This window comes from Mirounga leonina, unplaced genomic scaffold (genome assembly GCF_011800145.1).
Source record: "Mirounga leonina isolate KUSES-001 unplaced genomic scaffold, KU_Mleo_1.0 Mir_201, whole genome shotgun sequence".
NCBI classification, from domain to species: domain Eukaryota; kingdom Metazoa; phylum Chordata; class Mammalia; order Carnivora; family Phocidae; genus Mirounga; species Mirounga leonina.
In genome coordinates, this window is record NW_023270504.1 from 7,577,600 (window position 1) to 7,721,778 (window position 144,179).

Genomic DNA, 144,179 nt, shown 5'->3' on the forward strand with positions numbered 1-144,179 from the left:
TCCTTATTTAATTCATTAACAAGGAGTATAACGGAGCATCAAGAAAAGAGTGAAAATAATCCTGATCTCAAACTTTTTAAACTTGTTTTAATAAATTATGAATTGTGGGGGCGCCTGGGTGGCTCAGTTAGGTAAACGTCTGATTCTTGATTTCAGCTCAGGTCTTGGTCTCAGGGTCGTGAGTTCAAGCCCTGTGTTGGGCTCCGTGGGCCTGGAGCCTACTTAAAAAAAAAAAAAATTATGAATTGAAATATGCAACTCCGTCTGCATTATTATATTTTTTCTTGATTGAGTAGAAAATATTCTGAAGAATGTTTAATTCCTCAAAGTATAGAATGATTCTAGAACAAAGAATTTAATTGCCAAGCTCTAGGCAAGGTCCCAAAGATATTACTAGGTATTTTAATGCATGAAGACAGTGATTAAATATTCATCCTAAATAGGGAAGGATGAATTAAAGGAAGGTATAAAAATCACTTAAAAAAAAAAGATTTATTTATTTATTTGTCAGAGAGAGTGAGCACAAGCACAAGCAGGGGGAGCGGCAGGCAGAGGGAGAAGCAGACTCCCCACTGAGCAGAGAGCCTGATGTGGGGCTCGATCCCAGGACCCTGGGATCATGACCTGAGCCGAATGCAGATGCTTAACTGACTGAGCCACCCAGGCTTCCCAAAAGTCTGGGAATACTTTGGAATATTTTACTTTGGAATATTTTGTTATTTTTCCTTTCATTTTTGCTCATGTAATAAATTGAAATTTAGGGGCGCCTAATGCAGTGTATCTAACAGTTAATATTTTAATATTGTATTCATTTAATAATATTTACTCCCAATGACTTCTAAATTTTTCCTGTCTTTCGGGTATTTCTTTCCCCTGAATGTCCTAATATGAGTAAATTCTGGAAGCTTAAGCATGTATTTTTTGGTTAGAAAGTTAAGTTGCACTGTGAAAAGAATACCTAACCATAGCTTGTATTTTTTTTTTCTTCTTTTTCTGGTGGTTTGCTACTAGAATTATTTTTCATAGGCTTTATCTTCATGGGATTCTTCTTCTATGTACTGATTACAAGACTGACACTTCTTACATATGATGGTACGTGAAAACAATACAGTTTGGGAAGAAAGGGGTTGTGTTCATAGGCCCCCTTTCTTTCTATAGTTTGACCGTATTGTGTGATAGATAACCTGTTATGTGTGTAAATAATGGGCCACCTATACTCGAAACATCTTTTCTAGACTACTCATTTAGACCTTCTCTTCTGGGTTTTTAATTTGCATGGTGAATTCCTTGGTACTTAGGGAATTGAAGGGCTATGTTGATTATAAACCCGTGTTCCAGGCTATTTGGTATATTGAAGATACGAAATTTACAACAATCAAAATATTAAGATTTTCTTTACCTTGAAACAAACACAACCCATCCTTCCCTGTCACATTTAACAGAATGCTTGTTGCCCCTTCTTCCTCAGCCCCGATTTATGGGTTGTGCCAAGCCACACCTATCACTTGCCTGGGAGGTTTAGCTCACCTGCTGGTTTGCGCAGCTCAGACCAGCCCCTCCTCAGAGAAGGCCTTTCCGTGCTGGTTGTCAGGGCACTGCCTCGGGGCCTGACCTACAGAAAGGCTAAGGCTGCCTCTGGTAATGGTGGTGTGTGTCTAGCGCATGTGGTAGGAAAAGCTGCCTCTGGTCCAACAGTTCATCTCCTTCTGTGCAGTTCGTCTGATTCTGACAGCCGTCGCTGGAAGTGTTGGTGGGATTCTCCTGGTAGCTGCTTGGTGGCGATTTGGAATCCTCCTGTTCTGCATGCTGTGTGTTGGATTAGTGCTGGGCTTCCTCATCTCCTCAGTGATGTTCTTCACTCCGCTGGGTAGGAGATGTGTCATGTTTTCTGTGTTCAGTTCACTGTTTGCATGACCTTGTTCGGGTTCTCTGTGTACAGATACTGCCCCATCAGGGACTTGGGGCCTTGCCTGTAGAGTTCTGGAAATTTCTATCGATGATGTGGCACTTTAGGGAGGGCCAGTACAAAGTGAATCTTAAGTGGAAGCCCAGTATATCCCACAGATCAACTTGGCACTGCTCTGCTGGCAGCCGAGTTGGGAACCTGGTGCTTCGTTCCCGGTTGTCTTATACCCCAGCCTTCACTCCCACCGTCTGCCAGACCCCAGGCGTTCTAACATACCTACTTGTCATCTAGGGCAGTAGCACAGGGGATGGTTCTGGGAATTTTTTTTTTTTTTTTAAGTAATTCAGTTTTTACTTAGAATGCTTAGAATGTGGTTAACTTGTAAGTTAACTTTCTTTTGTAGGGCAGGAGAAATTTCCCGTCTATCCTTCTAAGGTTCTTCGGCTGGTCTAATCATTAAATTGATAAAAGACGGATTAACAAGAGAACAAATTTAATTTTGTATGTACAGGAACCCCTTAAAAGTATGGGACCCAAAGGCAGTCAGGCAGTTGAGCCTTCTTTGTCATCCGGAGCTAAGGAATGGGGTCGGTGCCTGGGGTTTCAAAGGTGGGGAGGGCAAGTCACAAGAAAAGAAGAAGAGCAGACATTTGGTAATCAGATGTTTGCCCTACCAGGCAGTTAAGTATTTCAGATAAAATAGTTATCACCGGTAGTTGCTCTCTTTCTGGGTCAGGCTCCCTATGTAAATTCTTTTAGGCAGTTAGTGAAGCTATTAAAGTTTTTCCTGACCCTGCCGGGTCTTGATTGCCTTCAACTAAAAATAATCCACATGCCAAAGTGGCACATTTTAGGGCGCCTGGGTGGCTCAGTTGGTTAAGCGACTGCCCTCGGCTCAGGTCATGATCCTGGAGTCCCGGGATCGAGTCCCGCATCGGGCTCCCTGCTCGGCAGGGAGTCTGCTTCTCCCTCTGACCCTCCTCCCTCTCATGCTGTCTCTCATTCTCTCTCTCTCAAATAAATAAATAAAATCTTAAAAAAAAAAAAAAAAAAGAGTGCATCCTTGAATGCAGTGAAGGAGCATTTAAAAAAAAAAATAAATTTAATTTATAAATAGGACTTCTGATAGAGTCTTCCCGGGTCACTGTAGACGTGCTGCATTTTGGAGAAGAGTTTAGTAGAAGCGCAGGAAAGTGGTTAGCTCCCATCTTTCCTGATGCATGAGGAATCACATCTTCCAGGATGCAGTGGCTGGGCAGGAAATGCATTGATGGTAAAAATCTAGTAAATGGATTTTGCTGCTCATTTTGGGTAGGAGTTCAAATAGTTAGCTCTGAATGCCATTTACTTGTACTTTTTACTTTGCAGTACAAAATCATGGAGTGATAGAAACAGAGCAAGGAAGGATGGTTTGGAGCTTGGCCACGAAATAGTTCAGTCTTCTCATTTTATGGGTTAGGAAACAGGCTCAGTATCGCAGCTAGTGAATGGAAGAGCTTGGACTAGTCCAGCCTCTTCTAAATTTTCCTGGGAATAAATGCAGAGCATGTACCTGCTTGATTTTCCTCCCACCCCTCAACCTTCTAAGACACATCCTTAAAAGTTGATTGTATTGGCAGTTAAATGAAAAAAGTCAGAATTCATTTCTAATTGTCAACCTATTCCCTGGTGATTATAATAAATCTTGATGCATGTCTGTGTTTAGATGTTGAGAAAATGAAATTGAACTTGGTAAACCTGTTAACTCTTGCTTTCTTTTTGCTTTTTCAGGAAACCTGAAGATTTTTCAAGACGATGGTGTGTTCTGGGTGACCTTCTCTTGTATAGCTGTTATCATTCCAGTAGTTTTCATGGGCTGCCTAAGAATAGTAAGTGTTTCATCAAGTGAGATTTATTCATCCTATTGTCCCGGGCCTTCAGTCGTTCACTTACTGCATCATTTTGCATGTTTTATTTACCGGGGAGAGCTAGCTACATGAGAATCTTTAGGAAATGATTAATTTTAAATAGCCTTGTTACTGTGAAAGCAAGAGAAGTTCTGATTACAATTAGCACAGTGTTTTTTTCATCAAGTGGGGCTGGTCACTGCTGTCAGTATGCTTTAACAGTGGGAGCAGAGAGGTTGAGCTCACTGTAAATGCACAAGCTGATGGATCATTAGTTTCAACAGTCTCTCCAGACAAAGTGTTCTTCATCTAATTAGACTATTATTGAGGTTCTTTCACAGGGAAGACATTTCCTTTTTTTTTTTTGACTTTATTTATTTGAGAGAGAGCGAGAGCACAGCAGGGGGGGAGGCAGAGGGAGAGGGAGAAGCAGGCAGCCCAACATGGGGCTCTATCCCAGGACTCTGGGATCATGACCCAAGCCGAAGGCAGACGCTTAATGACTGAGCCACCCAGGCGCCCCAGGGAAGACATTTCCTATGAGTAAGAACTCACTGTGGGTGTGGAAGGTGGTTTTCAGTTTAACCTTCCAGGTAACCTTTATTCAGCGCTGAGACTTGACCCCATTTCATGTGCCCTGAGGGAGCAGAAGGGATTCCCTGTGATTGAGGCCAGTTGGGGAGGGTTAGAAACTATTCCTTGTTCTACCAGCGGCGATGCCTAAACGCTTCACTCTTCCACAGCTGAACATACTGACTTGTGGATTCATTGGCTCCTACTCGGTGGTCTTAGCCTTTGACAGTTACTTGTATACAAGCCTTTCTTACATCACTTTGAATGTACTCAAGAGAGCACTCAACGTGGATTTCCACAGAGCTTTCACAACTGTGCCTTTTCAAACTAATGGTAAGACTAAATCCAAGAACCCGAGTGATAGTCAAGTAAGAATACTGGCCCGCTTGTGCTAACAAGAGCACTTGGTAACTAGACTGAAAGAAGGTTAACTGGACAAGAGGAGGAAACTCACACCATACAAATGTATTAGAGCCTTCTGTTAATAATAACTTATGACCATGGGAGAAAAGAATTTAAATTTGTAAGGTGGTTGAAGTTCATACTTCTAAAAATCTTCTAAATGAACTTTAAGAAATTTCTCAACCAGGATTACTTAGGTTACCTGGTCAATTCCCAGTGGTGAGAAAAATCCTGGGAACAAAGCTGTTTGGTTGGGGTGGGATGAGGGATGAGAATGACAGCCTGATTGTTAAAGTTATTCCCTTGTTTCCTTCCTTTAAAGAAGCATGTAATTTGCTACTTGAAAGTGAAAAAGTGATTTTCAATCAGAAGGTGTTATTGTTTCTGCAACTGTAAGATTCTACCCATTAAAGTAGAAAAGTCATCTCCATAGACTTTTTGAAGAAAAAAATGGCTAAATTAAATGTTCACAATGAATGTAGGATGTATTGGTTTCAGAAATGTTAAAAATATGGAAGATGGAAAATTATGTCTTGTTGTTGAAGATATATAAGCATAGTCATGATTGCTGTGACTATTTAAGGACATATCTTTCCCTCTACCATCCTGAGTCTGCCCTCACTGGATAAGAGGTTGATGCTACATAGAGACTTTGAAATCCATGTGTCTTGCAAGTTTTACATACAAAACAATATTTTGTCAAGCCTTTACTAGAAGCTCTGTTACAGTTTGTTGAATTTCTTCATGCATTTCTATATCCACTCTTCATGAGGGGGGTGGGGCCCCATATTGAGTGGAGTGGGGGGAAAAAAGCAGGGTGGCATCTAATGTTCCGTGATGTACGTTTGTGAGGTGTAGCTAGAGGACTGCTTTCTCCCCGCCCCAGCCCCAGAAAAACAAAACAACCAACCACGCCGGTGGGCACTGGTCACAGAATATTGGAATTCCAGGGATCCAAACAACTGATTTCTTACAGCCTCTCTGGACTTTCAAATGCCTATGATAGAAAATTCCCATTTTAAAATTTAAGACTCTAGCTTCCTTATTCATTCCTCAGCTGTAAGTGAGGAAATACACGTTTGGCCAAACTCACAGGAAGTCTAATATTGCTGAGAAAGAATGACACAGATTTAAACTATGAAAGGTTAAGTGTTAGAGCTCTGTTAGGTTTTAAAATACAAGAGTTCAAACTTCTTTCCTGCTGTTTTTTAGACTTTATTATCCTGGCTGTATGGGGGATGCTTGCCGTAAGTGGAATTACATTACAGATTCGAAGAGAAAGAGGGCGACCGTTTTTTCCTCCCCACCCGTACAAGTTATGGAAGCGAGAGAGGGAGCGCAGAGTAACGAACATTCTGGACCCTAGCTACCACATCCCTCCATTGAGAGAGCGGCTCTGTGGCCAACTAACCCAGATCAAAGAACTCTTCCGGAAGGAACAGCCAGCTGGAGAGAGAACACCTCTGCTTCTTTAGATGCCAAAGGGCTCGGTCAGTGTGATCCTGAAGTACAACTCAAGCGGTGCCCCAGCTTTGGTGTGTATGCCCAGCCTGCTTCAGCCATCTCCGGTGCAAGTCTGAGAACAAAACAGGCTTTTGTATCTATCTGTGCTTTGCACAATATTGTGGTGTCCTCATTGATATATTATCAAAAGGTACCCTTCTTTTGTTTATTTTTAATTGTGGTAAAATTACACATTTACTGTATCAATCATAAAGTGTATAGTTCAGTAGGCACTGTTTTTGCCTTTTATTGCTTAAAATGCTAATTTAAATACTAAATTATGTCAGTTATTTGAAAATAGGTCAACTTATATAGATAATAAAACTGATATGTATACAATGCCTCATTTCTTTTTTTTTTTCTTTAAAGGCCTTTAAAGTAGTGTTGACATCTGATTTCCAATTTAAAGTGCATTAGAAGTGTTTCTTGGGAAACCAGTTGGCTCCTACCCTAATCTATAGTTCCATTAGTAAGGAAATCTTTTAAAATTTGCATTTTGTAGTTCTTTCTGCTAAATTGGTTGTAATTAGCATTGATGTAAAACACAGGTTTCAAAAATTTTCTTTTGTATAAAGACTTTGTACCATCAGTTTTAGTGATGAGGAGGGGGTCAAAAAGGAATTAGGTGTTTAAAGGAGCTGCTTTGAATTAGGACCTTGGATTCTGTAAGGAAAGTCCCTTCAGTTTTGACCCTTTTTCCCCACAAGCAAGCACCTGGATACCCTGGGCTGCATACCTACTCCTCATGGCCTTTTCTCTTAACTGTCAGAGATGCTTGCTGCCTCTGGTTCTGCTGTGGATTGTAAGCTGGGGACTCCGACAAGCCTGAGGCATAGTGAGGATGGTTGTGGTTGGTTGCACACACATTTGAGAGTCAGCCACTATTTAAACGATGCTGCTTTTAAGAGTTTTTTCAAAGTACAATAGATTTTTGAAGTTTCAGGTAACTGGAAAATTTTCAGTTTTTGCATTTTTAAAAGTGTTTTTGGAAAGGCTGAAACAAAGTGCAGACATACAAAACTAATCATTTTTCCTTTGCAAAATTACACATAGGTGTTTATTATTCTGTAACTGTTTATGTAACTTCAGTAATACTTAAACTTGAAATTTTTTAAAAATCACTTTAAGGATTCTGGCTTCTGCCATATCCTTGTACATTCTAACAAAGTTCTTTGGAATGTTTGTGAGTTATTTTCTGTACCATCACAGTGTATTGCCACTGAAGACTGTAAAGACAGAGCACACTTTTTTGGAGGCTTGAGACAAAGTGTTTAAAAATTTTCATAATTTGAGTAATAAAAAGCCAATTTGTATAATTTTTTAATAATAAATACCTATTTTGAAAAAAATGCTGAAAGTCTCATTATTATTAAATTTTTTAACCAACTGTATTTGTACCATAGCAACAAAGACATGAGAGAAGTTTCATAGGTATAAAATTACTTCATCTGGAGAATTAAATCTTTATTTTAAAGATTTAGTTTAATCCTAAATGAAATAATAGGAAATGAAGGAAATCTGAGGCAGTGTATTAACATTTATATCCCTTGTTAGAAGGAAACCTGGTGTCTTTGGTGGACTAATTTGTGTCGGTGTCCTTAGCACTTCTGGTTTGTCCAACTGAAGAAAAGAAGTACTAGTATTACCAGAAAATTAGTTACACTATTCCTTAAATGTTTTAGTTCCGATTAACCTGTTACAGGTTAGCTACTAGGTTGCCAAACCACAGCAGCTAACTAGTGCTATGGACCAGTGGAGTTCTGTAGGAGTTTGGGATAGAAAATGGATTCTACCAAGGAAATTGCTAGACTATTAGACCAGGTACAGGCCTTAAGAGATCATGTGATCTGACCCCTTACTTTATAACTAAGGAAATTCTTGATGGAGTCAATTATATGAAGTCACTATTATCAGGAATAGTGCCCAGATCAAAATTTGGGATACCTGACTTCCATCCAAGTGTGCTTTACACTGTATCATAATGAAAATGTAAACCATTGATCAATTTTCAATTTTCTTCTGGTGAACTGGTGACAACACAGTGAGAAGGCAGCCTTCTGCAAGCAGAGGAGAGGCCTCAGTGGAAACCAGCCTTGATCTTGGACTTCCAGCCTCCAGAATGGTGAGAAAATAAATTTCTTTTGTTTAAGGCACCCCGTGTGTGGTATTTTATGGCAGCGCTAGCGAGAAACTAATACACTTCAGAAATCATTTTACCCTGATTGTTGATTGGAAGACTTCTGGGCAATCTGGCCACTGTGTTTGCAAGGACCACTCTAGGAAATGGAGGTAAAGAGGGGCTCAAGCTAGGGGAAGCTTGGGCTTACCCAAGGACTACCATATAATCATTACACTGGGGAGGTTGGCAGGTCTGGATCCGGCTATATCAGCGTAAGAGGCAAACAACAAGAAACCCCCCCCACGTACAATGATAGTAGTTTTTACTTGGATCTCACCTTTACTCATTACATAAATATGTGTTGAATTCCTAAGTGCCAGGCCATGCCTTGGGTACTAGGAAGAAGATGGCAAAATATACTGGCATGGCCCCCGCCTCATGGTTTTGAGTGTGATGAGACAGATACTAGAGTAGTTACACAGAGGAGGTACAATATGCAATGAACTTTAAAATTGATGGGGGGTAGAATCCGGATGCCAGGGAGGAATTCCTTGAAATGACACTTAAGCTGAGACTTGGAAGAGGAGTAGGAGTACCAAACCACAAGGAGGCTGAGTGCATCCCATGTAGTGGGGTTGAAAGCATGATGAAAAGCTTCCAGGCCTTCCCTTCTCTGTGGAAAGCCCCCAGAGGAGTCTCTCCCCTGTGCCCTGCCAGTCCTTGCGGCCCTTCACTTTGGTGCTTGGTGGGGTCAGTGAGCCCATTCTTTGCTTTTCACATTTTGATCCAGAAAGGATGTTGGTGGTGTTTTTTTTTTTTAAATTGAGATGTAATTGACCTACAACACTATGTAAGTTTGAGTACAGTATTTGATTTGGTACATTTATGTTACAGTATCAGTATGATTACCACCACAGAGTGAGCTAATGCCTCTTGTCATGTCACATCATTACTCTTTTTGTGAAAACAGGATGTAGTCTCTTGGCAACCTTGAAGTTTATAATACAGTATTGTTGACCAAAATCCTTTGAGCTCCCGATTTTATCTAATTGCGAGTTCATTCCTTCCTTAAATAACATTTCCCCAATTCTCCCACCTCCAGCTCCTGGTAACCGCCATTTCACTTTCTGTTACTAGATATTTGGGTTTTTTAGATTCCACATAGACATGATATCATCCATTGTTTGTCTTTATCTGACTTCTCTCACTTGGCATAATGCCCTCAAGGTCCATCCATGTTGGAAATGGCAGGCTTTATCACGGCTGAATAATATTCAATTATATATGTATACACACCACATCTTTATCCATTCACCCATTGATGGACATTTAGGATGTTTCCCTGTCTTGGCTATTGTGAATAATGCTGCAGTAAACATGGGAATTAGCCATTGTTTTCAAGATCTTGCTTTACATTTCCTTTGGCTATATACCCAGAAGTGGGATCATTAGATCAGATGGTTTTCTTTTTATTGTCTGTCTTCCTTGTTAAATTTTATCTATACTATAAAACTGCACAGAGCATATCTTGTCTATTTACCTTTCTTTTTCATTTTCTCCTAAGTCCCTAGAATTTAGCAGTTGTTTCCTGGCAGGGGGGTCAGAACACTTGAGTGATCTACAATCTGTGGTCCTCAAATTCTTTCCTTCTGTTACAGAGTCCTATTAACATACCTCTATACAAGTATAATATACCTGACTCTGCACCCCCACCCCGTGTGGATTCCTTCCCTTGGAAGGAGGTTAAAGGATGGCCACGATAGCTTTTTTACTTTGAAGTTCTTAGGAGCTAGAAGGCTTATTCACCATGGTTCATGGCTCCTCCTGCTAATGGATTCTCTATTGTCCAGACTGGCTTGCATGTTCTCTGGCTTGCCTGAACTGGGCAGAGCTTTAAGGAAGGGGGTGGAAGATCAGAAAATGATGCAGATGGAAGAAGTAGTTGAGACACATTAAGTGTGCCTTTGTTCCCCAGTTCAGTGTTTTCAGCAATTGAACTGGACCTTAACACCTTTTTTTTTTTTTTAAAAGATTTTATTTATTTTAGAGAGTGCGAGTGCATGAGGAGGGGGAAAGGGCAGAGGGAGAAGGAGAGAATCCCAAGCAGACTCTGCGCTGAGTGCTGGGCCTGGCTCAGGGCTCAATCTCACAACCCTGAGATCATGAGTTGAGCCAAAACCAAGAGTCAGACACTTAGCCAACTGAGTCACCCAGGCGCCCCAACACCTTTTTAAAATAAACTACCCGCCTCATTTGGAGCAGACCATCCATATATAAAAATTGCTTAAAACTGAAATATATGTATTGCGAGGGCTGGGCCTACAGTTCTAGAGGACTACTCTCAGGAACAGAATTAAAGGCTTTCCTCTGAAAAAAAATCTCCATCTTGCTTATTAATGCCTGAAAGTTTTGGGGCGCCTGGTGGCTCAGTCGGTTAAGCATCTGCCTTTGGCTCAGGCCATGATCTCAGGGTCCTGGGATGGAGCCCTATGTCAGCCCTATGTCTTCCTCTGTCCATGCTCTCTTCCTCTAATAAATAAATAAAATCTTAAAAAAAAATGCCTGAAAGTTTTTCAACAGAGGACAGTCTTCCATTTCACAAGTAGAGCTACTTTTCTTCCAAACCAGCTCTCCCTCCTAAATTCCTTTATGATATATACCAGTGATTCTCTACAGAATTTTCTCCTGAATGATGTTTTTAACCTCTTATATTCTATAGGTCTAGAGTCTGCATGACCAAGAATAAAATCCTTATAAAGTTTTTTTTATATCCAGTTAGAGACAGGTCTTAAAATGAACATATTCTAGAAGTTAACATTTGAAGAATTCATTCACTTGATCTCACATCAACCTGTGATTTAGTAACACTGAGTACTTGACCACTGAGTGGTGCTGAAATTTGAGATGAAGCTGATAAATCCTTGGCATTTTAAAGTAGCCAGGGTCTAGCCCTATTCATCTTCAGCTGTATATACAGACGGAAGCAATGTGAAGGCTTGGGGTTATACACTGGGACAGGGACAAGTTCTTGGAACACTGATTCTAACCAGCTTTCTTCTTTGTTAGTTTTATAGAAAGCCCCAATGTAGCTTTCCTAGCAATGTGTGATACTCAAGAAGTATATATATCCTGTGCTTCAAGATAAGATGTTTTTACTCTGGGTCCAGTTCTACCTACTGATACGGATTTCAATATACTGAATTTTCTGAAGGCTTTAGTTATTCCAAAGCAGTGGGTTTATGCTTTTCCTTTTATGTAGGTTTACTCCTTTTTCCTCATATGGAAAAAAAAAACTTGCAAGGGATATCATTAACTGGAAAAAAAAAAATTGAGGAACCAAGGTGTATTTGAGATTCCGATTGTGTGTGTGTGTGTGTATGTTTAAAAGCATTTATAGGGGCGCCTGGGTGGCTTAGTTGGTTAAGCGACTGCCTTCGGCTCAGGTCATGATCCTGGAGTCCCGGGATCGAGCCCCGCATCGGGCTCCCTGCTTGGCGGGGAGCCTGCTTCTCCCTCTGACCCTCCCCCCTCTCATGTACTTTCTCACTCTCTCAAATAAATAGGGCGCCTGGGTGGCTCAGTCGGTTAAGCGACTGCCTTTGGCTCGGGTCATGATCCTGGAGTCCAGGGATGGAGTCCCGCATCGGGCTCCCTGCTCAGCAGGGAGTCTGCTTCTCCCTCTGACCCTCCCCCTCTCATGTTCTCTCTTTCTCTCATTCTCTCTCATATAAATAAAATCTTTAAAAAAAATAAAATAAAAAATAAAACCATTTATAGATTAAGTTTTTCTGATTCACAAGAAACTTGTAATTACTTCTGGGAAGACATAAGTTGTAGGAAGAGATTGACTTTGAGCTGTAATATTTTCTGTATGCTGGATTTTTAACCGTGTACATTTATTTTTTCCTTTAGGTAAAAGATAAATTGTAACAAAAAGGAACATAAACTTTTAAGAATTTATATACGCGAAATAGGTACAGTACAGAAAATATGTACACAGATGTTTAAAAAAGCATTGTTTTATGTTAACAAAAATTACAGTCTGAATATCCATCAGGAGAAATAGTTGAATAAATTATGACATCTATATAAAGATAGTTTCTGTTGCCTGCAAACCAAAGTTTTTTTGTAACTAACTGACTAGTGTATGTAAAACAACGGAATTAGTTGGAAGTATACTGATGTTATTTTCTTCTGGACACTTCCCCCTATGCATTTGATTTTTATATAGTTGTAATTATATGTGCAATTTAGTATTAAGGTTTTTGTTATGCAAATTTAGGTAATATTTTTGTTACCGTTGCTAGAATTTTTAAGCCGTAGTATATAATAAACTGCACTGGGTAGATATAGTAAATTAATTTAATAATCTGGACATAAACTATTTCCCTATTGTATGATATTTAGGTCGAATCTAATTTGTCCACTCTACCACCTATCATAATGTGGCTTTAACCTGGGGAAGCAGTGGAGATGGTAAGAAATGGTAGGATTCTGATATATTTAGAAGGGAGGGTCAGTAGGATTTGCTGATGAATTGGGTGTATGACATAAGAGGAAGTAGAGTCAAAGATGCCACCAAGGTTTTTTTGCCTTAGCAGCTAAAAAGATGGAGTTGTTATCAGCTGAGATGGCTGGAGAGTAAGGATTGCTTTGAGCATGTTGAGTCTGAGATCTCTCTTTGATAGTTACAGTTGAAGGAGTCTGGAGTTAATGAGAGGTTTAATGAGAGCTGTAAATTTGGGAGTCATCAGCATTACAGGTGGTATTTAAAGTCATGAGACTGGATGAGATCACCAAGGAAGTGAGTAGGAATACAGAGTAGAAATAAGGACTGAGCCCTGGGGCTCTCTAATTTTAAGTCAGAAGAAAGAACAAAAGCAACCACTGAGGTAAAAAGAAAGCCCCTTCAAATTCCAATTAGAAATTATTCTTCATCGATGTTTCACTGAAAAATGCAATCCTATTTTACTCTGACCATCAGAAAACGTAGAGATCACCAAAAATTGAGTTATGGATCTACAATCTTTCAATCATTGAGGCAGTTTAGAAATAAAAAATTTTGGAAGTCACCTTTATATTAAAGAATATCAAGTTGAGCAGATAACCCTTTATCTGTGAGGTTGTATATAACTGTTTTTTTAGAATTGTATTTCCTGTATAAAATAAAAAGTAGTGGATAGATGATAAATAGATACTCCTTTTCCAGGGCTGCTATAACAAATCACCACAGGCTGGGTGGCTTAGCAGAAATTTATTCTCTCACAGTTCTGAAAAATCAAGAAGGCCAGAAGTCTGAAATCAAGCAGGGCTGGCCCCTTCCAGAGGCTCTGAGGAACAATGCATTCCATACCCTTCTCCTGGCTTCTGGTGGCATCGCAGGGTCCCGAGGCTTGCATAACTCTCTGCCTCTGTCTTCACATGGCCTTCTCCCTCATGCCTGTTTCAAATATCCTTCTCTAAAGATACTGGTCAATGGATATAGGGCCCATCCTAAATCCAGGATGATCTTATCCCAAGATCCTTAAATCTGCAAAAACTTAAAATATGGTCACATTCACAGGTACAGGAGGTTAGAACCTGGACATACCTTTGCGGGGACACTCTTAAACCCACCACATGTAATAAAAAGGCTTGCAGGATCAGGAATAAGTTGCTGGCCAATTCCTAAGAAATACAGATAGGGGCGCCTGGGTGGCTCAGTCGTTGGGCATCTGCCTTCGGCTCAGGTCATGATCCTGGGGTCCTGGGATCGAGTCCCGCATCGGGCTCCCTGCTCCGCGGGGAGCCTGCTTCTCCCTCTCCCACTCGCCCTGCTTGTGTTCCCTCTCTCGCTGTCTCTGTGTCAAATAAATAAATAAAATCTTTAAAAAAAAAAAAAAAAAAGAAATACAGATAGAAGTTGTTGCTAAGTACTAGTTTTGTGGTGAGAGAGAAGATGCCATAAAAATAAACTATTAATAAATGTAAGCATTGTTCTCAAATTAACTTGGAGACCGTATCAATTTCAATCGTTCATCTTTATTGATAAAACAGGCTCTTATGCAGTACACACTCTCAGACATAAATTTAAGGTTTTGCTTTAAAAAAAAAAAAAAAGTATGGATGTTGCTATATAACAAAGTAAATATCTTTAAACACCAAGATCTTAAAATTATATCCAAGTAAGAAGACTAAGAATAAATTAACTTGTTTATAAAAATAATTATCAAGTAACATTCTGTAATAGAGCTGCCTCAATGAATTGCCTCAGACTTAATCTCAACTGTGTAGCTTATTTTCTTTAATTCTGACTTGGGATAAAAACTGTATGAATGAATGTGCCACCAAATTAATAGATACTTTCCCCAAAACCAATAGAAAAGTTTAAAAATAAAAATTGTCATTTATAAAATATCAATTAAGGCCTCTGAGAAATGAGATCTATTCAGTGTTTGGGCCATTAGCCCTTTCAGTCAGCCCCATCGACCCCACTTACTCCAAACTTAAGATAGAAAAATTTCAAAGTGAAAAGTGGTTTTGAATTTTACCAATATATGAAATTATACACAAAAATCACCATGTGAATATTTCTTTAACAAATTACATACCCAAAAGTAGAATTTGCTACTGTTCTAATTTTAATATAAATGAATATATTTAATCATGTGATATTTTTCTTTTATCCTTTTATTTTATAATCACAAAATAAGAAAAATTTAGATTTCAATTGGTGTTAAAGTACATTTCTATTTCTAGTGGCTTTTAAAAATTTAAATACTGGATATTATTTTGTAAAAAATAAAACAAATACTTATAAATCCATAGATTTCCGACCTCCCAATCCCCCTATGGACTGAGAGGTTACAAGAAAAATCTTAACAGGTTATGAGGACCAGAGAGAGCTTAAGAATAGATCTAGAAAACAATTTTTTTTTTTGAAATTTTAACTTACTTTCTGTATCTCTTAAGAACACTTTTAAAAAAGGGTTCAATGAGGCAGAGCAAATTTGTTTACTTTGAAATTACCATACCTAGCTTGCTATATCAAACATTTCAACTGTTAGCTAAAAGAGCTATGTAATATACTTAAAGATCAACCAGAGAAGAGAAAAATCTCATCTTCATTATTGATTTAGAACCAAAACTTAATCTTTCAAAGGAGTAGTTTAACCTACTAATATGTCTCTTATAAGATCTTCTTTCTTAGAAAGTAATATTCTTTCTCTTTCATTCCTGAAATGATATTTCATATACTTAAGGAACTTATGGACAATTGTTAGCTGACTATTTTAATTATGGTAAATTAGCTAAAATTAAATTACCTCTTTTGTTTATGGTGCATATATAAAACATTCCTACAGCCTTGCTAACTGAATTTTCTTTGATAAAAATTTACATTTATGGGAAGGTAGACAGGCAATCATTAAAGCTGAAGTCTCATGGTACATAAAGCTATTTGTTAACTCTGACACCATAGAGGGAGGAGAAATAAAATTTAGTATGACAATCTTCCATTCACAAAACTGTGGCAAAATGCGGATAATTTTATGAATTCCCAAGCATTTACTGGGGATAATCACACTTACCCAAGTATCATACAGAATGCCAACTGCACTGCTGAAAGCTCTGGACAGTTCAGCACTCAGAAAATCTTCAGTTTGTTCATCAATTAACAAAGTTTCTATTTTAAATTTTATTCTGGAATAAAGTCTGTGACCATTAATTGTGCATTTTTTTGTTGCTATCTCAAGAATGTCACTGCCAGTGCACTGTACATACTACAGAAAAAAATAAAGCAAAGGGTAGCTTGAGACAGATTTTTCTGTTCATTCACTCACTTTAGTAGGCCAGTCCCAGTCACCATTTGGAGCCTTATAAGAAGCTCACAGACTTACAGGCTCTTCAGCTCTTCCTCAGACTCAGATCACTATTGGTCACTAATGCTGACAAAGATGAATTTTCAGACATATCATCCTTCCTAAGGTTCAGAAATGATTCTCGAGTTATTTGAAGGATCTCTCTCAAGCCTTTGTTTTCTTGCTAAAAGAGGGCAAAAACAAAGATGTAGTCAGCAAGACAGCCCCAAGAATACAAACGTATCTTAAGCTAAACATATGAAGCTGTGACAGAAGGTTCTATCATTCAAAAACAACAAAAAAGAAAGTTCTGTCACTGGCAGACATATACTAAATGACAGATGCAGTTGAAACTGACAACTTGAATCCAGAGAATACTTTTTTTAAAGAGATAGAAACTGCTCAGTGTTTTCCACCAGTGCAAAGCCTTATTTATGCAGCTGTGATTGTAGATGGAAGCTCAGAAACTGCCTTATTTTACACTCACAGTATAGATGAAATAAATAACACCTAGATTTATAGTTCTATAAACTCAACAAAGCCTGTGAATAATACCCTGGGACTAGAACCTCTTTGTACTTTAGTACTTTTACTCCTTTCCATGAGAGCGTGGAATGCAGGACAAGCCATCTGGTTTGCTTTGTTTTCTTCACTGGAATTTGAAAGCAGCAGGCTGAGTGAGTGAATCGTGATATTTTTCAAGGGAAGTGACCAGATCTAGCCCTGATAACCAACTTTTTTTCCTAGATTAGCTACTGTAAGAAATTAGCAGACATTTAAAAATAACTTTTATAATTCTCAACCACTTTGTCTTCAGTCTTACTTTCCAAGTTTCATTGGTACAAAGCAGGGATCAGCAAACTACATACAACCTGGCTTGAGGTCTGTTGTTTGTAAATTAAACTTTATAGGAATATACAATCTTTTTTGTGTATATGGCTGCTTTGTGTTACAACGGCAGAGTTGAGTAGCCGCAACAGAGAATGTCTAGTTTGCAAAGCCTAAAATATTTTCTGTCTTGTCCTTTACTGAAAAAGTTTGCTTACCCCTGTTTTAAAGAATGCTTAGAGACAGAAATCACTTTTGGCCCTTTATAACCAGTAATATCTCCACCATGATTTCAAAATGAAGCTTCTAAAGTATAAAAGTCTATTCTACTGATCTGAATTATTCAACAACGATTTATGCCTTTGCTACCACAAAATAAAGGACAGAAAAGCTTTTACATTCCCCAGAAAAATATGAGTGCCCAAAGAATATTTGTGAATTAAAAAAATTTTCCCTGCATCATCATGATCTCCAACAGAATGAAGGAATTTTTTAAATTACTAAATTAAAAAGCATATTCACCCAATAACAGGAAGCAACATAGGATCAAAACATCAATTTTCTCAAATATCACTATAAGTTACTACTGATCCTAGACTCTTCTATTACTATGGAAATGGTCTTGCATTATATACCCGTATAACCAGTATCCAGGTTAAGAAAGAGAACATTGCAGTTTTCCAGAGAAGTGTATATATATATTTTTAAATAGGATGTATTTTCTGGCATAAATCTTTGTATGGACAGTTTTCACCCACATTTGCAATTTAAAACTTACTTCAAGTTGAAATATTCGCTCCTGCTCCTTGCAACCCTGTTGTTCATCAATTTCAATGGCTTTCCTCATTACTGCTGCCATTTCCGTTATCTGATCAACATGTGCTTGTAATTCCTGAAAAAAAGAGATGGGAGTTGCAAATCAGTGAAATACTTTATTTTTATTTTGGATCCTCTCCTTTTTAAAAAGATCTGCATTGCCACTTAATATGAATGTAATATTCTTACATTGCCATTTAACATGGAGGTACTATATCAAACATATTTACAAGAAAGTTGACTGACCATGAATGTGCTTTTGAAATCAGACTTCTGTTAGGGCTACAAGTAAGGATAAGCAGCACAATATAACTAAACCCACTAGCAAGAAGAATACTCATATTTCATATTCCTCTCACCACAAATGATCAACACCTTTTCCTTTTTTATACCTACATATACTACTAATCAAAGTAATGCGGAAGACAAAAATTATTGACACATTGGATCTCTTTACCCCTAACATCTTCATGATTTACAAATCTTTTCTGTATTATCTGTGCCTAAAAACTGATCTCAATCTAACCTAGAAACTTTTCCAGATTATAATCTTCTTTGAGAGCAGGAACTGTATCTTGTTTCTATTTGCCTGTGTCTGGTACATAATGGATAATAAATATTGAATAAAATGAACAGACATCTGCTTTTGAGTATTAAAATATTAAATGTCCTTCTTTGCAAACTGTTCAAAGTATCACTTAGGTATAAAATAGCCACATTTATTTGGTGCAGCAGGTAGCATAAATTTCTTCCAATCTCATGCTATTTTTCTGTTTTGCACACCTATATGATATGCCACGCACCTGCGAGGCAATAGGAATCTGAAACCTATCAAGACATGTTCCCTGATTTCAAGGAGCTTAGAGTCAAGTGAAAGAGACAGACACGAGGTTTAAAAATCAACAGAAACTTGAGAATAATCATTTTTTCAACAAACAGCTTCTAAGACCATTATTCACTGGCAGTTGAGGGTGATTTTATTATATTAAGGTCAAACTTCAAAAGCTAAAACTTCCCCAATAACCCTGTCTCTTAAATAACTGTATATATCTGATTTGTATAAAGGGTTTGGAGAGGACCTCTAAAACCCACAAAACTAGTAAATTGTGGAAGAATGGAGAACAAACAGTATCTTTAGCAAGCCACACATTTAGTATGTTCTAACCAACAAAAATGCAGGTCCTTAGGTTATTTTAATGGGGACACCTATACAATGCTAGCATGCAGAAAGGCAAAACAAAAGGACTACCCAATATGATGCTATATAAATGTCAATTAAAATTAAACACCTTTTAAAAAGTTAATTCAGTCCCTGAGTTGCACTATTGACACTTGGAAGTGCTCAATAGCCACATGGTGCTGAACAGCACAGATAACCTTTCCATCATTTCAGGAAGTGCTAGTGGACAGTCCTGGATTAGATTATGGTAGCAAGAATAATTATCAAGACAAACATCTGTCATATTCTGAAACAGTATTTTAAAAATGATTAATATCCTTCCCTCTGGAAAGGGAGCATGATGTTTAAAAGCAAGTACAGTACAGACAATGGCAGCAACAGACTGAGGATGATAAATAAAAATCCTGAATACCAACATTTTCTTCAGTTTATCATTTAGTGTCCTTTTATGGTAAAAGGCTGTACAGGAAGCAAGTAATTCTTTGCTTTTAAAATGGAAGAAAATGAGATTCCACTAATTTTTTCAGGACAGTCTATTCTAATTAAATCATGAGAAAAAAACACCCCAAGACTTCAAACAGAATAGTATTTTTATAGGCCTAGTTTATGGATGGTTCATTTATTATAATAAAATCTTTAGGAAAGTATCATAGGTCTTTTAATGAACACAAGAGGCCAAGAGCTGTGCTTTCAAAACTGTCTGAAAGGCAAGAAGTGTCAGTAATATAATCCTTGAACTTTCTTGAAATGCCTTTCATTTTTAACTTTTGTTTAGGGTTATTTCAAATTTGCTCAATAAAGACCTGCCACAATAATAATAATAATAATAAAGACAATATAGCATATATACATATAGTATAAAACCTAAACAAAGCATTTTTAGGTTGTTGAGAACTTAAACTAAAGAACTACAAACTATGAAAAATCTGAATTAAAACTGTTCCTTTAATTAGTTCAAAATTTTTATGAAATCAGATTAAAATGACTTCCAAGAAAACACTTTGATGTCCACAAAGTTGACAGCTGTTTATAAAATTTTGTAGCAACAAAATGAATATCTGGCTTGAACAACCTTTAAAGCCTGCCATTATCTAACAGGCTGGGTATGATACAATACACAGAGAATTAATGACAGATTTAAAGTTTCTACACTGAATATTTTTGCATGGCTATCAAAAGCACAGCATATTTTTTTAAAGCAATTTCACTTATTTGCTGATTTAAACTGGCAGGAAAATTCAATGTCAAAGAGTGTTTTAAATGGACCTCCCCCCCTTCCATCCACACCCCAAAAGTTGACTGTTTTATTTAGTGTACATTCTGATTTGCTTCCAAGTGCCTCCTCTCCAGTCCATGTTGAGATGCTTCAAAGATGTGTCGAGATGCATCAAGGAAGAATCCTTCGGAGCTGTTACGATGTACCATGTCAATCTGTAGTATAGAGTCATTATAATGTTAATACGGATATCATCCGTAATTTAAAAACTGAATGAGTGTTAGTTCATGCGTGTTAGCCAACTGTTTGAAATGTTTGTTTTTTTAAGATTTCCAAAAAGGCATCTGTTCAAAAATAATGTAAAAATGAGTATTTGCGATCTGTATTTGGACAAAAATGAGTTCTTCTCAAACTTTTTATTGATTTTTCAATCTGTGCTCAAAAACTTCTAAGTGAGGGTGAAATTCTGTACTACAGTGGTCTCAAAATGATCTCTTAGGCCAAAATGCTGTTATGTGTAACTCCGCTTGTTACCCCTAAATGTGTTATAAAATTTTTTTGTGTTTAGGCTCATCAGAGTGTCAATACCTAAACACGTCCTGGAATCTCGTATTTTTTCACCTTTATCTACAAGTTTCTCTGCTCACCCACTTCTGCTTGTTGACCCTTCCCCCCCTCAATAATTAATTCAAGGTTAGATTTAAATGGATTTGTCTTTCTTTCTTGACACGTTCCCAGATTCTCCTCAGGAGAACTAATCTTGCTTCCACTAGTATTCCTCTATTAAATCATATCTCTATTTTAGGATTCATCACATCCTACCTTATATGTTTGTATCTCCCTTTACACTATAAGCTCTTATGGCAAAGTAATGGAAATTATTTATTCATCTTATTATTAATAATAACTAAGCCAGTGCAAGTGTTAATAAATGTTTCTTTAATTGAGTTGAAGTGTCTCCTTTTTGGGAAAAATCAAAATCACAAACATTAATATGTATTAGTTGGAATTAACAACAAGTAACTGAACAGTCATTTTATGGAAGGATCAGCACTTAGATGAATTCAATCTACATAATAAAGGATGGTTTACAGCTATCTTAAGAAATGTTTAACTTTGCTAAATGTGTTCTAATGTGTTCTAGAAAATATTTGCTTTTGGCATAGCTGCTACCAGATGGAACTAGCAACCTGCAGTATCTTATGCTAAACATTTTTTGGTAGAGCAATCTCTTTAGATCTTAACAAATTTATTTCTTAGGTTTTAAACATAAAGGCCTTTTGGAATTTCTCAAGATTATATTTTACCAATAATTTAAGTTAATTTAAGTCAATTCATCTTTGTACCTTTAAAAGAAACACTCAAGTTATACATTTAAATTTATATGTTTTTATAATGATCTCATTAATGATAGATAAATTTATATTCAAAAGATTGCCACTTAAATATCCAAGGTTATTCCTTTTGGTTAGAAGATGAATAGTATAGTTAGATAACATTAACCCATATTTATTAATTTATTATTATACAATTGACACAAGAGGTATCTATTACTAATTCTCTTAATATGCAAACTTGTCACACAAAGATCTATTTACTAGGTATTTAATTTTAATAGAATAATTAATAATTTAAAAATACCTACAAGCACCAAGATGGAAGAATTATTTTAAGGACTCTAAAATGTGTTTCAGTAATTGAGAGATAAAAACATGTCTTAAAACAGTATTTCTTAAATAATGTTAGTTTTAACTCATAATAGTTAGCTCACCATTATCCAATACAGGTAATAGCTAGAAACACAATATTCTAATACTTTTATTCACATCAGCAGTTAAAATTCAGCTTAAAATATAAATAGGAAAGGATTATTAGACTTGTCTTCATAGCACTTGCTAATGAACATAGGGACATACACAAAGAAAACAGACACAGGGAGGTCAATAAGTAAAATGAACAGAGGGAAAAACACTAATTTCTAACCAGTTCAGCTCTGTCTCTAAAAATGGTGTTAAGTGATATGTGACCGGGGGTTGGGGGTGGGGTCAAATCTTAATATGTTGGCTCTTTTCCTCCCTGCCCCCTATGGTTTTTCCATCATAATCAGTATTGTTTATAGTCTGGATTAATTAGCCTCATTCAGAAAACAGTCTTAAGGAAAACAAATCTACCTTTAGCTGGTTTCAGATTTCTGAAAAAGTTTTTCAGCATTTCAATTTTTGTTTTTGCAACAAATGTCAACACACAAATTAGAGGAAATATTTCTTAAAAGCAGATAACCTTATAAAATAATTTCGAATTGAATATACTTACCTTTACTTCCCAAATAAAGTTTATTTTTGAAAATATGTTAAAGCTACTAGGGAACAATAGGAGTTAAGAGAGTAAATCAAACAAAATATGTAAAAAGAAATGACAAAAATAAGGAAAAGCACAAAATGTCAGAAAGATGAAATATTCAATATCATGTTAGATACCTGTGATTTAAAAAAAAAAATCTCAACACAAGTTAACCAATTGTGTTTCTTTTTCATTTTCAGTTATACTTATAAAATGGATTACCTTGGAGTGCTGTTCTTTTAACTTCGTTATTATAGCCGGATCATCTTTTTTGCTAGCCATTAGCAGTCTAAACATTTGCTCTCGATACTTGCTCATTATAAGTTCCAAGGCAGACTGATGTTCTTCCAGGGATGTACGCAATTCTATCAAGAATCACAAGAATAACAGTATATTTTACTCAAACTTGAGTTAAAGATGTACAAAATATTCTCTTCCCCACTGTATTTACCAAAAAAAAGACGGTGTTTCAAAAAGAAAACGTGTAAAAACCTTGACATAAAGAAAGCAAGCACACCAAATGGAGTCCTTTATTAGTTTTTTAAATGACCATTTAAAACTCAGTTTTAAAGAATCATTTCAACAAACATTTACTGAATAATAATTAAGTACCAGATAATGCTCTATATTAAGAATACCCAAAAGGCCATGGAGCTCAGAGTATAGTGGAGAAAGCAAATGCATAAATAATTATAATACAATGTGTAAAGTACAGCATAGAGCTCTACCCAAATATATATAAACAAAGTCTGTGAGGAGAAACTGGTGAAAGTTTCACATTATTGAGATGAACTTGCATTCCTTAAATTGAAAAATAAAGGAAAGGGCATTCTACACAGGGAGGCATGAAAGCGGATGTTGTATTCAGGAACTAGTTCAGGACAGCAAGAACAAAGGTTTCATGGAGAAGAGCGGTATGGGAAGAAGACAGAGAAAAAGGCCTTGAGTTGATTTTGAAAGCTCTGGATAAGGAAATAAGTATACAATGAAGGTTCTAAAGCAAAAAAATAACATGATTAGATATATGTTTGAAAAATGAATCTGATGCCTGTTTTGGAGACAGACTGAAGGGGGGGGGAAGAGACTAAAATAATAGAGGCCAATTAGGGCCTCCTATCAGTTCAAGAGACTATGAACACCAAAGCAAGAGACCAAAGCAGTGGTTCTGCAGAGAAGGAAAGTGAGTTACTTCATAGGTAACAACAATGGCCCAAACTGAATATTTTTTTTTTTAATTTTTTTTTTTAAAGATTTTATTTATTTATTTGAGAGAGAGAGAATGAGAGACAGAGAGCATGAGAGGGAGGAGGGTCAGAGGGAGAAGCAGACTCCCTGCCGAGCAGGGAGCCCGATGCGGGACTCGATCCCGAGACTCCAGGATCATGACCTGAGCTGAAGGCAGTCGCTTAACCAACTGAGCCACCCAGGCACCCCGCACAAACTGAATATTGAGGGTAAGAATCTAGGATGACTCCATGCAAGGTAGACATTCGTATGTAGGAAAGGATAATGATTAATACATATGATTTGGGCATATGGATCAGAAATGAGAATACCAAAAAGGAAATTTAGTTGGCCATTTCCCCATTTTTGAAAATATTAAGAGTCCAATTGTATATTACAGCTCTTTTAACTAAATTCAATTTTAACTAAAATCCAATGAACCCTTCAAAAGGGTATATTTTATGGTATGTGAAATACATCTCAAATGTGTAATAAAAGAACATGTGCCAAAGAAATGAAAAAATATTTTTTTAAAATAAATTTGAATCTAACTTTAAAGCCCACTCCTTTATTCTCAAAGCATTCTGATGAGCCACTTAGTAACATAATTCATTATAATTTCCTGGTTCTTAACTTTAGTTGTCAAACTCCTTTGTGTTTTAAGACTATATCTCTTACCTTTGTTCTCTTGTTGCAGTTCTCTGATTTGTCTGTTTTCTTGCTGGATTCCCATAACTAATGTGGACCGTGGCCGATGCCTTGCAACTTCATTAAGTTCTTGAATTTCTTCCTGATACTAATGAAAAGATCAAAAAAGAACATGTGGGGAGCAAATATTTGAAAGTATATATCTCAGATATATATCTGATGAGGGTCTAATATCCAGAATACATAAAGAATTCTTACAACTCTCAATAACAATAATAATAATCCTAATTTAATAATAATACATTAAAAATGGGCAAACAAAGTAAGTTCTGGGGAATCTAATGTACAGCATGGTGACTATAGTTAATAACATTGTGTTATATGCTTAGAAGTTAGTAAGAGTAGATCTTAAATGTTTTCATCACATACACATGGTAATTATGTGAGGTGATGCAGGTGTTAACTACTGTGGTAATCATTTTGCAATATATATGTGTATCAAATCATCTTGCACACCTTAAGCTTACACAATGTTATATGTCAATTCTATCTCAATAGAGCTGGAAAAAAGTGGGCAAGGGATCTGAAGAGACATTTCTCTAGAGAAGGTATACAAATGGCCAATAAGCACATAAAAAGATGTTTAATATTACTAGTCATTAGGGAAATGCAATTCAATACAATAGTAAGATACCACTTCATAACTACTAGGATGATCTTTTTTTTTTTAAGGATTTTATTTATTTATTTGACAGAGAGAGACACAGTGAAAGAGGAAACACAAGCAGGGGGAGTGGGAGAGGGAGAAGCAGGCTTCCCGCCGAGCAGGGAGCCTGATGTGGGGCTTGATCCCAGGACCCTGGGATCATGACCTGAGCCGAAGGCAGATGCTTAACGACTGAGCCACTCAGGCGCCCCTAGGATGCTCTTAATCAAAGAGTCAAATAACAAGTGTTGGACAGATTGTAGAGAAATTGTACTGTTGATTGGAATGTAAAATGGTGTAGCTGCTTTGGAAAATAGTTTGGCAGATCCTCAAAAATTTAAACACAGAGCTATTATATGACCCATTCATTCGACCCCCAGGTATATACCTAAAATAACTGAAAATATATGTCTACACAGAAACTTGTACACTAATATTCATAGCAGTATTATTTATAATAGCCCCCAAAAAGAAACAATCCAAACGTCTATCAACTGATGGATAGACACAATGCACTATAACCTTATGATGGAATATTATTCAGCAATAAAAAGGAATAAAAAACTTATGCTACAACATGGATGAATCTCAAAAAAATTACATTAAAAAACCAGTTACAAAAAGCCACATATTGTATGATTCCATTCATATGAAATGTCCCGAAGAGACAAATCCACAGAGACAGAAAGATTAGTTGCTAGGGGCTGAGGGAAGGGAGAACTAGGGAACAGCTGCTAGTGGAAGCGAGCTCTTGGGGTGATGAGACTGTACCAGAATTAGATAGTGAGTATGGCTGCACAACCTGTGAATGTACTAAAATCCAATGAACTATGCGCTTCAAGAGGGTTAATTTTATGGGTATTGTGAATTATAGCTCAATAACAATAGTAAAAAAGAACATGTGCAAAAGAAATGAAAAAAACTATAAATAAATGTGAGTCTAACTTTAAAACTGTACTCCTTCATTTTCAAGGCATTTTGATGTGCCGTTTAGTAATGTATTCATTATAACATTTCTGGTTCTTTAATTGTCAAACTCCTTTGTTTTTACAACTCAGCACCAGATATATGTTCCTTGGAATGCATGAGTCAAGCTGGACAGTTAGGGAGATATGTAATCTGTTTAGGGCAACAAAACAAGTAAACTTTCTCCATTATTTCCAGTAGCTTTGTTAAAAGCAGTATCCCAGGGTTGCTTTTTACAAGATGGATGAGTTTCACAAGAGTAGGCTATGAATATACATTTCCCCCAACTGATTTCCATCGTAATATAAAAAATTGTATAATTCTCTTTGAGTTGAAAATTTTGTCAATAAGGAGGCTTTAAAATGGTAGCTAAACTCCATAGACCACTGGAAAGTTCTTTTTTGCAAGTTCTTTTATAAGAAAATTCTTACACGTATTATAAGGATAATAAGTGAAGCCCTTTTCATTTCTTCTTTAACTGGTAGCATTAAGTGAAAATTAAGGTAGGAAGTACAGTATAAACCAGATATTGCTTTATATCATTTTCGAAAACTACTTTGTTGTTAAATAACATCACCTAAGTACTTTTATAAAGAAAAATATAAACATTTCTACATTATAAAAATATGAGACAGAGCAAAATATGTCACTATTAGTAAAAGATATTATTTGGTCTTTGTCAAATATCTCTGAACCTAATATATTCATATATTTTCTAAACTCCAATGTGCAACTTTGTCAGAAAAACAAGTAATCAAATATACAGTTTTTAGAATATACATACATATATATATATATTACCTGGACATGACAAAATTATAGGATAGTCTAAAGTAAAATTAAAACCTACAAGTCAAACTACTTTTAAGTTTTATAGAACATTAAAAAAAAACTATTAAGCAGACGTTTATGATTCAAGCAATACATAAATGTCTGCTTTTTTCAAAATGGAATCAACAAGAAAGAAAAATCAAACCTGCTTCATTGCTTCTACTCGCTTATTGAGAGCTGTGGTTTGCTCAATCAGAGATTCTGCTGCATCGTCATGATCTCTCAATCTTTCAACAAGAGCTTTAGCATCAGCAAGTGCCTTCTCAATTGTGCAACTCATTTCTAAAGGAATACCTATAAAATTAAAATCAAGACTCAAAACAAAGCCAGTATATCGTCTTACTATTTTAGTTTCATGTTAACATACATATGCTTAAGCTACATTTGTTACAGGATTGTTCACTGCGCAGAAAAAACATGTAAGAACACTTGTGGTTTTGCTTCTTTTAGGATGGCACAAGCCTGAAAGTGAATTTATAATATCAAAAAAATTAGAGCATATATAAATGATTTGCAGACATAATCAGAGTGTATTTAAAATACCCTGAATTTATGGTGGGGGAAAAAAGTACAGATCAAGTGAATACATTTTATATTATATAAAAATTGTGCTCTTCAGGAGATCACTCCCTTATCTTGTTATTTGTGAAAAAGGTCACTTTATTAGTCCGTATTCTGTGGTCCATGATTGTGAGTTGCTAACTATGAGATCCTTCCTAGCCTCTGCTTGGTCGGGTGACCTGAGATACCATTTACAACACACACTTATTGACCAGCCAAACTGGTCTCTATGTGTCATGCTATGTCAAAGTGTCCTTCTTTTGGAGGAACTACATCTTATATGAAGTACTATAATCCTAACTCTTGCACTTCCTTAGTAAATGGTTAAAAAAATATGACTTAGAACACCAGCCATTATGGGAAATTTTTGATACGTTAAAATCAATAAATAATGTGTTTAAGAGGAGCTCAAAAAATTAGGAGACAAAATATGAAACATTCAATAGTTAGCTTCTTTCTTCCCTAGTATGCAGAGACCTCAAAACAAAATCGTAATTTTAAAATAATCTCTCTCAAAGACTTTAACCTTCTGAAATTTACCATCTTTGAATTTTTCTCTTAGTTTTACCTTACCTTCTATATGAGCCATCCTTTCTTCAGGGCTTTCTCAAAAAGTAAAGTCACACGGTAAAATTACTAGGCCAGAAGCCAGGTCTACAGCAGTTAAATTAAAACTCTGGTATGGATCCAAGCTAAGGGCTATAATTAAGGATTTCATCAACTGTAGGAAGACAAATTTGCTACAGAATGCAAGATTGTTAGATTCTACTGTACTAGTTCAAACCTGAATAAGAGGATTTAATCAGAATTAAAATGAAAAACTGCCAATTTAGAAAATACTCAATATATGACATTTCCAGAGAGCTTTAAGAATTAAAAAAAAGCTGGAAATTAATACAATTTCTGGCTCTCCAGATAAAACCACCAAAAGATTTGTCTTCTAAGATTTGAGAGATTCAGAAAAAGGTACTTGAAAAAATGATAAGCAAAGGGGTCATTAAAGTTACAACTGTCCCATACTGGCTAAAACACAAAAGGACAACTATCCATTATCTGTTCAAGATGCTGCTCCGAGGAAGACATTGGCAAACAACGTCCTGTCCTTTCTCTAAACTTCCAAGGAGAATTACTTAAAATTATAGATGGATAACAATACAGATTTCTTATTCATATGGGAGCCAGCATATCTCCCGTTAACCCCACTAGTATGAAACACCAGATCCTTCAGAATAGAATTTTGAAGTTATTTAAAGCCCCCTCACCAAAAAGAAACAAAAACAACAACAACAAAAAAAACAAAACTGGGAGGGGGAAGAGGGGGCAAACTGACTTGTAATGAGTAAAAAAAAAAAAAAAAAAAAAAATTTGGGCGCCTGGGTGGCTCAGTCGTTAAGCGTCTGCCTTCGGCTCAGGTCATGATCCCAGGGTCCTGGGATCGAGTCCCGCATCAGGCTCCCTGCTCGGCGGGAAGCCTGCTTCTCCCTCTCCCACTCCCCCTGCTTGTGTTCCCTCTCTTGCTGTGTCTCTGTCATTAAATAAATAAAATCTTAAAAAAAAAATTAAAAACAAGACATATTTGTCTTACAGTAAAGATAATTGGATGGAGCAGATGGTCAAAGAAAATAGTAACAAAAAAAAAAACTGAAAGTCTAGAGAAAATTGTAAAAGACTTTAGAGACACAAAGTTTATCTTGGCTTAACAGAACAACTCAAGGGCTAAGAACCTCTAACAATCCCAGGTTCCAACCTGTGAATAATATTATTGGGACTACTATCTGAAAAATACTCCTTTATGCTCTGTAACACAACATCTACAAATATAATACACAGGATCTGTTTCCAAACAGAATACACTAAGGCTCCTACATACGATTAGATGATAGGTGATGTAGACATTAAAAAAACCATACTGTGTATGATTCAATAAGTTCCCCCCCCCTTGCCCTCCCAAAAAAAAGGGGAGAAGAAAAAAAACTGAGCTCCTAGATTCCTCTGGGCAAAAGAATCCACAGAGACTGACAGATTAATTGGAAGAGAGCCCTGAATCTAGATGGAGTCTTCCTAGGTAATCATAAATCTTTTTTTTTTTTAATCTTTCTTTTTAAAATACAAAAAAGTTATGCTGTGTTCTGGGGATATTAACTTCACAACATGGCACCAGAGTCACTGCCTATTAAATCCTATGCCTTAATTGAGGAGCTAAGATAGCCTTCTTCCCTCAGAGCAATCACAGGGCTTTGATTAAAACATCTTCCTAACTTACACTAGGTCTTTTTTTTTTTTTTTTAAGATTTTATTTATTTTTTGACAGAGAGAGACAGTGAGAGAGGGAACACAAGCAGGGGGGGTGGGAGAGGGAGAAGCAGGCTTCCCGCTGCAGGGAAGCCGATGCAGGGCTCAACCACAGGACCCTGGGATCATGACCTGAGCCAAAGCAGATGCTTAACAGACAGAGCCACCCAGGCTCCCCTACACTAGGTCATTAAACCTAATGTTGCCATGTCACAAATCCCTATTGGTAAAGGAAAACCACTCTATGTTTTCTACTAGCTGAATAATTATGAAATATTGTTACTTTCTCCTTTTCATATTACCATCCACTAGTAACACTCTTACTCCAATAACCAGCTCACTGAATGAAAATCTCATGATTGTGTTTCCATTCCATAAATCAAGAAATGTCCAAGCCCCAAACAAAACTTTTGAATTCTCTAGGCACAAATCTTGACTTTACTGCTTGTTAATAGGTTTTATAATAGCACAAAAAGTGACAATACCAGACTTGATATACAATAGGTACTTCAGTCACTCTGATAAAACTAATTTTCTTACTGGAAGCCAAACTGATCAAATGACTTAACTGTAGCTGTCTAAAATAGAGCAACTTGCTTTAAAAAAAAAAAAAAAAAAGTGAATTTATATTCTAATACCTGGATCATTTTTGGGATAATTCACTTCTTTGAAATACTGCAAAAAAAAAAAAAAGTTCCTCAGATATCCCTTAATAAACAATGAATACATTAACTATTTAATGGCTTGATACTACCTAAAATAACAGACACACACAATTAAAAAAAACACCATACAAGCTAGGATGCTATGTATGTACTAGTATACATAGTATAATTATGGAACTACCTTATGCTATAAACAGATTTCTTTGACTCAAAGTCCTTATGCAAGGGCCTCACATAAAACAAAATCATAAATCTATGGAGAAGTTCAAATTCCATCATAGACATGCAAAATCTGGCCTGACAAATTCCAAAAAGAAACATGGGATGATCAAGTTGTAAAATCCACGAGGATAAGAGCAGCCACAATCAGAATGGTGACTCGATAGCACCAGATGAAACCTCAAATGGACACTAGAAACTCTAGGAAACATCACATTCCAGTAGGAAAAAAATTTGGCCACAATATTAGAAACACTGATGGGAAAATTTTTTGGATAGCAGGGGATATGGCCCAGTGCATGTTTTATTTGCAAATAAATTAATGTGGAAAAATTTAAAAGATGAAGTGAGGACTAAAACCATTCCTAAAGAATTTTTTGAACATCTTCCAGTGGATTTTATAGGGCTGTCTCTCTATGCTCTAGCAATACATAACATTCCTTAATATACTAGTATGTTTATATTATGAATGGGTTGAAAAAGTCCCCTGTTAAAAAGCCATAATAATGGCAATAGTTAAAATACTACTATAGTTTGTACTTCCCACCAACGACATTCTAACTTCTCAATCAAGTATTATGGAAATGTATTTAACTGGCACAGTTATTTATGAATTTAAATTATGCAGCACTCTCTCTTCCTCAGAAATCTTCCTGTCTTCATCATTCCCAGTCTTCAGTAAAACTCAAACAGGATAAATCCAAGAAGGTCTAAACTCAGACACACCATAATCAAATTTCTGAAAACTAAACAGAAAGAAAAATTCTTAAAAACAGAAAGAGACAAATGACACTTATGGAGAACCAACAATTTGAAGGACAGTCAGAAGCCAAACTGATTCAAATTGAAAGCAAAACACTTAAAATGCAGAAAGAACAAACTGTCACCCCAGAATTCTATATCCAGCAAAAATACCCTTTATATATGAAGGTGAAATAAAAATCATTCTCAGAAGAAAAAGAATTCATTCCTAACAGATTTGTTCTAAAAGAATTTCTTTTTTTTTTTTTTAATATTTTATTTATTTATTTGAGAGAGAGAATGAGATAGAGAGAGAGAGCATGAGAGGGGGGAGGGTCAGAGGGAGAAGCAGACTCCCTGCCGAGCAGGGAGCCCGATGCGGGACTCGATCCCGGGACTCCAGGATCATGACCTGAGCCGAAGGCAGTCGCTTAACCAACTGAGCCACCCAGGCGCCCAAGAATTTCTTCAAAGAGAAGCAAAATGGTATCAGAAGGAAACTCAGAGCATTAGGAATAAAGGAAGAGTAACATAAATAAATAGGCAAATATCATAAACTATTCTTGAATGCTTTAAAATGTCTGATGTTTGAAAACAAGAACTATAACTTCTATCTGACTGAATTTTCAGTTTATGTATATGTAATATATAACTATGATATAAAGGTGGAAAGATAAATGGACCTATATAGTGATAACATTTTAACATGTCACCTGAAATTATTAAATGTCAACTGCAAATAAAATTGTTTTATGTATGTGTGTATATATAGAGAAACCCCTAAAGAACCTGTACAGAGATAAATCAAAACCACAATAGATCAATTAAAATAAAGTAAAAAGTGTTCAATAACCCAAAAGAACAAAAAGGGGGAAATAAAGGAACAAAATATTGAAGGAACAAATTACACGATGTTGGACCTTAATTCAAACATATTAGTAATTACACTAAATGTAAATGTTCTAAACACACTAACTAAAAGATATATTATCAGAATGAATTAAAAAACAGAACCTAGGGAGGGGCTAAGATGGTAGAGTAGGAGGATCTTCAGCTTACCCTGTCCCACAGACACACCAAGACAACAGTCACATCTGTACAACTAACTCTGAAAACGACCCGAAGACTGGCAGAACACACCTTCCACAGTTAATGGCAGAGATGAGGCCACATTAGAAAAGGTAGGAGAGATAGAGACTCATTGGGAACCAAACCCCTGGTGAGACAAACCACAAATGGGAGGGATACCATTAGCACAGAGAATCAAGAGTATCAGACCCCACCCCAGACATTGCAGGCACCTCAGGCCCTGGGGACTTGCACTCTGAAGACAAATCCCAATAACATCTGGCTATGGAAACCAATGGGGTTTAACTTCTGGAGTTTTTAAAAATCAGTGGGGCTTAACTCTGGGGACTTTAAAAATCAGTGGGCTTAACAAAAGAGGTGGGAGGCAATAGGAAACTGAGTCCCTGCCCTTAAAGAGCTAGCATAACAAATAATTTGGGCACAGAAGCAGCAGTTTGAAAAGTGCCTGGGGTATATGTGAAGGATATTTATTTACTAGTCTCAGAACATATGCTGGAGAAGCAGGGATCTTCAGGAGATTTGTCTAAGAAAAAAGTGATGGTGGGGGCCATTCCTCTCACCCTCCCCTAGCCTAGATAGCTGGACACCTGCAGGAACTAGCACTAACACTCTCCACACTTGCTAGCACTGCATGCCCTGCCCCCACATTCCCATCACCTGCCTGTTCCAACCCACCCACCTTGGTAGGCATCCCTCCAAAGAGGCTCTTGCTCTTCCACATCCTGCAAGCAGCCCTGGCAGGGAATGGTGCCATTCCAAAGAAACTCCTGCCTTGGGGAAGAGGCAGATAATCCTACATACCAGCTTGCCCACAGTTCCAGGAGCCAAATCTTTTAGTAGACTGTGCAGGAAAAATGCTCTGCCATATGGTGTGCCTGCAGCTGCAGCCAGAAGCAGGCTATAGATACTTACTCTGACTGCCAGTTCTGGCCCTCAACAAAACCCTCTGTGGGCTCTACAGGGAGAAAGCCCTTCCTTTCAATGTACCAAAGAGAGGCTAATTGCAGACAGCTAGCCTAACTGCTGACCTTGCCCACCTCTCAGCCAACCATAATCTCACAGAGGCTCCTCAACAACTCGGACTAAACCCTGCTCAGTGCACCCACAGCAGGCAAAGCAGGTTACTGCAGCCAACTAGGCTGAAGGCAAACATGGCTCAGCCACAACAGGAGGGCACATACAGCCCACACAGGAGCCACTGCTGGAATACCTGATCCTGGTGACCAGGGGACACTGTTATAGGGCACCACAGAACTCTTCTGCATAAGGTCATGAAGATACTCACTAAACTTGAGAAAAAAGTGAATGAACTCATGAGAACTTCAACAAAGAGAAAATATAAAACAGAACCAGCAAGAAATGAGGAACACAATAACTGAAACAAACAACACACTAGAGGGAATCAACAGAGGATCAGGAGAGGCGGAAGAATGGGTCAGCAATCTGGAAGACAGGGTAATGGAGAGCAACCAAGCTGAACATCAAAAAGAAAAAAGAATTAAAAATGAGATTAAATTAAGGGAACTCTGACACCATCAAGCATAATAACCTCTGCAATACAGAGATCCCAAAAGGAAAAAAAAAGGGGGGGGGGGGACAGAAAACCTATTTGAAAAACTAATAGCTGAACACTTCCCTAAGTGGAGAAGGAAACAGACATCTAGATCCAGGAAGCACTGAGAAGCCCCAACAAGATTAGCTCAAGGAGGTGTACACAAAGACACATAATGATTAAAATGGCTAAAAGTAGCTAAAAGTAATGATAGAGAATTTTAAAAGCAGCAAAAGAAAAGAAAGCAATTACATACAAGGGAAACCCTATAGGGCTATCAGCTAATTTTTCAGCAGAAACTTTGCAGGCCAGAAGAAAGTGGCATGATATATTCAAAATGCTAAAAGGAGAAACTAGCGAAGTTATCATTGAGAATAGAAAGAAAGGTAAAGTTTCCCAAAGAAAGTTCAAGGAATTAATCACCACTAAACTAGCTTTACAAGGTATGCTAAAGGGAATTCTTTGAGTGGAAAGAAAAGACCCTTATGAAAAGCAAAAAAATCACAGGTAAAAACAAATCTATAATAAAGGTAGTAAATAAATCACTTATAAAGAAAGTATGAAAAAAAAAAGAAAGTATGGAGGTTAAAACACAATATTAGTAAAATCAATTATGTCTACAAAAATTCAGGGATACACAAAATAAAAAGATGTAAAATATGACATCATATACATAAAATGTGGAGGGGGAAGTACCAATTTAGTGCTTTTAGAATGTGTTTAAATTTAAGCAACTACCACCTTAATACAGACTGCTATCCATATAAGTTATTATATATGAACCTAATGGTAACCACAAATCAAAAACCTATTAATACACACAAAAAATAAAGAGAAAAGAATCCAAGCATAACACTAAAGAAAGCCATCAAACCACAAGGGATGAGAGCAAGGAACAGAGAAGAACTACAAAAATAACTAGAAAACAATTAACAAAATGGCAATAAGCAAATACCTATCAATAACTTTAAATATAAATAAACTGCTCCAATAAAAAATATAAATAAACTTTAAATATAAATAAACTGCTCCAATAAAAAAAAACAGGATAACTCAATGGATAAAAAAACAAGACCCATCTAAATGCTGCCTACAAGAGACTCACTTCAGACTTAAAGACTTGTACAGACTGAAAAGACTTGAAAAACATATACCATGAAAATGGAAGGGGAAAAAAAAAAAAAGCCAGGGTGGCAATACTTGTAACAGACAAAATAGACTTTATTTTTTTTTTTTTAAAGATTTTTAAGTAATCTCTAAACGTGGCTTGACCTTACAACCCTGAGATCAAGAGTCTCATGTTCTACCAACTGAGCCAGGCAGGTGCCCCAGACACAACAGACTTTAAAGCATAGATTGTAGCAAGAGACAAAGAAAAGCATTTCATAACAATAAAGGGATCAATCCATCAAGCGGATATAACAATTATAAGTATCTATGTATCCAACATAGGAGCACCCAAATACATAAAACAATTATTAACAGACATAAAGGGAGAAATGAACAGTAATACAATAACAGTAGGGGACTTTAACACCCCACTTATATCAATGGATAAATCATCTAGAGAGAAAATCAACAAGGAGGGCGCCTGGATGGCTCAGTCTGTTAAGTGTCTGCCTTCGGCTCAGGTCATGATCTCAGGGTCCTGGGACGGAGCCCCACGTCAGGCTCCCTGCTCAGCGTGGAGCCTGCCTCTCCCTCTCCCTATGCCCCTCCCTCTGCTTGTGCTCCCTCTCTCTCAAATAAAAAAATTAAAAAACAAAAAAACAAAAAACAAGGAAACAATGGCTTTGCACGACATATTAGATGAGATGAACCTAACAGATATATAGAACACTACATCTCAAAACAGCACAATACGCATTCAAGTGCACATACAACATTCTCCAGTACAGATCACATATTAAGTGGTAAAACAAGTCTCAATGTATTTAAAAAGATTGAAATCATACCAAGCATCTTTTCCAAGCACAACAGTGTATGAAACTAGAAAAAATCTGGAAAGAACACAAATACATGGGGGTTAAACAACATACTACTAATAAATGGGTCAACCAAGAAATCAAAGAAGAAATTAAAAAATACATGGGAGACAAATGAAAATGAAAACACAATGGTTCAAAATATTTGGGATGAAGCAAAAGCAGTTCTAAGAGGAAAATTTATAGTTACACAGGCCTACCTAAGAAACAAGAAAAATCTCAAACAACCTAACTTTACACCTAAAAGAAAAAGAACACCGAAAGCAAGCAGAAGGAAGGAAATAATAAAGATTAGATCAGACATAAGTGAAAATAAAGGCTAAGAAAACAATAGAGAAGATCAAGGAAACCAGGAACTGATTCCTTGAAAAGATCAACAAAGCTGATAAAGCTTTAGCCAGACTGATTAAGAAGAGGACTCAAATAAATAAAATCAGAAATGAAGGAGGAGAAATAACAAACACCACCACAGACATACAAAGGCTTATAAGAGAAAATCAGGAAAAATCATATGCCAACAAATTGGACAAGCTAGAAGAAATGGATAAATTTCTGGAAACATAGATTCGTCCAAAACTGAACCAGGGAGAAATAGATAATTTGAACAGAGCAATTATTAGTAATGAAATTGAATCAGTAATCAAAAAATTCCCAACAAACAGAAGTCCAGAACCAGAAGGCTGCACAGGTGAATTTACCAAACATTATGCCAGAAGAGTTAATACCTGTTCTTAAACTATTCAAAAAAAAGAAAGGACGGAAATCTTCCAAATTTATTCAACGAGGCCAGCATTACCCTGATACCAAAACCAAAGACACCACACACACAAAAAGAAAACTACAGGTCAATATTTCCGTTGAACATAGATGCGAAAACCCTCAATAAAATATTAGCAAACCACATTCAACAATACATTAAAAAAAAAATCAACACGATCAAGTAGAATTTATTCCAAGGATGCAAGGGTGGTTTGATATTTGCAAATCAATCAATGTGATACATCACATTAATAAGAGAAAGGATAAAAACCATATGGTCATCTCAATAGATGCAGAAAAAGCATTTGACAAAATACAACATCTATGCGTGATATAAAGTGTAAACAAAGTAATTTTAGAGAGAATATGCCTCAACATAATTAAGTACATATATGAAAAACCCACAGCTAACATACTCAATGATGAAAAACCAAAAGCTTTTCCTCTACTATCAGGAACAAGACAAGGATATCCACTCTCACCACTTTTATTCAACACAGTACAAGAAGCTCTAGATGCAACAATCAGATGAGAAAAAGAAAGAAAAAGCATCCAAATTGGTAAGGAAGAAGTAAAACTGTTCACTATGCACAGATGACATGACACTATACATAGAAAACCCTAATGACACCACCAAAAAACTATCAGAATAAATGAATTCAGTAAAAGTTGCAGGACAGAATATTAATATGTAGAAATCTGTTGCATTACTATACATTGATAATGGGGTAGCAGAAAGAGAAATTAAAATAATCCCATTTACAATTGCACTAAGAATAATAAAATTCCTAAGAATAAACTTAACCAAGGAGGTGAAAGACCTATACTCTCTAAACTATAAAACACTGATGAAAGAAATTTAAGATGACACAAATGAAAAGATATTCCATGCTTATAGATTAGAAGAATTAATATCATTAAAATGTCCATACTACCTATAGCAATCTACAGATTCAGTGCAACCCCTATCAAAATACTAACAGCATTTGTCACAGAACTAGAATAAATCTACAATTTGCACAGAACCACAAAAGACACTGACTAGCCAAAGCAATTGTGAAAAAGAAGAACAAAGTAGGAGGTATCAAAATCCCAGATTTCAAGATGTAGTACAGAGCTGTAATAATCAAAACACTATGGTATGGCACAAAAAAAAGACACAGAGATCAACAGAACAAAATAGAGAGCCCAGAAACAAACCCATTATTTATATGATCAAGTAGTCTATGGCAAAGGGGGCAAGAATAGAGAATGGGGAAAAGAATGTCTATTCAATAAATGGTGCTGGGAAAACTGGAAAGCTATATACAAAAGAATGAAACTGGACCATTTTCTTACAGCATACATAAAAATAAAATGGATTAATTTCTTAAAGTGAGACCTGAAACCATAAAACTCCTAGAAGAAAACACAGGCAGTAATCTCACATCAGCCACAGCAACATTTTTCTAGATTGGTCTCTTCTGAGAAGGTAAACAAAAGGAAAATTAAGCTATTAGGATTACACCAAACTAAAAAGCTTTTGCACAGTGAAGGAAACCATCAACAAAACAAAAAACCAACCTACTGAATGGGAGAAGATATTTGTAAATGATATATCTGATAGGGGGTTAATATATCCAATATATAAAGAACTAACACAACTCAACACCAAAAAATGGCAGAGGACCCGAATAGACACTTCTCCAAAGAACATACACAGATGGTCAAACAGACCCATAAAAAAGTGTTCAACACCACTAATCATCAGGGCAACGCAAATCAAAGCCACAAGGAGGTATCACTTGACACGTGCCCCAATGGCTAGAATAAAAAAAGACAAGAAATAACAAATGTTGGCAAGAATATGGAGGAAAAGGAAGCCTCATGCACTGTTGGTGGGATTATAAATTGGTGCAGCCACTGTAGAAAACAGTCTAGAGGTTCCTCAAAAAACTAAAAATAGAACTACCACATGATCCAGTAATCCCACTACTGGGTATTTACCTAAAGAAAACAAAAACACTAATTTTTGTAATATGTTTTACACTATGTTTATAATAGCCAGGATATGGAAGAACCTAAGTGTCCATCAATAGAAGAATGGATAAAGAAGATGTGGTGTATACATAGAATGGAATAGTACTCAGCCATAAGAATGAGATCTTGCCATTTGTGACAACATGGGTGGACATACAGAATATTATGCTAAGTGAAATAAATCAGAGAATGATAAACACCATATGATTTCACTTACATGTGGAATCTAAAAAAACAAAAGAAACAAACAAGCAAAACAAAACCAACCAAAAAACTAGACTTCAAATACTGAGAACCGGTGGTTGCCAGGGGATGGCGGGTTGGGTGGGGGATGGGTAAAACAGATAAAGAGGATTAAGAGGTACAAGCTTCCAATTATAAAAGAAATAAGTCACAAAGATGAAAAGTATAGCATAGGGAATACAGTCAATAATGTTGTAATAATATATGGTGACAGATGGTGACTACACTTTTCATAGTAAGCAATGAGTAATGTATGGAACTGCTGAATCAATATGCCGTACACCTGAAACTAATAACATTGTAAGTTAATTGTAATTCAATAAAAAGAAGAAAAAGAGAAGAGCATAGAATAGAAATTAAAAAAAAATAAAACATGATCCACCTATAAATAATCTATATGAAACTCACTTCAAATATGACATAGGTAGGTTAAAAGTAAAAGGATGGAAAAACATATAGTATACAGACACTAATCAAAATAAAGTCAGGGTGTTAATATGCATGGGAAAAGATGCTCAACATGATTAGCTTTCAAAACCACAATGAGATGCTTCACACCCACTAGGACAGCTATTAACAAGACAGATAATAAGAATTGGTTAGAATATGGAGAATTTCTTTTTTCAGTAATTGACAGAATCTGTACACAGAAAATCAACAAGGATACAGAAGGCATGAACAAACCACATCGAGGTGGATTGAATTACTATCAACAACAGCAGAATACACATTATTTTTAAGTGCAGATAGGACATTCACTAGGATAGATCTTATCCTAGGTAACAAAACAGACCTTAACAAATTTAAAGAATTGCAATCATACAAATTATGTCCTGTGACCATAATGAAATTAAAATAGGTAACAGAGAGATAAATTCTTCAAACATTTGGAAATTAAGAAACACATAAGTAATCCAGAAGTAAAAAAAAAAAAAAAAAGTTTTGGAAATCAGAGAATATTTTCATCTAAATAAACATGAAAATACAAGATATCTAAATTTTGTTATGCATATATAGCAGTCCTTTGAAAATTTGTAGCATTAAATTCTTTTATTAGAAAATTAAAAAGATCTCAAATCAGTTACCTAAGCCTCAAACTTATGAAACAAGGAAAAGAGCAAATAAACTCCAAAGTAAATAGAAAGAAGGAAATAATAAAAGAGCAGAAATCAATGAAACTGAGAACAAGAAAGCAACAGAGAAAAACCAATGAAACCAAAACCTAATTCTTTGAAAAAGCAAATGAAGTGGATAAACCTCCAGCAAAACTGACCAAGAGGAAAAAAATTAAAGAGAGAAGATACAAATTACCGATGTCAGGATTGAAAGAAGGGATATCACTTCAGAATCCTAACTCATTAAAAGAATAAGTGAATACAATAATAAATTTCATACACACGAATTGGATAATTTGGATGAAATGGACTAATTCTCTAAAAACCACAAACTACATAGTCACACAAGAGGAAATAATTATTAATAGTCCTATAACCATTAGGTATAGTAATTATAGTTATAATTACTAATATCCTATAACTATTCCATAATAGTCCTATAACTATTAAAGAAATTAAATTTGTAGTTAAAAATCTTCCACAAAAAATCCCTATTTGGATGATTTCAATGGCAAATTCTACCAAACATATAAAAAAGAAATACCAATCTTGTACAACCTCTTTGAGAAAAGAGAAGAAAATACTTCCAAACTCATAAAATGATACCAGCATTACTCTAAAACCAAAACCAGACACATTCCAGAGAGACACAGAACCATAATCCAGTATCCCTCATAAACATAAACGTAAAAATCCTCAAGAAAATATTAGCAACTCAAATTCAACAACATATAGAAAGAATAATACACCATGACCAAGTAGGGTTTATCCCAGAACTCAAGGCTGTTTCTATATTTAAATATCAATCAGTGTAATCCACCATAAACAACAACAACAAACACTTCATCATACTAACTGGTGCATTTAAAAAAAAAATAATAACCCAACAATATCCTTTCATAAAAAAAATTATCTGCAAACAGAAGGGGACTGCCTCGAAGTGAGAAAGGGCATCTTCAATATAGCCAACATCATACTTAAGTGAAAGACTGTATTCAAAAAATGAAATTTTGGGGTATAAATCTAACAAAACATATGTAGGATATGCACACTGATAACTACAAAATGCTAATGAAAGAAACCAAAGAGGGTCTAAATAAATGGAGACACACCGTGTTCATAAATTGGAAGACTCAACATAGTAGGGATGACAATCTTCCACAACTCTTCTATAGACTTACTGCAACTTCCAATCAAAATCACAGCAGGCCTTGTTGTAGAAATTGACAAGCTAATTCTAAGATTTCTACGAAAATGCAAAGAGGGGTGCCTGGGTGGCTCAGGTCATGATCTCGGGGTCCTGGGATCGAGCCCCGCATCGGGCTCCCTGCTCAGCAGGAAGCCTGCTTCTCCCTCTCCCACTCCCCCTGCTTGTGTTCCCTCTCTCGCTCTCTCTGTCAAATAAATAAATAAAATCTTAAAAAAAAAAGAAAAGAAAGAAAATGCAAAGAGACTAGATAGCCAAAAGAATTTTGAAAACAAAGTTGGAGAAGTCACACCACCAAATTTTAGGACTTATTATAAAGTTACAGCAATCAAGACAGCATGGTATTGGCAGAGACAGAAGAGAATAGAGGTCAGAAATAAGCCCACAGAAACATGGTCAACTGTTTTTTGAAAAAGGTGCACAGACACTTCACAGGGGAAAGGACAGTTTTTTTGTTGGTGTTGTTGTTTTAAGATTTTTTATTATTCATTTGAAAGAGAGAGAGAGAGGCAGAGGGAAAGGGAGAAGCAGACTCCTCGCTGAGTGGGGAGCCCAACTTGACTCAGGGCTCCATCCCAGGACCCAGAGATCATGACCTGAGCCCAAGGCAGAAGCTTAACCATCTGAGCCACCCAGGGGCCCCAGAAAGGACAGTCTTGTCAACAAATGGTTACGTGCCAAATAACTAACCCCAACATAATTCTTACACTTTATACAGAAATTAACTTGAAGTGGACCATAGATCTAAATTCAAAATGAAAAGTGGAGAAAATCTTTGTGACCTGGGATTAGGCAAAGATTTTTTAGACATGATTCATGAAGCCTGATTCATAAAAAAAAAATAATAATAATAGACTAGACTTCATCAAAACTAGAAACTTTTGTTCTGGGAAAGGCACTTTAAGACAATCTGAAAAGACAAGCTACAGACTGGAAGGCAAAATTTGCAAATCATATATCTGACAAAGGACTTTATAATACATAAAAAACTCTCAGAACTAACCGTAAGAAAATCATCCAATTTTTAAAACGAGCAAAAAATTTTAACACTTAGCCAAAAAGAGATAAAGATGGCAAATAAGCACATGAAAATATGTTCAACATCATTAGCTATTAGAGAAATGCAGTTAGAACAATGAGATCCACTATACCCCTATTAAGATGGCTAAAATAAAAAGTACTGACATTCCAAGTGCGATAAGGATACAGTGTGACTGGAACTGTCATACAATGCTGGTGACAATGCAAAATGATATGCCTATTTCAGAAAATGGTTTGGCAGCTTCTTACCAAGTTAAATATCTAGCTACCATATGACCTCGCTCTACTACTTCTGGGCATTTACTGTAGAGAAATGAGTGGATAAGCAAACTGTAGTACAGCAATAATATGGAATGAGGTACTGATATAGACAACAATATAGATGAGTCTCAAGGGCATTAATGTTGAGTAAAAGAAGATAGTTTCAAAAGGTTACATATTGTTTCCATTTACCTGGCACTACCAAAAAGACAAAACTACAGTGTACTTCCTGTCCCCAAGGTTTTGCCTTTGTCATTAATTCATCTGGTTGTTATTTGCATGTTTGGTATAAGGAAGCTATCTACTTATATTTTCTTTGTCTTATGGGGACAACTAGTTGCCCCAGTCTCATTTATTGTACATTTTCCAGCACTGAATTTTTTTCTATTGAAATATATTTGACATATAACATTATGTAAGTTAAAGGTGTACAACACACTGATTTGTTATTTATATACTGTAATATGATTGCCATTGTAATGATAATTAGCATCTCTACCATGTCACATTATCTCTTTCTTATGGTTAGAATACCCATACTCATTTTATTTTATTTTATTTTATTTTTTTAATTTTATTTATTTATTTATTCATGAAAGTCAGAGAGAGTCAGAGGCAGAGGGAGAGAAGCAGGCTCCCCGCCTAGCAGGGAGCCCGATGCGGGACTCGATCCCAGGACCCTGGGATCATGACCTGAGCCAAAGGCAGACGCTTAACCGTCTGAGCCACCCAGGCGCCCCACCCATACTCATTTTAATGCCACACTTGTTTTTTCAATAAATGTATGGGTATGTTTTTGAGCTCTCTATTCTACCTCTGGGTCTTTTTATCTATCTCCACATCAGTACTATGCTGCCTCCACTGTTATAGTTGTAAAATATACCCTTACTATCTGGCACGGCAAGTAACCCTTTTCTCTTTCAAAATTGTTTACTTATTCTCAGATTTCTCTTCTAATTCAATCCAAATGGACCTCCAGGGGCGCCTGGGTGGCTCAGTCGGCTAAGCGTTGGACTCTTATTTCCCTCCAGGGGCACCTGGGTGGTAATTCTTGATTTCTGGCTCAGGTCATGATCTCAGGGTTATGAGATGGAGTCCTGCAGCAGGCTGGGGGTGAAGACTGCTTAAGAGTCTTTCCTTCATCCTATGCCCCTCTCCCTCTCTAAAAAATAATTAAAACAACAACAGCAACAACAAAACCAAATGGACCTCCAGAGCACTCTAGTTCAGACTGCTAGATATTAATTTTAATTAATTCAAACTGTTGGTAGATTTCTGAACCCAAGGAATACTACCTTAAATTCTTTTGGTCAAGAGGACAAGTGTTATTCCGATTTCATCAATAAGGAAATAGACTCAGGGATCCCAAATGTAAGCAGCTGAATGACAGTACCAGGCAGCAAGGAAGGAGCCAAGCTAGAATTTCTGATCCTGAGTCTAGTGCTCTACTCAAACCAGGTGGATCCTCAGGACCGTTTGTTTTTAGCTTTGTAAAAACCATCTGTCTCCCTGGGTGAAAAAACAAAGCAAATTCCCTGAACCTGCTTCACCAATGGGATTGCCAAGATATTAGAAAAACTGTGTATCAAGCCAGGAATAGAAATAAATAAATAGAAAATAAATAGAAAAAAAGTAAATGAAGAAAAGATAAAAACCTCCAAATTCCAAATTATTTTCCCTATGGTTAATAAAAACCTACCATCCATTTTAACTAGGCATCACAATTATAAAACCAATTAATGTTTACTGACAGGTTTTTTGAAATTACAATTAACATCCACTTTGAAAAAAACCTACTCTTAGACTGCATAATGAAATACTGTCAAAATGAACTATATTTAAAATTTGCTTTGTAACTACAAAAATATACCTATTCAGAAAAAGGAATTATAAACATCAGGTAATTGAAAGCATAATTTTGTTAACAGTTCAGAAAGATAGTGACAGAGAGTTTCTGAGAATCTGCATGTTCATTTCCTGTATGTGAAACAACAGAAAAGTTTAAAATATTTTATAACATGCATTTACTTTGCCACCTTTTCTGAAAATCATTGTTTTCTCCCCCTTTTTTGGCTAGTAAGTGGAGTGGCAAGAAGACTGTTTTCCAAACTCTCTAACGATTGTTAAATATTTAAAAATAGACCCCAGTAAAAAAAAGGGAGTATTTTCCATTTATCTGCCTGTTTTTATAGTGCTTGTCATAACTGGTCATGGTGCACTTACATTATTTTCTATAGGTAGGCCCAAATTATAAGTGAAATTTTTCTAAAGTAGGTTTTCCCCTGCCTGCATTAGCCACACTCTCGCCCACTTTGCCAACCAAAGATATCGGCAGACTCCTGGCAGAGGATTCAGAACATTCTGCTGCTCATAAAAGAGAAACCACCACCCACTCAAGACAGCAACTGCCAGCTGTTTAGTTTTACATTTTGGTCAAGAAAAATTTAAAGAAATTCAAGTCACTCTTCTTTCTCTTTTACCCACAAATCCACTATCCCATAGCTGGACATACACAGAAATACTGTGACTACTGATACACCATGAATCTGTCTTTAAATATTAACAACCTAGTTTAGTTAAAAAATTTTATTGGACTGTTCAGGCAGGTGCCACAAATATTAATTAGTAGAGAATATTAACAGATACATATGGAGGGGCACCGGGTGGCTCAGTCAGTTAAGTGTCTGTCTTTGGCACAGGTTGTGATCTCAGGGTCCTGGGATGGAGTCCCACACTGGGCTCCCTACTCAGTGGGGAGTCTGCTTCTCCTACTCACCCTCCCTCTCTCTCTCTCAAACAAATAAATAAAATCTTTTTTTTTCTAAAAAAGACACATATGTAAAGAGAAAAATAAAAAGGCATAGTTCTGGCTTTCTTAGAAACTTTAAAGAAATCATGAATATATTTAAATTACATATATAAATAAGCATCTTATACAGACAATATGTTACTGTATTTGAAAGCACAGAAAATTTTCACGATCTTTGAAAATGATGGAAACATTTGGAGCTTTCTGAAGAAGCTTTACAAAGAAGATAAAATTTTAAAGGTTTTTTTTTTAAGATTTATTTATTTATTTGACAGACAGAGAGACAGCCAGAGACAGAACACAAGCAGGGGGAGTGGGAGAGAGAGAAGCAGACTCCCGCAGAGTGGGGAGCCCGACTCGGGGCTCGATCCCAGGACCCTGGGACCATGACCTGAGCCGAAGGCAGATGCTTAACGACTGAACCACCCAGGCGCCCCGAAGATAAAATTTTGAAGTTGGAAGGAACAGAATTTGAAAGGACACAGGAGAATTTTTTTTTTTTTTTACCTTAGAATTGTAGCTAAATATGAGTTGCATATACATACAGATTCAAACAGGTATGACAGGTCAAGGAACTAACCTAATCCAAACCAGTTATTTATAACCTATGGGCCACGGAATCATTGGTAGAGTTACATGGATGTACACACACCAAGTATGATCTTTAGTCTAAAATATTTTTCTCATACATATAAGTATTTCTCTATTTTTCATATAGACAGATGCTAGTATAATAAAATATAAAATCATTTAAAAGCACAGCAATTTTTTTCCATTATGCATAATCTCAATCAATGAATACTATAAGTACAATTACTTGTATGTTAGGGGTACAGAGTTTCTCATATTCAAAACAGGTCAGGGGCCTTTAGCTAACATACAAGGCTCCTTCTGGCTCTAAAATTCTGTGATTTTAAGAGCACTAAGGACTCCTATTATGAATCTTTATAACTATTACATTATAAGTATCTATACAAATTTACAAATATATATATAAATGATGCCTGCTATGCCCCCAAGCACTGGACTAGCTTTTGTTACAAAGATGAACAAGCCAGGATTCCAGACTTAATCTCAAACTGACACAAGAGACAGATACATGAATAAATAATACAGCCTAAAAAAAAATACTGCAGAAGAATTATTTTAAGTGTTCTGGGAGCACGATGGTATTATTAATATCACCTGGGGGAGTCTGAGAAGACAAGGATCTATGAATTGGGTCTTGATAGGTGAGGAGTGGGGTAGAAAGAGTAAGCATTCTAGACAGATGGTACAGCACATACAAAGGCATAGAGTTGTGAAAGTGCATGACATGTTTGGGCAGCAAGTTCTGGTATGGTTGGATATTAAGGTATTTCAAGGAAAAGCAAGAGGAGACTAAAATATAAAATGGACTGGAACAGATAGTTAAAGGTCCTGAATGATATGCTTACCAACTAAGACTTAATTCCATTAGGCATAGGGTTCTGCGAAAGTTTAAGGAAAGGAGTGATATAAACAGATTTTAGGATGATAACTCTATGGAAGGATGATGGTGGAGAAACTAGTGTGTGTGGGGGGGGGTTGGGCAACTGCAATTATTCTGGTGAAAGAAGGAATAATATAGAGCAGAGAGAGCGGAAATGCAGAATCAAGGATAAAGGTTTCCCATTGGGACAGGAGGGTGGATACCATTATCAGAGATGGGATACAGAAGAAAAACAGGAAGAGTAGTATTCCTTGGAAGGCAGTTTCAAGAAAGAGGGAAGAGTTATATCCACGTAATATGCTGCAAAGCTGTAAACTGAAAACCGAAAGGGTCCCTCTTCCCTCCTCTCAGTGGTAAGTTCCCAGGTGGGTTTAGGCAGGAAGAAAAGAGAAACGGAAGATGCGTCCAGACAAGGTTAGGGCAAGGATTCAAGAAACTTTCCGCACCCCAGACCCGGAAAGAGGAGCTCACAGCTGGGGCCCGGGAAAAGGAAGTACCGCTCCAAGAAGCGGGTAAGCAGCACAGGGAAACGGCTAGGGCTAGGCGGGCGGCCAGCAGTTCCAGAGATGCAAAGCACCACAGCGGCCCAGGGAAAGGGAACTTCCGACTCCCTACGCCCGCTCCTGTCCCTCGATTTATTTCCACTTACTCTGGTCTCAATCCCTCGCAGCCGTCAGTTGTGGCGTTAGGACTCAAAGCTTCTGCTAACAGGGGCCTATGCACCCAAGGGAAAAGACTCCTCTCGCCTGTTCAGCTTCTTCAGCGAGCAGACGCAGAACCCAGCAGAGACAGTCAGTAGAAGGGCGGCTGCAGGGGTCAGCAGAGCTCAGCCCCATCACTGGCCCGAGGAAAACCTCCACTGACCGTCTCGGACCAAAGCGCTCAGAGCGCTCAAGCCTCGCGAGATTTCCTGCCTCACGTTACCGTGGGGGGCAGAGCCGAGAGATTTATTTGCGCCTTCTCGCAGACATGCGCGAGAGGTGGGGCGGTTCCCTTCTACGTTCTTCCCCATCAGTCTACTCAGGCTTTTGCTTTCCTTCTCGCAAAGTGTCGCGAGTTTTGCTAGGGGAAGCCGACCGGGGTGGAGAGACCGAGAAGGGAAGGCCGGGTGGGAGGGCCTTGCGCTTAAGGGGCCGTGGCTCGTTTACCCGGTGCTGTGGTTGGTACTTCGCTGTTGGGGAGGCTCTGAGGTCGCCCGGATCAATCTTCCCAATGGGTTATTGGGAAAATTAGCGGGTAGAAAATCTTGAGGGTCGGAGGCATTTTTTCCTTGGCCCCGCCCTTTTCCCCGTTCTGAGAGCTGGGCGTCTGGCCCACCGAGGGGGAAGGGCAGTTGGCGGGGCTGAGGAAGAGGGCTTTGCGCACGCGCGTGTCCGAGTGTGTGTTTGTGTTCACGCGCACGCGCGCGCGCTCCTGCATTTAGGAAGCCTGGGAAGGACCGGTGTGCTAGGAGATGAGCGGGGAAAACACAGTCCCCTGTCTTTGGTACCAGACACTCCTGACTGTGCGCTGACCCTCCCCACCCAGCCAGCAGCCTTTTCCAGAGAGGCTGTGGTCCATAGCCTCTGTTCGTTTTCACTGCAGGACCAGGCACGAAAGTAAGCGAACCTCGATCCTGAGGTCTTCCCTATCCACTCACCTTGTACTTTCCACCCCCACCCTCCAGCAGAGTGTGTTCAGGTTTCTCAAAGAGTTTGCATGAAGGGGAAATGCGTTTGAAAGCAGAAGAAAATAGCTAGATCGTAAAAAGTCAGTTCGTGTTGATGAACACTTTTGCTCTGCTTACCATGTGCTTTCTGAATGTGGATTGTCTATTCAGTATAAGGTTTTACTAGCGAAGCAAGGGAGTTTTTATAAGAAAAAGTTTAAAAGTTTCTCCTCCCCAGCAATGTGAATGGTAGCAACTAAGTTTTTCTGTTCTACATGATAAATTACTGTGGTGTTACAAAAAGCTAAGGGGGAGAGTGTGAATTTGGGGTCCTTATCTTAATTTGAAGACCCGATATGCAGTTGTCTTAGGAGATGTTTATTATATTCGGGGCTTTCCTTTTGCTGTCACTCCTCTTTTCCTGTTAATTCTGGCCCACCTCAACCTTTTTCAGAAGTCTTGAGACTTTGGAGGGAAGTCCAAACTGCTGACTTGGGTTAGTTTGGGGGTTTATATGTGATTGATGTCAATTAGCAAGAATCATCAGAAGTGTATTTTAAAAGTATTTGTCATTTATTATGTTTGGTATTATGTAAGGGAATCAAGTACAATTATTTGTAAACATTTTTTTTCTGACAATTTTAAGTTCATTCAAAAAGCAAAAAATATATATGGACTGTAATTTTGCCTGTGACTGATAGAGTGACAGCTTAATATGGTGTAGCTTATCCCTTCGATTGATAGTTACTTTCTGGTCATGACCTCATTAAATCTTGTCCTTTGTTGGATAAATTTCTTTGAATACTGATTATTCATGTTCTCTACCAAATCTTTTTGAGGAAAAGACATTAATTAGGAACAATTTAAGGGTATTAAATGTCATGTATGAGACATTTGGCTAATATATTTTATCCCTTACAGGTTAAAACAAAATGAAGATTTTTTCTGAATCTCATAAAACAGTATTTGTTGTAGATCACTGCCCTTACATGGCAGAATCATGCAGACAGCATGTCGAGTTTGATATGCTGGTGAAGAATAGGACCCAAGGAATCATCCCTTTGGCACCCATATCTAAATCATTGTGGACTTGTTCAGTAGAATCTTCCATGGAATATTGTAGAATAATGTATGATATATTTCCTTTCAAAAAGCTGGTGAGTGTGAAGTACAAGCAAAATCATGATTTTGGGGGATGGACTTAACTGCCTGTTATATTTTTTACATAAGAATTTACTGTAGATTTGACTTAAAACTGTTTACTACTTTAAAAATGTGGTATGTAGAACTCTTTTTGAGAATTAACATGCTATGTATATTTAATTGAGGCCAACAATAATAAAGCTAACAGTTATGGAGCATTTACACGTGCCAGTCATTTCTAAAGTGCTTCATATTTATTAACTTTTTAAATTCTCACAACAATCCTATAAGGTAGCTACTGTAATCACTGGGACAATATTCAAAGTATATAATAACCAGAATAGAATTGAGAATAACCATTGAGAACTGTTGCCAGCCTAAGCAGAAGGGATGTTGGGTGTAAGCAATGTCAAATTGTGTTGGTATGTATCATCTGAATATCACCTTTGTTTATTTTGCCATGTTGGAGATCTATAAATTGAGGTAAAGAGAAGAAACTTGTCCTGAGTCACACAGCTAGTTAGAGGCAGAACCAGCATTTGAACCTCAGCAGGCTGGCTGCTTATAGTTTTAGTGAATGCACACTAAACTGCTGCAGGGTTTGGCCTTATTAGAAAGAAAAGCTCTTAAGAATGCGAAGTGGAAATTGTTTTTTCCCCAAGAAGAGAGATTGAGGATTGACAGATTCCAAGTATGAAAATTATCTTCAGGTTTCATCGTCTCAGCTGTTTTATTTTGGGAGTCGTTTGGTTAGCCACAAGTGGATGATCTGCTTTGTTTCTTTTGGAGCAGCCTAGGCTGGGACCTAGCCAGTTCTTAGACTGGCACAGGCAGGGCAGTAACGGTAAGGCTGAACATGGAGAATCTAATACATTCAGATATAATCCAAATTAAAATGTAGTTGTTTTTAGTCCCTCTGTAAATTGTGCATGAGGTAGGGTAAAGGAACATGAAGGGGGAGGGTAAGTAGTAATTTAGGATGCAGGCTTTGGTTCAGATTCTGGCATCATTAGCTACCAGAGTGTGACCTTGATCCTATTGCTTAATTTCTCCAAGCCTCAGTTTCCTCCCATGTAAGCATAACACCTCTTTCTATGATGTAAGATTTCAATGAGATAATATAACTAAAGTGGCTAGTAGAATATGTCCCTGTCGGAGAAGCCTTAGGAGAGAAGACTACTTAATCAGATTTATTAGGGATGCACAACTCATATTTCATGGATAGTAGGAAAAAAGATCATGGATTAGATCATATAGTGCAGGGGAAAGAAATAATCTCACCCTCCTTCAAAAGGGAGCGATCATCATTTTATATATTTTCTAATATATCCTTCCTAACATTATCATCTTTCTCAATAATATTTTTTGGTTGCATTTTACTTTAGAATAAAGTCCAAATGCATTATTTTGACTTTCAGTGCCTTTTGTGATAGGCTACTACTTATTTCTCTGAGCTTATCTCCCACCCCTTTGCCTGCTCTGACCTTTTCACCTTTTTGAGGGTACACATTTAGAGGCCTTTGCATTTGCTGTTTGCTGTACCAGGAATTCTCTATCCCCAGCTCCATTTATGGCTGGTTTCTTTTGGTCATTTGGATTCCAATCAACTTCCAGTTCTATAGAGAGCCCTTCTCTGACCACCCAGCCTAAAGCAGCTAACCAGTTTCGTTTTCATAGCATTTATCACTCACTGAAATTATCTTGTGCATTTATTTGTTTGTATTCTTTCTGTACTGCCCTCTATCTTACCACTACCCCCAAACCCCTGACTTTCCCTACATTGTGAGTAATACAACTTTTATTCATTGCTGTATTCCCAAATCCCCAGTGCCAAGGATGGCACCTGGCATATACTAGGCATTCTGTAACTTTAAAGTGAATGAATGAATCAGCAAGCCGGTGCTAGAGACTGCATATTATTTTTAAAATATGATGTGGTTGAGTGGAATTGGATGTGAATACTAATTATGTCTTTGAAATCTATCAGGTGAATTTCATTGTGAGTGACTCTGGAGCACATGTTTTAAATTCTTGGACTCAAGAAGACCAAAATTTGCAGGAGGTATGGTTAGGTTTTCAGCTGTGGCCATTTTTGAAAATTATCTGAATGTGGTAATACTTTCTTGAAAAATGATTTAAAAAAATTTTTATCAGTATAGTATTTGCACATAGTTTTAAAACAACTAATGCTAAAGGAAAAACAGCTATCTTCATTGCAGTGTTTTCTCACTTCATAGAAGCAAACTTTCAACTCTAGCTCATCTAGTATGTACTTCCATATTTCTAAGTAACAGTTTTTGCTGCTATTGATAGAGTTCTCAATTTAAGCTTTATTTTTTATCGTTATTGTTAATGAAGATTTAACTTTTATCTTTCCTGCCACCATGCCCTTATGCCTGCCCTCTTCCCTTCCCTCATTTTCTCAGGGTTGTTACATCAGAATTTTTGTTAATTTAAAATTGCATATTTGCATTATGATATCTATATAAAGTGTTATTCACTGCTAAGCTAAGTAGTATATGTGGTTATTTCCTTTCTCTTTTTTTTTTTTAGGTTTTATTGAGATATCATTGACTTACAGCACTGTATAAGTTTAAGGTGTACAACATAATGATTTGACTTACATATTTTGTCCTTTTTTGTGTGACTTTTTGTTTTTTTCCTGCAATTTATCATTTCCTTTTTTGCTTAATTTGCTTAATTTTGTGTGTATTTGTTGCTGCATTTCCTCATGTCTCTACAAAACTTTCAATATTTTTATCATAAATGTACGAGAAATCTTGTTTTTTTTCTTGAAAAACTTCTTGGAGCACAGTCTTTCCCTCTCGTTTGTACCAGGCCTGGTGCTTTTTAAAAATTATTTGTGTAAGGATATTGAGATTTGTGATAGATTATATTCTTTGTTGTTGCTGAGTTGGATGGAAGACTTCAGTTTACTGGGTTCTTTATTGATGAATATGAATATGAGAGTCAGGCATTAGTGAGATATTTGAATACATTTTTTTGAATGATTTCATGTTAAAATTTTTTTGTTAATGGATATCCTTCAGTGGAAATAATCTCATCTAGATGTGTTGTAAATGGAACATTTTAAAAGAAAATGTGTTTATCACTGTATTTGGTCTTAAAATGTTGTGATTAGTGTTATATGTAAACATATCTAATCTTTTAGTCTTTTGAGGTAACTCACTCGAGCAGTAGGCTGTTATTGGTTTGGCTTTGCATTAATATTACTCCAGAGTATTCTTTATTCTTTATTTACTTTAAAAAATAATGTTAAGGATTCTGTGTATTCTCTCTGCATTGTCTTTTTTGAAAGGGCATGTATTTTGCCTTATGTCTTTTAAGAGGTACTAGGAAGGAAGCTTGAAGCCTCTCTAGTTGTGTATGAATAAAAATGAGTACAAATTTGTATAGGTTTTCCTTACTTCACCTCTGCAGTGCAGTAAAATTTGGCATTTGATAATGGTATGTATGCTAATGATAAGAGAATTGCTACTTCCCTCTGCTTTCTCAATGTGAAGGCATACTGTATCATGCTGATTGCTTTTAAATTGTGAACAGAAGGGGAAACTAGTTAGGAAGGCAACTATATACCAGATCACTGTGTTTAAGATTATATAAAATCATTGACATTTTGTGTAAGTTATGTATGATCTTGTTTGGGTTAACACATTTAATGTTTAGCTTTGGTTATCCATGTCACACCTTTCCCTAGTTACTGTGAACAATCATGAGTAACAAGTGAAGTAGATTGAAGACGAATTTTGGGGCTAGAAGGGTTGTAAACATCCTTGCTTCGACTCCTTCGATGTGCAGAGGCCCACAGGAGCCAGAGGTTGTTTGACTTATATACCTGGGTCCAGGGCTCTTTCTGTTAAAGCACATAACTCTATTCTATACATTTTAAATTTTATCACTAAAAATTGTTGGAGTTCAGAAGTTTGGGTCTGGTTTTTGTAGGCTCAAATATAGTTTGAAAGTATTGCACTAATGTGGGACAGGTTAGATTATTTTCACTTTCAGGTTAGGAGAGATTGACCAGGGTTACACAGTATTAAGAGGCATAGCCAGAATTTCATTCCTTCTCTGTCTGACTCCAAAAGTTAAACTTGCTTTCTGCTACTTTCCGCAGGACCACAACATCCCTAAAAACTTTGAGTTTCTCCTATGTACCAGGGACTTCGTATAGTCATCTATACAGTCTTTTTTTTCTTTCTTTTCTGATTACTTTTTATGAATAGGTAATACCTGTATGTTTAGAAATTAAGTTTACATATATACATACACATGTACTTATGTACACTTATACATATGTGTATGTGAGGTAAAAGGTAAACCTTGAAAACTTTCTAGTTCATCCCCTGACCCAATTAGTGATGTGCTAGACCCCACTTATACCAACTTGGGAGAGATGAATATGTTCAACTCCTATCAACTTTGTGTTCAGTGAAGCTTGAAATCTGCCATGGTGGGAGTATTTTATTTAACCATAGATATTGGCAAACACAAATTAGGGATTCCCCCCACCCCTGACTTTGGAGAGCTGATTTACCAGCAAATCACTGTTTATCCCCACCACTATTAGTTTTTTATGGCTCATTCCGGAGTGTCTTTATGCATATACAAAGCAACGTGCTTCCAGTTTGTTCTCTTTCAAGATTGTTTTGGCTGTTCTCTGACCCTTGCAATTCCATATGAATTTTAGAATCACCTTGTCAGTTTCTACAGAGAAATCAGTTGGGATTCCGACATGGATTAAGTTTAATCTACAGTTCAGTTTGAGTAATGTTATCATTTTAACAATATTAAGTCTTCCAACCCATGAACATGGGATGTTTTACATTCATTTAGATCTTTAATTTCTTTCAACAATGTTTTTTAGCTCTCAGGTTGAAAAATTTGCATTTCTCTTGTTGATTTTATTCTTTTTGGTGCTATTGTAAGTGGAATTGTTTTCATTTTCGGCTTGTTCATTGCAAGTGTGTAGCAGTACAATTTGTTATTTTGTGTCATGTATCCTGCAAATTGCTGAACTTGCTTATCATTTCTAATAGCTTTTTAGTGGATTCCTTATGATTTTCTACATATAAGATCACATGGGGCACCTGGGTAGCTCAGTTGGTTAAGCATCTGTCTTTAGTCCAGGTCATGATCCCAGAGTCCTGGGATCGAACCCTGCATCGGGCTCCAGCCCTGCATCAGGCTCCCTGCTCTGCTGCAGGGTACCTGCTTCTGCAGTTCCCCCAACTTGTGCTCACTCTCTCTCTCTCCCTCTCTCTTTCAAGTAAATAAAAATATCAAAACAAAAACAAAAACAAAACACCGAGAAACTTAAAAAAAAAAAAGATCATGTCATCTGCAACATAGAGATAATTTTACTTCTTCCTTTCCAATCTGGATTCCTTTTATTTCTTTTTCTTAATTGCCCTGGCTAGGATCTCCAGTATAATGTGGAATAGAAGTGATGAGAGAGGACATCCTTCTTTTGTTCCTGATCTTAGAGGGAACATGTCCAGTCTTCACTATTAAGCATGCTGTCATCTGTAGGTTTTTCATAGGTGCCATTTTCTGCTTGAGGAAGTTCCCTTCTATATCTAGTTTGTTAAGTGTTTTTATCATGAAAGGTCTTGGATTTCATGAAATGCTTTTTCTGTGTTTATGAAGATGATCATGTGATTTTTGAAAAATTCTATTGGTATTTACGTTGATTTTCAGATGTTAAGTCAACTTCGCGTTCCTGGGATATAAGTCCCACTTTGTAATGGTGTATAATTCTTCTTATATGTTGCTGGATTTAGTTTGCTAGTATTTCGTTGAGGATATTTGTGTCCATATTTGTGAGATATACTGGCTGTAGTTTTCTTGTGATGTCTTTGTCTGACTTGTGCATACTCTTGTCAACATAATTATTTTCTTTTTTACTTTAGCTAATGGCAGCATTAGCTGCTGTTGGGCCTCCTAATCCACGAGCAGATCCAGAATGCTGCAGCATTTTGCATGGTCTCGTTGCAGCAGTGGAAACCCTGTGTAAAATTACAGAATACCAACATGAGGCTCGTACTCTACTAATGGAAAATGCAGAACGTGTTGGTAATAGAGGACGAATAATTTGCATTACTAATGCAAAAAGGTGAGACGTTAATCACAGTAATTCTTTCGCTGAGGGAATTTTAATGTCTTATTACAATTTTTATTTTAAAAAACAGGGACAGCATCTTAGCATTTAAGCATATCTCAAGTAGCCTTTCTAATACTGAAGGCATATTTATCCAGTTCTAAAATAAAGACTCATTTCAGTGAAAGCTGTTTAGATTGTCATCATATAGGTTAATTTGACTTTTTTCTCATTTAGTTTTTCAGCTGATTCTTTGGTATTGTGAGTGAACATGCTAAAGACAGTCCTTACTGAAGTAATTTTAAGTGCCTATAAAAAGATACTACAGCTGAATAGTGTATTTAGTTTTTTTTTACTGTTTATTCAAGTTTGTTCTTTATGCCGTAGTGATAGTCATGTGCGTATGCTTGAGGACTGTGTCCAGGAAACAATTCATGAGCATAACAAGCTTGCTGCAAATTCAGATCAGTGAGTATAATCATAAGTGAAATAAATATTCCATTTTATAGTCATGTATTTCATGATAATTATTCCAATAATTGTAATAGTAATGGGTGGCATTCCCTTGAATTTTCCACTGGCTCTACAGAGTAGCCAAAAACTGTATGTTTGATCAGAAAATTTTTCCATTTTCTCTTTCACTTTAAAATTTTACTTTTTTTTGACAGGAAAGGTGATCAGAAGGATAAAATAATACTATACGTTTATAAAACATATTTGTTCTGATGGCTTGCTCTCATACTTTGTGTTACAAATTTGTAAAATGAACAGATTATTTGTAGCATTATTTAATATGTACCAAATCAAAACATAACAATTGCATTGTATGAATTTTTTTTGAAAGAATAAAGCTGGGGCGCCTGGGTGGCTCAGTTTGTTGAGTGTCCGATTCTTGATTTTGGCTCGGGTCATGATCTCAGGGTCATGAGATCAAGCCCTGTGTTGGTCTTGGCTCTGAGCATGGAGCCTGCTTAGGGTTCGGGGTTCTCTTTCTCCCTCTGCTCCTTCCCCCACCCCCATCCACTCAAAAATAAATAAATAAAGCTATTAAAGACAAGGTTAGGACAGTTGCAATGTGGAGTTTATATTAGATTGAGCTCTTACTAATTTTTTTAAGTGGAGTACTAGTATTGTTAATGAGTAGGATTATTTTCAATTATTACCTGATTTTGTCCTTAAAAATCATTAAGTAAGAAATGATTCCAGTTCTCATGTGGGTGATCTTTTGTTTATCTCCACAGAGGTGATTAGTTTGGGGAACAAATAAAGCACTCAGAATAAAAAAAATAAAAATAAAAAATCATTAGTAAAAGGGAAACCAATATACAATATATTCATTGTCTCTGTGGCAGATATCTGTTGAAAATTATTCCCGATTATAAGATTTTCCTTTATTTTATTTTTCAAACACACAAAAAAGTATCATTTTTGCATTTGAACTAAATTCATGTATTCATTAAATGTTCATACTAGTACAGCAGTTATACAGTTTTTCTAAATATTTAGCTTTTGTGTTAACAGTAATATCTGATTATAGAGATACACTGTTTTGGTATATTAAACTTTTAATAGTTTACCTACCTGGATTCTTTAAATACAATGTATTCCTATATTCTAAGTAAAAAGTTTCTCTTTAAGTCTCATGCAGATTCAGAAGTGTGAGCTGGTCTTGATCCATACTTACGCAGTTGGTGAAGACAGCCTTGTATCTGATCGTCCTAAAAAGGAGGTAAGTGCAGAAGTAATGGAAGGAAAGATCACTGTTATTTATTAATAATATGCGCTAAGAAGGGTTAGCATAAAAATGATCACATTGCCAACATTTTCTGCCAAGAAGATGTTTAGAGTTTTCAAAGCAATCTCTCTGGCAAAACACCTAGGTTGATTCTTTATGTTATAATTGTAGATGTTAAAATGTTTTCTGTGTTGCTTGCCTGTTGAAGTTTAATTAAATGTGTTGCAAAACCATACATAGTCTGTATTGTTCCTAAAATTTCAATTACTGAAATGGATTTCAGTTGCTTTAATGACTTTTTATTGTATAAAAATCTTTTTTTCATCATTAGAAAGACAATACACTTTTTAACAAAAATTTAGACTCCAATAACAAATTAATTTTACCTACCTAGAGGATAAAAGCCTAAAACTAATTTCTAATCTTGGTTTTACTTTTTAAATAAATTCGAGGGGCGCCTGGTGACTCAGTCGATAAGCGTCTGCCTTTGGCTCAGGTCATGGTCCCAGGGTCCTGGGATCGAGCCCCGCATCGGGCTCCCTGCTCCGCGGGAAGCCTGCTTCTCCCTCTCCCTCTGCCTGCCGCTCCCCCTGCTTGTACTCTCTCTCTCTCTGTCATATAAATAAATAAAATCTTTAAAAAAATAAAAAATAAATAAATTCGAATAGTTTTAAAGGAAAAGATGAGTCTATTGACTTTTAAATGGATTTGCATAACAATATTCATTAGTGGTGTGTTTAAAAATATAGATGTATGTATTTATATAATTATATTAAATGTGTATGTTCTTATGTTCTGGTTTTTTCATTTAGCCTTAGTTCATATAAACATGTGAAGTATTACCTTAGTCTGAGTGTTTTATAGTTAAGTGGTGTTTTTAGGTCATTAGCTCTGTCATTGTTTTTTTTTTTTATTCTTATGTTAATCCCCATACATTACATCATTAGTTTTAGATGAAGTGTTCCATGATTCATTGTTTGTGCATAACACCCAGTGCTCCATGCAGAATGTGCCCTCCTCAATACCCACCACCAGGCTAACCCATCCTCCCACCCTCTGTCATTGTTTTTAAGTGGTTTCCAGTGTAAGCCCTTTTTTTGGTTAACTTTTTTCTGCCTCTTTTGATAATGTGGCTGCATGTTGGCTTTATTTTGTGATAACTAAAAATTTATTTAAACCAAATATTATACCCTGGACTGAGTGAAGGTTTATGTTATCTTGTTGTAAGTAACTTTTGGCTGCCTAATCACATTTATTGGTGACGCAATATGATGTTTGTGGCAATTTCCACATTCTTATTATAAGTAGTTTTATCTACAGGAGTTTTTCCTCTCCACAAAATTAATAATTTTTCTACAGTATTTCTCTGGGCCATTTCAGATCCATTTTGCATATAGATAAATAGGAGTAAAAATTATGAATTAAATATTTAAAGACTATTCCACTCTTGAGTTTCAAGAGGACAAAGACTTTGCCTATTTATTGCTGTATCTTCTAATAGCTCACATAGTTTCTGGCACATAATATAGTAAGTTCTTAAAATGTATCTGTTGAGTGAATGAGTGTATGAAAATTTTTTGCGAAAATAACGATCATAGTTAATTTATGGGCTTTTTTATTTTTTCTAAATTCTAAAAAGTAAAAACATTTTATTTCAATCTATAAACATTTTGGCACTAGGTCACACTATGTTAATGTTTTATGGGGTTTTTTTATACTTTTTTGTAGTTATCTCCTGTTTTAACAAGTGAAGTTCATAGTGTTCGTGCAGGACGGCATCTTGCTACCAAATTAAATATTTTAGTACAGCAACATTTTGACTTGGCTTCAACTACTATTACAAATATTCCAATGAAGGTAGGCAGCTCTTTTTCTTGCTATTTTGAAAGCTCTGCTTTGCTTTTTAAATATTTGTTTGACATGTATTATTTATTTTAATTGAACCTTAACTTTTTTTCCCCATATCATATTTTCTGTTTTGCTAGCCCACATTCAGTGTCTTTGACCAGGTCAGTACACAGTGAAAAGCAACAAGAAAGGATCACAGAACAAAATTCTGTATTTTTCTTTTTAGTAAAAGCACTGTATATCAGCTTTTTTGTTTTTTCCTATAGTCTCATTATTTTCATCAAAATATAATCTATGTCTTAAATGATTACTTTTTCTGTGATTCTTTTCCTGACAATTATGTTAGTAGATTTTACTTTGCATCCTAGTGGATTTTTTATTTCCTATATTTTTGTTCTTTCTCATCTAGTATGAAGGTGTTTGTAACAAATAGGTCTGACAGGTAAAACTAGCTCATAGTTTTAAAAAGTTTATTATATTCTAGCTGAAAAACTGAAGATATAAGTCATATGATTTTACTAATGGATTTCCTTAGGAATCTGTTGGTATCTGTTCATTTCCATTATTTTATCATTTAGTTGCCTAGGACCAGCACAATGCCTGGCCCATAATAAGCTTCATGTTAATTTTTACTGAGTGGAGTTGAATTTAATTTTATTGGTTATGTTTGCAAATATGAAGTAGTCACCATATCTAAAAATTCAAATTGGCTTTAAATCCAGTTTCATTGTTTTGCCACCACATGATGAACACTAAATTTCATGAGAAATATGATCTGTTCATTATTAATTTCCTCCTTATGCCAATGGCTGGCTCTTTAATAGAAATTGTAGCCTTATCTAATAGAATGGTTTGGATGCAAAAGCAATTATCAAGTAAATTAGCATAATATATTTTAATATATGTAATTTCATGAATTAGAAGAAAAATACTCTGAGGGTGACAGATACCTTGCTTTTTAAATTTGACCATATTTGTGTGCGACTGGTGTGACTCTTCAGTCTTTGTCTTTTTCTTGTAAATAGATAATATTGAAGTTCTTATTTAATAATTAGTGAAAACAAGTTACTAAACTTGTTTATTAGTCTGTATTTTCTATTTTATATAACTGGTGTTTGCTAATTTCCTATAGGTATTTAAAGATGCTATTTCCTCCTTTAAACAACTATTTCACTTTTAATTTGTATAAACTATTTCAATTACATAATATGTATAAAATGTTTTGGCAAGACTGCATTTGGAGTAAAAAATCTAAAGTTCTGGAAGAGTCATTTATGTTAATTCTGATGTAAGAAAAATCATTAAATACTTTATTATTTACATATAGCTAGTAGTTTTTAAATAGAGTTCATATTGCCTTGGAAAACGATTGCATCTTTAAATAGATTAATTACTGAGCAAACTGTCCCATTATAGCTAATTATTGTTGGGTATATTTTACCTCACTTTAAGCAAAAGCAAAACGAATAATTAATAACTTAATTATTTTGAAAATAAAACCAAGTTATTTTAAATTTTGCTTTAAGGAAGAACAACATGCTAATACATCTGCCAATTACGATGTGGAGCTGCTTCATCACAAAGATGCACATGTAGATTTCCTGAAAAGTGGTAAGTAAGAGATGTTGGAAACTAATATTTTGTAAGATCTAATATATGAAAGCATATTAACAACTTTGAGAAGTTTGTCAGTAAACAAACCTGATGGACAGTAATTCATTTCTTTCCAAACTTGTTCCACAGTATTATCTATTAATGACCACGGAACTAACGTTCTGTAGAATTTTCCTCTGGGAAAACTAGGCTACTGGAACAAATACTGAGAAAGATCGCCATGATGGTCATGTCATAGTTTCTCTTTTGCAAGCAAACTACTTTGGGAAAGCAAAAAAACAAGAACTGACTTGAAAAAGTGATAGACTCCCAGCTTGCCTGCATAAAAACCAGTTGTTTTGAAATTTAAATTCGTTTTCTTGCCTCTAAAAATTATTTGAGTCAGTAGGTCTCATCACCAAAATCATAATTTCTGTAACTGTATCAGCATGGTTTGGAGGAGAAGACTCTGGAGATAATAGATAAAAGTTTTAGCTAAATCTTTGCCACCAGCTAACAAGACCCATGTTTCTAGACTTGAGTTTGCACACTTCACTGAATTAAAGATGCTGATTAGATGAACTGTAATATTCCATCCATTCCTAAAATTCAGTGACCTTGCCTTTAAGTTTTGACATTTGGTTAAATCCTTTAGAATGTTTTCTGTGTAAGTCGATGCTATCAGAGAATTAAATGGTTGACTTTGATCATGTATGCATCTTTTCTGAAGTTAATACTATTTCAACTAGTCATAACATTTGTTACATGTATAAGAAATCTTGAAATTAACCTAATACAGATTTCTAACACGAGAAAAACTATTAAGATAAATGGATATATTAATATTTAACAAAGGAATGTAAAGAACTTGTTTTTAAAAATATAGTATGTAGAAATTATTAAAAATCTGTGAGGTATTATCAGCTTTTGAAATATATATTTTTAAAACAAAAAATGTTAAGAGTGTTCTTTGTAACACAAAATAATTCTGAGATAGTTATTGACTGGCCTGTTGTATATGAGACACATGGACACCATGTGTAAAAATGCTAGAGTGGCAGTAGGAACAGGGTGCTGTGGGAACACAGCGATTGCATGTGATTATGCCTCCATGAGTTAGGCAAGCTTTCCAGAGATGACATTAGAGCTGGATTTTGATGACTAAGCTTACACTTTAGCCCACATACCTTACCTGAGCTCCAGATCTACAGATTCTGCTGCCTAATTTTATCTATTAGATGTCTCTCAGGCACCTAAAACTCAACATTCCCCAAACAACTAAGGAGCTCTGCCCCTTGAAGTGGTCATTGTGGTCTTTTTTTTTTTCTTTCTTTCTTAAAATTTATTTGTTTACTTAAGAGAGAGTGAGCGAGAGAGACAGCATGAGTGGGGGGGAAGCCCTGAGGGAGAGGGAGAAGCAGACTCCCTGCTGAGCTCAATCCCAGGACCTGAGATCATGACCTGAACCGCAGGCAGATGCTTAACCTACTGAGCCAGCCAGGTACCCCTTGGTCTTCTAATGTTCCCTCTCTCAGTGAATGACCCTACTGTCTGCTCAGCTGTTTAAGGCAGAAACCTCAGTCATTGTTGAGACATCTGACATTGTTCATGTCTAGTCCATCATCACATTTTCCTGATTTTATCTACTAAGTATCTCTAAAATACATTCATATAACTACATCTCTACTACCAGCCTATTATTTTCTTACCTAGTATCCCATAGTAACCCCCTAAATGGTCTGTTCACTCTTGACCTGCTAGCTAGAATAGCTTTCAGAATGCTAATCCTGACCCTGTTCTCCTCAGCTTACAATCTTTTATTGCTTTTCTGTTATCCTTAGGATAAAGACCCAACTGTTTAAATGTCTTACCAGGCCCTGCATTGCCTGGTCCATCCTCCTTTCCATTCTCTTCTCACAACGTACTTCTCTATTTCAACCATGCAGACCTGAAACTCTTCATTCTCCTTCCTATCACAGTATCTTGGTATCTGCTGTTCTTTCTTGCTCAAATACTCTTCATTTCCTTCAATTTCCTTCATTTCTTTGTTAATTTCTACTTATCCTTTTAGAGTGAAACCTAGTTTTCACTTCTCAAAGAAACCTTCCCCTAATGTCTTAGATTAGGTCAGATCTCTTTATATAGATGCTCATGGTACTGTATACATCTTCTTCAAAGCTTTGTCAACTTTATAGTTTGTGTTTGTTCATTATTATCTTATTAACATCTGTTCATTCCATTTTACTGTAGACTTCATTAAGGCAAAACATGCTCACTGTTACATCCTTTTATATTTTTACTTTCTAGACCCCTCATTTTATGTTTCTTCTCATAAATTCATTAGGATTCAGTAAGATCAGTTGTGTGTTTTAGATTCCTGAAGCCATCTTTCAGTATTTAACCATGTTATCTTATCATTTAATGGTGTCAGAGGGGAGCAGATGTAGATTTTTAAATTTTTTGCTATCGACTTTCAGTGCAGTGACTGAAATGATAAGATTAATTAATGAGAAATTTGGAGATAATTGAATATTTATTTTAATCAGAGCTAATATCCAAATTCCATTTGGTATTTTTCTAGGAGACTGTATAAAAATGATGTTCTCCCAGAGGTATTTTCCAGAGTTTTGGAAGTCTTGGGTTAACAGTTTGAAGCTTGTGACCTATTTAATAATGTTTTGGAAGTCTTGGGTTAACAGTTTGAAGTTTGTGACCTATTTCGTAATGTTTTTCTGGCTTATTCTTAAAGGTGATACCCACATAGGTGGCAGCAGTAGAGAAGGTTCATTTAAAGAAACGATAACATTAAAGTGGTGCACACCCAGGACAAATAACATTGGTAGGTATTTTAAAGAAATTGAAAGAGAAAAGAATAAATGAAAGGTTCTTAAAGTATATATTTATATATAGGGATCATTAGTTTCTTTTTGAATTTTTGTTTTTCATTGTTTTAGGGGCTCAGTGAACATTTTTTTTTTCTCTTTTAATTGTGGAAATATTCCTTTATATTCTTTCAAATCAGTGTTTTCTTCCATTTCAGAATTACACTATTGCACTGGCGCTTACCGAATTTCACCTGTAGACGTAAATAGTAGACCTTCCTCCTGCCTTACTAATTTTCTTCTAAATGGTAATTTTCAACATTTAGTTGTTTTGTCTGAGAATATTACAAGTGAAATTATTAGTAAGAAATTTGAAAATCTGAACTCTAAAAAGCTCTTTTCTTTAAGATAGTCTAAACATATTTTATCTCCCAAAACTCTTCTAAAGTTATGTAATCGTAAGTACTCTTTTAGCAGTTTTACTGATGTTTAAAAATAAGATGATTTTATGCCTTTCGGATTGTTGTATCTAAAAAAAGTGTTATTTAAAAAAAAAGTGTTATTTAATATATTTAAGTATTTTTAATTTAAAAATTTGGTTGTTAGAGTCTAAGTTGATTTTTTTGGCAAAATAATACAGACTATTTTAGTCTTGAATTTTAAATTGCTAAGTATATATGGACTTCTTTTTTGCACAGTTTACCTTAATCATAAATAAATATTATATTTTCAACATTATACCATATGATTCTTAACACATAGGACTTCAAATCCATGGTTTCCTTGTGTGAAAGCTTAAAAAAAATTATTAGAGTTCATTTACTAGATTTAAATTCTTAATTGCTTCTCCAGTTATTCTTGTGATCAACTGGGTTTGAAACCACTGATGTGATGGGTCAAAATTAAACAAAATTTGATAATCAGACTGTATAGAGTCCAGATTAAATAACCTTCAGTCATGTGAAATAGAAAGTAGTTATGATAACCATGCTGATATATAGGAGGTATTGTGGAAGTGAATGGAGACTTTGCTTTCTCCCCCAATATTGTGTAGCTTTGATAATTGGAGAGTTACCCAACAGTTGTCTCACTTTTCTTCTTGGTGTCCAGGAGAAAAATTTTATGTACTTGTAATGTATGAAGAATGTAACCAAACATTATATATACCAGAGACCACTGTACTTATTTTGGAAAACTGTATAACTGTGTACGCTTGGAGTGACCAAGAGAAAGCTAAGGCTAGAATTCAGACTTCTAGGACTTGAAATGCAGATATACTGAGTTAGCCAATGCTACTTAAAATATGAGGTTTAATGAAATGAAAAATCTAGACATAAATTTTAAGGGAAAAAATAAGAATTTAAATTGAACTTCATCACTGATAGAATAATCTTGCTTTTGACAGGTCGTTCTGTTTTATTGGAACAACCACGAAAGTCAGGTTCCAAAGTCATTAGTCATATGCTTAGTAGCCATGGAGGAGAGATTTTTTTGCATGTCCTTAGCAGTTCTCGATCCATTCTAGAAGATCCACCTTCAATTAGTGAAGGATGTGGAGGCAGAGTTACAGACTACCGGATCACAGTAAGATTCTAATATTTATAAATTTTATGTTTTGACTCTGTCACCATTCAGCAAGTAGTTATTGAATGCCTATTACATTGCTAAGATCTGTGACAAAATGGAGTTTGGAGAAGTTGATGATATATTCTTATTTTGATTAGGTGACTTTTCTATAATACTTAGAAGAGCTACTTATCACTATATAGTCTTCCTTATGTATTCAGTGTATGGATAGCAATGACACCTGGAATTGTAGGAAAGAATGGAAATTGGTTTGAACTAGTATTTCAGGTGGAAGTTTATTTTCTGGTAACTTAATGGCAAATAAAAACATTTCAATATTTGGTTGCTGCTCTTTTGAAATAATACTAAATTTTTGTTATTTAAAGGCATATGCGAGGAAGTTGTGTCTATTTTGGGTAGAAATTCTGTTCTGATTTTAATTTTTCAGTCCCCCTCCCCTCTTTTACATTCAGTACTTCATGGTTGTTTACTTTGAGGTAGTTGTGAAAATTAAATGTGATTACTGTATAGGACTGTACTTTGTAAATCACGAAAATGTTACATACTGCAGGTAATTATTTTTGATTAGGTTTTCCTTTATTATTTTTTTGTCTTTTTTTAATAAGGGGAGAACTAATATTTGTTGTAGAAAATTTAGGGAATATAGATACCTTTTTTTAAATCAAAAACAAAGACTATAAATTACCTGTTATTCATCACTTAAAGATGACCGTTGTTAACATTTTGATGTTATGTGAAGGTAAGCATTGGTATTCTAATATGATTAATCCCTTCTTTTATCTGTGTATGATATAAAAGAGTTAAATTATAGAAGTGAAGAAAAATGAGTGTTCCTTGGTTTTTAAAAAGTAGAACCATGAATGCATTTATGTTTGAGGCTTTCTTCATCTCCACTCTAACAAAGGCTGATAGGCTTCATGTTCAAAAAGAAGGGAAAAAATTAGTAAGGGGACTGTTAGAGAAAATACTTAGTTGCATATCACAGGACAGAAGACATCAGGGAAACAGACTATTACATGTAATCCATACTGAAACATTAGAAAATAGTTTCTAATTTTATTTTATTTGGTTATCATTAGGATTTTGGTGAATTTATGAGGGAAAACAGATTAACTCCTTTTCTAGACCCCAGATATAAAATCGATGGAAGTCTTGAGATCCCCTTGGAACGAGCAAAAGATCAGTTAGAAAAACACACCCGTTACTGGCCTATGATTATTTCACAAACCACCATTTTTAACATGCAAGCGGTAAGTATTAAATAGTTTTCAACCTTTCTTCTAGATTAGTTACATGTTCTTTACAGATACCATTCCTTGAGCAAAGAGTCAAATACATGAGTTTGCTACAGATAAAGAATTACTAATAGAAAATTGAAATGATGATTATAGGTCACCATGGTGATGTTTAAAATCAATTGATGTTCTCCCTAGATGCTTTGATAACTTGATTTTCAAGACAGATTTTCTTTTTATTTCTTAAAAAAAATTCTAACAGGTAGTTCCATTAGCCAGTGTTATTGTGAAAGAATCTTTGACAGAAGAAGATGTGTTAAACTGTCAAAAAACAATATACAACTTAGTTGATATGGAAAGGAAAAATGATCCTCTGCCTATTTCCACAGTTGGTACAAGAGGAAAAGGCCCTAAGAGGTAGTTTTTTTCTTACTTTCTCTATATATCACATCACTTGATAATACTGTTTTTTAAGCTAACTTATTTCATATGTAAATTATATGGTTGGAGGTATATATATATGTGTGTATATATAAATACACATATATACACATAGATATGGTTGAGACAATATAAAATACAGAATAGCAGAATTGGATATTATAACTTAGGATTACACCATGAACTGTCTTGGAAGAAAAAGTCCATGTTTAATGATTCCTTTTTACTTTATTTTACCAGTAGCAAGTGACACTTCAGTTATTATTTAAAGAGTATTTCTAAGAACCTTATTTTAAATCTTTACTTCAGAGATGAACAATACCGTATCATGTGGAATGAATTAGAAACTCTTGTTAGAGCTCATATCAACAACTCGGAGAAACATCAGAGAGTTTTGGAATGTCTGATGGCGTGTAGGAGCAAACCCCCAGAAGAAGAAGAACGAAAGAAACGAGGAAGAAAGAGGGAGGACAAAGAGGACAAATCAGAGAAAGCAGTGAAAGATTATGAACAGGAGAAATCTTGGCAAGATTCAGAGAGGTGACCTGTTGATAATATAGTACCATGGTGTCTTTTGGCATATCACATGCTGCATAAAGCACATTCATACATTCATTTAATATGTGTTTATTTCATTTTATAACTGTGATTTTATCATTTTTAAAATCTAAGATGTCTTGTTGGGGTTAAGAGTTGTAGGGACACCTGGGTGGCTCAGCTGGTTAAGCATCTGACTTGGTTTTTGCTCAGGTCATGATCTCAGGGTTGTGAGATGGAGCCCCAAGTTGGGCCCTCGCAGGGCAGGGAGACTGCTTAAGATTCTCTCCCTCTCCCTCCGCCTTTACCATGCTACCCCTGTGTGGGTGCGCACTCAAATGTGTGCTCTCTCTCTCTCAAAAAAAAAAAAGAGTTGTAATTTTTTTTTACTGTTGGGGCAAAGGTAGTGTTTAATTTTTTCCTAATGAACTTCTGAAAGTCATAATATACCATGTTTGGTATCAGTCTTTGCTTTATCTGTTACGAATATCAAAGACATGGTTTTATTTCTTTGTTCAGTAAATACTGAATGCCTTGGATGTGTCAAGCATTTGGTGTAAGATTCTTGCCCTGGGAGAAGGGACAGTGTTGTGGTAGAGATAGGCATGTAAGTTATTGATTATAGCAAAATGTGGAAGATGGGAGTATTTTGAAAATAATTTAGAAATCATACCATTTCATCCAAAAATAAGTAGAACATTTTATTCTCTTTGACCATAGAAGTTCATTTCTTTCTTTGGGCTACTGAACTTCTGAAGCAGAATTAGCTCATTTTAAGAATGGGGGGAAAAGGTATTCTCGTTCAGACACCACTGATCTTTATTTATTTTGAGGTGTTTCTGTTCTCTGTTGAAACTCAAAATGAGCTTGGAGTTTAGTTCTTAATTTGTGGAATGTAAATACATTTCCACAGCATATAAACCAGGACACAAATGGTAGTAGATTTCTTAATCTTATTTGTAATTTGAAGTATTTTGTCCATATTTGTAAAAATTAAAATTGTGACATTTCTTCCGAAGATCACATTTCTGACATTTTTAAATTTAACTTCTTAAATTTTCCTCCCATTTTTTCTTACTTTACAGTGAACTATATTACTGAATTACTCATATTATTATGATGAAGGAAAAGAGAAACTTGTGTTTAATTCATTAAGTTCTCTTACCTGATTTTAGGTTGAGGTTTATCTTTTGATTAGTTTCTAGGTTTCCTCTGTGAGAGCAGCTGTCTTTTATTAAAACCAATTTGTAGAGTCTAGTTTAATTATTGAACCAGTTAGATTTTTAAAAATTTAAACTTTAAATTTTATTGTTTGTCCCTTTAAAAGATTAAAAGGAATCTTAGAACGTGGAAAAGAAGAGTTGGCTGAAGCTGAGATTATAAAAGATTCACCTGATTCCCCAGAACCTCCAAACAAAAAGCCCCTTGTTGAGATGGATGAAACTCCACCAGTAGAAAAATCAAAAGGTAGGGTAAGAACTGTGGTGGTAACTGTGTTTGTAAAAAGTTTTCCAATTTAGTTTGTTTTCTGCAGTGTCATTTAATATTGTTGCATATGTGAGGAAGAGCTACTAACTATTCTTAGATGTTGTTTGGGAGATTCTCTTTATAGCCTTGGAAAATACAGGCAGAAAATATATTTGTTGGCATTAAAGGAAAAGTAGTGTCAGTATGTTAAAAAAAAAAAAGAAAGAAGATAGAAGGAAGGGAAAAATGAAGGGGGGAAAATCGGAGGGGGAGACGAACCATGAGAGACTATGGACTCCGAGAAACAAACTGAGGGTTCTAGAGGGGAGAGGGTGGGGGGATGGGTTAGCCTGGTGATGGGTATTAAGGAGGGCACGTATTGAATGGAGCACTGGGTGTTATGCACAAACAATGAAGCATGGAACACTACATCAAAAACTAATGATGTAATGTATGGTGATTAACATAACATAATAAAAAAAAGTGTCATACCTTCATTAATGAAGCCTTTGGAAATAAGCATTTTTATTATAAAGTCTATGTTTTAAGAAATTTTAATTATGTAAACTGGAATTCATTTATGTGTCTGACTTTATACTAGGTATGCTAGGTTTATTGAACACAAACTCTTTTCCTTAAACTCCTACTTAGGGAAAGATCTAATATTACCCATCTACAATGTGGTGTGGATGAGTTTCAGTAAAGGTATTATAAGTAATACCTTTTCATTGTAAAAAAAAAAAAAAGCCACAATGTTTTAATTTCATTTTATCTCTTATTTATAGACTGAAATACTTAATTTCTTCTTGAAGGAATTCTGGGTATCAGAAATATGAATTGGGTTTGGGAGCTCCTGAAATTGTAGGCTTTAGTTGTCTTGAAGATAAATTAGATTTAGTCCTTTTAGGATAAATGGCAAATGGTGTAACAAAGGACTGTCTGTTTTCTTGTCACTATGCCTCCCTAAGGCAATAAGACCTGGGGGCTGGCCATATTATGATTTTTGCAGCTCATCCTAGGGAGAAGCCTTGTTTGTTTTTTATATACTTTTCCTGTAGCGTATATATAATGTGATACATGTAAATATTCTCCATTCACTAATTTCTTTGAAGTCAGAGATAAGGGTGATCTTGTCATATTTGCCTTTCAGGCATTTGCCAGAGTGCCTGGAAAATAAATAAATATCTGATACATTCTATTTCTCACAGGCCAAAATAGGCCAATTGATTAGGATGAGAAATTTAGGTTTAATCTAAACAATGCTTCGATGTTGCTTGGAAAATAGAACTCTAAAAATGATTTATTAGTGGTAGAGTTACAAGCAACCAAAATCCTATTAGTAAGAAAATAACTAAATAACTGTGTGTCCATAGGTTGGAATTTATATAGCCCAAGGATAATGATTACTGTTCCCTCTTGCTAATGGGTATCATTCAGATTTCAACTTAAGCAAGTCTTTTTTCAGGAAGGACTTACCTGATCTCCATTCATAATTAAGTTAGGTGCTTCCATTGCCCCCCAGGATTACACTGGGGTAACACATAGAGTCCTGCGTTGACATTGCTTATTGACATCTTGCCTCTGCTACTAATCTGAAACATTTTAAAAGATTGGGCTTTTTATTTTTTAAGTAGGCTTCATGCCCGATGTGGGGCTTGAACTCACGGCCTGGAGACTCAGAGTCTCATTCTCTACCAACTGAGCCAGCCGGCTGCCCAAAATGCTGGGGCTTTTTAAAATTTACTGTTCAGGACACCTGGGTGGCTCAGTCTGTTAAGTGTCTGCCTTCAGCTCAGGTCATGATCCCAGCGTCCTGGGATCAAGTCCCTCATTGGCTCCCTGCTTAGTGGGGAGCCTGCTTCTCCCTCTGCCTGTCACTCCCAGTGCTTGTGCTCCCTCTGTCTCTCTCTCTCTGACAAACAAATAAAATCTTTAAAAAAATAACAAGAAAAAATAATAAAATAAATTTACTGTTACATCACTACCACTCAATTTCCTGGTCCATAGTAGAAGTTTAACTATTACTTGTTGAATGAGTGAATGAATGAATATATAAGGTAAAGAAAAAAAAGCAGGCTACAAAACCATATATGCCATGATCTCCATTTTATTTTTAAAAAGTTTGTATACACACATACACCTGCTTGTCACTTTATTTTTTTGTCACTTTAGATAGATCCCTGATGCTTCACACACTGGAAGCACTAAATAGAGTGGCCAGTATGAGAAGCAGCTTGATTGCAAATCGCTGTCTTTAACCCTTGTAACTTTCCTTTCAAGACTGGTACTTGAAATTTGTTTTTTCTTCCATTCTATTTTACAACCTAAGTCACATGTCTCTTCTGATCAACAACTTATATGGGCCTTTATTATATACTTCAGTTTCATCTGTTTTGGAAAATGACTTCCCAAGACTCTCCAAAGTAAATTTTGTGCCTGACATAAACTCTGCATATAAGGTTGGGCTATTCCAAACAGGCCATCTAGATTTGGTGAAAATCTCTTTAGCTGTCTTTGTATGATGCAATAACAGAAAAACCAAAATGTAATTTTCTTGGCACTGAAGAAAGACTAGAATATTTATAGTTGTTAGAGCCAGGGGTATTATGGATGATTTTATTTCTTCATTTATGTGTTGTTTTCTAAATTTTATCTAATGAACATGTATTAGTTTTATAATAAGAAAAAGAAAAGACTTGTTAATTTAGTTTTGGAAAATGTATATGCAGTACTTTTAACTCGTTTTGGTGTGCAATTCTGTGAATTAAACAGTTCCACCACCCAGAAGATTCTCTGGGACTGCCCCTTTGTAATCATCTTATACTCTCTTTACCTCCAGTCCCGCATAACCATTGATATATTGCTCTTCCTATAATTGTGCCTTTTTCAGAATGCCATATAAATGAAATCATAAAGTATGCTGCCTGTTGAGGTTGGCTTATTTGATATAGCATAATGCATTTGAGATTCATCTGTATTGTGTGTTTGTCAGTGGTTTTTTTTGAACCCATTGTATATAACTAGCTTTATTAGTATCTGCCAACTCATTTTTCCAAACTGGGTGTATCATTGTGCATTCCCACCAGCAATTAATGAGAGTTCTGGTTGTTCTGCATCCTCGAGAGCACTTGTTGGATTTCTTTTTTTTCTCCTCTGATAGGTAGGTGGTGGTATTTCGTTGTGGTTTTCATTTCTGTTTCCCTCATGACTGATGTTGGTGAGCCTCTTTTCATTTGCTTGATTTCCATCTGTATATATTTCTTTAATAAAGGGCTCATTCAGATATTGTTATATTTAAATTGGGTTGTCCGAGAGTTTTTTGTTGGATTTTGAGAATTCTTTTATTTTTTCTGGAAACCATGCTTTGTTGAATATGTGATTTGCAAATATTTTCTCCCAGTCTGGTTTGTCTTTCTCCTAACAGTGAGTTTTGCAGAGCTGGAATTTCTAATTTTGATTAAGTCCATATATCAAAAATTTTTTTATGGTTATGCTTTTGGTGTTATCTATAAGAAATCTTTGCATTACCCAAAGTCAAAGAAGTTTATTCCTACATATTTTTATACTTAGATTTTACATTTAGGCCATGATCCATTTTGAGTTTGTTTTTTAATTTTTTCCATATGGTGTAAGATATGAGTCAGTGTTCTTTTTTTTTTTTTATGTAATGTCCCAATTGTTCCAGCAGCATTTGTTGAAAAGACTATTTTTTCTTCACTGAATTGCCTTTGTACCTTTATCAGATATCAGTTGATTTTATATGTGGGAATCTATTTCTGGGTTTTCTTTTCTGTTCCTTTGGTCCATGTGTCTGCCCTTTTGCCAATACAATACTGTCATGATCATTATAAGCAGAGTCTTAAAATCAGGTAGTGAGTCTTCTTTTTTCTACTTTTCAAAATTGTTTTGGCTATGCTAGTGCTTTGCCTTTTTTTCACGTTGTGCAGGGAAGAGATAACATAGCAAGCTTGAAACTGTTATCATTAAGATAAAAGCCTGCTTACAAGTTTGGCCCTTGGTTGGCATCCGGGAACTTGGCTTTTAAAACATTCCCTAAATGATGAAGTTATTTTGTTTTACATCTGAACTGAACACTTGCCTTCCACCTGAGAGTCTGGACTTTTGGTAATTGTAGTTTGGTAGAGAATGCTTTTGGGTCCAGCTCTTAATAAAAACCCAGGATTCTGAGTCTTAATGCCGGCTTTCCCGGCAGAAATTTTGTACACACATGGCTGCATTTTTGCTGCTGGAAGGACTATGCACTTGGTGTGAACCCTCACTGTAGGGAGAGAGCATGGAAAGCCTGCAAGTGGATTCTTCTGTCCTTTGCGTAGTGTATCTTTTGCTCTTACACTGATCCGGCTGTGTATTCTTATTCTGTTGCTGCAGTGATTCTTAGCTCAGACTGTAACTTTATGTTTAGTTACTTGAATCCTTCCAGCAAATCACCAAACTAGTAGCTGGTCTTAGGGAACCCCTAAACATTTAGAATAAGGGAAAGATGATATTGCTTTAATTATATAAAATGAACAATAGAATTAAAGGTGAAATTTTTAAATTTGAAAATTTGAAGTAATGAATTGTTCTACCTTTTTCCTCTTCTTTCACATGTAACACCAGGGCCAGTGTCCTTATTATCCCTGTGGAGTAATAGAATCAATACTGCCAATTCTAGAAAACATCAGGAGTTTGCTGGACGTTTGAACTCTGTTAATAACAGAGCTGAATTATATCAACATCTTAAAGAGGAAAATGGGTCTGTATTATTTATTGTAGAAATTGGTTTTCTTAATTGCTTTATTATAAGTTAAAGTAATAAACTCTGCTTGTTTGTTGGGTTCAGCAATTTTTTATTACTAATATAATGAGTTGATACATGTTACTTATAAAGAGAAAAAATTAACTGCTTTGATTCTTGGTACTTATAAAAGACTTGATTATATTGATCGTAACCCTGAAAGTATTTACTCCTTAGAGGATTTCATTGCTCAGTAAACATCATAGAGGGAAAAATCGGGGAACACTTAATGTACAATACTGAATCTTATAAAAAATGGGGGAAAATACTTTTCTATTAAGTAATACAGTATTAGGAATGTTGATTTTAATTGGAGAAGTCTCAGGTATGATTATTTTAATATCCTTTTAATATCCTCTTGAAAATGTATTGGTAAAGGAGTTTCTTTAAGGGAAAAGGAAATACATTTTTGACTAAATGGTAGAGGTTTTTTTCCTTAGTTTTAAGCTTGAGTGGGTATCATGAAAAAGTGACTTTTGAAATGAAACTTTGGGAAAGTGACTTTATTTCTCTGAGCTTCAGTTTTCTCTCTGTGAAACAACGAAGGTAGAGTAACCAGAGGGACCCTAACTATAGTCATTTTCTAAAGGACTGATGTTCTTTTGTCCTATGAATATATAGAGTTTAATTTCATGTGAAAGTTGGAGAAAAAATACGGTACTTACTGAATGTTTTGTTTTACCACTCATTTTTTCTTTCTGTTTTTCAGAATGGAGACAACAGAAAATGGCAAAGCCAGCCGGCAGTGAAGAATGACTTGAGGAACTAAAATTTACTATATTGCATACATATTTTGGGCAGAATTTGATATAAGTACTTTTACAGCAAGATTGTATAGTTATGTTGCCTGGACTGGTTTTTACATTTTTAAAATATTTCAACTAACTTTATCTTTTTTGTATTAATTGTAAAATTGGCACATATATCAAAAAATATACATTTGAAATTTGTCCTCCCAAATCACACAAATTTATTTTATGGTAAAAGGATGTTCCCTCTGGAAATGTTTTTTAAAAAATTCTTAGGCTTCTCTTTTGCCAAATAAAACTTAAAATTTCTGAAATGCAAAATATTGGAGTATTCTTTTAGAAGAAATAATTCATTTGATGACTAACAATTTTTAGAAATTAAAAAAAACTATGAGGATTTAGGTGAGATTTGTAATATTTAATATAAAATCTTTTCTCTTAGTCTGCAACGTATACAGTGCTTTCCCAAATAAGAATGTCGTTTTTGTTTATTTTATATTTTACTTTATTTTGTGTAGGTGTTGGCCATTTAAAAGTAGAACTTAAATTTACCCATTTGAATAATGTTGTGTTTTTTTCCTGCTAAAAGTGTACTGTCCATTGACTTTTCATATTGAAGAGAATCATAAAGATTACTTCATAGACTCAGAAGAAAGGAAGCTACTAGGTTGGTTGTTTTTAGCCCAGGATAGAATCTTGGTCTCCTTACCTGTCAGAAATGTCATGGTTATATGGTGTATGTTTGGTGAGACTTCTTGTGCTTCTTCATCTGGAGGCTCATAACATGCTACTAGAAACATGTTGTTTCAGTGTTAAATGCTAATTCTAGGCTTGTCATTTTTCCTTGAGTGTTTAGTAGAGAAGGACGAAAGCTTTGTCTAAACATAGAGATTCAGTATTTTCTATTAAAACTACTGGTGTTTAAACAAGGGTTCAGTGGGCTCCCTTGTCAAGCCAGTGAAATTTACATTGCTCTTATATCAACTCCTGTCTTGGTCCCAGCCCTTGCATCTGTCCCCCCCCCAAGCTAGAGCCATTTTTATCCTTACTGCCATGTGTAAATACACACCTACACACAAGAATGACCAGGCCTGGTTAGTGCCTTGAAGATTTAAGGAGCTATAATCCAGTCCTGAATTAATGCATTATATATAATTCTGTTTGGGTTCTGATCTTTTGTGTCTTATTCTTGATACCCAGTTTTCAGCTTGTGCCCACTTGGGGTCCCTGGTTTATTTCTTCATCCAAAAGCTTTCCTTCACAATGCATCTTCAAAGGCTGGGATGCTTTTGTACTCTTGACTTACGCTTTTCCCTTTCCAGAGTGCTAAGACCATGCTACTTGTTGACATTCTTATCTACATCACACTCTCCATTTTTAGGTACTATTTATGAACTGTTGTTATTGTGCTCTACCAAGGAGTAGGGGAGCTATTTCTATGGCTGCATTTAGAACTGTGCCAGTAGCCTTCTGTATTATCCCATGTTGTTGGTTGTCAACATTATCTAGCTAATTCATTCAACCTGCTTAACTCGATGTCTTTTGAGCATCTCCCAACTCACCACCCCTACAGAGGGTCAGGCTATACTTGGCCTTAGGTGGAGATACACATTCCAGCCTTTTGATGAAAGCGACCATTTTAGGACAAACATAGAAGAATGACTGTTAGTTGTTGGTTCTTTTGAAACCGTAACCATATTAAGGACTTACTAGTCAAGAGAAGTAGAATTTAAATTTTAAAAAGTTACCCATTCAAAACTGGAATCTAAGATTAAGTCCAGACTTAATGATTGCAGGAATCAAAGTTACCCTAGAGAGAACAGGTGCACTTTAAATTAAAAGATTCTGACAATAGCATCATGGTAGCAAAAGACATCCCTCATTTTTGTCTCTTCCCACCCCCCAAAAACAAAAATTTGGCATTCACCCAAGACAAAAGTGCCTTTCAGGGAAGTGCAGGATTCAGCATCATATGCCAAAGAACCTGGGAGGAGTGTTGCCTACCTGTGTGTCAGGTAATAGGTAGACAGATCTTGGTCCCAGCTATGGACCATGAACTGAATCCAGTCTCTCTCAGCCATGGTCCAGGAACCCTAGAATATACTACCTGAGACAATTACCCATGGACAAAAGAGCCTTTGTGGAAGTCCAGATTTCTAGAGAAGTTTCACCAGAGCAAAAAAAAAAAAAAATATATACAAGTCTGGACACATTGAAGTGGGTGTGAGAAAGAGCTTGACTTTACCTGCATCACCCTTCCTCCAAGGCAGCACAGCCTAAGGCTGAGAGAGACCTCAGCCTATTATTTGTCCCACAGGTGAAAGGGAGAATGTGTGAGTATGCACCTGGCTTCCCCAGCTGTGCAGGACACTGCCAACGGGTCTCCTTTCTCTACCCATCCAGAGTACTGAATCGTGAGGTGCATGACTGGGAGGCAGAAAAAAGCTGGGAGAGCAACAGAACTCTTGGAGGGCCTTGAAGAAATGTGGATCCTACTGACTGCATTCAAACTCTTGGAAGAAACACAAGCTGTTGGGAATGTCTCACCCATGGCTCCCCGCAGCTGGCCCATGGACAACCCCCAGCACTCCACATGCCTCAGTCACACCCCTACCACTCTGGCCACCTTGCTGTGCACACTCCTGATGGCAGTTGTGAGAAATCTGATAGCTAGCTAGTGAACACATGCAGAAAGCTGGCTCAAATCTGCAGGCCAAAGAGAGATCACAAACTTCAGTGTCACATTTGGGAAAATGAGAGAAGCTGACAGCACTCTGCCCAGTGCATTGCAGGATCCAGAGAAGGCATACAAAGCTAAAAATGTTGCCACATGGGGGAGCAAGAAGTGTGGACAGATGTACCCATATATGGTCTGAGATAGCCTCAGAACCTAGGAGGGCTAAGAGTATCTATCACTCCAAAGGCAGTTAATAAAGATTGGAAGAGTTGACTGCTACTTGAAGAGCAAAGCTATGCAAAATTTCCAGGCACATGAAAAATCAAAGTAACAACCTCACCAAGGGATCACAGTCTTTCTGTAACTGAACCCAAAGACATGGAGACCTATGATTTACTCAATAAAGAATTCAAAATAACTGTTTTAAGAAAACTCCCATGAGGTGTAAGAAAACACAGACAATTCAACAATATCTGAAAAACAATACATGAATAAAATGAAAAGTAGAACAGAAAAATCAAAGAATGAAAAATTCTGGAGATGAAGAATACAATGAATGAAAAGGAAAACAATAGCATCAATAGGACATCAATCAGAAGAAAGAATCTCTGAGTTAGAAGACAGGGACTTTGAAATTATCCAGTCAGAGGAGAACAAAGAAAAACAATGAAAGCGTGAAGAAAGCCTAGGTGTTCTATGGAATGCCATCTAGAGAACCAATTCGTGAATTATTGGAATTCCAGAAAGACAAAAGTAGGAGAAGGGGCAGAAAGGAGCAGAAAGCTTATTTAAAGAAATAATGGCTGAGAACTTCCCAAACCTGGCGGAAAATTTGGACATCCAAATTTATGAAGCTCATAAGTCACCAAACAAAATTAAAGAGATCCTCTTCGAGATACATTATACTAAAACTCTAAAAAAATCAAAACCAGGGAAACTTAAAAGCAGCAAGAGAAAAAAGGACTAACTTTCAAGTTAACCCCCATAAAGCTATTAGCAGATTTCTCAGCAGAAACCTTATAGGCCAGAAGAGTGAGATCTAGCAGGAGTGCTGAAAGAAAACAAAACAACTCCCCCACCCCAAAAAAACTGCCAAACAGGAATACTTTGTGGCTAAGCTGTCCTTCAGAAATGAAGGAGAGGTAAAGAATTTTCTCAGGCAAAAGCTGAGGGAATTCATCACCACTAGACTTGCCTTATGAGAAAGGCTGAAATGAGTTCTTCAAGCCGAAATGAAAGGACGCTAATTAGTAACATGAAAATATATCACACACCGGGAAAAGTAAGAATATAGTCAAATTCAGAATACTCTAATACTATATACTATGATGGAGTGTTATCCACTTGACTTAAAGGACAAATATTAAAAATAGCTATAATAATTTGTTAATGAACACAAAAAGATGTAGGGTATATCATCAAAAACGGTGAGGGGGAAGTAAAAGCATAGAGATTTTGTATGTGATTGAAGTTGTTATCAGTGTAAAATATGCTGATATACCTATAAGATTTTTTTTATTATGTTAAGTCACCATACAGTACTTCATTAGTTTTTGATGTAGTGTTCCATGATTCATTGTTTGCGTATAACACCAGGTGCTCATTGCAATACGTGCCCTCCTTAATATCCATCACTGGGCTAACCCATCCCCCCACCCTCCTCTACCTATAAGATATTTCATGTAAGCCTCATAATAACCACAAAGCAAAAACCTACAGTACATTCACAAAAGAGACGAGAAGGGAATCAAAACAAACCACAACAGAAAATCATTTCACAAAGGAAGGCAGCAAGAGAGGAAGAAAGGAATAAGAGAACTACAAAACAGCCAGAAAACAATAAGATGACATTAGTAAGTCCTTACTTATCAGTACTCTAAATGTAAATGGATTGAATCCTCCAGTTAAAAGACACAGTGCCTAGATGGATTAAAAAACTAGACCTATAGGGGCGCCTGGGTGGCTCAGTCATTAAGTGTCTGCCTTTGGCTCAGGTCATGATCCCAGAGTCCTGGGATCAAGCCCCACATCAGGCTCCCTGCTCAGCGGGAAGCCTGCTTCTCCCTCTCCCACTCCCCCTGCTTGTGTTCCTGCTCTTGCTCTCTCTCTCTCTCTATCAAATAAATAAATAAAATCTTTAAAAAAAACCAAAAAAACTAGACCTAGGGATGCCCGGGTGGCTCAGTCGGTTGGGGGTCTGCCTTCAGCTCAGGTCATGATTCCAGGGTCCTGGTATGGAGCATCGCATCGGGCTCACCACTTGGTGGGCAGCCTGCTTCTCCCTCTGCCTGCTGCTCCCCCCTTCTTGTGCTCTCTCTGGCAAATGAGTAAATAAAATCTTTAAAAACATAAATAAAAAATAAAGGATGATGAATATCTAATTATAAAAACAAACAAACAAAAAAAACAAGACCTAACTATATGTTGCCTACCAGAGACTTACTTCAGTTTTAAGGATATACATAGGCTCAAAGTGAAGGGATGGAAAAAGATATTCCATGCAAATAGAAACCAAAAGAGAGCAGGGTAGCTATACTTATATCAGACAAAATAGACTAAGCCAAAAACGGTACCAAGAGACAGAGAAGTTTATTGCATAATGATAAAGGGGTCAATTCGATAAGAAGACAGAACAATCATAAATATATATGCACCCCAAATCAGACTACCTAAATATATTAAGTGTATACTAATTGATCTGAAGGGAGAAATAGACAACAATAATAGGGGATTTCAACTACTGGACAACTCCAGATGGAAAGGAAATATTTGACTGGAACCATATTTTAAACCAAATGAACCAACAGACATATATAGAACATTCCATGCAAGAGCAGCACAAAATACATTCTTCTCAGGCACACATGGAACAGTCTCTGGATAGATCACATGGTAGGTCACAAAACAAATCTTAATAAATTTAAGAAGATTGAAATCATACAACATATATTCTGACCACAATGATATGAGACTGAAATCAGTAACAAAAGGATACTGGAAAATTCCCAAATATGTGGAAATTAAACAACACACCCATGAAAAGAAGTCAAGGAGAAATTTAAAAAATATGTTGAAACAAATGAAAATGGAAACATACCAAAACCTATACTATTCTGAAGAAGAGAGAAGTTTGTAGTAATAAACGTTTACATTAAGAAAAAATATCTCAAATAAGCAATCTAACTTTACACTTCATGGAACTAGAAAAAGAACAAACATACCCCAAAGTTAGCAGAAAGATCAGAGCAGAAATAGAGGTCAGAAAAACAAATAAATCAACAAAATCAAAAGCTGGTTTATTAAAAGCAAAAAAACTGACAAATCTTTAGCTAAATTAAGAAAATGAGAAGACAGATAAATAAAATTAAAAATGAAAGAGGAGACATTACCACTGATACTACAGAAATACTAAGGATAATAAGAGACTACCATGAACAATTATGTGCCAACAAATTGGATGGCCTAGAAGAGATGGGTAAATTCCTAGAACCATATAGCTTACCAAGACTGAGTCATGAAGAAATAGAAACTCAGACCAATAACGAGTAAGGAAATTGAATCAACAATAAAAAACCTCCCACAAAGAAAAGCCCAGCATCAGATGGTTTCATTGGTTAATTCTATCAAAGATTTAAAGAAGTAATGTCAATCCTTCTCAAACTCTTCCAAAAAATTGGAGAACACTCCCAAACTCATTCTATGAGGCACCGTTATCTAAGAAACTACATCTGATGAATATAGATAGAAATTGTCAACAAAATATTAACACAATATTAGCAAACAAAATTCAACAGCACATTCAGAAAAGGATAATTTATACACCATGATCAAGTCAGATTTATCCCTGGGATGCAAAAATGGTTCAATATATGCAAATCAGTAAATGTGATACACGACATTAATAGAATGAAAGAGAAAAATCACCTCAATAGATACAAAAAAGCATTTGACAAAAAAACCATCCTTTCATGATAAAAGTGCTCAGCAAATTGTGGATAGATCTGATATGGGGTTAATATAGAAAAAATATAAAGACCTCATAAACTCAATAGCAAAAGAGGGACTGAACAGACATTTTTCCACAGAAGATATACATATGGCCAACAGTACATGGAAAGGTGTTCAACATCACTAATCACCAGGAAAATGCAAATCAAAACTTCAATAAGATATCACCTCACAACTGTTAGAATGGCTATCACCAAAAAGACAAAAGAGGGGCGCCTGGGTGGCTCAGTAGTTGAGTGTCTGCCTTCGGCTCAGGTCATGATCTCAGGGTCCTGGGATCGAGCCCTGCATTGGGCTCCCTGCTCAGCGGGAAGCCTGCTTCTCCCTCTCCCACTCCCCCGGCTTGTGTTCCCTCTCTCCTGTGTCTCTCTCTGTCAAATAAACAAAATCTTAAAAAAAAAAAAAAAAAAAAAAGACAAAAGATACTAAGTATTGAGGAGGATGTGGAGAAAATGGAACCCTTGTAATCTGTTGGTGGGAATGTGAATTGGTGTAGCCACTGTAGAAAACAATATGGAGGGGGTGCCTGGGTGGCTCAGTTGGTTAAGCGACTGCCTTCGGCTCAGGTCATGATCCTGGAGTCCCAGGATCGAGTCCCGCATTGGGGTCCCTGCTCGGCAGGGAGTCTGCTTCTCCCTCTGACCCTCCTCCCTCTCATGCTGTCTCTCATTCTCGCTCTCAAATAAATAAAATCTTTAAAAAAGAAAAAAAAAAGAAAACAATATGGAGGTTCCAAAACAATAAAAAATAGAACTACCATATGATCCAGCAATCCCAATGCTGGGTATATATCCAAAGGAGATAAAAACACGATCTTGAAGAGGTATCTGCACTCCCATGTTCACTGCAGCATTATTCACAATAGCAAAGATATGGAGACAAGTTAAGTGTCCCTCAATGGTTGAATGGATAAAGTAGATTTTTTTTTTTTAAGATTTTATTTATTTATCAGAGAGAGAGAGAGAGAGAGGCAGGCAGAGGGAGAAGCAGGCTCCCCACTGAGCAAGGAGCCCGATGTGGGACTCTATCCCAGGACCCTGGGATCGCGACCTGAGCTGAAGGCAGACGCTTAACCGACTGAGCCACCCAGGCATCCCTAGATATGTTATTTATATACGATGGAATATTCGTCATGAGAATGAAGGAAATCCCGCCACTTGACATAACATGGATGGACCTTGTGGGCATTATGCTAGGTGAAATAAGTAGGGCAGAGAATGATAAATGCTGTATGATATGTCTTACATGTGAAATCTAAAAATATCCAAACTCATAGAGAGTTTGGTTACCAAGGGCTGGGGGTTGGGGGAAATAGGGAAACGCCAGTCAAAGGAAACAATCATTATAAATTATAAGACTGGAATAAGTTCTAGGGACCTAATGCACATTGTTGTGATTATAATTAGTAATACTGTATTATATACTTGAAAGTTGCTAAGAGAGTAGATATTAAATGTTCTCACCACAAAAGCAAAATGATAATTATGTGATGTGATAGAGGTGATAGCTAATGCTCTGGTGATAATCATTTTGCAATGGATATGTGCATTAAATCAAGTGTATGCCTTAAACTTACCCAATGTTATATGTCAATTAAATTTCAATAAAGGTTGAAAAAAGATTCTACCTACTTAAATCTCCTTTAATTATGTAATCATAGTGTAAGACAAACTAATGACAATCCTCTGGGGCACTTGGGTGGCTCTGTCTTTAAGCGTCTGCCTTTGGCTCGGGTCATGATCCCAGCGTCCTGGGATCAAGTCCTCATTGGGCTCCCTGCTCAGCGGGAAGCCTGCTTCTCTCTCTCCCACTCCCCCTGCTTGTGTTTCTGTTCTCTCTCTCTCTCTGTCAAATAAATAAATAAAATCTTAAAAAAAAATATTCACAATCCTCTTATTATCATCACCTAATATGTTTGACAAAAACGACAGCCATAAATATTGTGAGACTTTACGCCACAAAGTTCCATTTTATTTTCATCTTGTTCAAAATCATTATATGGACATGTACAAACATCGTTATAACTTAATGTAGCATAGACTTTTTTAATATTTGGATTGATTGACATTGATGCTTCATGTAAGTATTAGGAATCAGCCTGCACAATACACAGTTTAGTTTTGGAGGAAGGTCACCAAGTGTTTGAATTCTTGAATACTGCTCTTGTATTCCTGACTCTATGGTACACTTAGGTACCCTTAGCTGAGGACAAAACAGTCTATGGTACTTTGTTCAAGATTATTTTATGAAGCAATGAGTTATTTGCTTTGTTATTACTGGCACATTTCAATTAAAGTCACAAGTACAATTGCACCTATGTAGAGGACAAAAGTGTCCAGATGCTAATTTTGTTATGGACATGCTGCTAATGTGAGCAAATCTAGAAATTTCCATATTATTGTAAAGATTTGGAAACTTTGGGATCTAAATTTATACTTATCAAGTTTGATTTCTTTAAATTTTTTTTTTTTAAGATTTTATTTATTTGAGAGAGAGAGAATGAGAGACAGAGAGCATGAGAGAAAGGAGGGTCAGAGGGAGAAGCAGACTCCTTGCTGAGCAGGGAGCCCGATGTGGGACTCGATCCCGGGACTCCAGGATCATGACCTGAGCTGAAGGCAGTCGCTTAACCAACTGAGCCACCCAGGCGCCCCATCAAGTTTGATTTCATTGAGATCTCTATTTCCATAATTAAAATGAACACATTTGATTGAACCATACGAAATTGCCATCTTTATGTGCAAGACATAATTGAATACTGGCAATTTCATATGGTTCAATATAAAGACATTTATTCATTCTGAATATTCAAGAGAAACTACAAATATAAGAATTTGCATATATCAAGAAATAAGTTCTTCCTAGTGAAAGGTGAGAACTTAATTTAGTGTCTGCTGAGAAGTGTTCCATTTGTAACATTTTAAATTAATTCCGTGGGTGCTCTAAATCAATTGAAAATGAAAAGCTCTAAGAGAGAAAAAGTGATATTGAGTTAAAATGCCCCTGTAATTTCTTTCTTAGTAAGAAAAGGGGGTAATAACAAATCTATTTAGATTAGAATATTAAAAGTAGAGACAAAATACTGTTCTGTTTAAAAACTGATGCCACAGGGATGCCTGGGTGGCTCAGTCGGTTAAGCGTCTGCCTTCGGCTCGGGTCATGATCCCAGGGTCCTGGGATCGAGCCCGGCATCGGGCTCGCTGCTCGGCGGGAAGCCTGCTTCTCCCTCTCTCACTCCGCCTGCTTGTGTTCCCTCTCTCGCTGTGTCTCTCTCTGTCAAATAAATAAATAAAATCTTTAAAAAAATAAAATAAAATAAAAACTGATGCCACATTACTTCTATGTACTTAACATCTTCAAGGACAGTCACTGGGGATCATGTTTAAAGGGGTAAAAAGGGGCACCTGGGTGGCTCAGTCAGCTAAGTGCCAGACTTGTGGTTTCAGCTCAGGGCATTATCTCATGGGTCCTAGGATTGAGCCCTTGTGGATGGAGCCCTTGTGGAGCCTTGCCTCATGCCCCACATTGAGCCCTGAGTGGAGCCCCAAGTCGGGCACTCAGCAGGGAGTCTGTTTGGGATTTTTTTCCTCTCTCTCTTTGCCCTGCACCACCCTGGCACATGCTCTCTTTCTCAAATAAATAAATGAATGTTTTAAAAAATAAAATGAAGGGGTAGAAGAGAAGGAAAAATAAAAGAGAGGAAAAATAAAGAAGTGTCATAGGACCTGTAGAGATGTTCAGAAGACTAAAGTCTAAGGCCAACCAAAGGATATGCCAACTGAGATACTGATAATTTCTTCTGAAAAACTATTTCCATGGAATGGTGAAAGTAGAAACTACATTACAGCTATTAAAATGTCGCTTGAATGAAGTTAGAAGTAGAAGATGTAAGCATGGTCAGCGGTTCCAGAAGCACAGTAACAAAAGTATCCTTGATTGTTATGGTAGCTTGATACAAGAACAGAATTGAGGGAAGGTTTGTTATTTTTTGGTAGTCTTAAAATCAGTATGATGAGTTTGTTAGCAATCTAAAGGTAAAAATACAATGGAGAAGTAAAGATTCAATAATTCTTTGCTCATGTATAGTAGAACTTTAACTTATTATAGAATGTATTATTTAATGTTAAATTATTTGTGTCTTGGTGCTGAAGCTCATAATGAGTAGCTTGGATTGGCAGTTTATGGCATTTTTCGCATTTGGAGATGCTGTTGCCAATGGGGCAATTTCTTTCCATAACCATTGAGTCATTACAGGATTTGTTTATGGTAGTGGTCTGGATGCGAGAAATTTATAATTGACCATCCAAGCTTCCAAGGGGAAATAAGTGATTACAATTAATTGGTAGTGTGTTAATACATTTAACACAGAGGATGAATTATTTATTGCTCATTTTCTGACAATTTGATTCATCAGTTGTTTATTTTACCTAATTCCTAGACCAATTAACCCTGTTTCTTATGCAGGTGTTGATGCACATGGATTTCAGATATCATTACTTACTTTTCCTTGGGTTAATGAGATCCATTTCATAATGGAACAGGAGCTGATACTTTGGAGGTTGAGAGAATGGTGATTCTTGTTTCTGTGTCAGGGATTACATTTTCTCTGTAAGGTTGATGTTGAGAAGACAGTGGTACCCCTCTCCGTAACTGAGGTGAAGGCAGAGCTTCACACTCCAGGATAGGTGGCTTTCAGGACCTGATTACATACATTTTTTAGTCAGTATTACTTACTAAATTTCTCCCTTGAAACACCAGGGACTGAGGAATAAGAAAAGTCTTATATTTCTTACAGAAATGATAAGCTACACTTGCTGTTGTTACCATAATCAGTATACATATACTTACCAACAGAGCCAGAAAAAGATTTCTAATCCAGGGACTATTTTCCATGCTAGATGAGGCAAGAATGCTGTTTTCAATTAACGACCCGTTGTCTGGCTCCAGGATAAGGCAGATCCCACTCTACGTGATGTTCTCAATTGTGCCAGTTTTGTATTCTGATAACATAGCATCCGCAAAGTTTGGATGGACATTTCCATCAGGCCTCCTTAGGTTAAACATCACTTCCTGGACTTTTCTGTTAGGACACAGTTTCAGAGAACTGCCATTGACTAAACATAAAGTGCTGTGATACCAGGAGATAGCAGTAGACCCTGTCTCAGGGTAGTTAATACAATTTGTTCAGGGTTAGTGGAATTTAGATAGTCAGTGAGCTTAGCAAAAAACAAAACAAAACAAAACAAAAACAAAAACAAAAAAACACAATCCTCTCTATTTTCTTAACAAATGAGTAGAAACTGGGTTTTGTGTGTGCAGAGTGTTTAACTGTGGCAAGGAATACTTCTGGACAGCCTCAGTGCAATGGTCAAAAGCATCTGAACAACCAGGCCCCCAGACTCTGTGGCACAAAGAATAAATTCCTGAGGGGAATACTGAAAGTCCAATTCTCAGGGATATCCATATAGTATTTGATGAGTTGCATTAAACTGCAGCCAGCTCTCTGGGGCTGAAGGATATTCATTTACTGATTTTATTTCAAGGGTCAAGTGAGCTGAGTTGCCCAATCATAAAATGTGTCATGAGGGATTGGGAAATGAAGTCTGTACACCATGGTTGCCGTTATCAATGGAATTGGATTAACAACTGTTGGAAATGTGCTGGTTTGACCTAGAAGGAGCAAACAAGAAATAAATTTCAACCAATATCAACAGATACCACTCTTCATTTAGGTGTTGAAGGATGTCTTAATGGTTGACTTGTTCCCCCCGTATTCACTTTTTGACCTGCTTGCCTAGGAAAGTGGGAAGACATCTATTGGATACACAGTAGATATATGTTTGCCTTAGCAGGTCATCCTGTTTCTGTACCACATAAGTAAGCCCCAGAGAGGAGTGAAAGGAACTGACTTCTTTCACTGTTTTTGCCTTTGATTTGGGACACTTCCACCATCTACTCAAGAGTCCTCTTCATCCATCTCAAGCCCTGTCTGCCCTTCCTCTTTCATGTTCTTTCTCCCTCTTCCCTTCCCTCCTCTTCCCTTCTTAATCTTCCCTCATAATCATTTGGTAGACTTTGCATTTTGGCTTGATGCTGCTTTGACATATTCATGGAATTTGTTAGTTTCCAAATTTCCTAATCCTTTCAACCTTAAATTATAGTATGAAGAAAATCTTCAAATTAGCTCATCAAGTAACCTTGGTTCCTGGGTTGGAGGTTGTGGGCTCAAATTCCTAAACTGATTGTGTGTGTGTGTGTGCATGTGTGTGGTTAAGAGCTCAACAGGGAAATGTTTTTTAAGTTCAGGATATTAAAGTCATATAATTGAACAAAGATGTAGAAATGAATTACTGCTCCAATTTCAATTAGAATATTTAATTTCAAAGAAGCTGGAAAGCAACTCAAACTCAGCATAGATATGGTGTGGTGTTGTCTGAGAAGGAAGATGAGGCGACTGATTATCACAAAAATGGGTATGCTGTGACATAACACATAACAAGGGTGGGAGGCTTTAGATACTGTGGGTAGCACTAAGTTGGCAAGATGAGGAGTGTCATACTGTCAAAAAAAGAACAACGAATCTAGAAGACAGAATAGGGCAGTCACTTGATGAACAAAAAGACTTTTTATTTTTTGTTTTTATTTTTTATTTTATTCTTTTTTGAGAGAAAGTGTGTGTGTGCACATGCATGTGCACACAAGCTGGGGTGGGGGAGGTGCAGAGGGAGAGGGAGAGAAACTTAAGCAGACTCCAAACCCAGCGTGAAGCTCCACTTGGGGCTTGATCTCTGGAAGGTAGGATGTGCGAGGAAGTGAATCTGAGGCGATATTCGGGAGGACCCTGAGATCATGAAGTGAGCCGAAATCAAGAATTGGATGCTTAATCGGCTGAGCTACCCAGGTGCTCCAAAAAAGACTTTCTAAAAGTGAGACCTGAGCATACTTCGTGAGACTAATTAACAGTATATGTTCTGACTCCTAGGGAGATGAGCTCACACAGGCTCAGGTTCCATTAGCCTTACCAATCTTCGGGGATAGAAATGCTTACTTGTGTGTGACATGTCCTCAGGTTTCTGAGATTCAGAATGGAGAGCACATGCCAGAATCTTTCTTCCTTGTAGCAATTCATATTTATTGAAAAACAAACTGGCTGCACCTTGTCTAAATAATGTTTCTGGAAACTTTGTAGTGAATCTAGATAGAATGGTGAGCATCTATTTAATTTAGATGTTAAATTCAAACATAGGAAATCCCCCAGAATTAAAAATTGTCTGTAAATTTTCCATGAAAGTTACCATACAAGTATGTTTCCATACGAAACGAGTTCTAAGAAAATCACTCTGATATGGGTTATCTAGTTCAGATATGAGAAGGGATAACAGCTTGCATTTCATAAACATTCACCATACACCAGGCATTCTGCTAAGTGCATATTTCATTTTATCTTCACAACAAATATATTGGGATAACTGTTATCCCCAATGTATACATGATGAAAGTGAAATAATAAAATTAAGTAACTATCCAAGGTCACACATATAGTATATTATAGAGTTAGCTTTCAAACTCTTGTCTGACTGTAGATACTGAATTCTTAATCACAGTATTGCAGATGTTTACAGTTTATCATGAGACAGAAGCTAAATGAAAAAAAGATGGTCTTAAATTTACCTATAGAAACTGAGTTCATTAGGGGTACCTGTCGTTAAGTGTCTGCTTTCGGCTCAGGTCATGGTCCCAGGGTCCTGGGATCGAGCCCTGCATCAGGCTCCCTGCTCAGCGGGAAGCCTGCTTCTCCCTCTCCCACTCCTCCTGCTTGTGTTCCCTCTCTCACTGCATCTCTATCAAATAAAAATCTTAAAAAAAAAAAAAAAAAGAAACAGTTTATTAGCATGCATAAGGGTGCAAAAGATGATTAATGTCTTTCTGAGATAATTTAGAAATAATAGTAACTAGGGCGCTTGGGTGGCTCAGTCGTTAAGTGTCTGCCTTCGGCTCAGGTCATGATCCCTGGGTCCTGGGATCGAGTCCCACATCCGGCTCCTTGCTCTGCGGGAAGCCTGCTTCTCCCTCTCCCACTCCCCCTGCTTGTGTTCCCTCTCTCGCTGTGTCTCTCTCTGTCAAATAAATAAATAAATTCTTAAAAAAAAAAAAAAAGAAATAATAGTAACTAGACAGAGCATGTTCTAAGAGATAGCTTGAAGTTCCTTGCAGAGTTGTGAACCTTTGATATATCCGAATATTGTATTTAATGTGTATAGGGCATAAGATGGTGCTGTAGTTTCTTGTTGACTTTTCTTGTGTACTATATCTTAAATTCTTTTCTTCTGAAAATCACTATGTTCCTTGTAGAAATATTGGAAAATACAGAAAATGTATAGAAGAAGAAATTTAAAAGGTCATAATTTCACCACAGTGAACATTTAGGTATTTTAATTTTAATATTTTAACCAACATTTGGTTACCGCTCGTTACTATGAAGATTCACTGAAAAATAGAGCAGAGAAGTAAGCAAGGGGTGGTCCAAGATGGCAGAGGGGTAGGAGACCTGGATTTCGTCTGGTCCCAGGAATTCAGCTGGATAGGGATCAAACCATTCTGAACACCTACGAACTCAACAGGAGATCGAAGAAAAGAAGAGCAACAACTCTCTGAACAGAAAAGCGACCACTTTCTGGAAGGTAGGACGTGCGGAGAAGTGAATTCAAGGCAATATTCAGGAGGATAGATGGCGGGGGAGGGGGCCTCCGTCAGCCACTTCTGGCAAGTGATAGAGCCGCAGAGCACAAAATCAGAACTTTTAGAAGTCGGTTCCGCTGAGGGACGTCGCTCCAGTGGCTAAGCGAGGGGTGGAACCCTCATGGGACAGTGTGGTCTCAGGACCCTTGGGGTCACAGAAAGGCCGGGGGTCCCTGAGTGCGGCAGAGCTCCCAGGTATCGGAGCGGGGAAGCCGGCTGCAGAGATGGAGCCGAGGCACAGGCTCTCAGCTCGGGGTTGCCCTAAACCATGATCCGTGGCACAGTTGGGCCACTGCTCCTCCAGCAGGGACCCAACAAGCGGCAGATCCAGGGAGACTCCCTTTCCTCCCCCAGGAGGAATGGCGCGGGAGCTCACCACAGGGATCTGCTGGGTTTGGAGACTCCACACAGGGTTGGGTGCCAGAGACAGAAACGCTCAGTCACAGGCCAGGGGAGCGCGGAGTGCGGCCGGAGACTGGGGAGGCGGGAGTGACTGACTGCTTTTCTCTGGGGGCGCACTGAGGAGTGGGGCCCTGAGTTCTCAGCTCCTCTGGGGTGGAGATTGGGAGGCCGCCGTTTTCACTCTCATCCTCCAAAGCTGTACGGAAAGCTTGCAGGGAACAAAAGCTCCCAAGAGCAAACCCGAGCAGATTACTTAGCCCAGACTGGGCAAGGGCAGGGCAATTCCGCCTCCTGCAAAGACATTTGGGAACCGTGGCAACAGGCCCCTCCCCCAGAAGATCAGCAAGAACAGCCAGCCAAGACCAAGTTTACCGATCAATGAGAACAGCAGAACTCCAGTGCTAGGGGAATAATGCACATAGAATCCATGGCTTTTTTACCATGATTCTTTAGTCTTTCAAAGTTAATTTTTAAAATTTTTTTAAAAAATTTTTTCTTCTTTCCTTTTTCAACCAACTTCTTATCAATTCCTTTTTTAAAATCTTTTTTAATCTTCATTTTACAGTCATATTCTATCCCTTCATTGTATTTAACCTTTTTTAAAAAGATTTTATTTATTTACTTGACAGAGAGCGAGTGAGAGAGAGCACAAGCAGGGGAACAGCAGAGGCAGAGGGAGAAGCAGGCTCCCCGCTGAGCAGGGACCTGAACTGGGGACTCCATCCCGGGATCCTGGGATCATGACCTGAGCCAAAAGCAGATGATAAACTGACTGAGCCACCGAGATGCCCCATGTATTTAACTTTATTTTGTGTGTATATATATAAGTTTTTCTTTCTCTAAAATTTTGGGATGCAGTTTCTTCTAACAGACCAAAATACACCCAAAATCTAGTATATGGCTCTGTTCTATTCACCAGCCTGAGCATTTTTTTTTTTTTTCCTTTTCCTCCTGCTTTCGGCTCTCTTCTGATTTGTTTAGTGTATATTTCTCTGGGGTCATTGTTACCCTTTTAGCATTTTGTTCTCTCCTTCACCTATTCTCCTCTGGACAAAATGACAAAATGGACTAACCTCAAAAAAAAGAACAAGAGGCAGTACTGACTGCCAGAGACCTAATCAATACGGACATTAGTAAGATGTTGGAACTAGAGTTCAGACTAACGATTATAAAGATACTAGCAGGGCTTGAAAAAAGCATAGAAGACATTAGGGAATCCCTTTCTGGAGAAATAAAATCTAACCAAGTCAAAATCAAAAAAGGCTATTAATGAAGTGCAATAAAAAATGGAGACTCTAACTGCTAGGATAAATGAGGAAGAAGAGAAAATTAGTGATATAGAAGACCAAATGATGGAAAATAAAGAAGCTGAGAAAAAGAGAGATAAACAACTACTAGATCATGAGGAGAGAATTCGAGAGATAAGTGATACCATAAAGCGAAACAATATTAGAATAATTGGGATCCCAGAAGAAGAAAGAGAGAGAAAGGCAGAAGGTATATTGGAGCAAATTATAGCAGAGAACTTCCCTAATTTGGGGAAGGAAACAGGCATCAAAATCCAGGAGGCACAGAGAACCCCTCTCAAAATCAATAAAAATAGGTCAACACCCTGACAACTAATATTAAAACTTACAAATCTCAGAGACAAAGAGAAAATCCTGAAAGCAGCTTGGGACAAGAGGTCTGTAATCTACAATGGTAGAAACATTAGATTGGCAACAGACCTATGCACAGAGACCTGGCATGCCAGAAAGGACTGGCATGGTATATTCAGGGTACTAAACAAGAAAAATATGCAGCCAAGAATACTTTATCCAGCTAGGCTGTCATTGAAAATAGAAGGAGTGATACAAAACTTCCAGGACAAACAGAAACCAAAAGAATTTGTGATCACCAAACCAGGCCTACAAGAAATATTGAAAGGGATCCCCTAAACAAAGAGAGAGCCCAAAAGTAACATAGACCAGAAGGGAACACAGACAATATACAGTAAGTCACCTTACAAGCAATACAATGGCACTAAATTCATATGTTTCAATAGTTACCCTGAATGTAAATGGGCTAAATGCCCCAATCAAAAGACACAGGGTGTCAGATTGGATAAAAAAGCAAGACCCATCGATATGCTGCCTGCAAGAGACTCATTTAGACCCAAAGACACCTCCAGATTGAAAGTGAGGGGGCGGGAAAAAAAAAAGCTTTTGCACAGCAAAGGAAACCGTTAACAAAACCAAAAGATAACTGACAGAATGGGAGAAGATATTTGCAAATGACATCAGATAAAGTATCTTCAGACAAAACTGCTAGAACTCATACAGAAATTCAGTAAAATGGCAGGATATAAAATCAATGCACAGAAATCAGTTGCATTTCTATGCTCCAATGAGACAGAAGAAAGAGAAATTAAGGAGTCAATCCCATTTATAATTGCACCCAAAACCATAAGATACCTAGGAATAAATCTAACCAAGGAAGCAAAGGATCTGTACTCAGATAACTATAGAATACTCATGAAAGAAATTGAGGAAGACACAAAGAAATGAAAAAACGTTTCATGCTCATGGATTGGAAGAACAAATACTGTGAAAATGTCTATGCTACCTAGAGCAATCTACACATTTAATGCAATCCCTATCAAAATACCATCAATTTTTTCACAGAGCTGGAATAAACAATCCTAAAATTTGTATGGAACCAGAAAAGACCCCGAATAGCCAGAGGAATGTTGAAAAAGAAAAACAAAGCTGGCGGCATCACAATTCCGGTCTTCAAGCTCTATTACAAAGCTGTCATCATCAAGACAGTATGGTACTGGCACAAAAACAGACACATAGATCAATGGAACAGAATAGAGAGCCCAGAAATGGACCCTCAACTCTATGGTCAACTAATCTTCAACAAAGCAGGAAAGAATATCCAATGGAAAAAGGACAGTCTCTTCAACAAATGGTGAAAATTGGACAGCCACATGCAAAAGAATGAAACTGGAACATTTCCTTACACCATCACAAAAATAGACTCAACATGGATGAAAGACCTAAATGTGAGACAAGAATCCATCAAAATCCTTGAGGAGAACACAGGCAGCAACCTCTTCGACCTCAGCCGCAGCAACTTCCTCCTAGACACATTGCCAAAGGCAAGGGAAGCAAGGGCAAAAATGAACTATTGGGACTTCATCAAGATAAAAAGCTTTTGCACAGCAAAGGAAGCAGTCAACAAAACCAAAAGACAACCAATAGAATGGGAGAAGATATTTGCAAATGACATATCAGATAAAGGGCTAGTATCTAAAATCTATAAAAAACTTACCAAACTCAACACCCAAGGAACAAATAATCCAATCAAGAAATGGGTAGAAGACATGAACAGACATTTCTGCAAGAAAGACATCCAAATGGCCAACAGACACATGAAAAAGTGCTCAACATCACTCGGCATCAGGGAAATACAAATCAAAACCACAAAGAGATACCACCTCACACCAGTCAGAATGGCTATAATTAACAAGTCAGGAAACGACAGATGTTGGCAAGAATGCAGAGAAAGGGGAACCCTCTCACACTGTTGGTAGGAATGTAAGCTGGGGTAGCCACTCTGGAAAACAGTATGGAGGTTCCTCAAAAAGTTGAAAATAGACCTACCCTATGATCCAACAATTGCACTACTGGGTATTTACCCCAAAGATACAAATGTAGTAATCCGAAGGGGCACCTGCACTCCAGTGTTTATAGCAACAATGTCCACAATAGCCAAACTATGGAAAGATCCCAGATGTCCATCAACAGATGAATGGATAAAGAAGATGTGTATACACATATATACACAATGGAATATTATGCAGCCATCAAAAAAATGAAATCTTGCCATTTGCAATGATGTGGATAGAACTAGAGGGTATTATGTTAAGCAAAGTAAGTCAATCAGAGAAAGACAATTATCATATGATCTCACTGATATGTGGAATTTGAGAAACAAGACAGAGGATCGTAGGGAAAGGGAGGGAAAAATGAAACAAGATGAAACCAGAGAGGGAGACAAACCATAAGAGACTCTTAATCTCAGGAAACAAACTGAGGGTTGCTGGAGTGGTGGGGGGTGGGAGGGATGGGGTGCCTGGGTGATGGACATTGGGGAGGGTATGTGCTATGGTGAGTGCTGTGAATTGTGTAAGACTGATGAATCACAGACCTGTACCCCTGACACAAATAATACATTATATGTTCATAAATAATTAATTAAATTAAAAAAAAAAAGAAAAGCAACTACCACAATCTTTCATCGTATACTGTTAACATCATAAATAGTCCCATATCTTGTTGTCAGTATGTTTTTGGAGTCTCATGGGTGACTTATCACCATTTCAGGAGAATCGAATTAAACACTGTTGCCTGGCAAAAGTTTGCTAGTTCTTATGAATTTGCTGAAAGCTAAATATTCTGTGACTCAGTACTAGTCAGTAAGAAAATGCATTATAATCTCTGAACCCATAGTTTCTGGTAGCCTAGAGGAATTTGTGAATTTGGGAAAGTCAGAAAGGAAAGAATCAGATAAATCACATAGCTGAGTAAATGATGAGGTCTCCCTAGAATAGGATTGAGTTTTCATAATCATATCACATGTTGAGTCAGATGTACTATCCCATAAAATTTTCTATTTATGCTCATGCCAAGAGGTAATATTGTTTCTGTAGGAATGAGGAATGAATGAATCTTGTTGAGAAAACTGTAGACATATGCTTATGCTCATGAAGATGCTTTTGCTTTAGCTGACTTGACAGGTGCAACTGGCTGAACTCAAGGGGAAAATGGGAGGCTGCCAATGTCTCCCTTGTTGATTCTGAAGGTGTCAACAAACTGTAAGATGACTGTGCAACTCTCTCCAGGTAGACTGGAACAGAGCCACTCCAGTGGCTGAGAAATGTCATTGAAGATAGTCCTTCTGAAGGTGTGGCTATATTCTGTATTACTTCCTCAGAGATAGAGGACCCGAGAAAATGAATGCTTGGATAAGGCAAGGAGGGCTTGTGAATGCCAAGCTTGACTAATTGATTCTGAGACAGGTCAGATAAAACAGGAGGCTTTTGTAGTTTTGTTGTGGGGATTAGGGTGTGTTCCTGTATTTCCCATTCTGTAGAGTCTAGTTTTTCTAATAACATTGATACTGTAGAAGTTCTACTCTGAAGGAAATCAACATTTGTGAATGAAGTAGCTGTTAATACCCTAGAAGGAATGCCCTCAGAGAAAGTAAAAGAGGGGCACCTGGGTGGCTCAGTCAGTTAAAGTGCCTGACTTCAGCTCTGGTCATGATCCTGGGTCCTGGGATCGAGCCCCAAGTAGGGCTCCCTGCTCAGCGGGGAGCCTGCTTCTCCCGCTGCCCCTGCTTGTGCTCTCCCTCTCTCTTAAATAAATAAATAAATAAATAAATAAATAAATAAATAAATAAATAAATAAATAAATAAATAAATATCTTGGGAAAAAAAAAGGAAAGAAAGCAAAAGAGTATTCTAGGTTTGTTGTCAAGGGCACTTCCTTAAATAAATTTTGTGATACCACTGTGTGTAGTGGGCTTTCAATCTTCACACATCATAGAGTATTTGGCATAAGGTCAGGATCAGGGTTAGGAGCGAACTGTCTTAAGGCAGCAAATAAGCTAGGAATTGATGATGCCTCATCTTTAGGGATCCAGTGAGTCACTAAGGTGGGTAATGAAACAGAGAAAGGCTTGCTTAGTTTTGTTGATATTTCATTTGACTCCTTTGTTGTGATTGAGATAGCTCTTAAATGTTTGTGTCTTCTTTGAGATTTTTGAAGTAATCTCCAACCTTCAATCTTATATCCTAAAATTTGTGGGAGATACTTAGAGGAAGCTTGATATTGAAAAACTTGCATTAGCTCAGGCAGTAATGTAGAAACCTCATACTCCATAGGCCGGTAGAATTGTAGACAGTGACCTTGGAGACCTTGTAAAGGAACGCATGTCTAGGATCTTCAGCCAAGACTGGAAGATTCCACAGGTGCTTTTTTATCTTGCTTTTGAATGGGCTCATAGTCACTAAAGAAGTATCCAAGTGGAAATAGTCTGCCAACGTGTATACCAAAAAGAGATGCTTTTGAACACCAAAACCTTCAGCAGCTGCTTTAACAGTAATTTCAGTTAAAATGGTGGAGAACTCCTTTGAGCCTCCTTGGGCCCTAACACTGAAGATTTAAAAGAATAGCACAGCATGGATTATTGCTTTTTTGGCAATCCTTTAGTTTTATGTAGTCCTTCAGAGTATACATAGTATTCTCACATACATCATCTCATTGCTATCTCCAATAACGAGGAGGGAGGGAATGGCGAATATTATAATCCCTAGTTTATAGTTGAAGAAACTGATTCAAAATGGCTAAGTAAAATGCCCAAAGACATGAGAGTAAGTTCCTGATCCTAATTCAGGTGTTCTGACTTCAAACTGGAAGGTAGGGATGTCAGTGGAAAAGTTGTGGGTTTTGGAGTTAGAAAGTTTATAAATTCAGTTTGTCACTTGGACAAGTTACATGATCTTGAGTTATTTAACTGATCTGAACCTCACTTTCTTAAAATAAAATAGGTGAAATAACATTTACCTTGCAGAGATATTTTGAATATTAATTGATAGAAGGCACTGTGCCAATTACTTGGCACACGGATAAGTCCTTCACTCTACTGTGCCTTTCCTGTTCCTTTCTTTCCTTTTCCATTTTGCTGGGAGCTTTCTTATCTTTCTCCTCCCTTCTCTTCCTTCCATCCTTCCCTTCATCTTGCATTGCTATGTTATGCTTCTTTATCTCACACATTTTGCATCTAGACCAACAGTGGATCTCCTCTTAGATGGAAGTACTGGTTAGTGGTCCCTACAGTTACTAAATGTGCTCTTTGAAGGAAAAGGACCCATGGCTGGGCTTCCGTTCAGAGTTGAGTCATGACACCAATGTCTAGAAGACCTTGGCTATGCTGAATGAAAACTCAAGTAATAACTCAGAGATCCCAAAAGACTTTGAGGGTGGAATAGCCCCACTGTACTGTTGAGATGAGCAGGCATGCTAAATCAAAAGATTAAGTATAAAGAACTATGAAAATGATTCTAGATCTTTGAGGAACAAGAACATAGGATTTATTTTTAGGGGGGAATGAAGGGGTTATGTTTGTGATGTGTTCTTAAGGCTTCCATTTCTTTCCTTCATCTCCAAGACTTTCAAATGTCGTTAACTCCTTGTGGAACCCACAAGGCTTTTCGAGATCCAGGCTCTGCTAGCCTCTTCAGCCTCGTTTCCTGCCGCTCTCCAACTTGCCCTGTGTTCCAGCAATATCAAATTTCATGTGGCTTCCCAAATACACAAGTTTGTTGTAACCATTGGTTTTTGTAACTCTTAAACAAGTCTATACCTGTAAATCATACCAATGGTTTTTGTAACCATTAAACAGGTCGTTCTTTCCACCTATAGTGCCTTTCCTCATTTTCTAGCTGGCTTCTTCAACTTTAAAAACCCATCATGGATGTTACTACATCCAAAATGTTTTTGCCAACATCCTCCCCCAAACTGTGTTAAGCTACTCATCTTTTTTTTTTTTTAATTTTTTTTAAAAATTTTTTATTTATTTGCGAGAGAGAGAATGAGAGACAGAGAGCATGAGAGGGAGGAGGGTCAGAGGGAGAAGCAGACTCCCTGCCGAACAGGGAGCCCGATGCAGGACTCGATCCCGGGACTCCAGGATCATGACCCGAGCCGAAGGCAGTCGCTCAACCAACTGAGCCACCCAGGCGCCATAAGCTACTCATCTTTTTAAAAAGATTTATTTATTCATTTGAGAGAGAGAGCGTGTGTGTGTGCCACACACATCCACAAGTGGGGGGGAGGGGCAGAGAGAGAGACTCTTAGAGCAGACTCCCTGCTGCGGAGCCCGAGGTGGGAGGCTGAGACAGGGCTCGAGCCCATCACCCATGAGATCATGACTAAAGCTGAAACCGAGAATCAGACACCCAACCTTCAATCTTATATCCCAAGCCACCCAAGCCACCAAGATACTAATTTTACCTCTATATCTAACATACGGTTCTGTCACTGCATTCATTGTGCTATATTGTGATTTTTTAGTTATTATTTTTTATATTTCTGCATACCCTTCTGGACTGTTAGACTGAGTTCCTTAGTAGCAGTATATTTATATTATCTCCTACTCCTAGCTCAGGGATCGGACAAATAGTAGGCAGTCAACAAATTCTTACCTGATGAATGAATGAATAAATGAATAAATGAACAAAACAATGAGAAAAAGATGCAATGGTATATGTAAAAACACTTTATAAATTGTGAATTGCTATGTAGGAGTTAATTACTATTGACCTGAACTATAATTTTCATAGTTTTGCATAAAAATCCTTTTAGAAATGAAAAGTCACTTTGCAAAGATAAACTTCAACATTTTAGATTAAGAGGAATAGAGAACGACAAGGTTATTTCCATATTGGAAAATTATTTGAAGAAAATAAAAAATATTCGAAATGTAGAACTGCCTTTTAATCTATTTTTCATAGATACTACATGAGCACAATATAAAATTCACGAAGTACTTTTTTTACCCCCACACCCTGGTTGCCTAATCTCCAGTTTCTCTCCTTCATCATAATATTCAGACATATACGATGCTTGTAAGACATGCATGTTTACAGGATGCTGCCTTTTGAAAGAGAGAAAGAGAAAGGACTATTTTCAATCAATGCATGGTCCCTGAGTGTATAATCAAATGGTATGAAAAATAAAAATTTAGTTCTCAAGATTTCACTTATTTTGGGAGGTTGTTTTCCAATTCAGTGAATTTCCGCAATAAGCTTTGCTTTAAGATCTCAGTGAAATGTCTCTACTTCTCCCGTTTTGTGATGGTCTTCTTCTGTTCCTCACTCTTTCCCCAGTATAAGATTTTACTTCTTCAAATCCTGCCGTGGATCTTTCAACTAAACCCATAGGCTGAGCACCACATAGAGCTGCCCTGGTACTTTTTAATGAGGACACTTACCCACTTGGAGAAGCAATCAAGCTTTCTCCCCTTACTTCATTCCTGGCCAGCACATGAAGGGTAAAGATGATGGAGGCTGTTTGTGTTTGCTGACAACAGAAATCTCCAGATACTAGCACCATGATTTGGTAATCTCTTCCCTCATCTTCTGGGGGCAGTCCTTGCAAGGTCTTCCCCATGCCCCCCGCCCCACCCCGGGGAGAAATTATTTTATTTTAAGATATTTTTATACATTGGGCGCCTGGGTGGCTCAGATGGTTAAGCGTCTGCCTTCGGCTCAGGTCATGATCTCAGGGTCCTGGGATCGAGTCCCGCATCGCCTGCTCCTTGGGAGCCTGCTTCTCGCTCTGCCTCTCTCTCTCTCTCATGAATAAATAAATAAAATCTTTAAAAAAAAAGATATTTTTATACATTTAACAAGAGGATACATACTGAATTACATTAGCAGAATTACATTTATAATAGGTAATTTATACCTGGAAAGCTAGTTAGAATGAAAAAATTTTTGTTTCATTAGTCTTCACAAACGGTATTTATTAGGTAGTTTATGTGATTTCTGTGAAAATGCACTGTAGAAGATCTTCCTTAAAACAAGTATGTAACAATCTAAAATATCATTAAGATTTCATTAGCATACAATCCCAAACTGACAAGGTCTTGATAGGAGAATTGTATTCCAGCTATCTTGGCAGTTTGATGTTATGAACAAGTGTAATGTTCAATTACAGATGAAACAAAGTATGAAGTTGCCTATAGAAAGGGGTTTTAAAATTGCTTGCTGTCACAGAGGTGACAGAACATCGATATCAAGAATTAAAGATCTCTGTTTTGGTCCTTGTCAAGTTTAATCATAAACCCAGTTCTTTTTTAAAAACTGTAATAACAAATACTCTTTTCTTTTCTTTTCCTTTCTTTTTTAAAGATCCTACCCATTCACTTGACAGAGAGAGACACAGCGAGAGCAGGAACACAAGTGGGGGGAATGGGAGAGGGAGAAGCAGGCCTCCCGCAGAGCAGGGAGCCCGATGCAGGACCCGACCCCAGGACCCCAGGATCATGACCTGAGCCGAAGGCAGATGCCCAACAACTGAGCCACCCAGGCGCCCCCCTTTTTTTTTTTTTTAAGAATTTATTTATTTGAGAGAAGGAGAGAATGAGCGGTGGGGAGGGGCAGAGGGAGAGAGAAAGAAAAAGAGAGAGAAGCAGACTCCCTGCTGAGCCGGAAACCCAACCCAGGCCGATCCCAGGATCTGGAGATTATGACCTGAGCCGAAGGCAGGCACTTAACTGAGTGACCCAGGCACCCCTCAATCTCAGGCTTATAAAGTCCTTACGAAAAACACAAACTTTGAGTAGAAATCACAATATAATTATTAAACTCCTTAAAATACTTGGCTAAGTATTTCACCAAAAAAAAGGTTTACCAAAACCTAGCAACTATTTAATATGACTGACAATTAAGGCTTGTGTCTAAAAATGCTATATTCTATTAAATTAGAATATTGAATTATTTTTCTTCTCAGACTGGTTTCCTCATAGTCGATTGTTATTTATCAGCCTTTAAAAATACTTTAGTTTTCTTAGTTAGTGCTCTGAGACACCTACATATAAACTATTACAGGGGTCAAGTTGGAAAATTTTAGCCCTATTTACTTTGAGTATCTATAAGGACAAAATGCTGAACAGATAGGTAAGAGCTACTTGGATGCTTACCTAAAACTGACTTAATTTTCCTTGGAAGGCATATGGAGAAATTGGATAGTAGAATAATTTTCCAATAATAGCAACTGCGCCTGGAATGCCACGGAGAACTCGGATCTCCTCACATGAGGGGTGAGCAGTCAGTCAGCATATTCATGGACACAGATGTCAGAACCAGCACAAGATGCGGTATCACTTAAACTCTTCTGATCCAACCGAGGAACAAATGGGAACAGGCATTGCCTTCCATTTATTTCTTACTAGTATCTATTGCTTCGGTATAGTTAACTCCATTTAGGTAACTGGATATCACTGTACTGAACCTCAAACTGTTTGATAACAAAAGAAGCAACATTTGAGCTCAATCAATCAGTACTTCTTGGGAAGGGGGAAATAGATTTTATCTACAGAGCGATATTTAAGGTTTAGAATCCTTTTGTTTTTATATATCGTTCACATCAATTAATGGAGAATTAAAATAAAAATTCTGGGGGCACCTGGATGGCTCAGTCAGTTGGGTGTCTGATTCCTGATTTCGGCTCAGGTCAGGAGATTGAGACCCGTGTCAGGCTCCACGGTTGGTGGGGAGTCTGCTTAAGATTCTCTCTCTCCCTCTCCCTCTGCCCTGCCTCCCCATGCTTGCTCTCATGCGCGCGCTCTCTCTCTGAAGTAAATAAATAAATATATATATTTTTAAAGTTGATTTTTCATTTTTTTTTTAAGATTTTATTTATTTATTTGACAGAGAGAGACATAGCAAGAGAGGGAACACAGGCAGGGGGAGTGTGAGAGGGAGAAGCAGGCTTCCTGCTGAGCAGGGAGCCTGATGCGGGGCTCCATCCCAGGACCCTGCGTTAATGACCTGAGCCGAAGGCAGACGCTTAACCACTGAGCCACCCAGGGGCCCCAGTAAATAAATAAATCTTAAAAAAAAAAAAAATTCTACTATCTCAAAACATGACTGCTCTGTGGTGACTGTCAAAGGAGTAAGAGAGGGAGACTATTGATGCATTCTGATGTAGCATCTGCTTTGTACTGCTTCCTGTAGTGATCTCCACCCAGCTAGACCTAGAGATTAAGATGGAACTCTTAAAAGAATGAATTAATGTAATAATACAGTAAACAACAACAACAACAACAAAAAGCTTTCCTTATTGCATTTTCATCTGTCCATGTATTAGACATCAGCATCCCTGTCCCACTTTTAGTCATAACCCTCCCTTTGGGAAAAATTTCCCTCTCCTACCTTTTGATGATCTGATGTAGCTGCCAATTACAGTGACTCATCTCTCTGGCCAAAGGGGTGAGCAAATGACACAGGCCTGGTCAATCATGATACTCAGTGCCTCTTGCCACTGGGAAAGGCCAGGTTTGAGTAGGAGAGCCAGGCTTGGTTTACCAGAGTCTTTTCCTGTTTTCTGGGATTTTTGTATGAAAATGCTGGGACATAAAATCTCTCCCTCTCCTCCAGGGTTGCTATGTCAACCTTCAGCTACCCAGCCTTCTCCTCCCCACTCCCACTCCCTCTCAGTCCTCTCTCAGCACCCCAGTCCAGCTCCGAACAGCTAAGTCACATTCAAGCACTCTTGAAAATGTTGAATAACCCATGGTGACAGTTATCAATTTATTTCTTTTCAGCTCCTGTGTCTACTCTGTGAGAATGGATTGATTTTTTTTGAGAGAGAGAGAGAATGCATGCATGCAAGCACAGGGAGGGGGGAGGGGCAAAGGGAGAGGGAGAGAGAATCTTAAGCAGGCTCCACCCCCAGCATGGAGCCAACTTGGGACTTGATCTCACCACCCTGAAATCATGACCTGAACCAAAAATCAAGAGTCGGAGGCTTAACCAGCTGTGCCACCCAGGCGCCCCAATGGATTGCTCCTTATAGCATTTCTTCATTATGGTGAGCACTACGCCAGCAGATGGTATGGGAGAGACATTTCAGGAAGAAGGAGGTTTGTGGCGTCAGTGTGCTGTGTTCTGCTTTGTTAACTTCCGCTGAAAGGCGCATCAGTGTTTTGTGGAGGGGGATATCCAGAGACACTGCACCACCTACACACCGTCCCCTGGTGACCTTGCAGCCAGGCCCAGGCCCAGTGGTGACCACTTGACCACAACTCTTCTTACACGGACGCTGGATTGTTCCAGACCTCCTGTCAGCAGTGGTTCCTGGACTCCCTCTGTGCACCATCCAACCAGCCTTGGCTCATCTGTGCCCTGGAGGGTGTTGCCTGTAGCCTGGTGACTATGGACCAGCTTTGACTCAGGTAACCCAGCAAACTTCCCTGCCACCCAATGGGTGGCAACCATACTTTCCTTAACGAGGTCTAAACCCCACCCTTGGGGAGTGGGCTGTCCTCCAAGTTTTCCCTTCCTTGGGAACTCTCCAACAGCCTAGATACACTCTAGAGTTCCCTTTATATCTTTTAAAGTTACTCTCCTATTCTAGTCTAATAATTCTTTATATAAAACCTCCCTTGTTCAAATTGTGTGTGTTTTGTTTCCTGATTGAACCCAGACTGATTAACCCATTCTTCTTTTTTTTTTTTTTTTGGTTAAATACAGTTGATTTTTTTTTTTTTTCAAGTAAGCTCTGTACCTAACGTGGGGCTTGAAATCATGACCCCGAGATTGAGAGTCACATGCTCTACCGACTGAGCCAGCCAGCGCCCCTAACCTGTTATTCTTTTTTTTCTTTAAGATTTATTTTATTTATTTTGGGGGCACCTGGGTGGCTCAGATGGTTAAGAGTCTGCCTTTGGCTCAGGTCATGATCCCAGGGGCCTGGGATCGAGCCCCACATTGGGTTCCTTGCTCAGTGGGGAGCCTGCTTCTCCCTCTCCCTCTGCCATTCCCTCCACTTGTGCTCTCTGGCTCTCTCTATCTCTCTGTCAAATAAATAAATAAAATATTTTTTAAAAAAGATTTATTTATTTTAGAGAGGGAGAGAAAGAGAGATGAGTGGGGGGAGGGGCAGAGGGAGAGAAATCTCAAGCAGACTGCCCAGTGAGTGCAGAGCCTGACGTGGGGCTCAATCCCACCACCCTGAGAGCATGGCCTGAGCTGAAACCAAGAGTTGGACACTCAACTGACTGTGCCACCCAGGTGCAGTCCACTAACCTGTTATTCTTAATATTAATTTTAGTTTCTGTGATTGACTTGGATCTTTTCTTACCTCTATGTTGTTTTTTTTCCTCACTATTTATACATTTTTATTTTTATTTTTTTGATGATTAATATTTTTTTAATTAACATATAATGTATTAATTTGTTTCAGGGATACAGGTCTGTGATTCATCAGTCTTACACAATTCACAGCACTCACCATAGCACATACCCACCCCAATGTCCATCACCCAGCCACCCTATCCCTCCTACCCCCCTTACCTCTGTGTTGTTAATGTTTTTATTATTATTTTATTTCTGAAGTTCTATGTAAAATGGGAGAAGCCATGCCTGTCTTATGTGTTATCATGAATAAGAGAGAGTTTGTAAATTATGAAGTGGTATTTTATGTGTGTTGTATTTATTATCTAATAATGCTTCTTTATCTTTCTGGATTTTCTTTCTCCTCACCTTCTGTCTGAATGTTTCCGGAAGGCTGGTTCTTGACTTTTGTCTTCTCCCTATTCCCTAGCTTCTGATAGCTTCATGCCGATCTCTTGCTGGAACTCTGGGCTCACATCTCCATTACTATCATCAGTTATTCCCCACTGTCTAGATGCTGGAAGATAATGTCCTAAATGTTTAATTTGACAGTCAAGACCCCATTAATTCAACATACATGAGGACCTATAATGTGCAAGGCACTGCTCTAGATGCTGGGTATACAGAAGTAAATAAGGTAGGCAAAACCCTTACTTTTATGGAGTTTACATTCCACAATTTAACCATAATCTATTCTTTCAGACCTATCTCCCTTCATCAACTTGTGCTCCAGGGGAAAGTGAACATCTCTTTGTTATTTTCCTGCCCCTTTACCAAGTATCATACCTGAAACGATCTTCACCTTCTCTGTCTATCCAAACCCAAGCTTTCTTCAAGATCCGGTTTCAACCCATCCATGAATCCTCAGGAGACTACTCTCAAAGCACTTTTTATAGCGGTAGTTCACAACTTTTCTCCATAACAACTTATCTGAGAGATAAAATATGCCCTTTTGTAACAGTGGCTCAAAATGCATCTATTCTCAATGGGTAAAGAAAGGGTTTTTACCAAAATCTCAGCACATGGGTGTGGGGACATATATAATTTGAAGAGTCTCCCCAGCCACAGTAAACTATGGCTCTTTCCCTGTTGAGAACAGCTGGTCTATACCTTATGCTTCTCAATGAAATGTGTGCTGCTTTTAAAACATTTTCATTATTCAAATTCTCATGTGTCATCTCTTTAAATAAATGGGAATGCATTAGAAAGAAGTCAGTGGAGGGGGGCACCTGGATGGCTCAGTCAGTTGACTCTTGGTTTTGGCTCAGGTCATGGTCTCAGGGTTGTGAGATCAAGCCCCAAGTCAGGCTCCATGCTTGGTGCAGAGTTTGCTTGAGATTCTCTCCCTCTTCCTCTGCCCCTTCCCCTGCTTGCATGTTCCCTCTCTCTCTCAATAAATACAGAAAAAAGAAAAAAGAAGTCAGTGGGTCTACTACTTCTTGACCATCTTCTCTGCCCACAATTCATGGTTGTGTATACAGATGGTCCCCAACTTAACGATGGTCTGACTTATAATGGTTCGACTTTACGATGGTGTGAAAACAATACGCATTTAGTAGAAACCATACTTTGAATTTGGATCTTTTTCCAGTCTAGGGATGTGCAGTGTGATCCTCTCTTACGATGCCAGACAGCAGCCGTCACGGCACCCAGTGAGCCATAGGATCAGGAGGGTAAACAACTGGTTCTCTTACACAAACACTCTGTACCCATACGACCATTTCAGTACAGTATTCAATACATTACATGAGATATTCAGCACTTTATTATAAAATGGGCTTTGTGTTAGGTGATTTTGCCCAACTGTAGGCTAATGTAAGGCTTCTGAGCACATTTAAGGTGGGCTGGGCTAAGCTATGATGTGCGGCAGGCTAAGTGTATTAAGTGCATTTTTGACACGATATTTTCAATTTACAGTGGGTTTATCAGGACATAGCTCCCTTAGAAGTCGAGGAAGATCTGTATTACACACAGAATGTTAAGAAATATTGAAATGATTATTGATTTTATTTGTAAATTGCAAATATATATATTTATATGTTACTCACCTTAACAACTATTGCCAATGCTTTCCATTTTTTTTCCCCAAAGGATTTCGAAGCCCATTCTTTGGTCTCATGCACTAAATTTCAGATGGAAAAATCAAGGTTACAGCTAAATATAAGAGTTAAAGCTATAAAACTTCTAGAAGAAAACTTAGGGAAAAATTTTATGACCTTGGATTAGGCAAAGAATTCTTGAATATGATATAAAAAGCACATAATTATTAGAATGATTAAAAAAGTTTAAGTTAACAATACCAAGTGCTGGCAATGATGCAGAAAACCTGAAACTCTCCTACATTGCTAATGAAGTTGCAAAATGGCACAGCAATTTGAAAAATATACCTACAGTTTCTTACAAAGCTAATCACATACCTATAGAATTTATCAAATATATAGTTTATTATTATTTTTAGTGGTAATATAATAATACAGAATCCCAAATATGAAGCTACCTTTATTAAAGATTAACATTTTGCTTTTCAATGAGGTAATCTTTCCTTACAATATCTCTTAATGTATTTTTTCTTTTTTTTACAGTTTTATTTATTTTTTTTGACAGACAGAGACAGCGAGAGAGGGAACACAAGCAGGGGGAGTGGGAGAGGGAGAAGCAGGCTTCCCGCGGAGCAGGGACCCCAATGCGGGACTCCATCCCAGGACCCTGGGATCACGACCTGAATGGAAGGCAGACGCTTAATGACTGAGCCACCCAGGCGCCCTTAATGTATTTTTTTTCTGCATTAAATCATCACCTAGCTGTCTCTTTCAGGTAGACATCCCCACCTCATTTGTCTCCTATAAAGAAACACTTCCCATCCTTTAGTCTTTTTAGCTATTTATCTTATACCCTCTTTAATTTCTCCAACATTCACATGAGGAGAGTAAACGTAGCCACTAATGAAGGGTTTAATTTTGCCTAAATATAAAAAGAATATTTCAATAAAGTGATTACTAGGGAAAAAATGTAATAAAGTACTAGCAACATGTTTGAAGCTGCCTTTGGAAAATTAGCCACCCCCGCCCTTTCCCCACGTCTGCTGGTTCTGAGATTCTATCTTTGAACTCCCCTCATTCTGATGAGTCCTGAAAACAGAAAGCTCCCTCCAGTGCACAGTTTGTATTCTTCTTATTAGGCATTTTAAGTTTTAATTTATAGAATGTGTCAGTCAGAGAAAGACAAATACCATATGATTTCACTCATATGTGGAATTTAAGAAACAAAACAGATGAGCAAAGGGAAAGAGAGAGGGAGAGAGGCAAATCAAGAAACAGACTCTGAACTATAGAGAACAAATTGCTGGTGACCAGAGAGGAGGTGGGTGGAGGATGGGGGAAATGGGGGATGGGGGAAATAGGTGATGGGGATGAAAGAGCGCATTTGTGATGAGCACCAGGTGATGTATGCAAGTGTCGAATCACTGTATTATACATTGGAAACTAATATAACACTGTATGTTAACTAACTGGAATTAACATTTTTAAAAAATGAAGTTTTAACCACAGAATGATAAAGGGAAAGTGGTAGAATAAATAGGAAGTTCTTTGAATTGGAGGGAGTTAGACCTGGATTCTTGTCCCGTATGCAATTAACGAGCTGGGACACCTTGGGAAAATCATTTTTCTCTGGGTCTCAGATTTGCAGTTGTTAAGTGAGGGAGGGTCAGACTCAAAGCTCCCTCTGGTCCCTTTTGGCACTTGCATTTTCTGATTTTGTAGTTATAGGTGTCATGAACGTTACTAGACTGAATTGTTCTCCCCCGTGGCAATCTTAAGGGCATTAACAGAAGTAACTTCTCTTGCTTACTTGGCTCTCAAGAGGGAAGCACTTCAGGGTGCCTGGGTGGCTCAGTTGGTTAAGCGACTGCCTTTGGCTCAGGTCATGATCCTGGAGTCCTGGGATCGAGTCCCACATTGGGCTTCCTGCTCAGCAGGGAGTCTGCTTCTCCCTCTAACCCTCCCCCCTCTCATGTTCTATCTCATTCTCTCTCTCAAATAAATAAATAAAATATTAAAAAAAAAAAAAGAGGGAAGCACTTCAGTGACTTGAGAGTGTTGAAGAGATGGAACACTTCAAATTCCCTTTCATAATATGAATAATATAATATAATACTCTTAAAGAAATCCTAAACCGGATTATTGGATAGCTTGAGAATATGTGATTGAGTCACTTACAAAGCTACTATCCATTTCTATATGTAGGAACTTTGGGGGTTTTCCTCTATTCCTTGCAACAAGTGGTAGCAATTAGAATTTAAGTAAGGCAGGCTTTGCCAGAGTTTAAGATTCTGTATTCCTTTTGGTGAATGAGATGACTGAAGAAGTAAGTAATAGAGGAATGATCCCATAGTTTCAAAATCTTGACTTTACAGGACTCTTCCAAAAGAAAAGAACATTTTATAAGCAAGATCTAAAAACCATGCCAATACAAAATCTATGGCTAGAAAATTCATGAAGTTTTGAACTTACATATGTTAGAGTTTGCTTCGTTTTCTTCCCTGAGCACTCCTCACGCAATGTTGCCTCGTAACTGCTTATTTACGGTGACAATGGGGGTCATTCCTTTTTTGCCTAATTCCAAAACTAGAAAATTCAGAGACAAAACAGTGAATGATTTGTTTCATTGATTATCAGTTTGGTTTCTATTGATTTTCAATCTTTCTGTGTTCTTATGTTTTAGGAGTACTAGCTTTAAGCAGCTGGATCTTTATTTTTACTTTTATTTTTTTAAGGTAGGCTCCACGCCCAATGTGGGGTTTGAACTCATGACCCTGAGATCAAGAGTTGCATGTTCTACTGACCGAATCAGCCAGGCACCCCTGAACACCTGGATTTTTAAAAATCCAGTCTGACATTTGCCTTTTTTTATGGGAAAATTTAACACATTTTCTTTTATTATGATTATTGAAATATTAGGATTATAGAAATAAATCTTATTATGTCTTTTCTCTTTGTGCTACCTTTTTTGTCTCCCCTCCTCACTATTGCTGCCTTTCAAATTCATCAAGTTTTCCTTTCCTCTTCCTATCTGATTTTTTATATGTACTAACTTAAAAGTAATATATTCTTTTTTAAAATTTTTGCTATTCTCATGTGAATAGTTGTCAGAGTTTACAGAGTTATAGAGTTCAATATTTTTACTTAAAAAAAATGCTAAGCCCTTAGAATGTTTTAATTCCGACCACCCGTCATGATTTATAAGTTACTATAATAGTGTTTGAGACCACTTATTCCCATCAATTTTTATTATATTACAACCAATGTAATCAATTATTACAACAATCACTGTTGCTTTCTTTTGCCCACATATTCCTGACATCCTTGAGCACCATTTCTTTGCCTTAAGTCCTTCCTTGGAAATTCGTTCTATGAGTTCTTTTGGTAGTAAGAACTTTCAGTTTTTATTGTCTGGAAATTATTCCCGTTCCCCCCTAGTTCTTAAAGGGTACAGACTAACAGATTGACAGCTGTTTTAACACAGCTGATTGAAGATATTATTCCACTATCTTCTGGCTTCCATCATTGCAGTTGAAAAGTCAGGTGTTGGCCTAATTGTTATTTCATCGTGCATGATTATTATTTTTTTTTTAAGATTTTATTTATTTATTTGAGAGAGAGAGAATGAGAGAGCACATGAGAGGGGGGAGGGTCAGAGGGAGAAGCAGGCTCCCCGCCAAGCAGGGAGCCTGATGCGGGACTCGATCCCGGGACTCCAGGATCATGACCTGAGCCGAAGGCAGTCGCTTAACCAACTGAGCCACCCAGGCGCCCTCATCGTGCATGATTATTATTCCATTGTGGGTAATGTGCCTTCTCTCTGCATGCTTTTGGAGTCTTTTTATCTTTCAGTGTTTGCAGCTCTAACTAGGTATAGATTTTTTTCTCTCTCTCTCTCTCTCATTTTGCCTTTTTAGTTTGGTTCAGTTTGGTTTTCCTAGATCTGTGTCTTTTCACAATTCTGGGAAATTCCCAGTTATTATCCTGACAAATACTATTTCTTACCCATTCTATTACCTCATCCTGGAATGATAATTAGACCTCTTTACATCCTATGTCTTTTACATTTCTATTTCAAATTTTGCATCTCTGGGATATATTCTGAATTTCTTTGTATCTTTCTTCCAGTTCTCAACTTGTCTCTTCAGGTATAGCTAACCTGCGATTACTCCATTGTCTACTATTTTTATCGATTCAGTTTTTGACTTCTAGAAATCTATTTGCTTCCTTTAAAAATCTTTTCATTCATCTCTAGTGTCTCATGTTCTTTTTTTTTTTTTAAAGATTTTATTTATTTGACAGAAAGAGACACAGTGAACGGGAATACAAGCAGGGAGAGCAGGAGAGGGAGAAGCAGGCTTCCCACCGAGAAGGGAGCCTGATAGGGGGCTTGATCCCAGGACCCTGGGACCATGACCCGAGCTGAAGGCAGACGCCTAACGACTGAGCCACCCAGGCGCCCCAAGTGTCTCATGTTCTTTATTCATATTTTGAATTTTCACTTTTATGCCTTTAAACATATTAGATATAATTATTTCATATTCTGTGTCTAATAGCCACAACATCAGAAGGCTTTCGGGGTCATTTTCTCCCTGTTGTTCCTGCCATCTCTTATTCATGGTGCCTTGCTTCCTTGTGTTTTATGTGATTCAACACAGTTATTCCTTTTTCTTGGATCTTTATCTATGCAAAATTTTGAGGCCTGGATTTTATTTTCTTTTGCCAGACATCTAAGGGACAATATCACTACTTTGAATAAAAATTTTAGCTTAAGTTTGGTTTTTTGTTTTTTGGGTTTTTTTGTTGTTTTGGATCACAGTGGCCAAAAGAGTTCAGGTTGGAAATCCCGGTGAGAGTCAGGCCATTACTTCCTGTCAGAGAGCGCTTTTACTTGGTTTGAAGGTCTGAATATTTCTTACTTTCCTGCTATCTCAGGAGTTTAAAAATATATTTTTATCCTTTATTTGTCTTATTGGGAGAGTCATTTAGAGCATCTAATCTGCCATATGGAATAGTCTGGATATGGTATAGTCTTACAAAATTCCAAGTTGATGCAATTAGTTTTTGTCAGCAGCATTGCTTTTTTAGTACAAGGATCCCAGTGACTAAAATGCCCCACAATTTGGACCAAGCTTAGCAAGAATTAGTAAATGAGAATTTATTACAAAGTAAATGAGACTATAGTTATACCTCTGTGACATCTATGGCACATAGAACATGATACTCACCAGCTTTGAGGTTTCACTATACTTAAGATCTGCACCGCTGACTTTGAAATGTGAAATGTGAGTTTTAAAAGAGACTTGGATGAAATTTCTCATAATAACTTAATGTTAATGAACAAGTTATATTGATTTAAGTGCAGGATCTACTCTGGGAATAGCTGTTCATAGCTGATACTGGATAGGAAGGAAGGTATAAATTCCCACTGATGGATGTAGCCAAGTGTGCTGTGTGGACACCCAGAGAAAACATTCCTCTTTGCCTTCTTTTATTTTTTCTTTCGACTTGATTAGTTGCCCTGTGGTCAGACACAGGGCAATGTTTTCTGAGAACATATCTAGAAAATAGTTCACTTAGGAAATTCATGTGAATAAACTACCCTTAAAGCCAATAGCAAGATGGTAAACATCATGTGCCTGAGAAAGACAGATGACTATATCCCTGTTTCTTCCTCCAGGGAACACAATGAAACCTGCTGTAGTAAGAGTTCCACCAAACCAATGAAAAGAAGTAAGTCCTATATTCAGCTGCTGCTTTTTGTAGTCAATGTAGATCAAGATTTCTTCTGGCATAAAAATGTTTCATGTCTTTGATTCACTGAAGGCTGCTAATAGAAATTTCCATCATCTCTGGGAAAGCAGTAGCTGAGTGTGCGCCTTACTAGAGGGTGAGTAGCTCACGGCCAATGATGGCACCACCACCCCCTCCCGCCCCCACCCCAGGTCCTGATCAGGCAATTTAGAATGCTGGTCAAAGAGAGACAGTCAAGCAGTTCAGAATGTGTGTGCATAAATCTCACAAACAGCAAAATGGGTGAAGGGGAGTGGGAGAGACAGGCTTCCAGGTGTGGAATGAAAAAGTCATAGGAATAAGAGGCACAGCATAAAGAATATAGCCAATGATATTGTAATAATGTATCAGGACAGAGGGTAGCTACACTTGTGGTGACCACAGCGTAACTATAAACTTGTCCAATCACTATGTTGTACACCTGAAACTAATGTAACAGTGTGTGTCAACTGTACTTAAAAAAAAAAAATCTCAAATAGCAGCTTGTTCCATTAATGAGTTCCCACTGTGGTCTGGCATTGTTCTAAGTGCTAGGAATACAATAGTGAGCAAAATAATCCCATCTGTTCCATCTGTAGGGACAGTTCACAGTCCCCTGGTGGGGGACAGACAAAAAGAGACAATTCCATTATTAGAGTTGAATGAGGGCCTGGAGAGGAGTGGTAGAAACTGCTACCTAAACCATCTCTATGTCCATTTACTGGTTCCACATTGAGCTTTTCAGTCAAAATTGTAATACCTGTCACAACAGAGCATATAAAATGGTATGCTAGAAATCATGTCCCTAACATAAAAGAGATATGGAGGGTGGGGGAGGGCAGGATGGGAAAGGGAACAAAGAATGATGAAAATACTATGATCATTTGACCCTTTTTGACCTTTCAAAGAAGTTTTAAATATGTTATATCAAGAAAGCCTGCTGAATCAGTGAAACATTGGTACATTTGTCTGACATATGTAACTCTTAGACAAGAGTGGGAAAAGGAAGTGAAGAAAATTTTTAGTTTGGAACTAAGGAATCAAATTTTGGTATATTTCCATGTTAAAAAAAACAGTCTTATTTTAAAAATAAATTCCTTATGTAAAGATTATTTTTAGGGTGCTTGGGTGGCTCAGTGGGTTGAGTGTCTGACTCTTGGTTTCAGCTCTGGTCATGATCTCAGGGTCCTGAAATAGAGCCCCAGGCTGGGCCAGGCTCTGTGCTCAGTGGGGAGTCTGCTTGAGATTCTCTCTGCCTGTCCCTCTGCCCTTCCCCCTCTGTCCCTCCCCCTGCTCGCAGGCAGGCACATGCACTCTCTCAAATAAGTAAATAATCTTTAAAAAAAAGAATATTTTTTAGGACAGTGAAAAAAAACTGTATGATATTATAATGATGAACACATGTCATTATACATTTGTCCAAACACATAGAAGGTACAACATCAAGAGTGAACCCTAATGTAAACTAGGGACTTTGGGTGATGGTGACATGTCAGTGTTGGTTCACCAATGTAACAAATGCATCATTCTGGTGGGGAATGTTGTAATGGGGGGCCCTATGCGCGTGTGGGGGCAGGGAGTATATGGGAAATCTGTACCTTCCTCCCAATTTTGCTGTGAACCTAAAACTGCTTTGAAAATAAAGTTCTGGGGCGCCTGGGTGGCTCAGTCGGTTAAGCGTCTGCCTTCGGCTCAGGTCATGATCCCAGGGTCCTGGGATCGAGCCCCACATCGGGCTCCCTACTTAGCGGGAAGCCTGCTTCTCCCTCTCCCACTCCCGCTGCTTGTGTTCCCTCTCTCGCTGTGTCTCTCTCTCGGTCAGATAAATAAAATCTTAAAAAAAAAAAAAAGAAAGTTCTGATTTAAAAAAAAAGAATATTTTCCATCTTGGTGGAACAGGAATGGCTGTCGCACTCAAAGTGTTGGGAGTTGTCTTAGGAATAATAGTTAAATAAAGCTTAGCACTTTCAATAGGGGCATTAAGACCATTTTTATCTCCTTCAGAAGCCAAACCCCAGTGCTGGCTTCCTGCACCAGCGCTCCCTTTATACGCACCTTGTAATTTGGTTCCTGCTGCTTGTCAACACCTGCACTTCTCTGTGTTCTATCCGCTTGAGCTCTGGGCACAAAAGCAGAGCTTGATAAGTATTTTGGCGACTGTCTCCCTGGTGACTGTGGTAGGAAATAACCTTTGACCTCTCCTCTATTGTTTGTAGTGAAAGCCTGACTTGGGGCTTGCAAGCTTTCTTTTGCACTCTCCTGAAAAAGCAAGGCTGCCATATTTTCTCTTGGGCCCTGGCCATCTGGCCCACTCACCATGCATTGTTTTCTTGGATCAGGAGATCAGGGCAACCACCAATTCTCCCTGAGGGGGAGCAGGTGAAGGAGGGGTGTGGGAGTGGGAAAGCCTCATTAAGGAGTATTATGGGCACGATGCTTGCCAGGATAGCCTGGCATGATGAGAAATCTTTATATTTTCATATCTTCAACCACATTCTTCTGCTCTGTGTGCCTTTCTCATGGCTAGTTCTGAAATTTTTACTTATTTTCTCTTACTGAGAAAAAAAAGTCTGTATTTAACTTAAAATCATTACACTGAGAGACTTTCAAACACCTGGCCCTTTGCTTCCCATTGTCAGGTCACAAAGATAAGTTGTGTTAACAAGTGGGACACAAAAGAGGGTTTTCATGAGTCCTAGGAAAATTAGATGTTAGGATACAGACTGTAGATGGGATGTTGTGTGGGAACTCTGGGTGCTGGTGATAGTTGGTGTTGGTGGAAGTGAGTCAGACATCAAGAGAAAGGAGGGATATAGCATGAAAGAAGATACTTGGCCTACCTCAGATATTTTGTTTAGGGCAAAATTAACACCTATCATGCAGCATGCATTTGCCCAAAGGTAATTTTCCTAATTACCAGCAGGGGGACCTCGCTTATAGTAGTCAGGTGACTGCATTTTGAAGGCTCCTCATGGAGTAGGAAAACCAATTGGCTTTTCAGCATTAATTTGGGGACCTTGGTTTTGCATGTAGCTTTTGAATAAGATGCAACTTTATGCAAATCTTTATCGGTGGGTTAAATAGCTTGATTAGACTGAGGTTTTTATTGCTTTTTTTTTTTAAGTAAATCATATCTATGCCCAAAGTGGGGCTTGAACCTGTGATCCTAAGATCAAGAGTTGCATGTTCTACCCACTGAGCCAGCCAGGCACCCCAAGGTTTTTATTGTTGTTGATTCCATGACAGGTTCAATTTTCACTAAGTTAAAAAGATATTCATTCACAATTCCTTTTTTTTTTTTTTTTTTCCTGTTTGGTTTCTAGTTGGTCAGTTCCAGTTTTTAAACTTACCCTCAGGAATATTTTGTCCAGCCATGGGAAATTCCAGGTATGTATCCAGGCTTGCACAGGAATCAAACCTTACCTTTTTCTGCATCTCATATCCTATATCCAAGTCCTATTGGTTCTTACTTTCCAAATATAGTATATTCTTAAATCAAGTATGTCTCAACATTACCATCTTAGTCCAAAACACCATTACTTATTTCCTAGACCATTGAACTTGCCTTGTAACAGGTTTCTTTACCTCCATTACCCCTTTGCCTCCCACCCATCCAGCTGTCGGGTTGAGCTATTGAGTCTCCAGAGGTTCAAATAACAATTTTTTTTTTCAAGGAAATCATCTTGGTGGTCACCTCCCCTCCCCCAATTTGTTTTTGCCTTATCTGGATGGTCATCCCTGGGGCGGTGGGTTAAATAGCTTGATTAGACTGAGGTTTTTATTGCCTTTTTTTTTTTTAAAGTAAATCATATCTATGCCCAAAGTTATCCCTGGACAGGTGATGTATGGGAAACTAGAGGTTGCATAAGTAAGTGCAAATCTCTTCCACGGAGTGTAGCACACTGAAAAGAATATTCTAGTTCATGTTGGACAGGAGGATTTTTGCAAAGAATTCAACCAATAAGGGACTCTCACCTTAAAAACTTCTGCTTCAAAATAAACAAGTTCCAGGACAAAAGCTTAGTGTGATCAGAGACTCCAAAGGGTGTGAGCAGAAGGTCACATAACTTATGAAGAATAAGGTCCAGAATGTTTCAAGGAAAAATAAACTTGACACTATACAAATAGGATGACCTCAGTAAACATGATAACATAAAACACGGGCCAAGTTGAAAGGAACATTTGTCTTAAAGGAATTTCTTTTTCCCCCTAGATTTCTATTTGCAAGCTCCAAGTACTATTCCCTTCTCCATCCGATCTGAGGTATGACTCTATCACATCTATAACACAACTGTAGCAAAATGCCAGTCCACAAACTTCACTGTACAAGAAATCTACGTTTATCTTTTTATAACCTAATTTCTGTTTTGAGCCCTCATTCCTCCAATGCAGCAAAAATTGATCTCTGCTAAATTGGGCTAAATTGGTGATTTCCTCCCACGCTTCCCAGAGTTGCCTCTAATTTCGGAAGCATGTTCCAAGTGACAAGAGGCAGGGCATGGGGGATGTAGGGTTTGAGTCTGGTCTCTGGTCGTTATCAGTCCATGCTGGAATCCACTGTGACAGCCAACCCGGAAACATAATACCTCCCACCACTGTGGCTCCCACAGGGACTACTCCCTCATATCTATCTGTTGGCCACACCCCAGAGTCATTTCTCTTTGAGGCCGTTCTTGCTCTTTCCCTTTGATCTGAGAATCCACAAACCCATCTGGAGCTTCGGTAATCCCCTCTTCCTATCTGACTCTTGAATGGGGAGAAGAAGAAGGGACAGACCCTGCTCAGAGGCTACATTAGCATCTATGTTCTGACTTCTTTCTAACACATCTCCTTCCCCCACACCTGGGAAATCTTTGTGTAGTCTTGGGTGGAAACTCGTTCTCTAAATTACCAAGTAAACTTCTACATCTTATGTATGCCTTCCTTATTTCCCATTCCCCTTGGGGCCTGAACTTTGAAGACTTAAATGCAAAAAGAAGTTCATTTTTTTCCTCTGCTTTCTGTTAACCTAGTCTACCTGGGGGTAACAGAACTCAGAATAACATATCTGCTGTTTGAAGGAGGGTAAGAATGAAGAAGTAGTAGAAAATTTTAGGGGAAAACATTGACTAATACTTTGTAAGTGTATCCTACCTCATAGCTTTCTACTGATCAATTCCCTAAAGAGAGGTAGCTGGAATGGCATCTGAAAGAAAGACTAAATATTTTGATGCATGCTAAATGATGCATACAAGATCTAATAAAATACATAGGAGCTCCTAAGAAAAAATATTACTGTAACAAATGGAAATTATTTAGGATATAATCAGCTTATATGGTTTTCATCTCTGCTATGATCTGACTGTGGAACCCCACCTAGGCTAATCACTTCGCCTTCTAAGCCTGGCTTTTCTCATTTGTAAAGTGGGAATAATAACTCCATTTAACAAGTTTTTAATAAGATTTAAATTACCTTAGGGGCGCCTGGGTGGCTGAGTCGGTTGGGCGTCGGACTCTTGAGACTCTTGGTTTTGGCTTGGGTCATGATCTCAGGGTCATGGGATCAAGGTTTGGGGGGTGGAGGGGTGGACCTTGGCTCCACACTCAGCAGGGAATATGCTAGAGTTTCTCTCTCCCTTTCCTCCCCCCCCCACCACCCGCCCCTGCTTGTGTGTGTGTGTGCATGCACACTCTCTCAAATAAACCTCTAAAAATTTTTTTTAAATTACATTAAATAATCAAGATGATGCATGATAGTCACTTAATAAATACTTGTTTGTTCATTCATTCATCCATGCGTTCATACTTTCTTTCATCGGGTATGCATGCCTCACTCCTGTAATAGCAAGACTACAGCCACTGTTAATAAACCTTTTGCAAAATGTACAAACACCTGTTGGGTAGCAGGTGTGACTCTGCCCTAGCCATTTATCTAGTTAGTAATAGATTAATAGATATAAGCCCTAAATAAGATCAGTGCAGGTAAGCCTCTCATACTCTCATGGATTCATACTCTGATGGATCTAATGAACAATACTCAAGGGTCTTCTATTGCTGTACTCGTTTCTAGTAAATGAACTTTGAGCAGTAGTAGTACTTGTGATGACAGAGAGCCTTTGATTGTGCACAATGTGGGCAACAGCATCCCCCTCACCTCTTCTCTAAATGGATGTTGTCAGTGATATTTTCCCAGCTTCACATAAAGAGTTGGATGGGATAAAATCTTAGGTGCAGAGCAGAATTCATAACTATTCTTTTTGTTTTATTGAAGTATAATTTTCATACAATAAAATGAACAAATCTTAAGTATTCAATTCAATGAATTTGGCAATTCTATACACCCATTCAACTACCACCCAAGACAAGAATTTAACATTTTCATCACGCCCAAAAATCACCTTCATGACTCTTTCTAGTCAATCCCCAATATGGCATAATTTTTTTATTGTAAGATCTCCCAAATGTTCTTAGGGATGTCTTCTGCTTTACTTACCATTTGAACTCTCACAACTTTCTTCTGTTGGAAGTAAACTAATGAGAGGTTTGCATGCATCATCTCAATATTCATAACTATTCTAGGAGGTAGGAACTATCACTTCTTCCATTTTATAGATGAGAAAATTGAAGCTTAATGAGGTAAAGTAAGTTACCCAAAGGTCAAACAGCTCTTAAGCTCTTAAGGTCTCAACAGCTCTTAATCCCAGAGCTGGGATTTGAACTCAGATTGGTCTGATTCTAGAACCTGACTTTTAAATCACTATTCTAAGGAGCAGATACATCAGGAGGTTTAGCTAACAAGTGCAATTTTCCTGGGTCTGGATTTTGTGCATCTGTTATTGTGACAAAAGGAGAGAAAGTAAACTGGTTGATTTAATACCATCTTATAGTATAATTCCATATCTTTTATGATACCTTATAAGCTCGGTTACTCTTTCATGAACTTGTGCCTGCAAGATTTTTACCAGCTGCCCGCTAAGAACCATGATGGGGATCACCCGGACGATGACAGTTAGAAGGGCAAATTTTTTTTTTTTTTAAGATTTTATTTATTTGACAGAGAGAGATATAGCGAGAGAGGGAACACAAGCAGCGGGAGTGGGAGAGGGAGAAGCAGGCTTCCCGCCGAGCAGGGAGCCCGATGCGGGGCTCGATCCCAGGACCCTGGGACCATGACCCGAGCCGAAGGCAGACGCTTAACGACTGAGCCACCCAGGCGCCCCAGGGCAAACATTTTTGAGCACTGAATATGTGTCAGGTGCTATGTAAAACACTGCATCGAAATTTCCTGATTTAGTTCTCCTAACGACGTTCAGGGTAGGATCTGTTACTAACAGTTTTACAGACTAAAAATTTGCAGCTTAGCGAGCCTGAGTGACTTTGCCCGGTGCTGTACAATTAGAATGCGGCAGAGCTCATTTTGAATCTTGTCAGGCTGTCCTGAATGCCTGTATGTCATCCCCTGCCGTAAACAGCTTCTTAATCCTCTAGGTAGTCCTGTTAATAAAGAATGGTCTCAGTTCCTGCCTGAACTAGATTTCACCGGTATAAATATGTGAGCATGATCTCTGCCAGCTGGCATGCTTTTAGATAAGATCCTGTTAGTCCCAAACACTTAACTCCACCTGGTCTTCAGAAACTTGGAAAACAGTTGGCCCTTGGCCAAATTATGCGGTACATGAAGTTTGTCTTAGACATTTGATCCTCCTCCGCTCTCTGCCCCTACCCTCGAAGTAGCCTCTCAAACAAAGACTCTTCTTTCAATTGCTGGAGCCCAGGTCTTGCCAGAATTACTGAGTTTACGTGTTCAGACCCTCTGATGCTCCTCGGGCTCCTCCCCTGCCCCTGCCTGTTGATTTTCCCATCTGTACCTGAGCCAGTTTCGTTCTAGCTTTACCACCCAGGCCCGTGCTAATGTCTTCTTGGAGGGAAGTTGGTGAAGGACCCCCAGATGCCTGAGGCTTTCTAGAGCAAGGACTCCCACCTGTTTGGCAACCTGAGTGGTGTGTCTCCCAGGACTGACAAGAAAGGAAGACAAGGTGGCCTTAGTGGTAACAACAGCTGATATATAGCCTTGAATCTGCTCCCTGTGCTGTTCTAAGTCCTTTATATGTAGTAATTTATTTAATCCTTAGAACAGTCCTATAAGATGTGTTAGTCAAGGCTCCAGCAAGAAAGAGGAGGCATGCACAGATGGAATTCTGAAGAGAAGTTAAAGAAGAAACTATTTGCAGATGTGTAGGCAGATTTAAGGGAATCAATCAGGGATATTGAGGCACCCAGCAAACTAGCTGCAGTTGGAAGCTGTTCCCACTCACAGGCTGAAAGGACAAGCAAGGAAATGGTGTAACCAGAGCCTGAAGAGCTATTCTTGGAAAAGCTGCTCTAAGAAACCATCTGCAGTCATGGAAGGATGTGGCCAGAGCCCCAGGGTGTGGAGGTGGGGGTGGCAGATGAAGAGAACAGCTCGGGGGTTAGTGAGCTATTGGAGGAACAAATACTCTAATACCCCCTCCCACCTTCCAATTTCCCTTTGACTGAAACAACTAGAAGCCTGACATCAAGGGAGTCTCGGTGATATAGACTTGAAGTGTCAGTCACCATGGGGCTCAGTATGGGGCAAAAGGACAGTGAATAACTAGTCCATGAAGAAACTGAGGCACAGAGAGGTTAAGTAACGTGTCCAAAGTCACACAGTTATAAGTGGCAAAACCAGGATCTGAACTGAGGTTGTCACGTCTGGTCTCGGGTTAAGGAGCTCTCCCACGCTAGTGTCTTACAATTTCTCCAAATGCCTTCTCCAGAGAGATTTTGGAAGGTTCCTGCAGGAGGTATTTTAGAGCAGGCACCCTAATCATATTATTCCCACTGACTTGGGAAAGATTCTAGGATCAGGCATTTGGGGCTCACCAGTGGATGACACTGTTGGGATGAATCTGGGCCAAGCATGGAAACTCACATGGGTCTTAAAACTGTTTCCACTAGTAACAGAGAGGAGCACCTGTTACAAATAAAAGGTTGCATTCATCTGTTCAAGATATCCCTGAACACAGTAGCCTCTTGGCAGAAATTACGTCGTGACACATACAGGTAATACCGGTAGGCTTTGGCCAATTCAGTGGGTTCATGATAACTAGCATGGTCAAGTTTATGAAACAGAAAGATCACGAAATACTAAGTTTGTCAGAAAAACACTGATAAGATGGGGAGAATCATTTTGCCTCAACTTAGGAGAAACTGAGACTTGTGGTTTCTGTGTGAGAGAAGCCAGTACTCAATTTGAACTTCTGCAAAAAAAAAAAGAAAAAGCCACCCACCTGGGTTGAACCCAATCAAGGCAGACCAACTGATAGAAAATATAATCTTTGTGTGGAGACATTTCCTGTGAAATGAGAAGAGGAGGTACAGAAAAACACTCTTTTGTAAAAAGATAGAAAATTCAAGAGAAATGAAGTGATTAGCCTACGTCTTTTTATGTTAAAGAAGGAAAGCTCTAATGAGAGCCATTTAGAGTTTGTTATTTTATTTCTAATTAAGTTTTTTGTTTTCTCCTTTGTAAAATTAGGCAGCGAGCTGGCAGTTTTTATATAAACCAGGGCTTCTAGCAAGAAAAGGCGTGAGGCTGAGAAAGAGAGAAGAGGCCCAAGATGATGCACAGGAGAGTAAGAAAAATATCAACATTTCTTATGTAATTTAGCAACAAAAATGTATAGCATGCAATAGGACACTAAAGCTTGGCATTATTGCTGTAATTTGAGAAAGGAAAGCAGTCTTACTGATCTAGCAATCCTATGAAAGAACCCTGTGAAAAGTAAATGAAATGTATTCAGCTTATGATCAACTGGATGTTATACCCCTAGAGAACGCTCTTGTCTACTAGACGTTTTTTCTCTCCTATTATCTGTTCAAAAAGTGTTCTTTTAAAATTCTATCCTATTAAACTACTTGAAATGTGGATGTTTTCTTTAGGGAAGCAATCTTTATTATTTGTCATGAAGGTGGTATTTAATTGGCTTAACTGTTCTTCTTTCCACAAGTTAGTCATTTCTAGGAGTTGGTTATTAACAGTGTTTATTATACAGAAGGATTTCACATTGCAGCTGGTTTCTTTCAAACCATAAATAATGGAGGCGTACTCTATATAAATAGTCATGCATACCTGAGAAATGCACTCCCCGTTTTCCTTTCCTCTGGACTCCGGATTTGTTAGGATGCTATGGGATTGACCCTGTGGGGGTAGGGATGGTAAAAGGTTGTCAGAGGGGGCTCCATTTGAGCAATGATCTCAGGAAAGGAGAGTCAAAAAGGTCAAGAGCCTAATCTACATGCATCCAATCCTCCCAAAGGCTGGGAGCTTATACTTGCATTTAAAAGTAAAAATTAAAGGGGTGCCTGGGTGGCTCAATTGGTTGAGCATCCAACTCTTGATTTTGGCTCAGGTCATGGGCTTGGGGTCATGGTCTCAGGGTCGTGAGATCCTGGCCCGCATAGAGCTCTGCGCTCTGCAGGGGGTCTGCTTGAGATTCTTTCCCTCCTCCTCTCCCTCTGCCCCTCCTCCTGCTCATGCACATGTGCACTCTCTTTCTGTCTCTAAAATAAAAATAAATCTTAGGAAAAAAGTAAATTGGGGCTCTTGGGTGGCTCAGTCATTAGGTGTCTGCCTTCAGCTCAGGTCATGGTCCCAGGGTCCTGGGATCGAGCCCCGCATCAGGCTCCCTGCTCAGCGGGAAGCCTGCTTCTCCCTCTCCCACTCCCCCTGCTTGTGTTCCCTCTCTCGCCGTGTCTCTCTCTGTCAAATAAATAAATAATAAAAAAAAAGAAATAAAGTAAAAATTAAGGAAGTGCTAGCAGCCAAAATGAAGTTCAATCCCTTTGTGATTTCTGACCATAGCAAGAACTGTAAAAGGCATTTCAATGCACTTCCCCACATTTGTGGGAAGACTATGTCTTCCCCTCTTTCCAAAGAGCTGAGACAGAACTAGAACATTTGATCCATGCCCATCCGAAAGGATGATGAATACAGGTTGTGCAAGGACACCACAAAGGTCAGCAAATTGGCGAAGTTGTCCAGGTTTACAGGAAGAAATGTCATTGAACAAGTACAGCGAGAGAAGGCGAGTAGCACACCTGTCCATGTGGGCATTCATCCTAGCAAGGTGGTTAGCACTAGACTGTAACTGGACAAAGACTGCAAAAGCTCCTGAACATAAAGCCAAATCTCACCAAGTAGGAAAGGAAAAGGGCAAATTAAAGGAAGAGGCAATTGAGAAAATGCAGGAATAAAGTAATCTTATATGTGACTTTAAATAAAAACTGTTAAAATGAAAAAAAAAGTAAAAAGTAAGAATGAAATAGGAATACCATCATCTAATTTATAAAATAAAAGATAAATTGAGTAATACCATCATCTAATTTATAAAATAAAAGATAAATTGAGTAATGTCCTTAAGAATCCTAGAAATGGTTTACCTTTAAAATACTATTTAAACCAAGGACATTTGTTTGTAATTAATACATACCAGAGGGGCGCCTGGGTGGCTCAGTCAATTAGGTGTCCGACTCTTGATCTCAGCTCAGGTCTTGATCTCAGGGTCATGAGTTCAAGCCCTGTGTTGGGCTCTACCCTGGGTGTGGATCCTCCTTAAAAAAAAAATAGGAAGTGGCAGTGTTATGGTCTGTAACCCATTAGAAATAAAGTATGATCAACATTGTTTTTCAATCAGATTTATAGATGTAGTGATTTGATTAATGGGATAGAGAAGAAAAAGAAAGGGGATTAAGAGTATGCTTTGTCTCTATTCTTTCACACTTTGGGAGGTAGGGAAAACCATGTTTGCTGAGCTGTGACAATACATCGTCATCTACCTGTTAACTCTCCTTTAGATAAGGTGGAAAGGCAAAGTTATCCTTAATGGGGGAGGTGGTGGATAACTGCTAACCCACAGGCTGTGATTTTACAACATTCCCCTCTAGGACTTGTGTGCTTGCTGGTAACACATGGCTTCGATAACACACATCCACTCTTTTCATTCGCCCAGTGACTTTGGCTAGAATCTGGGGCCCATCATTGGAAACCACATGTCCCCTGGCACCAACACATCCTCAACAGATAGCTGCCTTCCCACCGTGCAGTCCACACTCTTTCCTATGTTCTCCTTGCTCTGCTTGCCCAAGCCCTTCCTGCCCTAGAGAGCCGGTGTCCATGTGGAGAAGACAATACCCAGCATGAAGGATGAATGTTGCCAAAGGTAGGCAATTTAAAAATATAGGCAGTTTTGATTAGATACAGACACTAATATTAGACAATCAATATTTGATTTCTCAATTCAATATTAATTTCTCATTATCTCTGCATTTCATGATTTCAATGAATGTAACTTTAGCCAAGTCAGTATGATGAGCAACTGACAGATTTCATGATTTCAATGAATGTAACTTTAGCCAAGTCAGTATGATGAGCAACTGACAGATTTAAGCAGTTGCAGGACTGTCTTGATATTGGATCCTATCCATCTAATGAAAATATTGTGATTATATTTGAAAGGCATTGTATTTTGCTTTATCTAGTCATCTCCTTATTGCTCTCTACTTTCCCTTTCATCTCCACAAACCCTTGAAAAATATGGTGGCTTCATTGACTCTCTTATTTGCCACAAGCTATGTACCGACTTGGTACATGTACAGACTCATTTAATCCTCATGACAACCCTATGAGATGATAACTCTTTTTCCTCCCAGTTTATAGGTGACAAAAATGAGTCAGAGAGGTTCATTTTCCCAAAGGCATACAACTAGTAAGAAGAGAACAGGGATCAGATCTCAGAGGGTCAGGTCCTAGGGCCCGGGCTCTCAACCACCACCTGAAGTGTCTGCACATTGTTCGCTGGTTTGTACTGCAAGAGTGGTTTGACTTGTTCTCATCTTTGCTCTCATGCATGCTGATTTATTGTATCACATTGATTGATTTGCAGATGTTGAACCAACCTTGCAGCCCAGGGATAAATCCCACTTGATCGTGGTGAATAATCCTTTTAATGTACGGTTGGATCCTATTGGCTAGTATTTTGGTGAGAATTTTTGCATCCATGATCATCAAGGATATTGGTCTGTAATTCTCCTTTTTGATGGGGTCTTTGTCTGGTTTTGGGATCAAGGTAATGCTGGCCTCAAAAAATGAGTTTGGAAGTTTTCCTTCCATTTCTATTTTTTGGAACAGTTTCAGAAGAATAGGTATTAATTCTTCTTATATGTTTGGTAGAATTCCCCTGGAAGCCATCTGGTCCTGGGCTTTTGTTTCTTGGGAGATTTTTGATGACTGCTTCAATTTCCTTAGTGGTTATAGGTCTGTTCAGGTTTTCTATTTCTTCCTGGTTCAGTTTTGGTAGTTGATACATCTCTAGGAATGCATCCATTTCTTCCAGATTATCTAATTTGCTGGCATAGAGTTGCACATAATATGTTCTTATAATTGTTTGTATTTCTTTGGTGTTGGTTGTGATCTCTCCTCTTTCGTTCATGATTTTGTTTATTTGGGTCATTTCTCTTTTCTTTTTGATAAGTCTGGCCAGGGCTTTATCAATCTTGTAAATTCTTTCAAAGAACCAGCTCCTAGTTTCGTTGATCTGTTCTACTGTTCTTTTGGTTTCTATTTCATTGATTTCTCTTCTGATCTTTATTATTTCTCTTCTCCTGCTGGGTTTAGGCTTTATTTGCTGTTCTTTCTCCAGCTCCTTTAGGTGTAGGGTTAGGTTGTGTATTTGAGACCTTTCTTATTTCTTGAGAAAGGCTTGTATTGCTATATACTTTCCTCTTAGGACTGCCTTTGCTGCATCCCAAAGATTTTGAACAGTTGTGTTTTCATTTTCATTGGTTTCCATGAATTTTTTTAATTCTTCTTTAATTTCCTGGTTGATCCATTCATTCTTTAGTAGGATGCTCTTTAGCCTCCATGTATTTGAGTTCTTTCCAACTTTCCTCTTGTGATTGAGTTCTAGTTTCAAAGCATTGTGATCTGAAAATAGGCAGGGAATGATCCCAATCTTTTGGTACCTGTTGAGACCTGATTTGTGACCTAGGATGTGATCTGTTCTGGAGAATGTTCCATGGGCACTAGAGAAGAATGTGTATTCTGTTGCTTTGGGATGGAATGTTCTGAATATATCTGTGAAGTCCCTTTGGTCCAGCGTGTCATTTAAAGTCTTTATTTCCTTGTTGATCTTTTGCTCAGATGATCTGTCCATTTCAGTGAGGGGGGTGTTAAAGTCCCTCACTATTACTGTATTGTTGTCAATGTGTTTCTTTGCTTTTGTTATTAATTGGCTTATATATTTGGCTGCTCCCATGTTAGGGTCATAGATATTTACAATTGTTATATCTTCTTGTTGGATAGACCCTTTAAGTAGGATATAGTGTCCTTCCTCATCTCTTATTACAGTCTTTGGTTTAAAATCTAATTTGTCTGATATAAGTATTGCCACCCCAGCTTTCTTTTGGTGTCCATTAGCATGGTAAATGGTTTTCCACCCCCTCACTTTCCATCTGGCGGTGTCTTTGGGTCTAAAATGAGTCTCTTGCAGACAGCATATTGATGGGTCTTGTTTTTTTTTTCCAATCTGATAGCCTATGTCTTTTGATTGGGGCATTTAGCCCATTTACATTCAGGGTAACTGTTGAAATATATGAATTTAGTGCCATTGTGTTGCCTGTAAGGTGACTATTACTGTATATTGTCTGTGTTCCTTTCTGGTCTATGTTGCTTTTAGGCTCTCTCTTTGCTTAGAGGACGCCTTTCAATATTTCTTGTAGGGCTGGTTTTGTGTTTGCAAATTCCTTTAGTTTTTGTTTGTCCTGGAAGCTTTTTATCTCTCCTATTTTCAGTGACAGCCTAGCTGGATATAGTATTCTTAGCTGCATATTTTTCTCATTTAGCACTCTGAATATATCATGCCAGTCCTTTCTGGCCTGCCAGGTCTCTGTGGATAGGTCTGTTGCCAATCTAATGTTTCTACCATTGTAGGTTACAGATCTCTTCTCCTGAACTGCTTTCAGAATTTTCTCTTTGTCTCTGAGACTTGTAAGTTTTACTATTAGATGTTAGGGTGTTGACCTCTTTTTATTGATTTTGAGAGGGGTTCTCCATGCCTCCTGGATTTTGATGCCTGTTTCCTTCCCCAAATTAGGGAAGTTGTCTTCTATAATTTACTCCAATATATCTTCTGCCCCTCTCTCTTTCTTCTTCTTCTGCGATCCCAATTATTCTAATGTTGTTTCGTCTTATATCACCTATCTCTCGAATTCTCCCCTCAGGATCCAGTAGTTGTTTATCTCTCTTTTTCTCAGCTTCTTTATTTTCCATCATTTCGTCTTCTATATCACTAATTCTCTCTTTGGCCTCATTTATCCTAGCAGTTAGAGTCTCCATTTTTTATTGCACCTCATTAATAGCCTTTTTGATTTTGACTTAGTTAGATTTTAGTTCTTTTATTTCTCCAGAAGCGTTTCTCTAATAACTTCCATGCTTTTTTCAAGCCCAGCTAGTATCTTTAAAATCATCATTCTGAACTCTAGTTCCGACATCGTACTAATGTCCATATTGATTAGGTCCCTGGCAGTTGGTACTGCCTCTTGTTCTTTTTGTTGAGGTGATTTTTTTTCCGTCTTGTCATTTTGTCCAGAGGAGAATAGATGAATGAGAGACAAAATGCTAACAGTGTAACAACGTCCCCAGAAAATATACACTAAACAAATCAGAAAAGACCTGAAACCGGGAGAAAAGAAAGGGAAAGAAAGAAAAAAGAAAAAGAAAAAGATAAAAACAAACAAAAACAAAACAAAACAAAAAAACAGAATATGATCAAATATAATCAGGCTGGTGCATAGATCAGTGCCACACACAAGATTTTGGGTGTATTTTGGCCTGTTAGAAGAAAGTGCCTCCCAAAATTTTAAAGAAAGAAAAACTTATATACATACAAAAATAAGGGTTAATATGATGAAGGGATGGAATATGACTGTAATGATGAAAATTATAAAAGATTTTATAAAAGGAATTGATAAGAAGTTGGTTGAAAAAAGAAAGAAGAGGATTAAAAAAAGAAAGGGAGAGAATGTGATCAGGCAGGAGACTAGAACAAAGCCATACACTAGAGATTTAGGGTATATTTTGATCTGTTAGAAGAAACTGTATCCCAAAATATTAAAGAGAGAACAACTTATATATATATATATATATATATATATATATATATATACCAAAAATAAGGGTAACTACTATGAAGGGATAAAATATGACTCTAAAATGAAAAATAAAAAAGATTTTTTTAAAAAGGGATTGATAAGATGTTGGTTGAAAAAGGGAAAAAGAAAAATTCAAAAAAAGAAAAAGAAAATTAAAAAAATTAACTTTGAAAGACTAAAGAATCATGGGAAAAAAGCCATGGATTCTATGTGCCCCTAGCGCTGGAGTTCTGCCGTTCTCATTGATCGGTAAACTTGGTCTTGGCTGTTCTCGCTGATCTTCTGGGGGAGGGGCCTGTTGCCGTGGTTCCCAAATGTCTTTGCTGGAGGCGGAATTGCCCTCCCTTGCCCTCCCGGCTAAGTAATCTGCTCGGGTTTGCTCTCGGGAGCTTTTGTTCCCTGCAAGCTTTCCGCACAGCTTTGGAGGCCGAGAGTGAAAATGGTGGCCTCCCAATCTGCGACCCGGAGGAGCCGAGAACTCGGGGCCCTGCTCCTCAGTGCGTCCCCAGAGAAAAGCAGTCAATCACTCCCTTCTCGCCAGTCTCCGGCTGCACTCCATGCTCACCTGGCCTGTGACCGAGCATTTCTATCTCTGGCACATGACCCTGTGTGGAGTCTCCAAACCCAGCAGATCCCTGCGGTGCACTCCCGCACGGCTCCTCCCAGGGGAAGAAGGGGAGTCTCCCCAGATCTGCCGCTTGTTGGGTCCCTGCTGGAGGAGCAGTGGCCCGACTGTGCCGCGGATCATGGTTTATGGCAACCCCAAGCTGAGAGCCCACGCCTCAGCTCCGTCTCTGTAGCCGGCTTCCCCCCTCTGATACCTGGGAGCTCTGCCACACTCAGGCACCCCCGGTCTCTCTGTGACCCCGAGGGTCCTGAGACCACACTGTCCCGTGAGGGTTCCACCCCCCACTTAGCCACTGGAGTGATGTCCCTCAGCGGAGCTGACTCCTAAAAGTTCCCATTTTGCGCTTCCACTGCTCTATCACTTGCCAGAAGCGGCCGACAGAGGCCCCCTCCCCCGCTGTCTATCCTCCCGAATATCGCCTCGGATTCACTTCTCCAAACGTCCTACCTTCCAGAAAGTGGTCGCTTTTCTGTTCAGAGAGTTGTTGCTATTCTTTTCTTCGATCTCCTGTTGAGTTCATAGGGGTTCTGAATGGTTTGATCCCTATCCAGCTGAATTCCTGGGACCAGAGGAAATCCAGGTCTCCTACTCCTCTGCCATCTTGCTCCTCCTCCTCATTTATCTTAAAATAAACTTGAACAGCAAACAAAGACTGGGGATAGGCATAGAGAAGCAGCACCATACCTCAGCCTCAGCGACAGCGGATGCTACCATTGTCTTGCTGCCACTTCCCCAGTCCCCTCTTTGATTAAAACTTCAGTTGCTGAGAGAATGAGTAAGAAAAAGGAGATGGGGAGAAACCGTCACTGACCTACTGAGAGTGAGATGTTAAAAAAAATCGCGCTCACGGTTCTGGTTCTGGGATGGCTGTAGCAAGCACACTACCTGTGTCTCCCACTGTGTGCAGCTATAACACCTGAAAAGCTGCATGGAACAGCTACCTGAGGATTCTGAAAAATAAGTCAGAACTGGCAGATTGGGGAAGAAGACCAGAATTTGGAGGAACACAAAAATGGCAGTGAATTTACCTATTTTTAAAAACTTTGTGTTGCCCAGCATGATTCAATACTATCTGAAACTGGGATGTGGACATCATTGTGGACAGAGAGAGAGCTCCTGAAGTCTGTCTGTTCAGGCACAAGGCGCAGGAAAGAGGATAGACAAAGCATTTCTAGATGTAAAACTGAAGGCACCATCCCCTAAAAGAAAAACTTGGCCAATTATACTTTATCAAATGTGAAACTTTTACTATGTGAAAGACATTATAAAGGGAATGAAGAGACAAAGTATAGACAAGGGAAAGTTTTGTAAATCACATATTCAACAAATACTTGTGTCCGGAATATTAGAAAGGACTTTGAAAATTAATAATAAGGAAATAAACAGTCCCCTTTCCCCCAAATGGCCAAGAGACTTGGACACTTCATCTAAAGAGGTATATGGGTATAATTTTTGAAAGATAAATAATATGCAGATATTTTATATCTTTTTTATTATTAAAAAAGAATTTATTAAATATTTATACTCATCAAACTGAAGCCTATGAATGCATCATTGGTCCCGGGCAAAATTCTTGATTACATTAGTAAACGAGTGACTTATGAGCACCTAGAAAAGAAAGCTGTGGTCACTAGAAACCACAGATTCACAAAGAGCAAGTTCATTGGACTTTTTCTTTGATAGAGTTACTATCAGAAAAGTATAAACCAGTTCAAGGCCTCTGTGAAAGCCTCATGAATTCTTTCAGATATATTTGAAAAATATAGGTTGAGGGAAATAACAATAAAGTCATTGATAAACAATGATTTCCAGAATCTGGAGGGAGGTACATCCTTCTTGTTTTTTCCCTTGACTTCCCATAATAAATATTTTGCTTGGTGATTTGATTCATGATAGAGAAAGAAATGCTTGTAAAAATATCTGTAGATTCTGTGAAGGTAGAAGGATTATGCACATTTGGATATCACGATCAGGTTTTAATAAATTCTTGATAGTTGAAGGGATGGGATGAAGCAAGGAAAATAAAATCGATGTCGACGATTGTTAAGGTTTTTGTTTTTACATCCATAAAATCAATCATATAAATGTGATACGGAGTTTTGCTATAGTATTTATGAACAAGACCTATATTAACTTAAGCTAAATCTGAGTGCATTTGTTTCCTATTTCTGCTTTGGAAAAACTGTCACAAGTTGAGTGGCTTAAAAGACTAGGAATTCCTTCTCTCACAGTGATGGAGGTCAGCAATCTAAAATGATTCAGTAGGGCTACATTTCATCTGGGGGCTCTTGGGAAGAAGATGTTTCCTTTGCTTGTCCCAGCTCCTGGAGGCTGCCCACACGTCTTGTTCCATGGCTCTGCCTCACTCTGACCCCTGCTTCTGTGGTCATAGCTCCCTCCTGGACTCCGGCCCTCCTGTCTCCTTCTTGTAAGAACACTTGAGATTATATTTAACCACCCAGATCATCCAGAATAATTTCCCGTTTTCAAGATCCTTCACTTCATGGTATCTGCAAAGTTCTTTTTGCCATATAAGGTAACATACTCACAGACTCCAAGGATGAGGACATGGATATCTTTAAAGGGCCATTATTCAGCGAGCCACAATGAGTCAACAGCATGACGTTATCACTAAGAGCTACTGGATCCTTGGATGCATTAATATTTTGAATGAAATATTCTGATAACATGTAATAACTATATTAATCATATAGCAAGCAATAAATAGAATACTTCAAAGGAAAGCTTATAGGGTTTCACTCTACTCCTCCTTATCGGACACCTTACTTGGATAATTGTGTCCAGCTCTGAACACCACACTTGAGAATATAATCAAACAGGGGCACAATCAAAGAAATATTCCGAAAGAGCATAAGAAAGAGGAAATAGAATTAAGAATTGTCTACTAGAGAAAAGAAGTCAAGAGAGAGTATGATCGCTATCTTCCCTCTTTGAAGGGATGACAGCATATGGAATAAGCATTAGAGTCGTGAAAACCTATAAAAAGGCAAACTCGGAAAGGAGCTACACATCACGGAAATGAATTCAGTTCAATGGAAGGAAGAGCTATCTAATCTGCAGTGGGTGCCCTACAGAGCTACGGAGTTCTCCTTCACTGGAGACTTCTGTGCATTAACTCCTTATGATTTAAAAAAATTTTTTAATTTAAATTCAATTAACATATAGTGTCTTATTAGTTTCAGAGGCAGAGTTCAGTGATTCATCAGTTGCTTATAACACCCAGTGCTCATCACTTCACATGCTCTCCTTAATGCCCATCACCTGGTTACCCCATCCCACCACCCCTTCCCCGCCAGCAACCCTCAGTTTGTTTCCCAGAGTTAAGAGTCTCTTATGGTTTGCCTTCCTTATGATTTATATAAAAGTGATGTGGGGTACCTGGGTGGCTCAGTTGTTAAGCGTCTGCCTTCAGCTCAGGTCATGATCCCAGGGTCCTGGGATCGAGCCCCGCATCGGGCTCTCTGCTCGGCAGGGAGCCTGCTTCTCCCTCTCCCACTCCCCCTGCTTGTGTTCCCTCTCTAGCTGTCTCTCTCTCTCTCTGTCAAATAAATAAAATAAAATCTTTAAAAAAAAAAAGTGATGCGAACATATGGAGAGTCCTGAGCCAGATGAATTTCAGTGCCCCTCCCACATGTCAAGTTCTTGTGATTCCAATGACTAAATGTCTGTCCCTTCTTGAGGAAAGGAAAGAGAAATAACCAGAGCAGGAGAGCCAGTGAGCAGATAAGGGCTTTGTAAGGGTCTGAATGGGCTGTTTTCATGACTGACAGATTTATGATGGAATAATTTCCTCCGTTTGTCCTGTAATGAGTGTTTGTACCTTGGGTTTGCAGCAAACTCCTTCCCCTGTGAACATTTCCAGCTGGATTTCAAAGAAAGGAAATGGTTTTGCTTAAGTGACAACAGAATTCCTGTTGATTAATTTTTTCCTTATTGTTTTCAGCACAGCCAATAGGTAGCTATTTGTTTCAAAGTAATAAACCTAAAGTCTTATAATTTTAAGATAAATGTTTACATTTAGTTTATTTACATAGCATATGATTTCCTCAATGCCTCAACTTTCCATAGATCCTTTTATTCTGAACACAGAAATATAAAATAGGAACCTAGCAGCATCCTAGCGCTCTCCCGTAGCAAGCGGTACTTCTTGTCAATCTAGTTTTTTTCCATTCTACAAATAAGACTTTTCTTAATAAATACCTCTGTCACCCTCTCCCTCTCTTTGTTTCATACATTTCCTTCTCTCTTTTAGCCTTCTCCCTTTCTCCCACTTCTCCCTCTCCTTCACCCTAGTTTGTTAAGAAAAAAAGGAATCAGATGGTACGCCCTCATATTCCCATGAGCAATCCCATGACACGCCTATTTCTGTGCCCATCACCTTCTTCTTTCCTTCTGTTTCAATGAAAGAAGTGTTCCTCCCTCTCTTCCTCCTCCTTCTTTTTTTTGAAAAGGACTTTTTGTAAAGATCAAAGGAGAGCTAAGTTCTCTGTTTATGAAGAATTAGGGGATGTTGTGGTAGAAAGGAACAGGCCACAAATGAGCAATAAATGTGAGCTAGGCTTATTTTTTGCCCCCATAAAAAGAGAAAAATAAAATGATTTCAGAATTCCTACTGTACCATCTAAAATTTGGTTGTGTTCAACTTGAGACAATCAGTCCACAAGCATTTACTACCCTTTTACCTCATATACAGGAAAGAATTTTATTTTATTATTTTATTTTTTTAAGATTTTATTTATTTATTTGACAGAGACAGAGAGAGAGAGCGAAAGCAAAAGCAGGGGAAGGGGAGAGGGAGAAGCAGGCTCCCCACTGAGCAGGGAGCCCGATGCGGGGCTCGATCCCAGGACCCTGGGATCATGACCTGAGCCAAAGGCAGACGTTCTACTGATTTAGCCACCCAGGCATCCCAGGAAAGAGTTTTATGTTTAGAGGCAGATGTATTGGAATTCAGGTATAGTGATCACAGCTCTGGATTCTGCCTTCTTTACAGGCATGAGCTTATTATCCATTTCCTGAGTCTTCTCAGGGTTCTTTTCATTTTTTTATCAGATATTCACATATTTGTATTGGAGACTTTTCTCCTGAGATGAAGTTTTGCATCTGTTACTGGCTGGATAAGCAATTAGTGAGCATTACATGAAAAATAGAACTTTGTCAGGAAATTGATTGTTAGAAAATAATTGGCCCTAGAAAGTTAGTATCATTTCACTATACTTCTAACCTATCTTCCCACAGGATAATTTGGTTTATTTTTCTGGGAGTTTGTCATGACCCTGAACATGAGGAGATAATGTCTTTTTTTTTTTTTTTAAAGATTTTATTTATTTATTTGAGAGAGAGAGAATGAGAGACAGAGAGCATGAGAGAGAGGAGGGTCAGAGGGAGAAGCAGACTCCCTGCCGAGCAGGGAGCCCGATGCGGGACTCGATCCCAGGACTCCAGGATCATGACCTGAGCCGAAGGCAGTCTCTTAACCAACTGAGCCACCCAGGCACCCGGAGATAATGTCTTTTACCATAATTTTTCTCTTCCTCCCCACCTCTATCCAATCCGTCATCACGTCCTTTGACTCAACCTTTGAGATAATTTTAAATGAGTCTACTTATTTTCAGCTCTGTCACCACCACTAGAGTTCACACCAATATTACTTTTTACCTGGACAACTACCTTAACTTTCTCACTAGTGTCCCTCTATCATTTCTTATTCCCCTTGAACCCCTTTTTTCCCACAGCCCGAGCAATTTTGTGTCAAATGCTGCTGACCAGTCAGACTGCAAGTTCTCTATTAGACAATCAAGTTTGGATGTCTAGGCAGGTGGGTGTAGACTTTGGAATTCAAGCTGGAGTGGAAAACTTGTGAGTAAAGGTAGACTGATAAAAGAAGGGGTGCAAAGCCTGGGCCCTGGAGTCCCCCTTTGTTTAGATGTTGGGGATATGAGAAGGAACCAGTAAAGTCTGAGAAATGGTCAGTGAAGTACAAGGTGAGCCAGGAGTGTATGGTGTCCTGGAAGGCAAGTGATAAAAATATATCAAACAGGAGGGAGTGGAGGACCATGTACCATGCAGCTGACAGGGCAAGTGAGAGGAGGATGGAGGACCACTGATTTAGCGTCATGGAGGTCACCGGGGACCTTGACAAGGGTGGATTCGGTGGATTCCTGGGGCCAAGCCAAAGGGTAAAAAGGATAATAGGAGGAGGAAAATTTGAGGCAGCAAATAGGCACAACTCTGTTCAGAAGATTTTCTGGAAGGGAGTGAGTTCCTAACAAGAGGACAGAAGGCACAGGAAATGACATAGAGGCGTTGGCAGGTTCTTTCGCAAGCTCTGTTTAACTTGCTTCTGTTCTGTCAGTGAAATAAGAGGCAAGGTCTCAGCAGGATAAAAGTAAGGACTGGACAGGAGCTGTTGGCATTTGAAGAGGGAGCAGAAAGTTTGAAGGAGTCATCTAGAAGGCTGGAGGAATGAATGGATTAAGAGAACATGTTATGACTGCCACATTCCCTCGAGGTCCAGTAGTCAAGTATTTAGAATGAGACGGGTCAGTGTGGTTTTATATCTTTCTCTAGTACTGTAAGTCAGCAGCACAGGTAGAGAGCAAGCTGAGCATTGGCTTTGACCAGGGTTGGATTTACCAGGTGAATAATACAAAGAGAGAGGACAAAGAGAGTTGAGAATAGTGCATGGAAGAATTATAATGATCAATTCTTTTTTTTTTTTTTAAGATTTTATTTATTTATTTGACAGAGAGAGAGAGAGAGAGAGAGTGAGAGAGGGAACACAAGGAGGGGGAGTGGGAGACGGAGAAGGAAGTCCGAGCAGGAAGTCTGATGCAGGGCTCGATCCCAGGACCCTGGGATCATGACCTGAGCCGAAGGCAGACACTTAGTGACTGAGCCACCCAGGCGCCCCTATAATGATCAATTCTAATCCAGCTGAGTAAGACAGGAAAACAGGACATGGGAGAGGCCGGTTGCCATGGAATCATGGTGGATCAGTGTGATTATGGGGATTTAAAGCTGTAGGAGTGAGGGTAGTTAGAAAGATAGGAAGTAGTTGGCAGTAAGTGAGTGAGCTGATTGAGAATGACATTGTGGATTGTAATTATTGGTAACGATAGGATCAATGGCATGCTCGTAGAGTGAGCAGCTGAAGCTGAGAGGAGGACTTGCAGTGAATTATATTGGAGGCCAGGATGTGAGAAAGACCATTTACATAGATATTGAAAGTATTATGAGTTATGTCTGGAGAAGTGTTGGCAAGAGTAATAATGAGCCCAGAGGTAAATCTGCAAGGAATGATTCAGGGGTCTGGTGATGACTGCGACAAGGATGATTAATGCATATTTATAGTCTGATGATATAGAATATTCCAGCCTGGGAGCCATAGAACAATAAAACTCAAACCTTAATGCTGGAATGTAATAGATCTCATAAAAGAGGTACATAGTGCTGTGATAATTGTTCTCAAATTTTAGCATGTATTCTGATACTTCTTAAGTGATTTGTTAACGTACAGATTGCTGACTCCCCTCCCCAAGTTCCTCCTCAGGAGGTCTGGGATAGAGCCCAGCAATTTGCATTTCTTTTCTTTCCTTTTTTTTTTTTTTAGAGAGAGAGATAGAGAGAGTGCTTATGTACATACAAGCAGGGTTGGGGAGGGGTGGGCAGTGAAGTGCAGAGGGAAAGGGAGAAAATCTTAAGCAGGTTCCATGCTCAGTGCGGAGACCGCCTCTGGGGTCAGTCTCACGACCCTAAAATCATGATCTGAGCCAAAATCAAGAGTCAGACACTTAACTGACTGCACCATCCGGGTGCCCCAACAATTTACATTTCTAACAAGTTCTGAGGTGGCACTGATTCTGATGGTCTAGGGCACCACATTTCAAGAACTGATCTGCTATGAAAATTCAGAAGAGAGATGGATTGCTTCTGGCTGCAGAGATCAAGGAAGGTTCATGGAGAGTATGCTTTATTTCCACTGCAAATGCTTAGAAACAGCAGTTTGACATGATCAAATAGCATATATTGATTAATAAGAGAAGTCGTACTTTTTGGGGTCCCATATTTACTTACTCTGTAAGTCAGAGATGCAGAGGAAATGTAGTTCCTTTATTTCTCTAAAACTTCATTGTATCAAATCAACATATTGTACACCTTAAACTTACACAATACCATGGGCCAATTATATCTCAAAAAAGCTAAAAAGAAAAATAAAACTTAAATTGTCTAAAGTGGATCTGATCTTCATCAAGATTCCACCTGCTGGATGACCAGGAAAAAGCTGACTTCTATTTCTGTTTAAAATTTGATCCTTGGCATAAATTTAAACAATCTCTTTAGGTAAATGTCTAATGTTTGGTCTCTTAGATTTCACCTGGCCGGGTGTGGTTTTGTGACCTTGTGGCTTTGGTGGTGGTGAGGGGATGGTTTCCTTGTTCTGTATTCTGGCTTCTCTGTTCTCTGTGGTAATGTCTCTTGTCTGCCAAGGAGCTGCTTGCTCAGCTGGCATGCTAGGCTGAGGTCTGCCCCGCTGTAACTCATGGTCTGGTCACTTAGATTGACTGGAGCTCACTGGTTCTCCTTTACTGACTTGGCATTATCTTGCTCACTATGGTTCCCTCCAACTTTCTGCCCTGTTCTCTATCTGGCCACTAGCCTACTGGATCATGGATCATCTCACCCTGCACCAGAATGCAAAGTGATTTGTACAGTGGCCCTGTGGCAACACTACTGGGTCTCAGTTCACATGCCTTTCCATTCTTACCCTTAGAATCAGCACGTTTGGGTCCCATCTACACCACATGGAGTAGAAACAAACTTTGGGGACTTGGTCTCAAACTTCCCTCCCTGTCCATTTACACGGGGTCACTACTTTTTCTCTGATGTGACATCCTGCCTCTCCCATGAGCATGGCGATTGCTTGAGAGGCAGCCTCCTTTTAGAACCCTAACTGGAAGCAGGGCAAGAGCCCTTGTGTGTCCTCAGCGCTGCCCTCAAACTAGCCAATGGGCCTTCTTCCTTCCTCCTGTTTCTAGAGTGAGATTCAGGGTGTCTTGCCTCCCTCGCCTCCTTTCGTATTCCGTCTTTAACTGTATTTCGTGCATTCTGAGATCCACTTTCCACCTCCCTCCCTCATTATCCCTGTTATAGTCTCCCCTTCCTTTCTCTTCTGTTCCTTTTGCTTTTCTTCTCCCCCCGAAACAATGCTGATTATTTCTATGAGAATTACATTCCAGTGGTTTCTATTCTATTACATTTTTTAAAAATGCTGCCATCACTGATATCATGACCTAGTAATTGGTCACAGTTTGCAATTTTCTTTCTCTTTCTATAAGTTTTAAGTTTATGGAATTTAAAAAAATCCCACTTTGTCTTATTTAGAATTGATAAAACACATCTATTAAGTGTCAAGATACACCACCAAAATAATATTTAATTATAAGAAATTTAATTATAAGCCACTTTATTGACCTAATATATATATTTTATATACTGAATATACTTTATATATATATATATATATATATATATATATATATATATATATACACATATATACATAAGCTCTATGCCCAGTGTGGGGCTTGAACTCACGACCCCAAGATCAAGAATCACATGCTCCACTGACTGAGCCAGCCAGGCGTCCCTAATATATTTTTAATGTGAAAATATTTGATATCCCTTAATTGTCATACAAACCATGAAATCTGCCTTTTTATCTTTGAGCATCTCTATAATTAATAATTATCTTAACAATATATGTTTTTAGAATTTTTTAAATGTATGCTTTGGAGGGCATGTACCATTATTCATATTATTCATGGATGATAGCACATGGTTTGATTTTTTTTTAAAAGATTTTATTTATTTATTTGACAGAGAGAGAGACAGCGAGAGAGGGAACACAAGCAGGGGGAGTGGGAGAGGGAGAAGCAGGCTTCCCGCCGAGCAGGGAGCCTGATGCGGGGCTCGATCCCAGGACCCTGAGATCCTGACCTGAGCCGAAGGCAGTCACTCAAACAACTGAGCCACCCAGGCACCACATGGTTTGATTTTTGATTATTTTCCTCAGAGCACCAATTTTCTAAGCTGTCATCCCCTTGCCAAATGATTTCTTAATAACATACATGACAATACATCCCTATCAGAGCTAAGTGGCAGTCCAAGAAGTTCAGAAGCTTAATTTTTTAAAAAGATTTTATTTATTTATTTATTTGAGAGAGACAGAGTGCTTGGGGTGAGGGGCAGAGGGGGAGGAAGAGGGACAAGGAGACTCTGAACTGAATGTGGAGCTGGAAGTGGGGTTTGAGCTCAAGACCCTGAGATCATGATCTGAGCGGAAATCAGGAGTCGGACACTTAGGACATTTAACTAACTGAGGCACCCAGGCGTCCCAGGAGCTTAATTTTTATTGTGAATTTGAAAGATAATACAATTTAACTTAAACTTTAAAATTTTGTTCAAAAAATAAGGAGGAAAATAGCAATTTGAGTAGGAAGTGAGATTTTTGTCTGCCTCTCAGTAGGTGTAGCTCAGTGAGAAGGGAATTGTTCATTTGTTCCTCCCTCTGTTTGAGTGACCTCATACCTTGGAGACCGTGAGCATATGACAGTTCTTGATGAGATTCTAATGCTTAAAGGATAATTTTTTTTTTACTTTATTCAAATGTTACCTTAATTCTGATTTTAGAATTCCATCTTCAAGCCTGATGAACTGAACTGTAAAATTGATAAAGTATTTAATATCAATATTTTCTTTTGTCTTAATACCTATCCAATTTTACATATTTTACATGACTTACAAAAATCGGCTGGCACTTTTTTTTTTAAAGATTTTATTTATTTGACAGAGAGACACAGCGAGAGAGGGAACACAAGACACAAGCAGGGGGAGTGGGAGAGGGAGAAGCAGGCTTCTCCCAGGACCCTGGGATCATGACCTGAGCTGAAGGCAGACGCTTAACGATTGAGCCACCCAGGCGCCCCTGGCACTTTTTTTTTTTAAAAAGATTTATTTATTTGAGAAAGAGAGAGTGTGCGCGACAGAGCATGCGCACTGAGAGGTGCGGCAGAGGGAGAGGAAGTCCCAAGCAGACTTCTGCACTGAACACCGAGCCCAATTCCCAGCTAAAACCAAGAGTTGGTCATTTAATCCACTATGCCACCCAGGTGCCTCTAGGCTGGCACTTTCTTTCTTTAAATATTTTATTTGACAGAGAGATAGAGAGCACAGATATGCAGAGTGGCAGGCAGAGGGAGAAGCAGGCTCTCCGCTGAGCAGGAGCCTGATGCGGGGTTCGATCCCAGGACTCTGGGATCATGACCTGAGTCAAAGTCAGACGCTTAACCGACTGAGCCACTCAGGTGCCCCCTAGGCTGGCAGTTTCTGATGCATGTTTAGGTCAAACTCCTTGAGGGCAGAAACAGTTTCTTATCACTCTTGAATAACTACCATTTAGCATAGTTCTTTTGGCACATAGTAGGTACTCAATAAGTATTTGTGGAATAAATAAAATGCCAATATGTCCCATTAACTTTGAACAGACGGTTACATTTATTTTATTTTTTTTTAAAGATTTTATTTATTCATTTGAGAGAGTGAGAATGAGAGAGAGAGAGAGCACATGAGAGGGTAGAGGGTCAGAGGGAGAAGCAGACTCCCTGCTGAGCAGGGAGCCCAGTGCGGGTCTCGATCCTGGGACTCCAGGATCATGACCTGAGCCGAAGGCAGTCGCTTAACCAACTGAGCCACCCAGGTGCCCCAAAGGTTACATTTAAAGCATTCAAAATGTTCATGTCTACTTGCTTTATAAGAACATTTTCAGGTGGATGACAACACAATTAGTTTTATTTCCAAATCCTGTGTCTTATTGGGTCTAAGTTGACGTAGTCATGGATGAAGAGAGCACAGAAAGATTCCGTTTGGGGGGCAGAAATGATAGCGGCTGATACTTCCATCAATTTGGTGGGAAGAAATGAGTAAATATTCAGAACTGGAGCAACATGAAAGCATCTAATGCAACATAAACCTTAACAGGGCTCTTGGGAAAGGAGAAAAGCTCTATCAGAAAGAAATATGACCGGTGCCGTGGAGGATGTCACTTGGATTGGTGGGCTGTGTTGCAGCAGGGGTGAGAGTAGAGAAAATGAGGTCTCCTCTCTCCCCATATCCCTGTCTTTGGTCTAAGAATAGGGCTGACAACAAGAAAATCTGTGAAGGAAAAAAAAGAAGGTTATGTAAATATTAAGTTGGAAGAAAATACTAATGACTGAAAAACAGATGATAAAACTGAGACTGTAAAGTTAATGTAGATTTGTAATATAGCTGCTGAAAAACCAACATGGTGCAATTTTTCATGGGTGTGTGTATGCCGGTGAATTCGGGGAGATGGCATATAATAAATCTTCGTGTTAGACATATGGGAAGGAGATTTCAAATGCCGTGGGAATGGAAGAGTTCTAACCTGTGAGTAAAGTAGCATGTTCATCAGAAGTAAAGGGAACAGATGCTGCTAACAAGTTTTCTCAAACGTTCTACCACTGCTCCCTGGCCACCCTCTGGTCCTACCCACTGGCATTGATACATTCTCTGGCACTTTCTGATGCATGTTTAAGTCAAACTCCTTGAGGGCAGAAACAGTTTCTTATCACTCTTGAATAACTACCATTTAGCATAGTTCTTTTGGCACATGGTAGGTACTCAATAAATATTTGTGGAATAAATAAAATGCCAATATGTCCCATTTATTGTGGAATAAATAAAATGCCACTATGACCCATCATAGAAATTCTACGATGCCAAGACAGACACTTAAACAGTCTATGAGGAAGTGAGTATGTATTTAAAACCTGGTGTTGTGATATCTTAGTTTACACACAAACATGGGTAGGAAGTGGCGTCTGAGGCAGGTGTCCGGTCCGTCCTTTCAGGGAAATGAAAGTCTGTGTGAAGCAGCTGGGAGGGGTGAGTATTTGAAGGAAAACAGTGTTCTCTAGTGTAAACCTACTTCTGTAGGAAAAATACTAGAGTAGATTAGTACAATCATCTTAAAGCATTCTTAGGAGTGATACAATCTGAGCTGAGTTTAGGCCCATCTATTTGAATATCTGTACAAAACTCCTACTGAAAAGGGTTTAACATTTTATCTATCAATATTTCTGTGTCATTTATTGCAAGGTTTATTCAATATCATGCCTGCTCCAGTTTGATAAGCAGAGATTGCAGCGGTGATCATGGCTTAGCCCAAGGCCCATAGCTAAGGCAAAAATGGTAACAGGTTGAGTCACAACACTTTCCTGGAACATGGCACCCAGAAATAAGCAGACTCCAAACACTGATGAGGTTGTTATGGAGAACTGCATTCTGATCTTAAATCCATTTCTGCCAAGAAGGGTGGATTCGAATTCTACAAGCTTCTTGGATTTTCACTTGGCACCTTATTCTACTGAGATGTTCTGAAAGATGCCAGGAGACTGGCCTAGCCGAAACTGAATTACTAAAATGCCGTGAAGCTGTATGTGCTCTGCTTATGATTTCACTCAAAGAATGTGATAAACATTTTCTTGAAAATATGCATTAGTAGGAAAAGACTAATTAAAACTCCACAATCAAAAGGTTCCAAACATATCTTCTGCACAGCTGAATCTGATGATTCCCTTTTTTTTATTGCCCTGACTTCACTCTGCTGTGTCAACTTAGACTTTCTTTGAAAAATCTTTCCCATAATTTCTTCTCTCGAATTTTTCAACTTAAAAGCAAATGTCATTTATTGCTGTTTTTAAATTTTTTTTCATTTAAAAAATAACATATACTCTCTAAAACATTAGGAAAGTAAAAAAAAATAATACCCATAGTTTTATCATGCAAGTCTTTTTTTTCATATATTTTTTCTACATTTTAGTGACCATACTTAATATAGAACTTTTATCCTGTTTTTGAAGTCATGATATAAATCATTTTATATATTATTACATATGCTTAACGAGAATGATTGGCTACATATCATGTCAGCTGCTACAGTTTACATCACTAATTTGCTATTCAATATTTACTTCATCTCCAATGTTTATTATTATTAATACTATGATAAACACAATTGTAAATAAAGTGTTTTTCAAATATAAGATTATATCCTTAGGATATATTCAATAGTTCCATTTTGCCATTTAAAGTGGTTGTAGAAGATATGAGATTGGTTGTTTCAATATCAGCCTTGGTTATTATAACTAAAAAATATTTTTGCTAATCTGATACGTGAGAAATGGTATCTCACTACTATATGATCTTAATTTCTTGGCTATAATCAACCTTTTGCCTATAACATTTGTTGCAAAGTTTTTAATTTTATTAGAGTTTGGACATAATTCAAAGTTGTATGAATTAAACTTTCTTGATATTTTGCTTTATATTTTTATATTAATGCATATGTATTTCTAAGCTAAGAGATCCCTTATTCATAGAGTGCTAAATTTAAATTCAATCTGGGGGAATAGTTTAGAAATATTGAGTGAGGGCGCCTAGGTGGCTCAGATGGTTAAGCGTCTGCCTTCGGCTCAGGTCATGATCCCGGGGTCCTGGGATCGAGTCCCGCATTGGGCTCCCTGCTGGGCGGGGAGCCTGCTTCTCCCTCTGCCTCTGCCTCTCTCTCTCTCTCTCTCTGACTCTCATGAATAAATAAAAATAAAACATTAAAAAAAAAGAAATATTGAGTGATAATATATTCACCTGAATTTATTTTACCTAAAGATAATCATGTGATATCCTAAAACTGTACCAAATTGGTATTCTCCATATAAGTAAATAATCACCTCAGCATCATTTTTTGAGTAATCTTATGCTTTCTCATTGCTTTTTGATGCTTCCTTTATCATCTACTGAGTTCTTACAAATAATCAGGCCTGAAGACTGTGGCTACGCACCGACCTGCACAACTAGCTGGCACCACACACCACCCCCGCTTACCCCCTTCCCCTTCCTCATCCTCACAGGTGTTTGC

General features: G+C 37.9%; 3 protein-coding genes and 1 pseudogene across 6 annotated transcripts in view; 3 read left to right on the plus strand and 1 right to left on the minus strand.

Moving 5' to 3' along the window:
- TM7SF3 (transmembrane 7 superfamily member 3) overlaps positions 1 to 7,538 on the plus strand; it is a 34,876-nt gene extending 27,338 nt beyond the window's left edge. Inside the window, exons 8-12 of the mRNA XM_035028023.1 lie at positions 1,012 to 1,092; positions 1,715 to 1,867; positions 3,677 to 3,774; positions 4,536 to 4,698; positions 5,980 to 7,538. Of these exons, the coding sequence (XP_034883914.1) occupies positions 1,012 to 1,092; positions 1,715 to 1,867; positions 3,677 to 3,774; positions 4,536 to 4,698; positions 5,980 to 6,242 (758 nt within the window). The 3' untranslated portion in view covers positions 6,243 to 7,538. The remainder of the gene's footprint in view (positions 1 to 1,011; positions 1,093 to 1,714; positions 1,868 to 3,676; positions 3,775 to 4,535; positions 4,699 to 5,979) is intronic.
- A 6,852-nt stretch (positions 7,539 to 14,390) lies between these two features.
- FGFR1OP2 (FGFR1 oncogene partner 2) lies at positions 14,391 to 47,872 on the minus strand. Of its 2 annotated transcripts, XM_035028027.1 has the most exons (7): positions 47,661 to 47,869; positions 27,128 to 27,276; positions 24,510 to 24,627; positions 22,830 to 22,972; positions 20,369 to 20,482; positions 17,834 to 17,947; positions 14,391 to 16,411 (listed from the first exon to the last, which is right to left on the minus strand). In XM_035028027.1, the coding sequence occupies exons 2-7, from the start codon at positions 27,260 to 27,262 to the stop codon at positions 16,274 to 16,276; spliced, it is 762 nt and encodes a 253-aa protein (XP_034883918.1). In that variant the 5' UTR covers positions 27,263 to 27,276; positions 47,661 to 47,869; the 3' UTR covers positions 14,391 to 16,273. The 2 variants fall into 2 exon arrangements, with proteins under 2 accessions (XP_034883918.1, XP_034883919.1); XM_035028028.1 differs by lacking the exon at positions 20,369 to 20,482 and having other exon boundaries at positions 16,260 to 16,411; positions 47,661 to 47,872.
- A 165-nt stretch (positions 47,873 to 48,037) lies between these two features.
- Positions 48,038 to 75,053, plus strand: INTS13 (integrator complex subunit 13). Of its 3 annotated transcripts, none has more exons than XM_035028025.1 (17): positions 48,038 to 48,609; positions 49,581 to 49,816; positions 51,790 to 51,864; positions 55,733 to 55,935; positions 56,308 to 56,388; positions 57,559 to 57,649; positions 59,384 to 59,512; positions 61,030 to 61,114; positions 63,846 to 63,935; positions 64,137 to 64,226; positions 65,324 to 65,502; positions 66,585 to 66,755; positions 67,003 to 67,157; positions 67,491 to 67,721; positions 69,046 to 69,185; positions 73,806 to 73,941; positions 74,693 to 74,942. In XM_035028025.1, the coding sequence occupies exons 2-17, from the start codon at positions 49,592 to 49,594 to the stop codon at positions 74,730 to 74,732; spliced, it is 2,121 nt and encodes a 706-aa protein (XP_034883916.1). In that variant the 5' UTR covers positions 48,038 to 48,609; positions 49,581 to 49,591; the 3' UTR covers positions 74,733 to 74,942. The 3 variants fall into 3 exon arrangements, with proteins under 3 accessions (XP_034883916.1, XP_034883917.1, XP_034883915.1); XM_035028024.1 differs by having other exon boundaries at positions 48,070 to 48,609; positions 64,119 to 64,226; positions 74,693 to 75,053; XM_035028026.1 differs by lacking the exon at positions 66,585 to 66,755 and having other exon boundaries at positions 48,065 to 48,609; positions 64,119 to 64,226; positions 74,693 to 74,980.
- A 48,099-nt stretch (positions 75,054 to 123,152) lies between these two features.
- LOC118025463 lies at positions 123,153 to 123,579 on the plus strand (annotated as a pseudogene).
- Positions 123,580 to 144,179: the final 20,600 nt, after the last annotated feature.

Coding starts and splice junctions, on each gene's coding strand:
- FGFR1OP2 (XM_035028027.1), bottom strand. CDS start 27,262: ATGAGTTGCACAATTGAGAAGGCACTTGCTGATGCTAAAGCTCTTGTT. Junction 20,483..22,829: donor TAAAAGAACAGCACTCCAAG/GTAATCCATTTT, acceptor TCTATACTACAG/ATTGACATGGTACATCGTAA. Junction 17,948..20,368: donor ACTTGGAAGCAAATCAGAAT/GTACACTAAATA, acceptor TCTTTTTTTCAG/GAATTACAAGCACATGTTGA.
- INTS13 (XM_035028024.1), top strand. CDS start 49,592: ATGAAGATTTTTTCTGAATCTCATAAAACAGTATTTGTTGTAGATCAC. Junction 59,513..61,029: donor TTACAAATATTCCAATGAAG/GTAGGCAGCTCT, acceptor TTTTGCTTTAAG/GAAGAACAACATGCTAATAC. Junction 73,942..74,692: donor CATCTTAAAGAGGAAAATGG/GTCTGTATTATT, acceptor TCTGTTTTTCAG/AATGGAGACAACAGAAAATG.